The 144,179-nt window shown below is 42.7% G+C and overlaps 1 protein-coding gene across 1 annotated transcript; it reads right to left on the reverse strand.

The window, feature by feature from the left end:
- Positions 1 to 15,907: 15,907 nt before the first annotated feature.
- MACC1 (MET transcriptional regulator MACC1) lies at positions 15,908 to 87,526 on the reverse strand. The gene is made up of 6 exons (XM_029589045.1): positions 87,435 to 87,526; positions 72,849 to 72,971; positions 46,041 to 48,085; positions 38,340 to 38,528; positions 22,639 to 22,900; positions 15,908 to 20,700 (listed from the first exon to the last, which is right to left on the reverse strand). Exons 2-5 carry the CDS (start codon positions 72,961 to 72,963, stop codon positions 22,688 to 22,690), a joined length of 2,562 nt encoding a protein of 853 aa, XP_029444905.1. The 5' UTR covers positions 72,964 to 72,971; positions 87,435 to 87,526; the 3' UTR covers positions 15,908 to 20,700; positions 22,639 to 22,687.
- Between the last annotated feature and the right edge of the window lie 56,653 nt (positions 87,527 to 144,179).

A 144,179-nucleotide genomic window follows, 5' to 3' on the forward strand; every position in this document is an offset into this window, starting at 1 on the left:
AAACAGATAAAACCTATTGCAGAGCTAAAAGTTGAAAGATCAAGGAAAACAGATCCCAGAATTCCTGGGAAGTCTGGAGTAGGAGAGGCCCTGGGGAAGGGAAGGATGAAAAAGATTCCCAAGCCTCACATGAGAAAGGAAGTAAGGTACATGAGGATATCAAGCTAGCGTAGATGGAAGTTGAATAGACTGCAACCCATAAACCCCTGGACATGGATGCTGACTAAGGTACTGTATGTTATGGGGGTGAATTTTCAAAGCATGTAAGTAGCTTCTACTAATGTACATGCTGTTTTATAAACCTGTCATGTGTGTATATTTTTGTTTTTGCAGGCACATATTCGTGCATACAACGGGGGTGGTGGAGTGGCATTCCAGGTTAGGGCCAACATTTGTGGGCGTAAGTTTACTATTTTAAAAGTCACTTACACATGTAGATTCACCACCTTACTTGCAAAATTTTACACCTACTAATTTTCTTGTGTGAGTGATATTAAACATGTTTATTGTGCACTACTGGTCAGGTAGGAGATCTGGGTGAACTGGAGGGGAGTTCAGGCTGAAGAACCAGGGCAGTCTCGATGACCTGGAGAAAGACTGAACAAACTAGTGGAGTAATTAGTAAAGCTGGTAATTTCACTTATGCATGCAGGTTTTAAAATATACTGATTTATGGGAGTAAGTCACAATTTATTTCATGCATAAAAGTGGTGCATATTTTTGTAAATAGGTAGGAAAAGTTCATGCTTTCAGTGCATTGCATGTATTTGCACATTAGTATTTACTCGTGTGTATGTTGCAGGGTAAAGATGTGCGTATTGTGAGATACACGCAGGTTATAAAATACTATGATAAATCTACATGCGTATTTGCCGCTGCATGCAGTTATTTGAAAGTTAGCCTCTCTTTTCTTTTCTTTGAGAGATGGAGCACCCTCAAGTTGCTCTCTCTCAATAAGCAGTAAGGCCTAAATGTGTTTTCACCGTGAAAGGACTGTACTAGAGGGAGGTTTATTTTGACATTTTTCTTTCCTGATGTTATTTTCCAACAGAGCCATGAGCAAGGGCCTTAGCTGCGGCTGAAGGCACAATTGGTGGGGACAGTGTGTAGAATTGTGCCTCAGTTCTCTTACACTTTCAGAGGGACCCAATAAAGCTGCAATTATTTGGTTGAAATACTAGACTGTTGCAGCGTGGGTGGGTAGCAAGTGCCTCTGCATTCCTTTGGTTTAAATACTGAGCTGCTACAGCAGGGGAGGGATGCAAGTGCCTCTTCATTCATTTGATTTAAAGGCTGCCACAGCAGGGAGTCAACCATTGTAACCAGTAACTATGTAGAAAGCTATTTTAAGCCCTGCAGCAGAGACTCAGTAGAAGAACCTAAGTCTGTATTGCTTCACAGACTCAGCTTGAACCCTGGATTCTGACATTTAGTGGGATTGTGGTGCCACACTAATGGCTGGATGAATCCAGGATCATAAAGACAAAGACTCCTGGCAAGTTAGACCTCAAGAAGGAGTGAGCTAAAGCTATCCAAGCCATCTTGGGGTCAGATATTGAGGGAAAGTGCAATAGATGGAGTTCTTCCTTGCAGGCTAAGATGATTAGAACCATATTTGTGAGGCACTCTGCTATGATAAATGCTAGGTAAGAGCATTTAGCAGAAAAGGTAACCAAGGCAGCCTGTGGGTCTTTTAAGTCCCTGTGTAGTCCTGAATATTGGGAGCCTAGACTAGTACCTGTGGGACTGCACTTGGGTCTGTTTGATCTGCTTTGTACGTGACAAGATAATGTGCAAGGGGACAGTAAAGTGGATGGCCAAAACAGATGCAAGGTCAGCAAATGATGCAAATGATTCATCAGATGCTCCAACAGGAACAACAGCAACAGCCCTTGCTACAGCTCCTAGAGTTTCAGACAAAGGCCACTGGACTTCTGGTATCCCAGCAAAAGCAGTTACTCAGGAGGCCTCAGCCCCCACTAAGCCTGAGGAACATTTGAATATAAAGAAGTTTTTTATCTAGAGTGAATCCAGAGGATGACCCAAAGGCCTATCAGGTGACATTTGAGTGGACAGAAGCAGCTGGTTGGCCCAAGTCCAAATAAATGATAGGATTGGCTCCAGGACTAACCGGAGAAGCACAGGCTGCCTATCGGGTCCTGGAAGGGCACCAAGTCAAGGATTATGAGTCAGTGAAATTGCCATCCAAGACATGTTAGAAGTTCAGAAGGGGGTTTCTGGGACTGAAGTATAAAATGGGTAACAGAGTGTGGTAGCACAGTGCATCAAAAATTTGGCCTGTCATTGGCCTGTTCTGCCATGAGCAGTGAAATGTAGAGATTTTGCAGTTCTGTGTATGTGACTAGCTGGACAGATTTATAGACTCTTTGCTGGCCAGGCTGGCACTAAAAAGAGGCCAAAAGAAGCATCAGCACAAATGGTGCTGTGGCTAGTCCCTATCAGAGATGAACAACTGGCAGTCATCAGAACTGACCACTTGATGAACCTGGAGACGAGACAAAAGACTGGCAAAAGAGTGGGAAGATCAGCTAATTAAAGCCTTAATTATGCATTCACCTGACTGTGGCTGAAGCTGCTGAATTATGCATAGTTGAGCGTTTTAAAAGTGGCAGGAGTGCAAGTGCTGAGGGCCGTCGTCAGCCGATCGTTATTCATCAAAGAGAGTGCTGTTGCCTCCACCCTGGCTGAGCTCTCTATACCCACTGTGAAGAGAAAAGACAGATCCACTCCCAGTGTCCCTGTGTAGAGGAGTAGAGCGCACTTTGTTACTAGAAAGTCATTCCTATCCTTTAGCAAGAAATTTAAGAGCTAAGAACTGTTGTGTCCGTCACTGTCCGACATCTCTGCTCCACCCGCCTTACCTCGTTGGCGACTCCCTCCGGGGTTGATGGAAGGCTAGCTGCTGCAGCGTCTCCAGGCAGTCCTCCTCCGGCATCCCTGGACCAGCTCGACACTGCAAGCCACCATGTTGACCAGATGCTTAAGGGCGCGCGCGCACGGCCCGACTGATGTACCGGCGTTGGCGCATACCTCAGGGGTGTGCCCCTGAGATGACGTCATCAGCTCCAGATATTTAAGGTCTCAGTTTTCGCTAACAAGATGAGTTAGCAAGGGATAAGTTTACCTAGCTTCCTCCAGGTCACTGCGGATGGGATTCGCTCTCCGCAACCCTAGCTACTCTGCCTCCTCGGACTTCACTAGAGGTACCCGCTCCTCGGGGGCTTCGTGCTCTCTTTTTCTTTTCAGGTCACAGTCTGGAACCGGTACTTGCTCCTCGAGGGCCCACGTCCCGGACCAGCTTCTGAATACCACTTCTGCTAAGAAGTTATCGCTGCTTACAACATTAGTGAGTTTCCATCTATCTCTCAGAGCTTTCCCTGGGACCAGGTACTCGCTCCTTGAGGGCCTACTGTATTCCAACTCCTGGGCTGCCTCAAGAGACTATGGCGTGAGTGTTATCATCAAGGACTTGTTCCAGAACTCTGCATATCCTATCTACTCACTTTCTTAGTTTCTCTAAAGCTCAGCCACCTTGGGATCGCTGTTCCAATACCTGAGTGACTACAGCCTAGCCGGGTGCTTCCAGCTCACTACGGCCACCTCTGGTGGTTTAATATATTGTCTAATAAAAGAACTAGTGTGTGTCTGTCTCCTACACTAAGCCTGACCAGTGGTCCCTCTCGGGAGCTCCCCTGAGGGCGTGGTCACCTGCCACTGGTCCAAGGATCCACCCACAACTATTCTAAATAATAACAGATTGCTAATTCCCAGCTTTAACAACAGAGCTTTAACAACAAGAACACTATTGCCCAGCTAACCCTGCTTTGCATCCAGCCTGGTATCTATGAGGTGGTGAGAGAGTTTTGTCGGATCTGTTCAGATTGTCAACTAGTTTCACCCCAACTTCCTCCCAAGGACCCCTCTAGTTCCAGTATCCATGGTCACGGAATCCTTTTCCCAGGTGGCTAGGGATATAATAGGCCCCATTGATAGAAGTGCCCGGGGACACCAGTACATTTTAGTTCTACTACTACATTATGCGACCCAGTTTCCATGGGCTGTCCCACTATGCATTACTTATTTATTTACTATGATTTTTTTTTTTTTTTTTTTTAATATTTTGCCTTTCGGCACTTCAAAGCAGATTGTATTCAGACAGTCGGCATTTCCCAGCCCCCAAAGGGCTTCAAATTACCTCTGTATTCATTTAGCTTGAAGGCTGAACTGCAACAGCAGGGAGTCCAGAAAGCTGAGGGAGCTGACCATTGTAACCAGCAACCAGGCATAAAGCTATTTTAAGCTCCACAGAGGAGACTCAATGAAGGAAGTGAAGTCTGTGCTGAGACAGAGACTCCGCTCAGACCCCAGATTCTGACCACATATACCTTGTATAGTCAGATTTCCAAAATATCATGCATTCTAACACAATCAAGTTGTATATATTAGGGGGATCCAAGCCACAATTAGTGGAAATAATCAAACCTAAAATGAAGGACCAAAATGCATTTCACAAGTGAATCAGCAGTGGAGTGAAAACAGACATCACTAGTTTGATCTCTTGCTCATGACACTGATGATATCAGAGAAGCGGGTGATTCTGATTGCAGGACCTTAACACTAGGAGAGAGAGACAGTTGGGCTGATTCAGTGAAAATGTAATGCATGACCTGGTATTTAAAAATGCATTAACAAGAATATTTCAAACAGAATAACATACCAATTTGTAGGGCTCTGGGTCTTAATAAATTAAAAGTATTTCTTTTCTTTTGTGTTGTCTTAGCAATATCCTATCTCTTGAACTGAAAAATAAGATTGTTTTGCTTAACAGATTAAGAACTCAGTCCCTATCTGGTTTAATACAAAATTAACAATCAAATTAACCAAAGCAGGTGGTCCTTAAGAACTGCTAAAACATTCAAACTATCAAAGGACAGGTGATGATTACTCATTGCCCCTCTACCATTTCTTTCTTTTTAAAAGATAGCAGATAGTAATCCTTATAGTAGGAGGAAAGGACTCCTGAGGCAATTTCAAAATGGCTAAAAACAATATTGGCAAAAAGTATCAGAAGCTAAAACTAAAGACATCCTGGGAAAATTAATGAGGCACACAGTCTGCTGTTGAATAGCATTTTCTAAAATCTAAATATTTAACACAGAATCATAGAAATGACAGCAGAAAAGGATGAATGGTCCATCCAGTCTGCCCAGCAAGCTTCCCATGGCGGTATCTGCCATGCCGTGCAGATAACCCCCATGTATCAGTCAATGCTCCTTGACGAGCTTTGCTTACGGACTTGGCCATAGTCCTGTGCTTTTTCCTTAATGTCTGTACATCAGTACCCCAAACGTAAAAACGTTATGGGTCATGTTGGTTGTCTCTGAATCCAAATTCCTCGTTCCTTCCACCCCCACCCCCGTTCTTTGAAGCAGAGGGTGGTGTTACAGTTGCATCAAAAGTATCAAGGCTTACTGGTTAAGGATAGTAATCCCATGCCTTCTGTTAAGGCTAGTAAGAGGTGCATCAAGGTTGTACCATCAAGCCTTGCGAGACTCCCAATCGGATCTCCACCCCAAAGGGATCAGGACATAGACTTGGGATTCAGAGTGAACTTTGGACTCAGGTAGTGGCGTGGGGCTTCCCAATAGGATTCTCCCTCTACTGGGCTGTTGCACAGATGAGTAGGCAGTGGCAAGCAAGCTCCCTCCCAGGAGCTGGAGAGATGGACACCAGCACCCCAACAGAAACCCCGTTTAAACAGTTCACCAACTGTATGATTCATTTGTTGAATGTCTGTGAGACAGTGACTGATGTCACAAACAAAAAAAAAAAAACCCCAAAACCCTGCTGGTTTACTTTCACTTTTCCTTCTGATCATTGCTCTGTGCTCCATTAATATCTGAGTTCTCTGTGAAGTAGAACTGCTCAGTTTATACCTTTCTCTAGGTCTGTTATTATATAATAATTATAATTGGTTCCTTGCAAACTGTCTGTTTTTTAAGATCCAGTATAACTGCATTTCTATTTTGTATAGCTGTTCTTTAATAATCTGCTTAATATTGGCACAGAAGTGCTGAGGGATCTTTAATATCTAAGAACTGGAAGGTTCCTAAAGGTGTCCGGTTAAAACCAGACTGGGTGTGGCAGAGAAGCTAATTAGTGACCTGGCTAGAGCATTGCAGACTGCTTAGTGGAAGACCAAAAGAGGAATCTTCTGTTCCCGGTGCAGATAAGGCTGTCTTAAAATTTGAATTAATATATAGTAGAGAATCTGTGCATAATAGATATCAGTGTTTCTTAATATTCCTCTACTGGTGATTTGATTTACTAGCCTCTGAGCGCTGTGTAATAGGAAAGTCTCTCAATTTCCCTTCTTTCAAGTGCTCTTACTCTTAATTTCTGTGGTGCTCTTTCTGGGGAAAAAGTCTCTCAATCTCCCTTCTTTCAAGTGCTCTTACTCTTAATTTTGGTGGTGGTCTTTCTGGGGGAAAAAAACAAACCACAAAAACAAAAAAAAAAACCCCAAAACCCTGCTGGTTTACTTTCACTTTTCCTTCTGATCATTGCTCTGTGCTCCATTAATATCTGAGTTCTCTGTGAAGTAGAACTGCTCAGTTTATACCTTTCTCTAGGTCTGTTATTATATAATAATTATAATTGGTTCCTTGCAAACTGTCTGTTTTTTAAGATCCAGTATAACTGCATTTCTATTTGTATAGCTGTTCTTTAATAATCTGCTTAATATTGGCACAGAAGTGCTGAGGGATCTTTAATATCTAAGAACTGGAAGGTTCCTAAAGGTGTCCGGTTAAAACCAGACTGGGTGTGGCAGAGAAGCTAATTAGTGACCTGGCTAGAGCATTGCAGACTGCTTAGTGGAAGACCAAAAGAGGAATCTTCTGTTCCCGGTGCAGATAAGGCTGTCTTAAAATTTGAATTAATATATAGTAGAGAATCTGTGCATAATAGATATCAGTGTTTCTTAATATTCCTCTACTGGTGATTTGATTTACTAGCCTCTGAGCGCTGTGTAATAGGAAAGTCTCTCAATTTCCCTTCTTTCAAGTGCTCTTACTCTTAATTTCTGTGGTGCTCTTTCTGGGGAAAAAGTCTCTCAATCTCCCTTCTTTCAAGTGCTCTTACTCTTAATTTTGGTGGTGGTCTTTCTGGGGGAAAAAAACAAACCACAAAAACAAAAAAAAAACCCCAAAACCCTGCTGGTTTACTTTCACTTTTCCTTCTGATCATTGCTCTGTGCTCCATTAATATCTGAGTTCTCTGTGAAGTAGAACTGCTCAGTTTATACCTTTCTCTAGGTCTGTTATTATATAATAATTATAATTGGTTCCTTGCAAACTGTCTGTTTTTTAAGATCCAGTATAACTGCATTTCTATTTTGTATAGCTGTTCTTTAATAATCTGCTTAATATTGGCACAGAAGTGCTGAGGGATCTTTAATATCTAAGAACTGGAAGGTTCCTAAAGGTGTCCGGTTAAAACCAGACTGGGTGTGGCAGAGAAGCTAATTAGTGACCTGGCTAGAGCATTGCAGACTGCTTAGTGGAAGACCAAAAGAGGAATCTTCTGTTCCCGGTGCAGATAAGGCTGTCTTAAAATTTGAATTAATATATAGTAGAGAATCTGTGCATAATAGATATCAGTGTTTCTTAATATTCCTCTACTGGTGATTTGATTTACTAGCCTCTGAGCGCTGTGTAATAGGAAAGTCTCTCAATTTCCCTTCTTTCAAGTGCTCTTACTCTTAATTTCTGTGGTGCTCTTTCTGGGGAAAAAGTCTCTCAATCTCCCTTCTTTCAAGTGCTCTTACTCTTAATTTTGGTGGTGGTCTTTCTGGGGGAAAAAAACAAACCACAAAAACAAAAAAAAAACCCCAAAACCCTGCTGGTTTACTTTCACTTTTCCTTCTGATCATTGCTCTGTGCTCCATTAATATCTGAGTTCTCTGTGAAGTAGAACTGCTCAGTTTATACCTTTCTCTAGGTCTGTTATTATATAATAATTATAATTGGTTCCTTGCAAACTGTCTGTTTTTTAAGATCCAGTATAACTGCATTTCTATTTTGTATAGCTGTTCTTTAATAATCTGCTTAATATTGGCACAGAAGTGCTGAGGGATCTTTAATAGCTTAAGGACGAATAAAGTTCCAGAAAGTGTCCTGCTCTACTCAGCTTGTCCCAGGTTCAACTGTTTGTTTCCCTCCCACCCTCCCACCCTACCCCTCTACCCACCCACCCCTGGCCTTAGATTCTAATATAGACTGACTAAATTAGCATTAGCAACAAGATAAATTAGTAAATTGTTACCATCTAAGAATCACCAACCCAAAACTTTACCAATATGAGAACTATCCTTTGCAACTGTTGTGGAGCCTTTATTCTGAGGGAAAACATCTGGAAACGTAGAACTTGCCCAATCTGTGCACAACTCTCTTCTATGAAAAAGGAGCTGACTGAGGTTAAAGCTCAATTAGCTTTAATTACAAAAAATACACCCACATTGCATTACTCAGAAAATAATTCCCCAATACCAAAGAATAACCAGGAGTCAAGAAAAAGAAATACAGTAGGCTCAGGTAGGATTACACATGTGTCCCATAGTCACCCATTCGTGACAGATTTGCAGCCAACAAGTATACCCCCCCACTCAAGCAGGTCATTAAGTAAATCATTAAAAACCAGGATTACAGTGGGCTCTGGTAGAATTGGACCAGTTACTAGGAGACACACACAGTATCAAATGCAACAAGAACAAAAAGCCTTCCCTATATTAAAAACTGAAGTCCTAGAGAAAAACATTGAAGTGTTACCAGAAAAGAGAGAAAACCAATGCATGCAGAATTTCAAGATACATAACCAAAAGAAAAAGCAAATTGAGATGGATAACTCTGGCATCAGTGGCACAACTGCAAAAGGAAAGAGTGAAGTGAATAACAAATCTCAACTAAAGTCTCATAGGAGTACAGGAAAAGCAATAATCTTAAAGAGAGTACCTGGAAAGCTATGACCACAAATGCTCATAGTTTGGGAAATAAAATACCAGATCTGCAGGCCCTAATGATAGAGGCAGAAGTGGACATTGTTGCTATCACAGAGACATGGTTCACAGAATCTCATGATTGGGATACGGCAATACCAGGCTATAACTTGTTAAGGAAGGACAGAGTGGATAGAAAAGGGGGAGGTGTGGCTCTTTATGTCAGAAACAATATCCAAGCATCTGAGCTACAAGGAAGTTGGGGCAAGGAAGAAGCACTATGGGTAGACCTAAAAACAGATGATGGAGCATCAATTTATATTGGAGTGGTTTACAGGCCCCCGAACCAAAAGGAAGAGCTGGACAGAGACCTGGTTGAAGACATCCATAAGATAGGTAAGAAGGGAGAAGTGGTGATCGTGGGTGACTTTAATATGCCAGATGTAGACTGGAAAATCCCATCTGCAGAATCTAAAAATAGTAGAGCAATAGTGGATGCCATGCAAGTAGCTTTGTTCAAACAAATGGTATTAGAACCCACGAGAGAAGGAAATATACTCGACTTAGTGCTCACTAATGCAGATAATGTCTCTGATGTCGAGGTGGGCACCCACCTCAGCACCAGTGATCATCAAACAATATGGTTTAATATCACTAAAAGAATAGGGAAAAGAACCACAAAGACCCGAGTTTTACAATTCAAAAACACAGACTTTGAGGAAATGGGGAAGTACCTAGAGGAAGAACTAAATGGATGGGAGAATGAGAGAGATGTGGATCAGCAGTGGATCAATCTAAAAGGAGCAATCACCAAGGCAACTACTCTTTATGTTAGAAATGTAAAGAAAAGCAAAAGGAAAATGAAACCTATCTGGTTCTCAAACGAGGTGGCTGACAAAATTAAAGCTAAAAGAACAGCATTCAAAAATATAAAAGATCCCAAAGGGAGGAGCACAAAGAAGAATATTTGATTCAACTGAGGGAGACGAAGAAATTAATCAAGTTGGCAAAAAGTCAAGCGGAAGAGAGGATTGCCAAGGAGATAAAAAATGGTGACAAAACATTTTTCAGATACATCAGCGAAAAGAGAAAAGTCCATAGTGGTATAGTGAAATTGAAAGGTGGAAATGATCAATGTGTGGAGAGAGACGAAGAAATGGCAGAAATATTAAATGAATACTTCAGCTCTGTATTCACTAAAGAAGACCCTGGAGAAGGACCATTTCTACACAAGAAGCTGGAGGGTAGTGGAATAGATGAAAATCATTTTATAGTAGAAAATGTATGGGAAGAGCTAAAGAATCTGAAAGTGGACAAAGCCATGGGGCCTGATGGGATTCATCCAAGGATTCTGAGGGAGCTCAGAGATGTGCTGGCGGGTCCGCTGTGTGACCTGTTCAATAGATCCCTAGAAACGGGAGTGGTGCCGAGTGATTGGAGAAGAGCGGTGGTGGTCCCGCTTCACAAGAGTGGGAACAGAGAAGAGGCTGGTAACTACAGACCGGTTAGCCTCACTTCGGTGGTGGGAAAAGTAATGGAGTCACTGTTGAAAGAGAGAATAGTGAAATATCTACAGTCCGGAGAATTGATGGACCAGAGGCAGCATGGATTCACCAGGGGAAGATCCTGTCAGACAAATCTGATTGACTTTTTCGACTGGGTAACCAAGGAATTGGATCAAGGAAGAGCGCTAGATGTCATCTACTTGGATTTCAGCAAAGCTTTTGATACGGTTCCGCACAGGAGACTGGTGAATAAAACAAAAAGCTTGGGAGTGAGTGCCGAAGTGGTGACCTGGATTGCAAACTGGTTGACGGACAGAAGACAATGCGTGATGGTAAATGGAACTTTCTCTGAAGAGAGAGCGGTTTTAAGTGGTGTACCGCAAGGATCGGTGTTGGGACCGGTCCTGTTCAATATCTTTGTGAGCGACATTGCGGACGGGATAGAAGGTAAGGTTTGTCTTTTTGCGGACGACACTAAGATCTGCAACAGAGTGGACACGCCGGAAGGAGTGGAGAGAATGAGACGGGATTTAAGGAAGCTGGAAGAGTGGTCGAAGATATGGCAGCTGAAATTCAATGCCAAGAAGTGCAAAGTCATGCATTTGGGGAGTGGAAATCCGAATGAACTGTATTCGATGGGGGGGGAAAGGCTGATGTGCACGGAGCAGGAGAGAGACCTTGGGGTGATAGTGTCTAATGATATGAAGTCGGCGAAACAATGCGACAAGGCGATTGCAAAAGCCAGAAGAATGCTGGGATGCATAGAGAGAGGAATATCGAGTAAGAAAAGGGAAGTGATAATCCCCTTGTACAGGTCCTTGGTGAGGCCTCACCTGGAGTACTGTGTTCAGTTCTGGAGACCGTATCTACAAAGAGACAAGGACAAGTTGGAGGCGGTACAGAGAAGGGCGACCAGGAAGGTGGAGGGTCTTCATCGGTTGACATACGAGGAGAGATTGAAGAATCTAAATATGTACACCCTGGAGGAAAGGAGGAGCAGGGGTGATATGATTCAAACTTTCAGATACTTGAAAAACTTTAACGATCCAAAGACAATGACAAACCTTTTCCAACAGAAAAAAATCAGCAGAACCAGAGGTCACGAGCTGAGGCTCCAAGGAGGAAGACTAAGAACCAATGTCAGGAAGAATTTCTTCACGGAGAGAGTGGTGGATGCCTGGAATGCCCTTCCGGAGGAAGTGGTGAAGTCCAAAACTGTGAAGCACTTCAAAGGGGCATGGGATAAATATTGTGGATCCATCAGGTCCAGAGGACGCATATAAAGAGCAGGTAGTAAAATACTGCACGGAGCGGCAGTAGCCACAGAGGCATTCACGGAGCGGGATGCCAGTGGCCAGTGGTAGGTGTCCACCTTCATGGAGCGGAAGGATGTAGGGCTGTCATCTCCCAATTAAATAAAAAACAAAAACAAAAAACAAAACAGGGATGGGATCCATCAGGTCTAGAGGACACATATAAAGAGCAGGTAGTAAAATACTGCACGGAGCGGCAGTAGCCACAGAGGCATTCACGGAGCGGGATGCCAGTGGCCAGTGGTAGGTGTCCATATAAAGAGCAGGTAGTAAAATACTGCACAGAGCGGCAGTAGCCACAGAGGCATTCACGGAGCGAGATGCCAGTGGCCAGTGGTAGGTGTCCACCTTCACGGAGCGGAAGGATGGAGGGCTGTCATCTCCCAATTAAATAAATAATAAAAAAACCCAGGGATGGGATCCATCAGTTCTAGAGGACGCATATAAAGAGCAGGTAGTAAAACACTGCATGGAGCGGCAGTAGCCACAGAGGCATTAACGGAGCGGGATGCCAGTGGCCGGTGGTAGGTGTCCACCTTCACAGAGTAGAAGGATGAAGGGCATCCATCTCCCAATTAAAACAAGAAAAGAAAAAAAGAAAAAAAAACAGGGATGGGTTCATGGGCTTATAGGTATTACCAATTATTAGGCTTTTCAATATTTGATGATAGTTAATGTGACTTTCAAGGCATTCTTCACTTTCGGTGCATGTCCGGCATGACTCCTTGCTTCAATGACAGGGGAAAAGAAAAACTGATACTTCACACATTTCCAGCATTGCCCTCTGCTTCATGGCAGAGAGCTATGCTGCCGCTTACCCAACTAATCAAACTTAATATTTCACTTGGAAGCAGCTCCAGCACTGCTCTCTACATTAATGGTGGGGGTGAAAAGGGAATTAGAACATAAGGTTACTAAGAGCCAAGAGAAACAGTTAAGTATGAGAACAAATGTGTGAAGCTTGCTGGGCAGACTGGATGGACCGGTTGGTCTTCTTCTGCCGTCATTTCTATGTTTCTATGTTTCTATGGAAATAATCAGTAAATCTGATTTGAACACCCAGTCTGTCTGTCCATGAGAAAAACACCTCACCAGAAACACACACACACTATGGAAGGGACTCTCCATCTCCTGGGCCACAAAGGTTTTCCTCTTCCCCCACAGAAAGAGCTCACTCCCTGGGAAGTTCAGGAAGGAGGGGAAGGATGGCAAGAGCAGCCCTGACTAACAAATACTTTTATGGCCTTAGGGGAATCAACACCTAAACTAAGGGTTACACCCTTTTTTTTTTTTTTACCATTTTATGACCCTTCAAATAATCTGAACTCACAGTCTGATGTTTTTTTCTTATTTATTACAATTCATAGTTTATACAGCAATCTAGCAAAATTGTTTAAAAAATTCATATTTGTATCAGTGCAGTTTTATACAAGTTACATAAGCCATAAAATGTTCCCTCACACAAGCTTTGACAAAAGGCCTGTGTGGTAACTTGGGTGTCAGTGGCTTGGAAACAGACTCTGGTTGTTTTCTTTTTGTGCAATTTATTTATAGTGAAAAACACTAAGGGGTAGATTTTAAAAGCTTGCACGTGAGTGTACATGTGCGCACGCTACCCGGCGCGCACACATGTACGTCCGATTTTATAACATGCGCGCATGTTATAAAATCTGGGGTCGGCACGCACAAGGGGGTGCAAAATTGTGAATCCTGCGTACACAGAGCCCGCTCTGAGACGCACTGCTTTCCCCCTTTCCCTCCCAGGCCACGCCGAAATCGGAACAGCCTCGAAGGGAACTTCCCTACCCCCAACCCCACCTTCCCTTCCCCTACCTCCCCCGCCCTTTCCCCCCTACCTTTGATGATTTCTTTTATTTATTTTTTTTTTTATCACAAAACTTACTTCAGCCCTGGGGCTGAAGTTGTGCCAGCCGGCCAACTGCCGGCTTGCGATCCCTGGCACAGCAGCTAATATGGCTGCTGTGCCGGGAGCCTGACCCTGCCCCTGCTCCCAGACCACCCCACCCCGCCCCATTTTGCAAGCCCCGGGACTTACACGTGTCCCGGGGCTTTACGCACATCGCTGGGCCTTTTTAAAATAGGCCCCACGCGCGTAACCCTTTTAAAATCTGGCCCTAAGTACAAAGCAAAAGAAAGAAATGATGCAGTTCACCTTAAAGTTCAGGTATTATACATCTCAAACATGGCAGGTTTTAGTGTAGGCTGGCTTCCTGCCTGTTCCCTGGGGCCTCTCTAACCCTTCTAGGTCCAGAGCTCTTATACATTGTTGATGGGCCCCTCCCTTCATCCAGGATTCCTGGTGTGTCTGAATCTTAAGGAAGACCAGGTGAGACAGCTGTGCCCAGTCCCTTAAGGTGGTCTGAGGGAGCTTCCTAAAGACTGCATCATAGCCTGCCCGTTAAGTGAAATGAGGCAAGAGGTTTTCTCAGCCCAAACTTGCATGAGTTGACACTCATACAATCAGGCCCATACAGTACGGTGTGCTTGGCCGAGCACAGCGTTTAGCATGCGATTAGCCATGCGTTTTTGACATGTGTCCATTACCCCTTATACAGTAAGAGGTTTAGCATGTCGAAAACGTGCAGCCAACACCCCTGAAAACTAATAGCGCTCATCACATGATAAGGCTATTAGTCAGTCCCTAGGATACTGAAAGTAAAATGTGCGGCCAAGCTGCACATTTTATGCTCAGAAATTAACGCCTGCCCAAGGGCAGGCGTTAATTTCTAAGCAACCCAGAAAACTGTACAGAAAAGCAGAAAATACTGCTTTTCTGTACACCCTTCGATTTAATATCCTAGTGATATTAAGTCAAAGGAGCCAAAAATTAAAAAAAAAAAGAGAGAGAGAAAAAATCTGCCCATATATAGTCAGTGGTTAGTAAAACGGATGCTCAATTTTACCGGCGTCAGTTTCCCTAACCCATGGCTGTCAGCGGGTTCGGAAACTGGCACTGGTAACATTGAGCATCGGTTGTCTGGACCCACTGACAGCCACCTCTACCGCTAATAAGGAGGTGCTAGGGACGCGCTATTGTCCCTAGCGCCTCCTTATTAGCGAGACCCCTCACTTAAATACTGAATCGCACGCCCAGGAGAGGTGCCTGGGCGTGCGTCAGGAGAGCGGGCGCCCAACACAGATTGCTGGCTCTCCCGCTTTTCTTTCTGTATTGGCTTGAATGATGGGTACCTCCTGTAATATATATGACTACCAGAAAGCACCATAAACCTCTTATTCATAAGTCTTGTACAAAATGTGAGTTTCTAGGAGTCGGATTATTACCCGGGAAACTGCACCTTTACTAATCATGGTACAGTGATCCAACTGCTGTTCCACTGTAGACAGTAAGAAATATAAATTTATCAGGATATGAACCTGACTGAGTGCCAGTCAGCTAATCAAGTTAATTGGCTAAATAATTCCACTGCCCAGTGTTTAATTATCATAAAAATCAATCTAAGTTCAGTGGCCAGACATGTAAAATCACATTTACTTTGAATTTCTAAAGTACCCTCATTTATTCGAAAGATATCACTTGTGGGGCTGATATTCAGCTGCGGAGTGGCTAGTTAAATTAGCTATATATAGCACCACTGAAGTAAATCTGGCTAACTTTAGGACTCCTCCCCAAAATGCCTCCTGCCTGCCCCCCTGGAACACCCCCAATTTATGTGGCTAAATTCTAGCTGCATACATTGTTTATTATTGCCGGTTAGCCATTTAGATGGGGGTAGATTTTAAGAAATTGCACGCAGGCATCCATGTGTGCGCGCTACCTGGCACGCACACACATGGATGCCCGATTTTATAACATGCGCGTGCAGGTGCGTGCATGTTATAAAATCGGGGGTTGGAGCGTGCAAGGGGGTGCACAATTGTGCACCCTGTGTGCGCCGATGCACGCAGCCTTCACCTGTTCCCTCCCAGGCCGCTCTGATTTTGGAGCGGCATGGGAGGGAACTTCCTAACCCCCTAACCTAACCTCCCTTCCCCTTTCCCTAACCTTCCTTCCCCCTAGCCTAACACCCCACCCCCCACCCCCCGACCTTTATTTTACGTTTATTATTGCCGGTTAGCCATTTAGATGGGGGTAGATTTTAAGAAGTTGCCTCTGGGCAAGTTGCGTGTGATCCTCCGATACAGCAGCAAATGGCCACTCTGCCGGAGGCTTTGGCCCCGCCCCCTAGACTGCCCTGTCCCTTTTCAAAGCCCCAGGACATACACGTGTCCTGGGGCTTTACACAGGTCGCCGGGCCTTTCTAAAATAGGCCTGGCCCGCGTAGGCTTTTGAAAATCTGCTCCTATATAGACAAAACAATACTGTGTATATGGGCTTCTCTTGTGTGACTTTGGGTTAAAGCATGCATACAGTATGGTATTTAAATTGTACAAATCCAGTAATGTGAATGTCACTGTAATTATATAATAGCTTTTTGTGAGTCATTCAATTCATTTTTATCTTTTATGTTCACAGATGCAATGAAAACTAAAAATGTAGTTTAGCAAACAAAGAAAAATAGAGAGAAATTAACCTTTGAAATAATATTGCTCTAGGTAAAAGGGAACTCTGTTATTGGGAGCTATTTCGCCAATACAGGACAGAAAACCAAATGATTTATGCATGTTGTAGATAGTGAAATGCACTGAAAGTTACATGACATAAATGCAATGTATATTGCAAATATGCAGATGAAATATAAAAGTATATATACCAAGAGTAATTTTATAACAGCGCATGTAGGGTTAAAGTTTGAGACTAGAAAGTACTCATGGATTTTAGCCAAAATTATGCGCATAAGTTGGAAATCAAGGCTGTGCGAAGAGTCCCCACTAGACTTACAAACCTGCTTCAGAGCAGGTGCAAATGTGTGTGCAGACATTGATGCACATACTTCCAAAAATTAGAAGTGTGCATGTAAATGACTTCCCCTCCCTTACTCCACCACCCCGAAATGCCAATTTCTTGTGCGCATAAAAATACAGGCATAAGTGAGTTACGCACGTGCTTTCGAGTGCACGACCCCACCCCGACTCTGGAAATTTCTAAAAGCCCACTTTCACACATTAAACTGAGTTTTATGCACGAAAATGCTTTTGAAAATCAGACCCATTATAGCCAAAGTCCATTACAATTGGAATTCGAATGGACTGTTTTTTAATCCAGTACTTATAAGAATTTTACCTAGATTTCACAAATGTATTAACATGATTTAAATTACATTAATCTGCAAACAAGTACTGGAACCCCAAATTACCAGAAGGTTCATACTGAGTAAGCTGATGAGTGAAAAAGGAAGCTGGGTAGAGTTACCTGGATAAGCTTAGCTAGACAGGTTTACCATGGAACAGACCTGGCCTAAAGTTAATCAGAGAAAGTTGTCCGGATAACTTTAGAACAGATATTTGTCTCACCAGACTTACCCAGCTAACTTTATCCAGGCAGCACTGGGAAAGTCCCCAGCACCACCTCTTTTTATCTGGGAAAATTATACAGACAATAAGTTGCACTGAGAAGGGGAGAATATTCAGAGATCTCAGGCTCCATTCAGCTAACTCCAAAAGTTAGCCCGACAAAAACCCTTTGAACAATGATCTCCACAAGTCCACAATGTAGAATGTTTTGCTTGGTTGAGCAATTATTTCAAAAAACAATCTGCCTGTAAAGCGCATCAGGGAAAACGCTAACAATGAAAATTATTCACAAAAACCCCCCAAAACAAGCCAAATATAATATTTCATAATTAAAATACTCTTTGGCAGTTGCATCGCCATGCGACCCTTCCAAATATACATCACCTAAATGTTGTGACCTCTTGCCTATGAAATTCTGAGGTGTACAAAAATTATACATAGGAATAAATATCTGAGGAACAGAGTAATACCTTTACCTAATCAGTGAAAATATATTTTTTTCAGGATAAAAAAAAATGCTGTAAGCTGAATCATCTCCAGATATTCAACCAGTTATGCTATTCAGGAATTTCTCAGACATCCTATACTATATGTTATATGCATAACTGAACTATGTACATTATACATTATATACAGTATATGTATATACACACACACATTTATATACACACTGCATATACTACTGTATATACAAACGTATACTCTGACAAGAGATAAAAATGCATGCAGCTTGTGACCCATATTCTGTATAAAAATCAAACTACTAAAGTATAAAAAAAAAAATTATGAATAAGTGTCTCTTCAATCTAAAGACAAAAGAGATTTAGCACAGAGAGACAAAATGAGAATTCATTTCTTAAAATACTACGAAAGCTGTCACTGAAAATATCAGCTAAAACTAACTGGCCAGAGATGAAACTGAGTGTGACAAAAACAGTTAACACATCATAAGGCATTAAAAAAAATCAGAACATCAACCAAAGTAGACAACATAGGGTGTACTGCATATCTGTAAATAATTACATGACTTAAACTGAAGATAAACTAAACACATCTGATTAATCTAGCCCAATTAATCATTTTCCTCAAGAAATAGCTACATTTCCTGGAATGACTGCTATAATATTTGTTAAAACTAAACATATAGCAATACTTAGCTTGTAGAGCAAAGGCAGGCTAAAGGGGGATTTGAGGATAAGAGGCTGGATGAGAGTGGAAATGGCAGATGCAAAAAATCACTTATAGATAAGCTGACATTGTTTTTGTAAATAGATCTAGCACATTTTTCATTTTACATACGAGCATGTACAGCTGTGAATTCTGGTGTTTGATTAGCCCAACAAAAATGCATACGGTATGAAGAATTTCTACCGGCATCTTGATAGTTAAAAGGTTTGTTATGTTATAACTTGTTGCCGTGTAACTAGGAAAAAGCAGCTTTTCACAAAAGCACCAGTTCAGTTTCTAGAAACGTGCAGTAACTTGAAACGATGCTCCCTACATTTTTGCACATTGTCTTGAAATGAAACACACTGCATGCAAACAGTGTGCATCACATGCTTTTAGGATGTCATTTTGTTACAATTCACTTAAAGTTGCCGAATAAGCACATAAATTGCACCAATTTTCAAAGCAAATTTCTGCAACTATGTTTACTTTGAAAATTACCCCACCTGCACACAATTAACACCTGCAAATTTACGCACAGAAAATCTATACATATGCATGCAAGTCAAATCCCTTTCACAACGCCACCCCAGGGAACACCTCTGGCTCAGTCCCAGTAAACTTACATGCATACAGAACATACACATAAGGCTACCTGCACGTCGGGCAGGCAATTTTATAACAAGCCATGTCTGCAGGTATAGCATTTTTTACCTGTGGAAATGCCTTTGAAAATTACTCTCAAATAGCACATTATTTTTGAGCAGTACATATTAAAAACAAAAAAGGGAAATTAAAATAACATAAAAGAAAGTTTTAAGACACAAAATAAAATGGGGTAAATAACATTTTTTGCAAGTACACCCCTACCAGTTTCAGGATGTACTGTACTCTAGCGGCCTGTTTATTAAGCATTTTTCCCATAGAAACAGAAAGGGAGACAAGCCTTAGTGATTCAGAGCCATCCTCGAGCAAAGGGCAGACTGAAAGCTTTTGCATGGTCTGTCTTTCACCAGTCACTTCTCAGGTCTCACAGAGTATCCTTACTTCAATGTCTTCACTTATGACTTGGGTACAGGGACAGATTAGAGACTTCCCTGCAGGGAGCTATTCACTTGCCCTGATATTCATACAGCAAGTTCTCTAAGGCATGTCTGCCACATCTCCTTGCTGACAGTCATAGGTGTAGTGTTAATTAACCCTATTGTCGTGAAGATGTTCCTGTGAAACTCCAGTCATTTTTTGGGACTCTGTGGAGGGTGTCTAATGACGTCTGTTTCCTCTTTGTTGGGCTGGCCAAGATTCTTCAGATGACTGGCGGCTCTATTTCAGGAAGGCAATATAAACAGTTGAGATTAGTTGGTTTAAGGCATCCTGTGATAATTTAGCAGCTGCTGTTCAGCACTGAATTGATTTTTGTTCTATAGGCCAATCATTCCTAAACCAGGCAAATGTAGTCAGCAGTGAAGCAACAAAAGGCATGCACAGAGGTTCTGACTATAGTTAGGTGCATTTTCCATTTTGAGTTAGCAAACTTATGGATGATGTTATTTAAATTGTTGACCGTACTTCTCAAGTTTTCTATGTGATTCTTGAAGGAAAGTGTGTTGTCCAGGGTCACTCCAAAATATGCTGGATTTGTGCTATCAGATGTACACCATTACAGATAATATGTAGTTCTTTGCAGTTTTGCAAATGAAAGAAGCTGACTTGATTAATGACATAAGAAGCCAGTAACTTGTTTGGTTAGTGCAACTGTCAAAGTGTGCTTAACCTTCTTAGGCTGCTTGTGCTCAACCTTCTTATGCTGCTATTGCTTCATCATTCGCTTAAATATAGTTGGGTATGTTAGGATGAATTGGCTGGTCATTTGTGTAGATATTAATAAAGAATGGTGCCAATATACTTCCTTGCGGTAGGACATTTCACTGTAGAAGACAGTGGCTGTATTTTCCACCAAGTTCAACACAGATGTGGTAGTTTTTAATAAGTATTTAAATCATATGAACTTGCTCATAGTCTTTTGTCAGGTCACAGATTTTCTAAAGCAGCATTCATCTGTTGACAGTATCATATGCCACTGAGAGGGTGACAAAAGTCACATCGGTGATTTGGCGTTTCTCAAAACCGTCTTTAATTTACTGAGTGAGATTCAGTACTTGACCTGTACATAACATGCCTGGCTAAAAGACAACTTGTTCATGGATGAATTGTTTTTCCAAATTTATAGAGGTGGAAGAACTTGGACTCGAAGAGCTGCATCTAACTGCCAGGAGACAACAAGTCAAAATTTGTAATAGTTGTTCAACAAGATTCTCATGTATCACAAAAGAGATTGAGTGATGTTCCATTAATTACAGAGCCAACACTGCCTTAAGTAATTCCACTTATGTTTTTAGACTGCAAGAGCAAGGCAAGCACACCTAATGTAACCAAAAGGGCAGTTGCAATTATAGATTTTGTTTTACAGTGTGAACTGGGATTATTTTTTTTAACTACTGTGCCTTCCACCTTGCAGTAATTCATCCATCTTGTCAAAAACTATGAAAGTATCCTGAACCACATTCACATGGTTGAATTATAGAGGGCCAGCAGTGTTATCAGGTAACACTTTTGGTGCCCCACAATGATTATCACACTATTAGATATGCATTCAAGTAATATGGGGAAAAAATTAAGAAAATGTGTTTCCTTTTTCTCTTATGTTACAAATGTTCATGGCATTAGAGGTAAGGAAAATGCAAGCATAAAAATCCCTCGCTACATTATTATTATCTAAAATTTTTATATACCGGCATTCATGATACAATCACATCATGCCGGTTTACATAGAACAGGGGTGTACAAAGAACAAATGAGTAACCTATTAGTGAGGAGGAAGCAGTTACAAATAACAAGGTACTAGAACTGAGAGTAGAGAAGAAAGGGAGAGGATAACATTAGATAAAGATATTTACATTAAATTAACATTTTTACAATGGGAGGTAGTTCAACAGGCTGCAAGGGTTAATCAGTGTCCAGGAATGCTTTTTTGAACAGCCAGGTCTTAAGTCTTTTCCTGAAGATTGGGAGGCTGGGTTCTTGTCTGAGGTCTGGTGGGATGGAGTTCCATAAAAGGGGGCTGGCTGTTGAGAAGGCCCGATCTCTTAGAGTGATGTGTTTAGTAGTTTTGGCTGGGGGTACTTGGAGGGATCCTCTGAGTGCGTCTCTGGTTGGTCTGGAGGAGTTATACTTTTGGAAAGGGACTTGTAAGTCGAGTGGGGAGTGTTGATGAATGGTTTTATGTATTATGGAAAGAGATTTGTAGAGGATTCTAAAATGAATCGGCAACCAATGGAGATCTTTTAGGATTGGAGTAATATGGTCCTTCCTCCTGGAATTTGTCAGTAATCTTGCCGTAGCGTTTTGTAACATCTGTAGGGGTTTAGTGTAGGAGGAGGGTAGGCCCAGAAGGATAGAGTATATATATATATATATATAGATAGAGTATAGATAGATAGATAGAAGGATAGCTACATATTGCACTAGAGCAAAATATGTTCTTTTTTAAAGATGAAAACAACTTTGTTCTTTCACATTTGAAAATCCACACAGTTAACCTCATGCGTTGCCACTTTTAGCACAATAGTTCTCTCTCGAACACAGAAATGGACTACAAAATAGAAAAAGAAAAGAATGTAACTTTAAAACATCCAATCCGGGACACACCGAAGTGGTGATACACTCAGGACCGGAAGACAGAGAAGATGATTATCAATAAAACTACATGGGAATGCTATCTTTGGGAAGAGGTCAAAGATGGAAGGTAAAAAGTAAACAGGAGGAAATGCAAAAACAGATTCAATAAGAACTCTACTTAACAATATTTAGTCACGAAGAATACTTAACATGAACAAAAGCCCTGTTTCACCAATGCAATTGATTGATTTAGAGTCTGTCAGTTTGTAGATATTTAATATCAGTGGGTCTCAACCCAATCCTCGAGTACTCTCTAGTCAATCTGGTTTTTGGGAGATCTGTAAAGACTATGCATGATATAGTGATCGAGGCACATGAAAAATATGCCATGCATAGTCACTGATAATATTGTAAAAATCAGACTAGTTGGGGATACTTGAGGACTAGGGTAAGAACAACTGCAATATATTACTGACTAAGATCATAACGATATTTCTGGAAGTGCAAAATGGAAAAACGTCCTTACTGAATAGTTTGACCACATATTCTAGTATATATTCTATTCTGTGTGTCTTTTATTCATCTTCCAACTTGGGAAAAGCAGTGGCTCGGAATATCTCCATGCAGTTCACTAGAATCAAAGTCCCGGTTAACTCTCTCCACTGTCTGGTCACAGGGTTTTTCATTTTGTCCAAAGCCGACTGTAAATCTTGTAAGACATCTCTGTAACTTTCTCCATAGTGAGCAGCCCAAGTGTAAAGAAAATCATATGCTGGCTTCCACATCATCTGTAGTAAAAAGTGAATACAAACACACAAAACAATTACTTTAGTGAATGGACAGATTACATCATGTGGTCAATTACATCATGTTTATCAATTATAAGATGCATGCAATGAACTCAAGTTTTTTTTAAAACATATAAGTATTTTAACATTGGGATGGCAGTAATGACCATCCCTGAGGAGCTTGCAACCCCATGAGTTCTAAGTACCCATGGGACTGCAAGCTCATTTTCAAAAGAAAACTCCTTGTGGAGTTTCCTTTTGAAAATTCCTTCAGAAAGGAAAAGGTGAGTACAAAGTACTGTCCTGCTTTATGCCTGCATTGAAACAGACACAAAGCACATGTTGGAAATTACATGCAGCGTTGTGATTATACAATCTCCATGCATAATTTCCCTCCCTGCCCCTCTTTTTCAGCTTGTAGAAGTACACGCACTGTGACTGCATGTGTATCGGAGGCGCAATCATGATTTTATCAATGTAAAAATGTCTAATTATTGCCCCTTAATGCTTTTCAAGACAAAAGCTGAACTATGCATATTAAATATCACTAAAACTGGTCTGTCAATAAACTCACTTGCAATGAAATAAGAAAGATCCATAATTATGGTAATATAACTCATTTATCAGATTCTTAAGATGATCATTTCAAAGATATGTTAAAGTAATATGAATGAAAAACTGGTGTTGTTGACAGATATTTTCTGTCTTAACAGATTGTCTAAGTATTCAATAAGATATGCAAATGAAGGTGAATTTTAAAAGACCTGTGCATGCCAAAATCAGGAGATACGCGCACAAGTCAGGGCGGTGCGTGCCAAGCGAATTATAAAAGCTGCCCGAGTATGAGTGTACTTGCTACTACGCGTAGAAATAAAAAAATTCCAAAAAAGGGGCAGGGCGTAGAAGTGGTCTGCGTGGGGTGGGGCTTGGGCATTCCTGTATTTCACATTGAAATCTGTGGATGCATTCTTATGTGAGGAAAGAACAAAGAAGTAGATGCCCAAAGAAATCTTTGCCAAATCTTTATTGGGTGGAGATGGCTTTGTTAGATCGCCTGCCTTGCTGCATTCTTATGTGCCCATGTGCTTGCCAAGGTCCCCTGTTGCATAACTTTACTTCTGCTATGGATGACGTGCAAGTTATAAAATAAAAACAAACAGACAGATCGGTGGGGTTTTAAGGCTAATAGGGGAGAAGAGAGTTATTAAACTAGGGGGTTTTGGAAGTCCTATCCCTTATCTGGGAGAACTGAGAACAAATTAGAAAAAATGGTAATGGCATCAGTATGGGTCTTTTAAAATCCCCCCCACTTATTACGTACAAGTGGGGTTTGCGTGCATAGGTGCATTTTCACTTAAAATTGCGCACACATGTGCATGCGGTCAGGCTATTTTATGACATGCATGCATATATGTGCATAAGTTACAAAATGGCCGCAACCCTGGGCTTGGGCCGATGAATGCGTGCACATGTGTGGCTGCATGCCTGTTTAAAAGTTACTGTCATGGAATACAAATAAACAAATGTAAACTTTTGCTCCCCTGAAGGTGAATTTTAAAAGCCAGATGCACGCCATAACTGGGAAATATGCAAATATGTCAGGCTGGTGCGCGCCAAGCGGCTTTTAAAAGCTGCCCAAATATGTGTGTATCTCGTGCTGTGCATACAAATGAAAAGTTCTAAATAAAGGGGTGGGGGGTGGGCATGGTCTCAGCAGGACACGGTCATTCCTGGATTCAACTTCAAATTAGCATGTAAATACACGCACATGTGCGCCCCGGGGTCCCTTGCTGCATAACTTTACTTCTACTATGGAGGGCCTGTAAATAATAAAATAAAGATAGATCAGTGGGGATTTTAAGGGTCAGAGCTAACAGGATAGAAGGGAGGCTAGTAAACTAGGGGGTTTGGAAATCCTATCCCTTACCTGGGCGAAATGGGAATGAACTGGGAAAATTAGTAATGGCGTTGGCTCGAGTTTCTATTAAAATTCCCCGACTTGCGTGGTAGGAGTGGCATTTGGTGCATCCACTTAAAATTGTGCGAACAAGTGCACACGGTCAGGCTATTTTATAACATGCGTGCATATACATGCATAGGTTATAAAATGGCAGTGTCTCTGAGCATGGGTCAACGAACGCGTGCACACGTTCACCTGCGCTCTATTTAAAAGTTAACATCTCTCAGTTTTGTGGTAAATTTTAGGGTCTTACATGATCTCTTTCTTCACATTGTTTGACATGTACACCATGTAACACAGAAGTTACCTGTCTCAAATAGTGCATTATATTTGAGCCTCTTTTTAAGAAACCCTTCTCAATCCGTGTACCAAGAGACACTCATGTGGCTGCGGGCATCTTAAAATTTGTGCGGCCCACGTGCAGCCCAGTCATGCGCGTATCTCCCAGATTAGCCACACGTAGGGCTCTTAAAATTCGCCCTTTAGTGAGTCATAAGCAGGAAAGTTATCCATGTAACTTCACTTGGATATTGAGCAGACTGTACTCAGATAAGCAGTGAACTAAATAAACCTAGCTAAAATTAGTCAGGTAATTATCCAGACCTCTATATTTCAAGATATACATTTTGGTGGTTGAAGAGCTGCTGCATCCATGACATCAGGGACTGCCAGAACCAGTCAGGTCTTTCCCACATTGCTATCTTTGTGGAGAAAGAATAGGCTGAATCCTTGAGTCCCAGAGGAGATGCTGTTATTCTTAGTAGAGACAAGGGACTTTTGACACAGTTATTGGAACATTCAGATTTTCTGGATATCCACAATGAATATGCATGAACTAGAGTGGAGGAGTAGCCTAGTGGGCTACGAGCCAGGGAAGTCAGGGTTCAAATCCTACTGCTTCTCCTTGTGACCTTGGGCAAGTCACTTCCCCCTGCATTGCCTCAAAAACAAACAGATTGTGAGCTTCTTGGGACAGGGAAATAACCTACAGTACCTGAATTTAATCCACTTTGAAGTGGCTGAAAGGCAGAATATAAATTAAATAAATAATTCTAGGACAGTTAGTTTTCCGACCAGACTTATCCTGCTAACTTTATCCGGGTAGCGCTAAATATCAGTGCTCATGGGATAAAATGTAAACCCGCCCCAAGAGCACCCAATACGCTGCCTCATTTTACCTGCTTAACTTTTGTGTAGGTGATGAAATATCTAGATAACATTTAGCCAGGGAGTAGGGATCCAAAAGTTACCCAGCAAAGTCTTTATTATTTAGTAATTTGGATTTATTACCCACCTTTCTGAATAAGAAATTCTCCCAAAGCAGGGTACAACATATTAGAATCACAGCATACAATCAGAGATCAGTAGGTGCAACAGCTTAGCAATTGTAGTCTGAAGAAGGTAGACACTAACAAGTAGATTTTAAAAGGGCTATGCGTGCACCCATATCTTGCCTTGCACAAAGATACGCACTATTTTATAAAGTATACTAATAGGTTATAAAATACTCTTCATGCACATCTGCAGCTTTAAATATATCTTTGGGGGCAGAGAGAGAGAGAGAGAGACTCTTTATAAGGCTCAGCCTGACACTCAATGCATGGGCTATAGTAAGGGGCACTTTGATTCGGGGTGAGTTTTTGGGAGGTGGGTTGGGGTTAGGAGGGCTGTAGTTACAGACACATTCAGAGGTATTCATTGCAAAAGTGACATCATTAAATAATTTTAGACCTTATAAGTGATGAAAAGGAGTTGATCTGTACAATGCAGCTTGCAGTGTACAAATCAACTCTTCTTGTTAAAATTTTCATTGCTTATAAGGTTTGAAGGGTAAGAAACAGTGAGAAAATGGATTAATAGTGACCACTCAGCGTCTCTTACAAAGAAATAAAGCCCCTGAAGCAGTCTCACATGAAACGTGATATGTCGGGCTTATCCACCATTGTTTGAGCGGGGAAGTATAAAAAATGTTTCTCTTTCTTACTCAAATGCAATTTGTTTTAAAAAAAAGTAACAACAGCAAAATAACCATAAAAAATGTACTTAAAAATGAATAATTCACTTGCATAAGGACCAATGATTACAAATGACCCAATAACGGTGAAAATACTGAAAGCAATTTTCAGCAACTCTCACACACACAAGTGTTTTTATCTTATTTAAATAAAAGTAGTATTGGTAACAGGTTTTCACGCTTGTGATAGATACATTCCGGTTATGAAACAGTGGACTATATTTTGGTAATTCAAGTTGAATGCCAGACAGTTTCCCATTGTCAATCAGCAGCTGTGTTTTTTTTTTTAAAGCATTAAAGGCTTTAAAAAAACCCAGGCTTTTATTTGCTTCATGAACAGATAGTCGTCATGCGTTTGTTGACTATTCTGAGAGGGAATTCCATAGGGTAGATGCTGCTCCTGTGAAGGAACTATTGGGTGTATCTGTTCTTCAGATTTTATTTGAAAAATGTATATGCTGCATCATTTAAAATTCTGAGCAGCTCACAATAAACATATATAATGATTACATCTTACAATGTGCATCATTTCCAAGACAAAGACATATGTAGTAAAACTAATAAAATAAATCATAAAAGGCAAATATAAAGTGACATTAAAATAAACTTAAAATAATAAAAAATAATAAAATAATAAAACAACAAATTTCTGCTCTCACATAAAATAAACTAGTTAAAAAATGCCAATTCAAATAAAAGCATTTTTGAGTTTTTTCTTAAAAGTCTTAGAACATTTTTGCTTGGGTAATGTTAGTGGTAATTTGTTCCATAACTCTGCTGTTACGCCCGGTCGCAGATGGCTGCGACCTCTGTTGCTCACCTCCTGTCTCACTGCACTGTCTTCATTGGGTAGACTTGCGGCCTTGCCAGCTATCACCGGTCTTGCCTGCCCCTGTTCCCGGGCCTCCCTGTATGGCGTGGACGCTGCTGACCGCCATCTTGCCCTCGGAGTTCCTTAGGCGCGTGCGCTCTCGGGCCAGTCTTATGTACATCATAGCGGGTACCTCGGGGGCGTCCCCTCCGGATGATGTCATTCATCATGGACTCTTAAGCCAGCTGGCCCTGTCTGCCTACAACTTGGCAATGAGTTCCCTCATTGCTGAATCCGTTTCACTCACTACGGACTTCCCGTTCCAGCTCCTGCTTCCTCGGTGTGAGACATTCTGGATACCCTCTCCTCAGAGGCCCTTTCCTTGTCTCTGGCTATCCGCTCCTCGAAGGGCCTTGTGCCTAGGACTTCTGCCTGCCCTATTCCCCGGAGCTTCTTCTGGAACCATCGCTACTTCTACAGCGAGTACTCCGCTTGTGGACCATTACCATATCACCTCTACTGAGGAACCCTCATTGGTGTACCCCGCTCTGCAGACCATTGCCATATCATCTCTACTGAGGAACCCTCTTTGGTGTACCCCGCTCTGCGGACCATTGCCATATCATCTCTACTGAGGAACCCTCTTTGGGTATACCCCACTTCACAGACCCCATGGCACCTCTGTGTCTGTGTGACTTTCCTGATACACTCCCCGCTCCGCAGGCAGTGTCACTCTACTTCTCTATAGAGACTCAAGGACTTCCGAGCTGTATCTGACATCAGTGCCCAGCTTTGCTGCTCCGTGGTACCAACCCCCTGGGGCCATTCTCTCTAGCTCCTTCTGTCCTTCCAGCTCGCTCTCTCCCTGCTCTCTCTCCAGTACCTGCTGTTCCACTCACCCAGCAGCTGAGACCTCGCCTCCCGATGGTGAGGCTCACGGGGCTCCTCCCCATGGGCGGAGCCATCTTTCACCTTGGCCCAGGGCCCACATACCCACAAACCTTAACATCTGCTCCTGCAACAGATAGTAATTTATCTCGAGAGTCTGCAGGCCATATAGTTTTACTGTTAGGGATATCTAATAAACACTGACCTTCAGATCTTAAGTTTCTAACAGGCCAATGAATTTTTAACAATATATTGAGACAAACCGGATCACGGCATAGAGCATTATGAATCAGAGCCAAGATCTTATATTTAATTCTAGATTCAATCGGTAGTCAGTGCAGAGATTTTAGAATCAGAGAAATATGATCAAATCTTGAAGTACCGATTAAGACCCTTGCAGCAGAGTTCTGAATCATCTGCAAGGATCGCAGGACATATTTTGGTAGTCCCCAATATAGGGAACTGCAATAATCTAGGTTTGAAAATAGCAAAATGTGTAACACAAAATGAAAGTTAGAAAAATCAAGATAAGAACATAAGAAAATGCCATACTGGGTCAGACCAAGTGTCCATCAAGCCCAGCATCCTGTTTCCAACAGTGGCCAATCCAGGCCATAAGAACCTGGCAAGTACCCAAAAACTAAGTCTATTCCATGTTACCATTGCTAATGGCAGTGGCTATTCTTTAAGTGAACTTAATAGCAGGTAATGGACTTCTCCTCCAAGAACTTATCCAATCCTTTTTTAAACACAGCTATACTAACTGCACTAACCACATCCCCTGGCAACAAATTCCAGAGTTTAATTGTGCGTTGAGTAAAAAAGAACTTTCTCCGATTAGTTTTAAATGTGCCCCATGCTAACTTCATGGAGTGCCCCCTAGTCTTTCTACTATCCGAAAGAGTAAATAACCGATTCACATCTACCCGTTCTAGACCTCTCATGATTTTAAACACCTCTATCATATCCCCCCTCAGTCGTCTCTTCTCCAAGCTGAAAAAGTCCTAACCTCTTTAGTCTTTCCTCATAGGGGAGTTGTTCCATTCCCCTTACCATTTTGGTAGCCCTTCTCTGTACCTTCTCCACCACAATTATATCTTTTTTGAGATGCGGCAACCAGAATTGTACACAGTATTCAAGGTGCGGTCTCACCATGGAGCGATACAGAGGCATTATGACATTTTCCATTTTATTCACCATTCCCTTTCTAATAATTCCCAACATTCTGTTTGCTTTTTTGACTGCCGCAGCACACTGTACCGACGATTTCAATGTGTTATCGACTATGACACCTAGATCTCTTTCTTGGGATGTAGCACCTAATACGGAACCCAACATTGTGTAATTATAGCATGGGTTATTTTTCCCTATATGCATCACCTTGCACTTATCCACATTAAATTTCATCTGCCATTTGGATGCCCAATTTTCCAGTCTCACAAGGTCTTCCTGCAATTTATCACAATCCGCTTGTGATTTAACTACTCTGAACAATTTTGTGTCATCTGCAAATTTGATTCTCTCACTCGTTGTATTTCTTTCCAGATCATTTATAAATATATTGAAAAGTAAGCGTCCCAATACAGATCCCTGAGGCACTCCACTGTCCACTCCCTTCCACTGAGAAAATTGCCCATTTAATCCTACTCTCTGTTTCCTGTCTTTTAGCCAGTTTGCAATCCACGAAAGGACATCGCCACCTATCCCATGACTTTTTACTTTTCCTAGAAGCCTCTCATGAGGAACTTTGTCAAACGCCTTCTGAAAATCCAAGTATACTATATCTACTGGTTCACCTTTATCCACATGTTTATTAACTCCTTCAAAAAAGTGAAGCAGATTTGTGAGGCAAGACTTGCCCTGGGTAAGTTTGTTCCATTAAACCATGTCTTTCTATATGTTCTGTGATTTTGATGTTTAGAACACGTTCCACTATTTTTCCTGGAACTGAGGTCAGGCTAACCGGTCTGTAGTTTCCCGGATCACCCCTGGAGCCCTTTTTAAATATTGGGGTTACATTTGCTATCCTCCAGTCTTCAGGTACAATGGATGATTTTAATGATAAGTTACAAATTTTTACTAATAGGTCTGAAATTTCATTTTTTAGTTTATACCATCCGGTCCGGGTGATTTACTACTCTTCAGTTTGTCAATCAGGCCTACCACATCTTCTACGTTCACCGTGATTTGAATCAGTCCATCTGAATCATTACCCATGAAAACCTTCTCCATTACGGGTACCTCCCCAAAATCCTCTTCAGTAAACACCGAAGCAAAGAAATCATTTAATCTTTCTGCAATGGCCTTATCTTTTCTAAGTGCCCCTTTAACCCCTCGATCATCTAACGGTCCAACTGACTCCCTCACAGGCTTTCTGCTTCGGATATATTTTAAAAAGTTTTTACTGTGAGTTTTTGCCTCTACAGCCAACTTCTTTTCAAATTCTCTCTTAGCCTGTCTTATCAATGTCTTACATTTAACTTGCCAATATTTTAATCTACATAACATTCTTGACTTCCAATAGGATTTCTTCACTAATGATTTAATGTGCGAAGTAAATGACAATTGTGAGTCCATCAGTACTCCAAGGTTTAAACTTCGTCCACAATCAAAATTTGCACACCTTGAAAACAAAATGTGTTAGGAAAATTTAGAACCCCCTCATCTATTCAAATGAATGAGCTCTGTTTTTCCTACATTAAGTGAAAGCAGATTATGAGCTAATCAAGCTGAAATGGTATTAAGGTAAATATTGAGTAAGCCTAGCATACTTTTAATGTCATTTTGACAGGGAATCAGAAACTGAATATCATCTGCATAGAGATAATAATGAAGACCAAGGCCAGACAGAAATTTTCAAAGCGGTCTGAGATTATATACTGAACAGGGTCACTGAGAGATATGAACCCTGTGGAACCCCTGTCTTCAGAGGAACCCGTGATGAAGTTGAAGAGCTTAACCTTACTTACTTGAAACACTGTCAAATAAGTAGGAAGTAAATCATTGTAAAACTTTGTCATTTAGACCAATTTGCTTCAGTCTTGAACATAGAATTTTATGATTTAGAGTATCAAATGCAGAAGACAAGTCTAATATGACAAGAATAAAACTAGAACCGCTGTCAATTCCCCTGATTATATAATCAAAGTTAGATCTTAATAATATCTCTGTACTAAATTTTGGTCTAAAACCACACTGGTAGATGTCAAGTAGCGAATTATCATCCAAATATTGCTGTAGTTGTTTAAATGCAGCAGATTGTATAACTTTTGCTAGGAATGGACTTGTCAAGATCGGCCTATAATTACTTCAGTCCTATCACAAGATGGATTTTTAATCAAAGGACGAACCAAAGCTCTTTTATTTATTTTATTTATTTTTAAGAGAAGGTGACATTGTTGCTGTCTCAAAAGACTGATTAAATAGTAAAGTCAAAGGAACACATGTCTTTAATCAATAGTCTCATAATCGTGGTGCTACAAGGATATAATGGATAAGCTGAATAATTCATCTTTTTAATGATTTGGACCAGAGGAAATAACTGGGTTGAAATCAGACCAGCAGGATGTGGTCATGTCCACAGATTGTATGTCACCGGGAAGTAGTAATAAAGAAAATTTTTCATCAGATTAAGTCACAATTGATCCATTTGACTATATGCTCCATTTTTGTTCCTATAGGCAAATTTGTAAACCAAATAAAAAAATTCATTAGAACTATTACTTGCATCTTGAATTGATTTTGATATGAAATTCTTCTTTGAACTCAGGACTAAACTACGATATTTCTCGAAGGTTGAATTGCAAATAGTCAAGTCTTCTATATTCTTGACTTTATGCCATTGACGTTCCACTTTTTCGGAGCTCAGATTTAAGATGTCCGAGGTCTGGTGTAAACCATAGAGCTTTATTTGATCTACGTAAAGTCAGCTCTTTAATAGGAGCAAGACTATCAAGTTATTATGGCAGTTCCATGTAAGGATCTTGGAGGTCTGGGTGGTATGTATGAGAAGAGCTTTTTGCTCAAGTCAGTAGGTCCAGTTCCTCTTACAGCCATGTATGACAGTGTCAATTTTGAATTTCATTCTATATGGTATTGGCAGCCAATGTAGCATGGGTGTGATGTGGTCATCTGGTTTGCATCCTTCTATCAGTCATGTAGCAGAGTTTTGCATTATCTGGAGTTTGTGGATTCGTCGGGGAGCAAATGCATTGCATTCGGCCGTATGGCGCCCCGATGCGTTAATACGGTGAGTTATATTCGTGTCCCAGCTAAAATTAAAATTAACTACAACCCCCTACCCTCCTGACCCCCCCAAGACTTACCAAAACTCCCTGGTGGTCCAGCGGGGAGTCCAGAAGCCATCCCCTGCACTCTCACACCCTCGTTTGCCACCCTCGGCGCCATTTTGAACACTGGCAGCAGATCGCCTTTGCCCTCACTATGTCACAGGGGCCGACGGTCGGTACCTGTGACATAGTGAGGGCAAAGGCGATCGGCACCATTTTGAATCCTGGAATCGTACGGCCAGCATGCAGGAGGTCGCTCCCGGACCCCCGCTGGACTTTTGGCAAGTCATGTGGGGGTCAGGAGGCCCCCCCCAAGCTGGCCAAAAGTCCCTGTGGGTCCAACGGGGGTCCCGGAGCGACCTCCTGCATGCTGGCCGTCCGATGCCAGGACTCAAAACGGCGCCGATAGCCTTTGCCCATACTATGTCACAGGGGCTACCGGTGCCATTGGTCAGCCCCTGTCACATGGTAGGAGCACAAGATGGCACCGATGGCCATGTGACAGGGGCTGACCAATGGCACCGGTAGCCCCTGTGACAAAGGCTATCGGCACCATGATGAAAAAACCAGCACAGAGGGTGTGAGTGCAGGGGATAGTTCCAGGACCCCCCGCTGGACCACTAGGGAGTTTTAGTAAGTCTTGGGGGGGGTTCAGGAGGGTTTGTTTACATTTTTATTTAGGTGGCCGAATAAAACAGAAATCCGTTAAATACGTGGGGAGTCGCGATGCGTTTCGCCTCCCCATGTATTTAACAGATAGGACAAAATACGTTGCGGATCACAAATACGTGGAAAACGGATGCACACCCCTAGCTTTTTCTAGCTCTGTAGAAAGCACATCCCCACACAGGAAGAAGTTTACAATTTTGGATGCTCAGAACGAGTCTCTCACTTGCCAGTTTTACGAATTTGAATGGGCATAGATCAAGGGTGCAGGTTGTTGGATGAAGGGCGGCTAGAGTCTTTCTGATGCCTCCTTCAGTGATTGGCAAAAATAAATCCCAAACATGCATTTATTGGTTTTGAGTTTATCTTGGTTTCTGAATGGGATTTGTTTTGATGCTGTCAATAGACACCCTAGATTTTGTTATCAAACTAAGAGGCAATTTTGTTTGCAGTTAATAGAGAAATCAAGGTATAAATTTTGTTGCACTGTAGTAGGCCATTTATTTTGGCCTTTGTTATGGCCTTGTGGTAGATTGTCATGTGTAATTTGTATTAAATTCTGTCCTGTTTGAGGAGTGCCCTGCATAATTTTCTTCCTTGTCTATGCCCTTGATGTTTTAGATCTTGAACTTCATCAGAATACCAAGATGAGCTTCTGTAGGAAGGGCATAGGATTATTTTATGTAGGGAAACTGTGTCTAACAGCTGAATTTTAAGAGGCCCACATGCAAATACCGGCAGTTACGTGTGTGGCTGGGCCCTGCGTGCGCCACGTGCATTTTCTAAAGGGTGAAGCCACACGCATAACCACTGATATGCACAGAAGTGCCAGGACTAAAGAAAAGGGTGGGCCGGGGGGGGGGGGGGGGGGGGGACGACAGGCCAGGACAGCACCATAAGCTGCTCCTGGGGAAGCGTGCGCTGGCAGCCGGTCGGCACAGGGGGTTTACTTCTGCTTCTGAGGAGCAGTAAGTATAAAACCAAAAAAATTGGGGATAGGTAGCATTAGTGTAGGGGTCAGGGAGGAGAGAAGAAGAGGGAGGAAGGATAGGGTTAGGTGTAGGGAACTGGGGAAGGCCCTGTTGTGTCGCATGTTTCTTTCTACTATTCCCCCCCCCCCATTGCGCACATTAGAGGAAACTCACCCGCACATGTGCACGTGCCGGGAACCGCGCGCACATGGACGCACACGTGGACTTTTTAAAATCGACCCCTAAGTTTTTATTATGTTTTCATTCCATACTTTTACTTAATCTGTTACAGATAATAGAAAGTCATCCATGGGGGGAAATCTAGGGCATCTAGCAGGTTTTCCAGTGTTTGGGATTTTTTTGTTCCAGATCACTTTCAAGGATCTGGTTGTATCCGACTGTTTAGTCACTACACAAAAAGAACTTAATTATTAACTGACTAGATTATGAGTGCCATGATCTTAATGCCATCCACCTGATGTTCTGAGTTTTCCACTCCCATGTGGAAAATTAGGTCCAGTATATGTCCCTTCTTGTGCAAAGGATTTTACATCCTGAGTGAGACCTAGTATAGTCATGGTGGCGAGGAAATCAGCCATGTGTGGTCCATGTGCAAATTAAAGTTACCCATGATCACTAATTTGGTGAATCTTAGAGTCAGTTCTATGATCAGGTCTAATTATTCTCGAGCGGATGATAGACCATTAAGAGCCCTATTGGGTTCTCAAGTAAGCCTTCTGATTACGATACTTGTGGGAGAGTGATTAGGCATAGTTTGATAGTGTTTTGAGATAGGACATCTGTTCTTCCTCTGCTTTTCCTCATCTGGGTTTGTGAATAGCATTGATGATTTCTGGGTAAAGTTTGTTTAATGAAACTCCTCTGGCCTCATCTAACCATTTTTCCATTATCACTTGGATGTTTACATTTAGTTTACTAATAATGTCCTGGATCTTCAGCCAGTTTTTGTTGACTGATCAGACATTAATGATGGCAGAAGAAGACCAATAGGCCCATCCAGTCTGCCCAGCAAGCTTTCACACTTATTTTCTCATACTTATCTGTTACTCCGACCGCTGAGTTCAGGGCCCTTTTTGGTAGCTTTTTTATTCTAATTTCTTTCCACCCCCGCCATTGATGCAGAAAGCAGTGTTGGAGCTGTATCAAAGTGAAGTATAAGGCTTAATGTTTGAGGGTAATAACCGTCATATCGAGCAAGTTACCCCGATGTTTGTATACTCATACTACTCAGATCAATGCCTTGGCTGGATATAAATCCTATTTCTTCATTCCCCCTGCTGTTGAAGCAGTGAGCTGCGCTGGATATGCTTTCCAAGTGAAGTAACAGTAGCCTATGTCTGCATACATCATGTGTAAGGATTTGTCTTTTGAATGAGCAGTTTGTAGCTGTGTCAAGGCTGATAGGTGGTTTATGTTTCTCCCTACTCTTGTCCATTGTCTTTCCTGAGTTCTATGATTGGCATGATGTCTTCTCCTCATATCAGTGGGATCTCAGAGATAACAGATTTTGTGGCTGTGATCTTTTGACTCAGTGGGTCATCTTGCAGTTACACCACCGTTCTTCTCAGATAAAGATTTTTGTAATCCTATGTGAACCGAAACTCAATTTTAACTGGTTTTCATTTGATTAGAAAGCCAGTAAAGTTGGATCCCTGGAACAGTTACTGATTGAGTGAAAGCACAATCAGAACAATGAAATAGTCCCTCATTGAGCAAGCATGCTAGCACAGGCAGTGAATTTGAAAAGTCTCTCCTCGAGTGGGAGTGCTAGTATAGGCAGAACAGTAGAAAAGGCTCTCATTGAATGAAAATGGTAGCACATATACAGCATTAGAAGGTTTTCCATTGGGTGGGAAGACATTTGAGTTGTGAGATCGGTGGTGAGGATGGAAACACAGTCTGATCATCTGAATGGTTTCTCTTGTGGTAAGAATGGAAATATTCTGGTCTCTCTCTGGAAGGGATTAACAGTACAGTACAGTCAGGGCAGTACAGAACAATGCTTTAAATTTAGTGGATTAATGAGTAATAAGGAAATAGAGTAAATTCACCTGGAAAATGAGAGTTGTATGACGATCTTTGGTTTTGGTCATGAAAGTTAGTTACAAAAGGGTGAATAAAGGGGTTGTCCCTTTGGCATTTGCCACCAGTGGGAGGTCCCAGCAAAGACATCCCCTCTGATCAAGTCAGCAATGAGGCGGGCCAAAGGAGTTCTGATTTGCTGCTTCCCAGGACTGTGCCTGTGGATGTGGGGTGGAGGGGAGGGGGGGGGGGGGGGAAGGAAGTGGGGAGAGGTGCCTTTAGTGAGTATTGGTGGAGGTCTTCCTCCTCTCCTCCTGCAGAGCTGCCCAATGCCATGAGTAGCAGAATCAATATCTAGTATCACTTTACAGGTTAATGATGCTCAGACCTGTTGTCTCTTTGCCTCTGACAGACATGGACAACCACTAAGTTTTACAAAATGTTTTGCTTGATATTGTCTAGTGACAATTTAATATAAGAGTGCAAACCCTCACAGGTTTTTCATGGCTCTTAAATAATGCCTATGAAATGAATGGTGAAAACAAAGAAGATGATAGAGAAATTTCAAATTAATTTTTGTGCCAAACAATGTAACACATAAATTGCAACGAGCAAACAAAATATAATTTTTCTTGCCCAGTTTGAAATGTGTCCTACACCAAAGTCATGGAAGGCCATTTCTTAAAATTGGGTTTCATCATAAAAGCACAGGACCATAAAGAATTCTCAATGGCATGTTGTCTAAGCTTCAGATACAGAGAAGCTGCTGCAACTAATAATGCTCCCTAAATTAAAGCATTAGTGATTTAATTGAATCCATAGAGCCATCTTTTTTCATATCCTTTGACAGCACTTTGTAGATGTTTTTGGGGGTGGAAGTACAATAGGACAATTCAATCAGTTAAAGTGGAAACATTTTCAATTTGATCCTAGCTTGGGGAGTAGTTTAATTTAAAAATAAAAAAGAAAGCAATCTCAAGATGCTGCCCAAAAGACACTGACTTTTCCGACATTAGAAGTTAAGAAAACAGATTCATGTGCAGCACAAATTGGGAAAGGGCATTTTAGTAGAAAATTGCTTTAACAAGTACCTGACAGGACTTCAGGTGAAGACGATGACTGTGACTATTTTTCAATTCTCAAGATTAATTTTTATGTTCCATTAGAAACAAGTAATCTCATTTCCTGATATCCAGTATTTTTGTACAGTTTATTATGCCGCAGCTCTATATAGATGAATGAATACTGTATTCACTCATTCCTCAGAGCATTAAAAAAATTGACAAATTTTGTACTGCAGAAGGATCACATCAGGTTCTGAGAGTTATGTTAAAATATTCAGGAAAGAAGCATGCCTTCAACACAGAGGAGATTTGTATGCCAGACAAAAATAATTGCCCATTTTGGCCTTTACAGCTTGCTCCAGCACATATATATAAAGGCCATATATATATGTGTGTGTGTGTGTGTATATATATATATATATATATATATATATATATATATACATATATGTGTGTGTATGTATAGATAAACACACACACACACAGAATATCCTCTCTGTCTGGGAGATACTGTTCATGCAGGATTTCACTAAGTAATTATTCACTTATTAAAACAAATCTTTAATCATGTAGTAAACATGTTTGTAAAGACCACATGGACTTTTCTGTGAGATTGTGCTCAGAGCGCCTGATGGTTTTGCTATAAAACACCTAGGTGACATTTGTTAATATAGATTCCTGACGGTAAAACATTTCATGGCATAGACAGGCGAGTAAATCTTCAGAAACCTACCTGAAAATTTACTTCCCCATTTTTTCCTTGATGCGGGACTTCATATGCCTCGATTTGTTGTTTCGTAAGCCTGGCCACCTTCTCTGCCAGCTCTCTCCAGCGAATACCAAGCTGGACAGCAGTAGTCAGGATAACCGTGTCCTGCGTGAGACGGGCCACTAATCCTTGGCAATCCATCTTCAGCAGTCCCTATAAAACAACAACCACCACCCAGACTTGTTTTTCTATAGATAAGCAGTTACTTTTTATCTTATTAAAAAACAGATCTCATAAAGCATAGTATTTCATGAAATGTCATTAAATCTATTTGGTTTCCTGACTGGACGTGTGTATAATGCCAGCCTCCGCAGACCGAGAGAGAAAAAGCTGGAAAGAGTAGATTGAACAGAATTAGAGTCATGCAGCTGATTCTCTCTTATTTGCATGCAACATTTAATAATATCTCAGTAGGCTCCTGTCTGGCCTGCTGGCCATCTCTCTTCCCTTGGCACACTAAACATTTCCTCTCTCATATCCTACTTTACTGACATTTTGTCTCTAACATTGTCCTAATACAAAATCATCACATCTCATGATTCTTAATGCTCTCCAGCACTGCAACTTCCTCCTGTTCTCAATCCTCACTTCCAACATAACACTGTGGCAAGATACTGTGGATGGTAAATCTGCTGAAATGTTGTTTTTATTTAAAAAGTCCTTCAGCTCTGTCAATTATTTTCCAAACTATCATTTCTTGACTAAGCAACGACCACAGGTATCCCATCAGTCAAACTGCACCAGAAAATGGTCTGGCAAGACTATTACTCAAGGAAAAGATACAGTCAGAAAGAGAAAATAAACCAGGGAGAAAACATGCAGAGACATGGCTTCGGGGAATGCTTTCCAGCACATATTTGTTGAAGGGACTGAGGGAATTCTCATAGTACTTATTGAGAACATCCTATACTTCAGTATGATTTTTCCACTTGTTGCAACTACGGCAGGGAGAAGGGAGCGAGGAGCTTGGAATGTGTTTGTGTGTGTGTCTGTATATGTTTCTGTGTCTATGTACATGTATGTAAAATGCATCTATAATAAAGGACAATTTTGCAAGCAAAGCTCCAGCAAAAATCAGTGCTTGTATTTTCTATTAGTGGCTCTGTCCTTGAGACACCAAGTAATCTTATTTTGGTATATACCTAGAGAAAATAACTTTTCTTATTCTAATAACCTTTTAAATATTAGCATTTCATCCCATTTTTATTTATTTATTTTTGGAATTTATTGAAGTTTATGAACATTTTTACTGTTTATTACTAAGATGCTCTGACATGCTTTTATTAGTTAGTGTTTTGTATGTGGAACTCTTTTATTATGAATGTCCTTCATATGAGCCACTTGAGTTTTAAACAGGTTATAAATAAAGAAACTATAACCATAACCAATTAACTTTCATTCTAGACAGTATATCAAAACCACATTGATCTTTACGATCATGTTCTCTATGAAAAAGCTGGGTAATATGGTCTCTTTAGCCTCTCTGATATATTGAACGAGACTATAGATAACTTGAGCCACAACTCTCCTGGACATTCATCAGCACTATTCTAAAACAAAGGAGGACGTGAAAAACCATGCACGCAAGGTTCCAGTCATTTTCAATAGGTTATCTTGTACAACAATGATGTACCGTCCCCTTGAGTTTCCAGCTGAGCAGTGTAGCAGAAATTATGCCTCTCAACAGATTGATGAATTGAATCATTGCTCTATAGTGCTTTTGCATACCATATTGAAAAGAACCACAAATGATGATATAAATCTTTTGATGAATCAGTTGTGATTAATGACAGTGAATGACTCAAATTAGCAGCTTTCAGAGAAAGAAACCATTATAGCTAAATCAAAAAAAACAACAAATAGCACTAACTCTTCTTAAAATATGAAGAGTAATCAAAATTAAATGTTGACACATGAGAAATGCATATTGCAGCACACAGCACTGACAACTAACCCTAGTGACAATCCAAAGAGATAAAAGTCCATTGAAAAACACAAATATAAAATAAGGAACCATAATTCTTTAATGTCATAAGAACATAAGATATGCTATATTGGGTCAGACCATGGGTCCCTCATGCCCTGCATCCTGTTTCCAACAGTGCCCAATCTAAATCACTGAATACCAGAGCTTAACTTTGCGTTGAGTGAAAAAGAATTTTCTCTGGTTTGGTTTAAATATATTTAAAATGCCATTGGAGAACTGTATGTAGAAATCATGTTTACATGTTAGCTGGAAGGAGCCTACCATGATTTTTCAATGTTTGGGTTTTTGATTGATATTTTCTGGTGAAGGTGAATGCATTATTAGTTCTTTCACTGTTCTGGATTGATTTTAGCAAAGGAGAAGCCAGTTTAAACTGCATTTACTGCAACTCTAAGCTGGAATAAGTGGATTTAATAATTACGTAAAAATCAGCTGTCATTGTTCCCTTATGGTTGTGATGAAATCAAAACCTCCCTAGCATAACTTAACTCCAATCTCTTTTGTTGCCTTAGCATCCCAGATTTCATAGGTCCCTCAATTTATGCCTGATAAAAAGTTGCTGGAAATGACCAACCCAATGGATTCAGAGAAGATCTGAATCTAAGACCCAATTTCTGCTCATTGGAAAGTATATACATCCAAGAGGAGAGAAACAACTCAAGGTAGCAGAGGAAAGTGTAGGAAGGAAAAAGATTAAAGAGCATGTAAGGGGAGAAGCCAGGAAGTAGGTGAGATGTAGAGTCTGCAGATGAGGTCTGAACAGATAGGTATGATGATGATTGGGGTAACCTGACCATGAGAGTGAGGAATAGATGTTTCAGCTAAGGCAAGAAGATCTCTTTACTGGAAGTGTAAGAATGGAAGAACTGATGAGCTAGAACAGACAGAGTTTCTACTATCAAAGGCATCCCACATCAGGGGCCAACAAACCAACTCCATGTATCTGGACAAGATCTTTCAGCAATGGTTCCAGATGGCTAGACAATCATACACTTCCTACCTGTTGACCATCAGAACATACAAAATACAGTCTGAAAAAGCTTAAAGTTCTGTTCTAAAGATGGAGCATTTACAAACTCATTGGAAGGTGTTGCTTGGATAATGTGGCAAATGTGTTGCTTGAACAGGGTTATCATTGGCATTGGTATACACATTGCCAACTATCTCCAACCACGTCCTCACCCACATGCAGGACTTTGTCACCAAGTAGTCACCAAGTCCCTTGTCTATCACTTCTTCTGAATCCACAGCCTACAAGCACCTACATATCTCAGGACTGGAAGGCCTGAAGCTGGACAGCTATTCAATTGGGTCCTGAGGCCATTACTTCACTGCTGAAGAACTATTTTTCACACTTGTCAGTTACTGGCAGGTCCCACCAATGGCTTGTTTTCCTTGTGTTCTGTCTTCTATTGCATGAGAATAATCATGGTATGTTGCCAATATAGAGTGGGTAGCAAAAATAAAAATATAGGGGTAGATTTTAAAAGACGAGTGCATGCGACCATGGATGCACCGATTTTATAACATGCGTGCAGACTGGGAGGGAACTTTTCAACCCATCTAACTGACATTCCTCCTTCTTCCCTTCTCCTCCCCACCCCCATCCTATCTAACCCCAAATGTTTATTTTACTTTTGCTCCAGCAGTAGCAACTTGCATGCGCCGGAAGAGCAGCATATGGCCGCTGTACCGGCCGCCTCCAGTCCCGCCCCTTTCTCTAGGCCCGGCCCTTCTGCACATAACGGAGGTTATGCACGTGGCTGGGCCCCTTTGAAAATGTGCGCAGTGCATATGTGGCCATTTTAAAATTTGGCCAATAATACCTGGTGTCAGAGGTGGTTCTGAGGTGAGTTGGGGTGGCTAGAGCCAACAGTATGGCATTCAAAGGAGGTGCCATGGATTTCAGGGACCAATGGCAGGTTTGTTGTGCTGTGCCCACTGTAGTTATGCCGAGAATTGGTGGGGCCTAGACCCAAACCGATCTAGAGAGAGCAGAAGGCAGCCAAGACCAGACAGTGTGGATGGCACAGAAGGAATGCTCGGGATGACACAGTGCATACTACAGCCCATGAGCAGAGGCAGTGCGTGTGAGCCTCGTGGAGGTAGCATCAGCTGGGCCTGAGGCAACCGAGATGCTGCAGGAGCGGCAGTGCAGAGATCTGGTGATGACCTTGGAGCAGCTGATGAGGCGGAGCTGAGCAATAGTGGGGAAGGCCAAGATTGAGGGCCATGTTGAAGCAGGTAGCCATGAGGGAGGAAACAGCTACAAAAGGAGAGAGCCATGACACAAGAGGTTGCTGGTTCCCGCCGATATCCCGGGCCTGGTGGTGAGTGCCTTGGGAAAAGTGCCACAGCAATTTAAATTTAAAAGTGAGCAACTGGCGTCAGGGGTCTTGAGGAAGTCCCTGAGGCGACTATGTCATCTAGGCCACAATGTGTAGATTTCTAGCATTTTTAGGTAGTTTTAACCCCAAATTTAACCAAGCTCCAATGGGGCAAATTCTGGTTCTAAAACATTGGGGCTGGGACGTCTCCTCAGTCTACCCACCTGCCCACTACAGTTATTTTATTTTAATTTTATTTTGTCATATTTTGGTTTTTGTGGCCCTCCCACTCCAGGCCATGAGTCCCACTGATGTCATCACTGACATCAGCAGGATCCCAGCCTAGACAGCATCGTTGAATCAGGGGTTTCCCCAAGGCTCCCGACTCCAATTGCTCACTTTTAAATTTAAACCACAGCAGCGCTTTTCCCACAGCACTCACCACCAGGCCTGGTATATTGGCGGGAACCAGCAGCCTCTTGTATTGTGGCAGTCCTCTTTCATGGCTACTTTATTCCTCACGGTTCCATGCTTCAACGCAGCCATCAATCTCAGCCGTCCCCACTACCACTCAGCTGCTCCAAGGCTTTCACCAGATCCCTGCACCTTAGTTGTTGCCTCAAGCCCAGCTGATGCTACCTCAATGAGGCTCACAGCTGCTGCCTCTGTTCATGGATCGAGTAGGCCCTGTTTCATCCCAGGACTTCCTTCTGTGCCATCCTTACTGTCTGCTCTTAGCTGCCTTCGGCCCTCTCAAGATCGGTTCAGGTCCAGGCCCACCACAACTCAGCGTACTACAACGAGCACAGAACACCAAACCTGCCCATGGTCCCTGAACTCCATGGCATCTCCCTTGTCGGCTTCACTGTTCGCTCTAGCCACTCCAGGTCATCCCAGTACCCAGGTACTATTTTTTAATTTATTTTTTGCTGCTCCCTGTGCACCTTACACATACTTTGCCTGATTAACCATTGTCTTTTGTATTGTGTGTAACTGCTATAGTGTTGCTATATTGTTTCTCAATATGAGTGTTTAATTTTGGAAGAAACTGTGTGTTTGTTTATATTGAATACACATCACTCCTACACACAGAAGTGATTGAGGCAGAGAAGAGAGGAGAAGAATGCGAAAGTTGGAGAGGTGCAAGGGAAGGGAGGCTGCTTCCTTTCTCTTGGGCCTTGCTAGTTCTTGTCCCATTCTCCTCAGGTGTTTCTATGTGCTAGGTTGCTCTACTCCAGGTCCCACTTCATCAGCTATCCACTCCTTTCATCTTATCAAGCCAGTGCAAGCCTCCTTTCATTCTACCCAGGTCTAGCCCTTTAATAAGTCCTTCCATCCATATTGTGATGACCTCAGGAGTTAGAAAAAGCTAATATAAGGTGTTCAGCCAGGACAGGTGTTTGAGAGGGCGAGACAAATGGCAATTATTGCCATCAGCATGTGTCCTGAACCAGAAAATGTAGGGCTACCTTTTTGTTTTCCCCTACTGTCTCTCTCTCCCCCCTCCTCTTCTTTCTTCTTCACTTCTGTTTTCCTCCTCCTCCTGCTGCCCTCTAGCCATGTATTCTCCTTGCTGAAAGCAGCATTTCCTACTGCAATACCCAAATCTTCTCCATTTTGCCAGTAGGTGCAATGATGTGGTCCAAAGTGAATGATCAGTTTTTGTTCATAGCATGCAGTTGCTAATTATGTGTGTTAGTGAACAGGATGATGATTTACAGGTATTTATGCTTTCATTTGCATCTCATTGTGTTCATTACCATGCACTGTAACACTATGGTTTGCCATCTATTCACTAAAGTGTGAGTGAGCACCTAATGCACACGCTAAAACTCAGCAGGAAAGTTTCAGAGTATAGCCAATTATCTTCAGGCATTAGCCAACTAAACCTCTGCTTTTGAATACTTCCTTTTCCTCCACTGCCCAATGTCACAACCTAAGGACCTAGTGAAACTAGGTGCCTAAATTTAGCTCCCTAAAAAATGGGCTGCCCTAGGGATGTGATTAGATCAAGGAGAAGGGAAATAATTGAATGAATTAAATTTACACTCACATTTCTTTCTTTTACAGCCAAAGACTATCATAAAATTTTGTATCAGTGGACTTTCTAATGGCTTATGGGATGTGCAGAATCCGTACTAGTTAATTATCCCATTAAATTACATATTAGTGAATTTGATTGCAATACTGTGCAGGAATAATGGGTTCCCCCTTTCTCAGCAGACAACTAAAAGAGAAAGAAAAAGGGTTGTCAAACCTGGACAAGGCAGAAAAGAAGTATCCTTAAAGAGAAGTCATCTGGGGATCTCAACAAGAGCAGAGTAACGAGCCCCAACAGGGAGGGGTTGGTCATGTGGACAGGACCACCCCAGACATGAAAGACAGGTTGGAAGGACCTATGGCAAGGAAGGAAGGGAATGCATTAGTCACCTTACAGAGGATAGGAAGTGGTCAAACAGGAACAGGAAGAAGAAGGAGAGGAGATGGACTTCATTCTGGCAGAAGCAAGCCAAGAGGAGGACACTGACCAAACGCTGGAGGGAGGCTTCCTAGAGGAACCCATGGACCCCAAGTAGCCCAAGAGAGGGAGAAGAAGAGAAATAAAAAAGTGGTACACAGGTACAGCACAAATCACAAGAAGGGGAAATTGTTTTTGTGGGAAGTTGCGGCTGATCTGACTATAAAAGGAAAAGAGAGGAGAAGCACTTCCTTCAGTCAGGCTCTGCCAAATGTGGGAGGTGACAAACCCCTCAACTCTGCCTGACAATGAGGTTGAGGGGGAAACCCTGAACTGTGCATTGTTTGTTTGTGCTAGGAAAGTCTAAGGTTTGAGGGAATAGACTGCTTTAACGTTTTTTGCAAAGCCTGAACTGTACATTATTTGTTTCTCTGCTGGGCTTAATGGAGCCAGCTGAACTAACTAGAGAAAGGGCTTTGATGCACAGTGTTTCAGCTAGAGGACGACAAAAGATGGTTTCCTTACATTTAAGTTTTTTGTTTTGTTTCTCTCTGCTGGGCTTACTAGAGCAATTGCTCTACCTAAGGAGAAGGACTTTGGTGCTTGAGTCTCCACCCGAGGATTACAAAAGATTTGGTTTACTTGCAGTTGGGAGTTTCCTTTTGGTGTCTGAAAGAGGAGGCTCCACTGTCCAAAGTGGTGGGTTTGATGAATTGACCTCCCATCAGGACCCAAAGGATTACACACAAGATAAACTGGATGTATCTGATTAAGGATGGATTACTTGTCTACGATGGCAAATTCCTAGCGTAAAGGAAACTTATATCATCTGCCCTGGTCTTCCAAAGGGTCTACAGTGTGGGAGCGGAACTGAAGACATCACAAATACTTACAACAAGGAGCTCATAATGAAACTTTCTTTTTTTTGAATCAGAATGGCAGTCTTCCTTTAGCTTCCTTACAACAGATGCAACTCTTTCTGTTTCTGTTTCGTCTTGTATTTGATTGATTTCTTCAAGTGACAATCGAGAATATCCTAATATATCAGCTAAAGCTCTCCAGTCATAAACTTTCTCCGACACTGTGGACAGTACTGATGAATAGATGTATGTCAATTTCTTAAAAGGCAATGCAATTTGTTCCAGAAGTTTTGTTGTTGTGAATTGAACTTCTGAAAAATCAATAACTTGTTCTTTGGAAATTATCTTCACATTTTTGCAGTGTACAAGACCGATTTTGCCTCTTAGAACTCCAACATACCACTCTTTTGTTTTTGTCTGGCCAATAGCTTTGACTTTATCTTCTCCAAGAAGAGCTATGGTGTCCCCTTTAAAGTATTCAAGCAAGTAGTCAATCTTACTTTGGCGCAATACAGTTTTCAAGGTCACTGCATAACTTCTAATTTTTAAAGTCCTGTCTTGAAATTGGGGATATTTCATAGTCAATGGCAGAGGAGCAGACTTAACCTCCTTACGTTTCTTTAAATGGTTTTGCTTATTGCTTATACCATGCAGTTTTAGGGCTGTATCAGGTGTTTTAATATTGAATTTTGTCACTAGGTCATTTTGTGGATCTTGAATCTGAACAGTGAAGAGAAATGGTTTAATTTCCCCATTAGCAAGTGAGGAAAATGAAAACTGTTTGCATACCATTTTACCAGCTCTCAAATACTCCTCTTGAATTTGTTTAGTTTGATCTGCTGACTTTACTCTAAAATCTGAATCAACTGTGATGAAGGAAATACTTAGGTTTTGTAGCTTGTCAAGTAAAATTTGATGCTTCCCCCAAAGTTGAAACACAACTGGAGGCAGGTTTTTTCTGCCTTTTTTAATGTCACAGATAGTAAGTTTTTCTGGTGTATAGTTGTGACCAAAAATTGTGAAAACTGCAGTGAAGGAAGGATGAATGTATTTAGGTCCATAAATTCCTATTGTTACAGTTTTGTTAATGCATTCCCAAACACTGGTAGGAGGTGACTGATTAGCTTTAGTTCGTGCTACAATAATTATATAAGTTACACGACTTAGATTGGACAGCTTCACTTGTATAGTGTCATTGTAAATGTAAAATGTCTGTAGCTTTTCAAAAGGTCCATCTTTATTGTAGCTATGTAAACACACAATCTCAGTCATAACTTGGCTAAATGGATCCTTCTTTACATCAGCTGCAATTTTCATTTCCAACAGCATAGCCTCCACTGTGTTGAGATTGCTCAAAGTAATTTCTAGCAGTGGACTAATAGAGCTTGAAAGATCATGATTAAGTGATGACGGCGGGTCAAGAATAGCTTTCAAACCAACTTCTTGGAATTCTCCTGATGCCACGTGATTCAAAGGAACGTGAACAGTGATATCAGAATTAGGTAGCTGTACAGACCCCCCTTGATGATCCACCTTGCAAACTATATTAGTTTCAGCAGCTTGTGTTTGTGCCCATCCTGGACTTTGGCTCATCACATCCAAATCAAGACAAGATCGGGTAAGCTGTCTATGGCTCAACCATGCCATCTTATAGGCTTCACGATCATTTTGAAGCCATTCCAGATCAGACGTCAAAATCCGTTCTGTAGTGGCTGCTTTCTGTAGGTCAGCTTCTTTGCCATCTAGAATATCTAAAACATCAGAAACACTTTTAGATCTTCCAGATTTCCTTGAGGGAGTATTCTTTAGCAGATAATCAATATCCAGCTCATCACCAGAGGAAGCAAAAGAATCTCTTATGTCCATATCTCTAAATAGAAGATGAGGGTCTTCTTTTAAAATTGAAACATGTGCACTATTCCTTGCCCTATTACTTGTTTCTGCAACATCATCAAGGAATGGGTTGGAACCAGACAAGTTGTTCCAAAAAGGATTTGTATTCGTAGAGACATTCTGTGGCTGTTGCTGGAACACATCGGACCAGTCAATAAGCAGATCGATTTCCTTCTCCCGTTTATCTGTAAAAAAAATAAATAATAATAATAATAATTAATAATAATAATAATAAATGATAAAATAAACTATGGGTGTGATTATTCTAATATACAGTAAGTTATTTCCTATACATGATTACGCTTGCACTGCTAATACATATACATCAGGGAAAGAAAGTATTAGCAAATATACTTAGTAAAAGAAATCTTTTTCATTGAAGGTCATATACTAAGTCATGGGCGATCTGCAGTTTTAAGCTAATTTTTTAAGCCAGGTATTTTTATTAGATTTTCAAAAATCACATAATAAAAATAACATATCAAAAAGGTTAACAATACCAATCCAGCTTATGCATCACAAAATATATCCACAGGTTTCCATATTTTTAAATTCTACAATAAACTATTAGATTCCTCAGCCACAACAATTTTGTACTTGTATATTGTACATAGTGTGTTTCGCCAATAATTAAAATCAAAATACTATTTTCAATTAGCCAAAATTAAATTGAATGCAGTAGAAATAAAAATATATAATAGTTTTTCATTCAGCAAAGAAATATGATCCCTAAAAACAATAGATTTAAGAACAAAAACTTTGTAAGTAACCTCCCCCTCAACCTCTAGTTGTAATGATGGGCCGGTTGCAGTAAGGCGCCCCCAGGATGCCACAAAGCTCCTCAACGGCAGGAACTTCACTATGATACCAAAATCCTGCTCCTCTGCCAGGCCTCCCCTAGGCACACGCGTGCATGACATGCCACCATTTAAAGGACCCACGGTGAGAAACCAGACTGTCGGCGCACTCTGATGATGTCACGTGGCTGGATACATATGCCTTAGCCAAGCTCCCTAATGCTGCCTCAGCAATAAGTCTTCTTGCTTTCTGCAGTGCGTGTTCCTGTGTTCCTGAACCAGCCCTTTTCCTGCATTCCTGTCCCAGCCTTGTTTCGTCCCAGTCCATCTCTTGTCTGCCTGGTATTGACCTCTGCTATGGATCTGGCGTACTCTTTTGTCTGCCACCTGCCAATGATCTTTGCTAGAGATAAAGTCTATACCTTGCCTGCTGTCTGCCCACACCTCTGATCTTCTCCTGGTAATAGTCAGATCGCTGTCTATCCTGACCTTGGTCCAACCCAGGACCCTCTTTCTCTATATGCCCTGTGAGACTCTCACCTAAGTACTGCCAGCCCCTGGAACCCAAAGGCTTAACCCGTGGAGAACAGGGCTGGTACAGGTGAAGCTCCAGTCTAATCCCGGTTCAGGGTGTGTTCACCAGCTGTTGGCGTGGTCCTAGTAAGTTCTTACTAGGCTACATGAATCATGCTACAGTGAGTATGCGCACAAAACTTTGGGGGGGGGGGGGGAAGAAGTGGGGTGTGGGCATGGTCAGGTCAGGGCATTCCCAGACTTTAGCATTAAAAAACAGCATGTCACGACTTCCGGTTATGGAGGAAGCCTGAGCAGGCGCTGAGGGCTGAAGCTCTATGGACCCCCTCATTTCTCAGATTTAGAGAGCTGGGTTCCCCCCCCTTTTTTTTGTGCCGGTGTGGACAAAAAGCTGCAGAGCAGCGAATGGACTCTTTTGTAATAAAAAAACATGCTATGAGTGTGCACAACATGGGAGAAGAGTTGTCTCTTGGATCGCAAAATGGTGGCACCCTCTTCGAAAGCGGACAACAACAAAGTAGTAGTGATGGTATCAAAAGAAGTTGCCCATTCCATCTCAAAAAGCGTGTCTGCCGCTCTGGAAGTCCGACCATCGACGAAATCAAGGATGGTCTGGATAATCAATCTCAGTGCCTGCATGAAGTGGAGCAGCGCGTGTCAGAACAGGAGGATCACTCAGCCCGGGTGGACACACAGCACCTAGCCCTGCAGAAGGATAATGCCGAGCTTTTAAACCGGATTGACGATCAGGAAAACAGAAGTCGCAGAAACAACATTCGAGTCATCGGTCTTAACGAAACAGTATAAGACAAGGACCTGCCAGAGTTTTTTGCATGATGACTGCTCACAGCGTTGGGCCTGGACATTATGGTTGCCTCCATAACTTGCAAACGGGCCTATCGTGTAGGGATTTTAATGGAAAACATTTCTAAGCCGTGCCCTGTAATAGCCAAAATTTTAAATTGGGCTGATAAGACCAAGTTGTTACGAGCCTACCGAGCTAAAGGAGGGCTAGAATACAAGGGCTCTAAGCAGCTATTATTTAATGCTTACTCTGCCTGTGTCGCAGCCCAGAGAAGAGAACACTCCTTGACGTGTGCTGAGCTGCAGCGCTGGGGGATGCGCTTCGCAGTCCTGTGTCCTGCAAAGCTGAGGATTGTCCATGGGGGGAAACTCATTTCCTGAAGACAAAGGAACAAATTCTTGCTTTCATGAATACTCTACAATAGAGGTATATCTTGTGTTGTTATTGCAAGAAGCAGTCTTATCACTCTTTAGGCTGCCATGAAAGATGCATTCAGGAGTAACTGCTTCTTTACTAGATGATGCCATTTTGATTTTCTTTTTACTGGGAGCTGTTTCCCAAGGGCTCGGGTTTTTTGTAACACTACCCCAAAATTATCGCAATCGCCATACTTCGGAGTGAGAGGAATATGGACGAATCTGATTAGTGACTATTCAATCACTTTTTCACTTCCGTTTTCTATTGTGTTTATCGTTGCTGAAGTCTTGAAGCAGCCCAGTGTTACCGTTTTAATAAGGGCTAGAGACACTTGCATTCTTTTGCAGGGAATGGCTGTTACAAGATAGATATCACACTATTGCCAGCAATGGACTTTCTTTTCTTACCTTGCTTCTCTGACAGGAAGGGCACGAGTGCGTGCCGCCAGCCCCTTGCTACTGGGCCACTGCACTTGAATCATCAGTTGCAGCTTTTGAGGGGGTCCACACTGGACACATTCTCCTGGAGAGTATTGCAGTGTTTAATGCCTCTGGGAGAGTGGTGGTCCCTTGGAGCTTGGATTTTGGGTTTTTTGTGGTAGAGTGTATGGAGATGGATGTATGCATATAAATGGCTGTGTGAGTGTTGGGGGAGATTTGAAAGTTGGGGGAGGGGGGAGATCTATACTTTTTGGGTTGCTGATAATGGGGAAGCAGCCCTACTTAAGGCTTATATTGCACTGGGGTTTGGCTGTTGAAACTGCATGAGTATTAGTAAGGAAAAGGATATGGTCCTGTTCTTCATGCCTGGGCTGGGGGGCATGGGGAATCACGTTCTTTAAATTGATTGTCTCATTAGTGTTGTCCAGGTCTCTTTTTGGCTACTATGAACCAGGGTGAAATCATGTTTGCTACCCTCAATGTCAATGGAATACACTCCCAAGTAAAGTGCACAAAGCTGCTATCCTTGCTGAAAAAGGAGAGGGTACATATTGCCTGCCTTCAGGAAACCCACTTGTCTGATACTAAACATCTGAAGTTAAAAAAAAGACTGGGTGGGGAGTTGTTTCTTTGCTTCAGATTCCATGCAACAATGGAGTGTTGCAATTCTCCTGCATAATGACTAGCCTTTTCACATGGAGTTATCTTTTTGTAGTTGGCACACTTTATGATAAACATTATTTGCTGGGATCTATATACACTCCCAATGTCTACTAGAGATGTATGAAGCCCAAACCTTTCGGTTCAGGCTTTGTTTTTGGCCCACTGTGGGAAATTTCGTATTTCCTGCGGTTCGGGCCTTTTAAATTTGGGGGGCCCGAATTTCGGTTTAGTGCGCACTAACTCCCGTTAGTGCGCACTAAACCCAAAAACAAATTTTTCCCGAAATTTCAGGGAAAAACTCGTTCGGGATTCAGGCTCCCCAAACCAGGATGAATTTGGCAATTTCATTTAAATTGCTTAATTCGTCCTAGATGAATGCACATCTCTAAGTCTACTCAGCTCATTTCTTTTCTTCTTTGCTGAAGGTTGTTCTTTCATTCCCTGAATATTCCTTCATAATGGGTGGTGAATTCAATATGGTAGTGGACAGCGAGCTGCACTGTAAGCTGCCCAAGCCTCATAAAGCTCATGATCCTGAAAAAGGGGTGAATGTTTTGATAAATACACTGGGAGTGTTGGATATTTGGTGTTTTTTGCATCCTGAAGAGAGGGATTATACATTTTTCTCCCATCCACGATAGTTATTCATGACTGGATTAGATCTTGATTGATGAAAAACTGGTTTTCGATGGTCCTTAGCTCCCATATTGATGTCATCACCCTCTCAGATCATGCACCGGTTTTCTTGCAGATGAGATTAGGAAGTTCACATAAAGGGCCCTGCAAATGGAAAATACCTGGTCGCCTGCTCAAGGATGAGGAATTTGGGAAACTTTTGAGGGCCCACTGGGATGAATACTATAGATTCAATACTATAGGCGATCTTTCTCCCACTGTGGTGTGGGAGGCAGGCAAAGCTGTAATGTGGGGGGGAAATCATTACATATTTGGTGAAGCAACGGAAACAAAGAAATGCTGAAATACTGCATCTCACAAATGTATTAAGTGCCAGAAAGAGAGAGCATACTTGCACAATGTGAGCCAAATCTAAAAAATCTCTTAAGGAACTTCAAATTAGCTTGAATCACTTGCTCCACCTTAAAGCCTTACATTTTCTGCAATTTTTTAAGTTTCACCTAAAGAAATTCGGTAATAAAGCAGGTAAACTGTTGGCAAACCTCACAAGGGGCCCACGTCAAAAAGCATACATCACAGGGCTAAAATCTGGGGACAGTAGTTCGGTGGTTGAAACAATGAAGGTGCTTGATATGTTTCGTTATTTTATCAAAGTGTTTATGATACACAGCCTTGTGATGTAGCACAACTGGATGTGTTTTTTGAGGGACTGCCTCTTCCTACAATCACCTCAGAACAGTTAGAAACTCTAAACCTATTGGTGAGGAGGAAGTGTTTAGGGTCATTTCTAAATTGAAAATGGGTAAAGCTGCTGGTAATGACAGCTTGGTCCTGAGTTCAATAAAATACTAAAATTTCAACTTTTGAAACCTATGGCGAAAATGCTAAATCATGCCATGCTTCATGGTTTCTATTCGTCTTCCATGAACCAGGCGATCTTGTTGTACTACCTACAAAGGGGAGAGATTGAGTTTGCTCGCCTCCTACTGACCCATCTCCCTATTAAGAGTGGATGCAAAAATATTGGCTGCTATATTGGCTGCCAGGCTAGCCAAGGTGGTGCCTTCCTTAGTGGGTTTGGATCAAACAGGGTTCGTTGTGGGACGTCATGGAGTAAACAATGTACGAAAGCTTTTAGCCATACTGCATAGCTTTGCTGACAGATGTGCAGAGGGGTTAATCTTGAGATTAGACACGGAAAAGGCTGTTGATAATGTCAATTGGAAATACATGTTCTGGGTAATAGAGCGAAATGGGATTACGGGACCCTTTTTGGAGTGGGTTAAGATATTATATTCAGATCCCACTGCCTGCATATTAGTTAATGGGGTATTATCGGAATCTTTCCCTCTCAAGGGAGTTACAAGGCAGGGTTGTCCCCTGTTCCCTTTATTATTTATCCTTACTTTAGAACCTTTAGCTCTGAAACTAAGGCAAGCCAGGGAGGTTAAAAGAATATCTATTGGCTCCCAAGAAATTAAGATGTGCTTATTCGCAGACGACATTTTATTATTTCTTGCGGATCACCTACTGCTATATCATTGATCTTACGCCATTTCTCCACTTTCCAAGCCTTTGTAGGTTGACAAGTCAGAAGCCCTTCCTCTTAGTATGTTATAACAGAACAACTGGCAAAGTAACTTCCCCTTCCGTTGGGCTCCCTCTCAAATCAAGTACCTACAATTATGGATCCCCAGGGATTTATCACAGCTGTATAAGGCTAATTTTAGAAACTTGATAGATGGGCTAGAAAATCAGTTAAAGGTAGGGACCTCCTTCTATCGCTATAGGTTAGGAATGCCCTGGTCAAGATGGTTATTCTGCCAAAGCTGCTGTATAGGCTACAGATGTTACCATGCGAGGTAACCCTTCCTACAGACATGTTCGGGCTATGACAACTAGATTTCTGTGGAGGGAGTGACAGTCCAGAATTTGGTACAATAAATTGAATGGGAGCAAGGCGAGGGGAGGGATAGAGGCCCCGGACTTTCAGATCTATGCTACTGCATGTCAGTTGCGCTTTTTGGGGGAATTTTGGGGAGACAAATTCTCTTATGATGCCTTTCACTTACTGGAAGAGATGTTCACCCCTTTTTCTCCTATGGGCTTAATATTTTGTCCAGGGCAGCATTGCCAAAAGAGCTTAAGGGAATATCTTTTTATGTTCTGCTACTGAGACTTGGAAAAGTCTCCGCCGGTGCTTGGGAGGATCCTGGAATGTCTCTTTATATCTCCCTCTATTACAAAATCCAACTTTTACACCGGGCCTGAAATCACCGCTATTCGCTGATTGGAGTAAACGAGGTATAGTCTATTTGCGACACTTGGTAGATGCAGATACTGGTCTTTTGTTAGTATCTCCCATTTACAGGATGTTATCACATCCCGAGTTCACACTTTTATGGCTATCTGCAAGTTCGACACTACTTTCAATCAATTGGGTTGACATGTGATCAGGTTAAAGCAGAGCTCAGATGGGCAGCTGAAATAGATCAAATAGTGTGTGGGGGGCGGGGGGGGGGGGGAACTCCATATCAGGATGATATAAGTTCTGCAAATTTAATTCGCAAACTCTGGGACTTCACAACTTAACAGAATATTGGCAGAAAGAACTTGACTGTACGATATCTGAAGAAGTTTTGGGATCAATTTTTGTAGACACGAGTCAGTTGCCTATTTAAGTTACCCTAAAGGAAATGCAGTTCAAAATTCTACATCACTCTCATATACACAAAGCACACCTGCACAAAAAGGGATTGGTGGATTCTGAGGAATGTCATAAGTGTCATCTAGAACCGGGCTCCTACTCCCCATCTTTTTGTAATTTGTTGTCAGACTTTTGACTTCTGGAAAGAGGTCCTGATTGTTGTTCAGAAGTGTGTTGTTGTTGGGAGGCTTGAGTATACTTTGGTCGGTGATACCTTCCCTTACGAAAAGTCAGTATCTTTTTACATCAGTTGCATTATTGATGGCTCGTAAAAGCATTTTAGTGGAATGGATCACCAAGGGAGCCCCCCTTCATAAGTCGATGGAGGGAATACATGACAGTTTTTATGCAGATGGAGAGATATGATGTTTGTATTTATTTATTTAAGGGTTTTTTATATACCGAGGCACGTTTACAAAACATCACCTCGGTTCACAATGTAACATAACTTAGCAACAAGCTTTACAATAATAACATTTTTTAATTTGTATATTGTATCGTGGAGTACCGCAAGAATCTCTCTCCATCTGGTGCATTTTTCATGACACTTTGGCACCGCAGACTCAACTCAGATTGAAAGAACTGGGGTACTCAGTATGTTGGCAGGAGACAGGCCCTATGAGATCTACCAGAACCAGGGCCAGATTAAGGCCAAATGGTGCCCTAGGCACAGCCCAAAAATGGTACCCCCTCAGCCTGTCCATTGCTTAATTGACAAGACATTAAGTGCTGAAGGTGAAATAAGAGATTAAAAATTCAATTTTCTTCCAGGACAGACCCCTCAACTATATTAAATATAAACTTAAAAAAAATTGTATTTAACAGTAAATAGCAGTAAAAAAAAAATAAGAAAATGATTTACTTATAACTAGAGGGCAACAAAAAAATCTCATCTCCTCCTGCATAGAATATTTCAACCTTCTCATTACAGGTCTCCCACCGAGCCATCTCTCTCCACTACAAGCTATCCTAAATTCAGCTGTGCGACTTATCTTTCACCAAAGTCACTATACTCATATTACCCCTTTTACATTCGGGCCGATTCAGTAAATTGCGCGGGAGAGCCGACGCTCCAAGGCGAGCGCCCGTTCTCCCGACGCGCGCCCAGGCCACTCTCCAGGGCGCGCAATTGAATATTCAAATGAGGGCCCGCACTAGCGCGTCCCTAGCGCCTCCTTATTGGCAGAAGCAGCGGCCGTCAGCGGGTTTGACAGCGACACTTAATTTTACCGGCGTCGGTTGTCAAACCCACTGACAGCCACGGGTTCGGAAAATGGACACTGGAAAAATTGAGTGTCCGTCTTCCAATCTGCGAACTGATTTTGGTTTTTTTTTTACCATTTTTTATTTATTTATTTTGGGGGGGGGCCTCTGACTTAATATCGCTATGATATTAAGTCGGAGGGTGTACAGAAAAGCAGTTTTTTCTGCTTTTCTGTACACTTTCCTGGTGCTGGCCGAAATTAACACCTGCCTTTGGGCAGACGTTAATTTCTGAGTGTAAAATGTGCGGCTTGGCTGCACATTTTACTTTCTGTATCGCACGGGACTAACTAATAGGTTCATCAATGTGCATTTGCATGGTGCGGGCGCTATTAGTTTTTGGGGGGTTGGACACGCATTTTCCTCGTGCTATTACCCCTTACTGAATAAGGGGTAATAATAGCGCATCAAAAACGCGCATCCAGATGGGGGCTAACAGTGCGCTCGGCCTGAGCGCACTGTATTGAATCGGTGCGCTCAGGCCGAGCGCCGGGCTGGTGCAAGGGTGTTAGGCGCCCTAGGAGAACCTTCTGCCGGCCCCCTGCTGGTCCCGGCCTCGACCTCATTCTCTGAGATGCTGCTTGTGGCCCGCCGAGTGTTTGCTTTTCCTGGTGGTGAGCAGGATGGGCACTGCTTGCAGCCAGCCGATTCTGTGCTTCTCCTGGCCACGAGCAGGATGGGGGCCGCTTGCAGCCCGCCGAGTCTCTACTCCTCTCAGCCATGAGCAGGATAGGCTCCACTTGCGGCCACACATAGCTGCTCTTCGCCACCCCCAAATGGTTGGTGCCCGCCTAGTTCACCTAATAGGACGCACTGGCCCTGCTTGAACCAGATAAAAATTGAACTTTAAAAAAAATGTTTTTTTCATTCTAAGCAAAATATGTTCTTGTGTCTTAAAGTGGCAATTCTTCCTGATTTATCTAAAGTTACAAAACAGAGAAAGAAAATGTTTCTGACTAAGAAAGAGGAAGTGGTTTTCTTGGGAGCCACATTTGTACTCAGATTTCCTTGTAAATGTCAAATAAGGTTAGAGGGTAAGAAATATGTGTTTTATGATCCAGCTCAGTTAGATTTTTTTTACAGGGCAGGAATAGGTCCAACACTCTCTCTGTACTGTAAATTTATTTATTCAATGAAAATTTGGCCTCAGGCTACCTGTATGATCTCTTTGTTTTCCTGTTATTTTTACATTTCTTATAGGCCCCTCTTTTTGAAATCTAATTAATATGATTTGGGAGATTTTACTTTTGTATTAGCTTCTCATTTCCCTTATTACTATGATGCTCTCTCAAAATTGTTATTTTGCACATGCTTAGAAATTTATAATTAAAGGTTAAAAAAAGCTGGCAATTTACATTTTATATCCCACACTTTTAATATCATAAATAGATCCATTTGGATGAATACCTATTAAAAGTGGCTTCAATGCCATATTTAAAAATAAAGTGAGCAAAGGGGGCATCCCTAATGAGTCCATGAAAGAGCTTAAACTGGCCCAAAGTACACTGATCAGCAGCTATTCTAACCATTTTAATAATCTCCACAGCCAAATCAGTCCAAAACCTGAAAAAGATTATCTTCATTCTATATAATTGAAGGTTTTTTTAGTGTCTAATGAGTCGGCCACAAAAGGTTCATCCTTATATCTAGCAAATCAACAAACAAACTAGCACTATCAGACAAAAGCCTTGTAAGAACATAAGACTTGCCATACTGGGTCAGACCAAAGGTCCAGTATCCTGTCTCCAACAGTGGCCAAGCCAGGTCACAGGTACCTGGCAGGATCCAAGGGATAAACAGATTCCAAGCTACTTGCCCCAAGAATAAACATTGGATTTCTGCAACTCTACATTAATAATGGTTAATGGACCTTTCCTCCAGGAACTTGTCCAAACCTTTTTCAAATGCAGCTACACTAATAGGTTTCAGCACATCCTCTGGCAATGAATTCCAGAGCTTAATTATGCGTTGAGTAAAAAAAAATATTTTCTCTTATTAGTTTTAAATGTATTACCTTGTAACTTCATTGTATTTCCCCTGGTCTTTGTAGTTTTTGAAAGTGAAAAACAACTGATTAAATTTTATAAACCTGTATCATATCTCCCCTCAGCCATTTCTTCTCCAAGCTGAAGTACTAACCTCTTTAGCCTTTCTTCGTATGGGAATTGTTCCACCCCCTTTATCATTTAGTTTGCATTTCTCTGTACCTTTTCTAATTCTGATATATCTTTTATGAGATATGGTAACCAGAAATGCACACAATACTTAAATGAGGTTGCACCATGGAGGGATACAATGGCATCATGATATTCTCTGTTTTATTCTCCACTCCGTTCCCAATAATCCCTAGCATTCTATTTGCTTTCTTAGCTGCTGCTGCACACTAAGCAGAACATTTCAACATATGTTCAACGATGACAACTAGATCCTCCTGAGTGGTGACTCCTAATGAGGAACCTTGCATTAAGTAGCTATAATTTGAGTTACTCTTCCCTGAATGCATCACTTTGCACATGTCTACATTAAAATTTCATTTGCCATTTTCACACCCAGTCTCCCAGTTTTGCAATATCTTCTTGCAATTTCTCACAATCCTCTTGGAATTTAACAGCATTGAATAATTTTGTCATCTACAAATTTGAACACCTCACTTATCCTTCCCATAAAAAAGCTCATTTGATCACTAAACATTGCACTCCTAAATCGAAGCTCCAAAGACCATGTCAAACGTATTGCAAAAATGCTACAATCCAGATTAATAAGAGAAATAGGCCCATAACTCTGTACCAACTACTTATTCCTACTTGTTTTCTTTTACCAGTAATCAACATGTAAATAAAGCATCCTTTGACCCTATCCCCATTTACCCAATTTATGAATCCATCATAAAGATGCTTTAATTTAGGGGCTTACACACTACTAAACTGCCCATAGGCATCAGAATCTGGGGGGGGGGGGGGGGGGGGTGTTGGCTACAGGGGCCATGGCTCCCAAATATTTCTGGCATCCCTGATGTCTGCCACTGTTATTACTCGTGCTCCTGCACCAATCCCCTCACTCATCCTCCATGCCAGGCTGGTTTTATGGTGAAGCGGCCACATTTTAGGAGCAGCAGAAACTGTTCCTCCCCACCAAAATACCCCTGCAGCAACAGAGTTCTCATGCTCCGATGGCAATAGGAAGGTCTTTCGGTGGCACCAGCAGAAGAAGAGGCCTGTAGGGCTGCCAGCATTTCCCCTGTAACCGGTGAGCAAAGAAGAGTGGGAGGTCCAGTGTGTATGAGAGACTGAGAGAAACTGAGGCTGACTGCCTATGTGGGTGAGAGACTGTGATAGGGAATGAGTGCGCCTGTGTGAAAGGGTGTCTGTTTGTGTGTGGGTGTGAGAGCCTGTGTATGTAGGAAACAATCCGTGGCAACACTGAAGAGGTACTGACAAGCCAAAGGAGGTGAAAAGAATGAGGCAGGCAGTGAAAAGGTAGAGAAGGTTGGGGGGAGTGAGAAATTCTCAGTCCCCCGCTTCCTCTCCCCTTCCCTTCTCCCTCACTCGGTCAGCTCCCCTTCCCTCTTACTGAAAAAGAAGGGGCAGGAAGGGAAGCTGAGCCAAGTAAGTGAAAGGAAAAGGGTTGAGAGTGAGGAGAAGGGGCTGCATAAGGGGGGAATGGAGGAGGAGGAGGAGTGAATGAGGGGAAGGGAAGGGGGATGAGAGGAAAGGATGAAAGGCAGGAGGAATGAGTGAAGAGAATTTAAGGGGCATGATTGAAAGGGTAAGGAAGGGGTGAGTGAGTGAGAGAGGAAGGAAGGGAAGGGAGGAGTGAGTGAGGATGAAGGAAAGGGTTGGGTCAGTGAGGGGAAGGGGAAGGGGTGAAGGAAGGCAAGGAAAGAGAGAGGAGGAGTGGATAGGAAAGGGAAAGGAGAGTGAGAGGAAAGGGGCAAATGCTGCAGCAGTCAAAAAAGCAAACAGAATGTTGGGAATTATTAGAAAGGGAATGGTAAATAAAACGGAAAGTGTCATAATGCCTCTGTATCGCTTCATGGTGAGACTGCACCTTGAATACTGTGTACAATTCTGGTTGCCGCATCTCAAAAAAGATATAATTGCGATGGAGAAGGTACAGAGAAGGGCTACCAAAATGATAAGGGGAATGGAACAGCTCCCCTATGAGGAAAGACTAAAGAGGTTAGGACTTTTCAGCTTGGAGAAGAGACGGCTGAGGGGGGATATGATAGAGGTGTTTAAAATCATGAGAGGTCTAGAACGGGTAGATGTGAATCGGTTATTTACTCTTTCGGATAATAGAAAGCTAGGGGGCACTCCATGAAGTCAGCATGGGGCACATTTAAAACTAATTGAGAAAGTTCTTTTTTACTCAACGCACAATTAAACTCTGGAATTTGTTGCCAGAGGATGTGGTTAGTGCAGTTAGTATAGCTGTGTTTAAAAAAGGATTGGGTAAATTCTTGGAGGAGAAGTCCATTACCTGCTATTAATTAAGTTGACTTAGAAAATAGCCACTGCTATTACTAGCAACAGTAACATGGAATAGACTTAGATTTTGGGTACTTGCCAGGTTCTTATGGCCTGGATTGGCCACTGTTGGAAACAGGATGCTGGGCTTGATGGACTCTTGGTCTGACCCAGTATGGCATGTTCTTATGTAGGAAAAAGAAGTGGATGAGAGGGAAGGAAAAGGGAGGAAGGAGGGAGTGAGAGACAAGGATCAGGAGCAGCATTGGCCCACACCCAGAGAGGAAAGAGGAGTTAGCCCCATCAAAAGAGTAGGCTGAAGTTGGAGGCTGCTGAAACTTGTGCATTCTGGAAGGGAAGAAAAAACGTATGTTTGAGCATGTATGTACTGAGAAAATGAACATGTGTGTATATATGAGAGAGGGGGGGGGCAAGGTTTGTGCATCCCTCTCCTCCCCTAATTAATCTATGACTATCTCAGGGCAACTAAAAATTTCCAGGTCTGAAGAGTGGCAAATTTCTTTTAACCTTATTAGTCTTAAATATTGGGTGTTATTTGATGTGTCTGGTATTTTGAACTATTTCATTGATTTTTGAGAACTTTAACATTTTTATATACGTTAAATTATTAAAATTCTATTTGACAGCTTTTTAAAAAATATTTTTCTTAGTATGTTTTTACTACTATGACTGTTTATATTTCTTTAATTTTATTTGATGTTTTTGAGGCATGTTGATGTTTCTGTTTTTCCATCATTGTATGCATAAGAGAGTCTGGATTGTTGGAGTTTCCAGTTCAGTTTTTGTCTGCAGCTCTCTATTTATACTTTATGGTCTCTTTATTCTCTATTTGGTTAGGGTGTGTGTGTGTTCTGCATGTTTGGCCAAGGTGAGTTATTCTGCTAGCATGTAGTTTCTGTATAGGGATCTACAGCAGTCTGGCTTATTCTGTTTTTGTCATTTTCTCCTTTACCACTGTGTCTGGTTTCTAGCATCAAGCATTGAATTAGTCTGGGGATGAATAATTATACATTATGATACATGTGAAGAATGTATATAAAGTTAAAAATTGGCAGTGGGAACTTGGGCAGAGGTTGGGGTAGAATGGTGGCTGAGCTGGGGGAGAGCTTGGTTGGCCCTCCCAACCAAAAAGGTATTCCGTTGCACCTGAAACTTCCAAAAACTTGCCTAAAAAAACCATCTGAGCCAGGAAACATATGAAGCAGAATTAGAAAAGGTACAGAGAATGGCAACCAGAATGATAAACAAAATGGAAATGAGTCCCATATGAGGAAAAGCTAAAGAGACTGGGACTCTTCAGCTTGGAGAAGAGACGGCCTGAGGGGAGATATGATAGAGGTCTATAAAATAATGAATGGCATGGAATGGGTAAATATAAAATCGGTTGTTTACTATTTCAAAAAGTAAAAGACTAGGGGATGTGCAATGAAGTTTCCAGATGATACATTTAAGATAAACAGGAGAAAATATTTTTTTACTCAACACATAATTAAGCTCTGGAATTCATTGCTGGAGGACGTGGTAAAAGCTGTTAGTACAGCTGAAGGTTTAGACAAGTTCCTGGAAGAAAAGTCCATAAACCATTACTAGGGGAAATCCACTGCTTATCCCTGGGAAGAGTGAATGAGGGGAAGGGAAGGGGGATGAGCAGCATGGAATCTATCTAATCCTTGGGATTCTGCCAGGTACTTGTGACCTGGATTGGCCACTGTGGGACACAGGACACTGGGCTTGATGGACCTTTGGTCTGATCTAGTATGGCAAGATCTTATGTTGTTATGAACTTGGTCCCTTACTTTTTTTTTTCTAATACTTTTTCACTTTTTTTATTTATTTCGATTGTACCAAACAAAACAAGATAAACATAAAACAAAATGAAAAATGAAGTTAAAAAAAAAACCCTGAACACATTTTTGGTGCACACCCCTAGAAAAATCTGACCAATCATTAAAATTTTATTTAGAAATATAAGGGAGAGATATAAAACCAAAAAAGGATTGTTACATTAAAAAGGAGAAAGTGTAGTTAATGAAGGAGAAGACCAGAAGAAGGTAGAATATTAAACATGTTCTTTTGCTTAATATATACAGAAGGAAAAATGATATAAGGCAGGATACAGAGGCATAAATGGTTGTGAAATGATCACAAATGTATTTATTGAGGTAATACTTAAAGAACTTACGTAAATCAGAACAGTCCAGGCAATGAGACCTCATATAGTACTGAATACTGTAAAAATTCTTGGAAGAACTGGCTGTAACTCTCACAGCTCCCTGTTCAACATGTCTGTGGGGAGACCCCCACATTTGTGTCCCTTTCTATTCTAGAAGCTCAAGATATTTTTGGTGGGGGAGATCCAGGCTTTTTTATTGCCTGAGGTGTTAGAAAACTGTTTTAATGTTTTCAACTGCACTACTGCGGAGTGACCACTGGAATGCACTTGGTGCCATATAAGATATTGGGTTATGGCTATGGGTTAGTGATATGTGTAAAGGCGTTTGAGTGTTAGTGTTTTGGGTGATGCAGTGTCCCCTTACATTTATGGGAAGTGTCCGAGGAAGCAAATTAGTGGGAGTTGCCCTTTTCTAAGTTGGAATTTGGAAAAATAGGGGAACCACCAGGATGCAGGGAGCCTGAAGTAGCCAGCCTGCAGGCTGGAGGGCTGGAGGACCCTTCCAGAAGGGAGCTGGGCCCTGCAGGGGCTTTTCCCCTCAAGGCAAAAGGCCCAAGTCCGAGGAGTGGATAAGAAGAGATGACCTCCCCTTAGGAAAACACAAGGGAGGAGGGGTGAAGGGGTGCCCTGAGATGAGGGAAACCCCAGTGAAAGCTGGAGTGTTGAGGAAATCAGGGAAGTCTGAACATTGCCAGAAGGAGAGGCCCAGGATGACAGGAGAGAAGGTCGAGAGATAGTGAGTAGTCCTGGGGAGGGGAGAGGCAGTCAGGTGTGAGCGACCCAAGTGGTAATTGGGATTTAAGTTCCATGTCACACTGCAAGAGGGAGAGAGAGTAAAAAATGTGGGAATATGGAACGATAAGTCCATGATAAGGAAGGAGACTGACAAATTTTAATTCTGTTCATGTGGAGTGAGTACACAATATTTTAACCCTTGGGATAGCATTTTTTTTTTTGTGTGTCTATGTTTTTTTTCTGACTGTGTATCCCATGAACTCTGAGTATTCATATCAAGTGGTACCCTATGCTAATATGTACTATATATAGTAGGCTTGTTATAAAATCCAGAAAGAAGGTTAAGAGTTTGCTTATACCTTGGAGTGGTATGATTGTTTGGTGAGACTTTGTCTATGCTAGCATTATAAGAGAAATAAAGGGACCAGTTCTATTGTGAACCGGGGTGAAGGCTTATTGCTAAACCTCGGTATATATAAAAAAAAAAAATCTCAAATAAATAAATAAATAAAACCATCACGAACAATAAGCCTCCCTTGGTCAGATCACAAACTCATTGAAAGTAAATTCTGCTTAAACTCTTTTCATCTTGAACATCCTAATCAAATTAAATGTATTGAGTTTAACAAATCATGCCCCAGTGATGAACTAATTGAAATCATGCCCAAATATTTAAAATCTATAAACAAATCAAATATCAATGCTGCCGTAGATTCTTGGCTAACCATCACTTCAGAAATAGCAAAATACAAATGCCCAATTATGAAAAAAATAAATCAAACATACTCCCAAACACAAATCACCATGGTACACTCAAGCACTTTACAAAATCAAAAAACTACTTAGATCAGCCGAAAAGAAATGGAGAAAAAAAATCCAACTAATCAATTGAAAGACAGATACAAAACTATTCTTTATATATACAAAACTGACATTAATAAAGCTAAAAAAGATTTCTATTCAGATAAAATACATAAATACCAATTTAATCCTAAAAAACTTTTTACATACATTAAAGAACTCACTCAACAATACAAATCCCTATTGCCTAAAACCCAACAATTAATAATCCCCATTGCCTAAAAACCAACAATTAATAACATGTGATGAATTTGCTACCTTTTTTAGAGACAAAATACTCAATCTTATCATAAATACACCAAAAATTAATGATGACACCATATCCCTTCCAACCAATTTAAACTCAAAATGGTCATTTTTTGACACTATAGCTTCTACTGAAGTTCAAACCATTATCCAAAAAATGAATCCCACCTCTCACCCAATTGATGTTATACCTATAAAATTATTTAAATTAGTTTCTAATATTATTGCTAAGCCAATCACAGATATTATAAATCTCTCACTTAATGAAGGCATTTTCCCTGACAAATTAAAATGTGCTGTAATCAAACATACACTTAAAAAATCAATCTACTATAACCAACTTTAGACCTCTCTCTAACCTCCCCTTCATAGCTAAAATACTTGAAAAAATCGTTAATTATCAACTTCAGGAACATTTAGAACAACATAAAATTCTTTTCCCAGCTCAACATGGCTTTTTTCCAATTTGTTATGAAGTAACTTGTTTCCTTTAATCAGCTGATTGTGGATAAGCTTCATAGTTTGAATCTCGTTGGTAACTTCTAGTAATAATTGTTTTTACAAGGAAGCTCAAAATTTTTCCACAAAATGTCAATAATACAGGGTGGCCCAAGGAAAAGTAGCCTGCCTGGCACTGGTGTTAAGAGGCTGGCTACTTTTCCATGGGCCACCCTATATTAACTCTGTCCACTATAGGGTTTAATTGCTGAATATAGAAGCTCCCAGGCTTACTATGGTTATAGATTGATGTCTTATCAGAACAAAAGCAGGAAAAGTCAAGGAGAAGTATGGGAATAGATACGAGTTCAACCTGGGTCAAAAACCCTCCAAGGATCTGTGAGCCGGCAGTACCCTGAACAGGGCCACCCTCAGCCTCTTCTCCAGTGCTTACAGGGCGTCCAGACCCTGCTTGGGAGCATCGACATGAATAGCACTGATCTCTTCCAACAGGGCGTCCTGTGCACGGAGGAAGCCGGGTTTGCCGGAGGAACCCTGATGATCGGGGAGAGAGAGAGAGAGAGAGAGAGAGAGAGATTGAAAGGTATGGTGGAGAGGCCAGGGAAACCACTCCGGTCACATCTCCAAAGACGCAGCTCCCGATCAAATGATCCGCTGAACGTGAACGTCCATGGAGCCCAAAGCAGAAAGATCAGGAGGGGCCGCAGGGCAGGTCCTTTCCTTAGTCTTGCATTTACGGGCCGAATGCAGCATCAAAACGAAGAAAAGATATCACCGAGCTAGAGGAAAAATGCCGTGGCTCATGCTGTTTGCTCGGCAGTGGTCATCTTGAATCCCTAAAACTTTTATAATCTCTTAAACGCATTTACAAAGGGATGTTATTCCATAGTGCTGGCGCTATACAAGAAAAGGCTCATTTCAAGGTTTGCTCATTAACACTCAGAATCGTAAACAACTGTTGAAATTCAGAATGCAGAGACCTTCAGGGGGTGATATATGCAGACTAATTACTTCAAATAAATAGGACCCTTAGCATAAATCACCCAATGAACTAAAGATAAGATCTTAAAATATATTCAAAACTCAACTGGAAGCTACTGTAAATCTTTCAAGATTTTCTGCCCATATTTTGCTAGAGGACAATCCAAGTCACTCGAGCTGCAGTATTCATTAATATTTGCAATGCCTCCACATAGCATTTAGGCAACCCTATATACAGGGCATTGAAATAATCTAAGCAAGTTAAAACAAATACTTGCATAGCTGTCTTAAAATCATCATGATCCAAAATATACTTCAATCTACGCAACTTTCGTAACTTATAGAAACCTCTTCTTACAACAGCTCATAATTGTGGCTGTAGTATAAAGCCCATATCCAACAGAACCCCAAGGTCTCAAACAATCTCCATACCGAAATGGCAACACACCAACCTGGCCAAGGATAGGGGGAACTAACACAATTTTTTGAGTAATCGGTAATATCTCAGTTTTCTTTCCATTTACCAATAAACCATTCTGTTTCATCCATGATATCTCTTCTATACTCTGATTTACGTGAGAGATTGTCTCCTATATATTATTAATCACTGGGTATAACCACTGAAGATCATCAGCATAAAGATGAAAATCCATGTTCCTCTCAGCCAACAAGTTACTCAAAGGCAATAAACAAATATTAAACAATGTGGCAGATAGGCAAGATCCCTGTGGCACACTATACTCTAAGCCTGACCACTTGGAAACATCATCACCTACTCGAACCTGAAACAATCGACTCTTCAAGTATGAAAGAAATCATTTTCCAGCTATACCACCTTTCCCAATATCTGCCGACCTAGTCAACAATAAAGAATGAGAAACTAAATCGAACGTGAATGATATGGCCAAAAAGACCATAACTATTGCATGATTCTTATCTAATTCCCTAAAGACTACTGCAGAAATTAAAACAGTTTCAGTGCTATGAGCACTATGAAACTCAGTCTGCTTAGAGTGTAACATATTATCCCCTATGTATAATGTTAGTTGATTCAACACCAATTTTTCAATAATTTTCCTTACTGAAGGTAAAATTAAAATTGGGCGATATTTCCTGGATCAGTTCTGCACAATGCAGTACCTGAACCCTTCAAAATGGGATGCACAATTGCCTTTTTAAACAAATCGGGGAAGGATCTTTCCATTTAGGACTTATCTGCTAATGCCAACAAGGCATCTGCAAATAGCACTCTATGAATACATAAAAACAACAAAGGACAAGCATCCAACGGACTACGAGATTTCTTCAAACTTGACAGAACTGTATCAATTTCAATTGAAGCAACCATTTCAAAAGAGCCCCATCTAACCTGATAATCCAAATCAAAATGTGGACAATCCACCCCTATATATTCCACAGCAGTAGATGTAGCAATCTTCACATTTTTATCCTCCCAGACACAGGAGGAGAATTTGTTCTTACACAGGTGAAGGTGGCTGGGACCTGAGGAAGAGGTTGGCCAGGCCTGCTGAGATGAAGGATTCTAGGAGTATAGGAGTCCTGAGCATCCAGAGTACACTTAAAGAGAAATTCATAGGTTGAGAAGAAAATCTGGGGACACCTGAGGGAGAAGAAGATTCTAATAGCAAGGTGGTGTCAGAGCAGAGACTACTTGCCTGGGAAAATTTGAAGTTACATAAGAAATAAGAAAATAGGATATGCCATACTGGGTCAGACCAAGGGTCCATCATGCACAGTATCCTATTAGCAATAGTGGCCAATCCAAGTCACAAGAATCTGACTAGTACCCAAACATTAAATAGATCCCAAGTTACTAATGCCGGCAACAAGCAGTAGCTAGCTATTCCTTATTGATTAACAGAACATAAGATCATGCCATACTGGGTCAGACCAAGGGTCCATCAAGCCCAGCATCCTGTCTCCAACAGTGGCCAATCCAGGCCATAAGAACCTGGTAAGTACCCAAAAACTAAGTCTATTTCATGTTACTGTTGCTAGTAATAGCAGTGGCTATTTTCTAAGACAATTTAATTAATAGCAAGCAATGGACTTCTCCATCAAGAACGTATCCAATCCTTTTTTAAATGCAGCTACACTAACTGTACTAACCACATCCCCTGGCAACAAATTCCAGAGTTTAATTGTGCGTTGAATGAAAAAGAACTTTCTCCGATTAGTTTTAAATGTGCCACAAGCTAACTTCATGGAGTGCCCCCTAGTCTTTCTATTATCTGAAAGAGTAAATAACCAATTCACATCTACCTGTTCTAGACCTCTCATGATTTTTAACACCTCTATCATATCCCCCCTCAGCCGTCTCTTCTCCAAGCTGAACAGTCCTAACCTCTTTAGTCTTTCCTCATAGGGGAGCTGTTCCATTCCCTATATCATTTTGGTTGCCCTTCTCTGTACCCTCTCCATCGCAACTATATCTTTTTTTAGATGCGGCAATCAGAATTGTACACAGTATTCAAGGTGCGGTCTCACCATGGAGCGATACAGAGGCATTATGACATTTTCCGTTTTATTCACCATTTTATTCACCATTCCCTTTCTAAGTTTATGGACTTCTCTTCCAGGACCTTATCCAAACCTTTCTTAACTCCTTAACCACATCCTCTGGCAATGTATTTCAGAGCTTAATTGTATATTGAGTGAAAAAAAAATTTCTCTGATTTGTTTTAAATGTGCTACTTGCTAACTTCATGGAATGCCCCCTAGTCCCTTCTATTATCTGAAAGAGTAAATAATAGATTCACATTTACCTATTCAATTCCTTTCATGATTCTGTAGAACTCTATCATATCCCCCCCTTAGCCGTCTCTTTTCCAAGATGAACAGCCCTAACCTCTTTAGCCTTTCCTCATAGGGGAGCCATTCCATGCCCTTTATCATTTTGGTTGTCCTTCTCTGTACTTTCGCCAGTGTAACTATATCTTTTTTGAGATGCAGTGACCAGAATTGCACACAGTATTCAAGGTCCGGTCTCACCATGGTTGCAATACAAATGCATTATGACAATCACCGTTTTATTCACCATTCCATTCCTTACATTCAGTTTGATTTTTGACCACCACAGCACACTGAGCTGATGATTTCAATGTATTATCCACTATGATGTCTAGATCTCTTTCCTGGGTAGTAGCTCCTAATATGGAACCTAACATTGTATAACTACAGCAAGGTTTAATTTTCCCTTCATGCATCACTTTGCACTTGTCCACATTAAATTTTATCTGCCATTTAGATGCCCAATATTCCAGTCTCACATGGATTGTGATAAATTGCAGGAGGACCATTTATGATTTAACTACTCTGAATAATTTTCTGTCATCTGCAAATTCATCGTACCCCTTTCCAGATCATTTATACATATATTAAAAAGCACCAGTTCAAGTACAGATCCTTGAGGCACTTCACTGTTTACCTTTTCCCACTGTGAAAACAGATCATTTAATCCTACCCTCTGTTTCCTGTCTTTTAATCAGCTTGCAATCCACAAAAGGACATCACCTCCTATCCCATGACTTTTTAGTTTTCTTTGAAGCATTTACTGATGGACTTTGTTAAACGCCTTCTGAAAATCCAAATCCACCACATCTACTGGTTCACCTTTATCCACATGTTTATTTACCCCTTCAAAAATATGTAGCAGATTTGTTAAGCAAGACTTCACTTGGGTAAATCCATGTTGTCTGTGTCCCATTAAATCATATCAGTCTAAATGTTCTGTGATTTTATTCTGTATAACAGTTTCCATGATTTTCCCAGCACTGAAGTCAGGCTCACTGATCTATAGTTTCCTGGATCACCTCTACATAGGGAGAGTGTAAAGAGAGAGAGAGGAACAGAGAAGATCTACATACTCAAATGGTCCTGGGAGAGCCCAGGGAGGAAGGGTAAATTCCCCCAGAGCTTACCTCTGTGGGACGGAGTGTGTGGAAAAGTGAATGTGACTGGATTTGGAACTGGAAAAGGTTCAGAGAAGGAACTGGAAAAGGTTCAGAGAAGGGCGACCAAAATGAAAAAGGGGCTGAAATGGCTCCCCTATGAGAAAAGGCTAAAAGGTTAGGGCTGTTCAGCTTGGAGAAGAAATGGCTGAGGGGATATGATGGATTTATATATAATCATGAGAATGGGTAAATGTGAATCAGTTATTTACTCTTTCAGATAATACAAGGACTAGGGGGCACTCCATGAAATTTGCAAGTAGCTAATTTTTAACAAATTGGAGAAAAGGTTTTTTCACTCATTGCACAATTAAGCTGTGGAATTCATTACCATAGAATGTGGTTAAGGCAGTTCGCATAGCTGGGTTTAAAAAAAGGTTTGGACAAGTTCCTGAAGGAGAAGTCCATAAACTGCTATTAATCAAATTGACCTGGGGAATAGCCACTGCTTTATTACAACATCAGTAGCATGGGATTTATTTACCGTTTGGGTATTTGCCAGGTACTTTTATCCTGGATTGGCTACTGTTGGAAACAGGATACTGGGCTTGATGGACCCTCTGTCTGTCTGTCAGTACGCAACTTATGTACCACTTAAAATGTCATTAAACAATTAACTTTTTAAATGATATTTACATCTCTACTTGAAACCTCATTTGGGATGTACCACATCAGATAAGATAGCCTTGTTCACTTTCTTTTGTGCCAGTACTCTGAATAGTACCACCTCAGAAAATAATAAATTGTTCATGCCATAATCCCATATAGCCTTGCCTTTTGCCTCTGGTCCATCACCCCCTCCTCCTAGTATGAATTTTAAGCAAAAATAGTATTTTATTTATTTTAAAAAATTTCTGTTCCGCACTTGGCCAAAGTTCCAGATAGAGAACAATAAAACAGACATAATTAAAAACTATAAATAATAAAATCAAAAACCGCAATATAAAATATGCTACCTAAGCATAAAATGGACTAAACAACAAAGGTAAAATAATCAGACAAGTGCCATAAATACACAAAACAATAACAATAAAACTGGGTTAGCGTAAACAAACTCCTATGCTTGCATCAGCAAAGATGGTACTACCTGATTTAAGAGCAGCTAACATGCCTAAGTTCCACCATGCCGTTGCTGAAAACCTTTTACTACTTTCCTGAATGATGTGGCACAGATTAATCTTCTAACATGATCTGGAAGCATGTTCCATAACTTGGAACATGCCACAGAAAAGGCATGGTCATGTGCCTCATTTAAATGCACCAACTGGAATTTCCAACAATCCAGAACTTGAAGCGCACAGAGATCAAGTAGACATATAAAATGCAGTAAGGCATTGGCCCATGGTGCAATGTTCTTATTTAGCAGGGATGTGCATTTGTTTTAAAATGAATGTTTTTGAGAATGAACCAAAACATTTTCAGGTGTTGTAGGTTCTTTTTGAAAAACCATAAAATGTAAAAAGTGGCTCCTTGGACCCCCCACTGTCACTTCCTCAGGTCCCAGGGGTCTCCTGGGTCCTTCTCTGTCCCCTGTGACTCCTCTACCCCTCACCAACAAACCAGGTCCATGATCTATCCAGCTGAGCTAAGCCTAACCCAGCCGAGGCCTCCCTAACCCCTCCGACTCCCCTCCCGCTCCTCAGAAATTAGCTAGGTTGGATACTTCCCAGAACCCCACGTACCCCTTCCATACGAGTCTTATAGGAAGAAAGAGCCATGAGTGATCCCAGTCACTCCTGTGCCACCAGCTTCCTTTAAAATTGGCACTGTCCGTTCCTGAGACAGGCTATGAAGTGATGACACTTTGGTGTTATCCGGGAGGGACGCAAACAACATTTTTAAAGGGCAGAGCATGAGGGAAGAAGTGATTTGGCATCACTCCTGCCCTCTGGACCTTGTGAACCCTAGAGATGGGGTAAGTGGGAGCCAGGAAGGTCCCCGACCCCACACATTTTTTATGGATCAGGAGTAGCGGGAGGGAGGCCCTGTCTGTGCCCTGCTCAGTTCAGCTAGGTAGGCCCCAGCCCCAGACTTGATTTTATAGAGCCAGGGGGGCGACTGGAATGCCTCAGAGAGGTCTCTTTTTAAATTTTGTTATGGGGGAATTTTTTTTGTTATTGGGGGTTTTTTTTCAGTTTAGGAAACAAGCCAAACTGGGGGAAAAAAAAAAAAAAAAAAGGACACATTAAACAAGCCGAAAAACAAAACAAAAAAAAAGAAACCCCAAAATGAAAAATGTAAACCTAAATGAAAATTTTCGACCTGCACAATCCTATTATATAGGCAAGTAAACTTTTATGCTCTACCATTATGATTAAGCAATCTGTTTGAGTCTTTGACTATGGTAATTGTTCTTCCTGTATCCCTTTGTGTTTCATGGTAATTTTGTCTGTCTTCCTCCTTCCATGCCCGTTTGTAGTTACTGAATGCTATTCTTTTTGCACTTATTTTTTCTCCTATGTTTTTGGTGAACCACAGTGCTCTTTTCATGCTCTTCCTCTTGCTAACATGCCTGATACAATGATTTTACATTTCAGTGTTCCTTTTTATTGCTGGCCATAGTTCCTCTCTATCTTATAAATCCCAACTGAGTCACCCACCCCTGTACATAGCGCAAACCACCAAAATTGTGCAGATTACAAAAGACAATCTGGGGGGCTTACAGGAAACTGCTGCACATGGTGCCACTCAAATATCCAACACATTTCCATGGAAATCCATGATTTTAGTTGTCTTTATAGTGAGAAGATTAAAGTAAAACAACATCTAGTACCTGTTAAATTATTATTTGACAATGGTCTTCTGTCTTCCAGATCAATCAGCGTTCCTTCAGATCTGCTTCGTGAAATCCCTCCAGAGCGAAAGGAAAGTGATCTGTTTGTTGACATTTTTCCTCCTAGTATAAATTATTTAAAAGCCTTGGTTACTCAAAATATCTACTTAGACCATAAAATATGAGCAAACTTAATGGATATATTAAATGTCAGTCTAGAAATTGTAATAAAAAGTTAAAAACTTTTGGTTTATTGTCCTACTGGCAGAAGTGCACATGAAATCAAAATGTTAGTCCTGTTGACTCTGGGTCAGAAAAGTCTCGGATGCCAACAGTAGAAGAAGCAAACAGTTTCAGAAGGAAGCAAATAGTTTCAGCAGAGCCCCGAGTCACAGAAATGGCGCAGCATTTCACTCCTATACTTTATTGCTGGCTTGCTAAACTGGCCTTGTCTCCACTACCTCCACAGAGAGGCTGTTCCATGTGTCGTCTACCCTTTCTGTAAAGAAATGTTTCCTTAGATTACTGTTGAGTCTATTCCCTTTCACCTTCATCCCCATTGTTCCAGAGCCTCCTTTCTCTTAGAAGAGGCTCGCCTCCTGGGCATTTATTTCTTGGCGGTATATCTTCCTTTCCCTCCTTTCATCCTGGGTATACATGTTTAGATCTTTTGCCCCCTTATGCTTCATGACAAAGACCCTTGTCCATTTTAGTAGCTGTACTGATAAATGATTCAGGGGAATAGGAATGGCTCTTGGGCCCTTTAAAGTGTGCTATGAGGGCTTGGTGCAGGTATCTGATTTAAACAGTTGAATGGCGTGACATAATGGACGCTGAGGAATGCGGGCGTTTTCATTGTGTTGGTGGTAGGTTTTTTCAACTTCTCAGGCATAAAGATCACTTTTTTTCGTAGAATTTAACAGCTAAAGAATTAAAAATGTAAGTACCAATTTAATTGTTTCAGAATGAAAGAGACATGTGGGAACTGAAGAATATAAGGATTCAGGAACTGTAGTGCATTCCTATTCCCCTGAAGAAGCTTGTTGAAGCGAAACATGTTGGGAGCGTTATGAAGATAGGAATGAAAGGAGGGAGTCTTGAAACACAGTGAAGTAGCAAGAAAGAAAGAAGATTTATTCCAAGATAACAAGAAAGAAGAATTACTATAAGATTAAAAAGGATTTTTTTTAGATGTATGCGTGTATAAATGAGGTATGAATGGTTGTGTTTTAAAAATATGGTGAGATATATGTTGTTCCTGAATATATATTTTTTCTATGTGTTTAATGGAAAATGAAGATAATGTAAAATGTTTTCTATAAAATTTTGTATGAAATAAAATATGTTTCAATAATGTTATGTCACTATAATATATTGATTCAGTAAGTAGTGCGATATATCTATACAGTTGCCTATTTTTATTATAACAATCTGAGGCAGGGACTGGGAGCCAACAAAGAAAATTAGGTAGATATGGAGATGAATGAAAGAGACTAGCAATAGAGAGGAGGGACCAAGCCTTGAGCTAGTTGTGGGAAGGGAAAGGAGACCAATAGAATGGTGATGACAGTAGGAAGTAGATTAGGAAAGGATGAAGAGAGATAGAAGGATGGGGAATGATTGAAGGATGAAAGACAGGAATTATGGGAAAGGAGACAGAGTTGTGAAGGAAGCCAGAGACCAGCAGGTATGAGAGATGAAGGGCTGTGTAGAGGCAGATGGAGAATTAGGAAGCGGCTGATAGGAAGATTAAGGATCTGGAGGAGAAGCAAGCAGCTGCTGGAGTGAGACACTAATATATTTGTTTTCATGTGGTTAAAATATTTTTACATATGTAAAATGGTTTTCTGATCACTCTACAGCTTCTGGGTGCATAAAATATGGATGTTTCACATCACCTGTACTTTTACCTCCTTAGCAAAATTGATAGAGCACATTCATGTATCTGCTGGAAAAAGTACACATACCATAACACAGCATGTATACTTTTGGCCACTGAGGAAAGGAGTGTTCCTAGGTGTAGAAGAGGTCAGAGAAGAATATACACACATGCATGTCTTTTTTTCTCTGGCATTTTTGATAGGCCCTTACACTAGTTATAGGTTGGGATACATTTTCAAAAGCTTAGTCAGGATGTCTGCACATAAATTAAAGAATTTTGTGTATTGGTTAGCTGCATATCCTTAAGTGGATTTTTAGCAACCTAAAAATCTCTATGAATTTGTAATATGTACAGATTCTGCCACATAAAAAAGAGAGATATCCCAAGGATTGTTTCAGGGACATATTATGAATCTATGCAGGAAAATGTAATTTTTAAATTGGCATGCCATTTACGTGCAAACTCCATCCAACATTCTGAAAGTTAAAATTGCCCATGTATACACAGTGGCATAACATACCATTTTTGTAAGACACACTGCACTTTAAATTGAGTAAATCATGCATTATTCTATAATATTAAAAAAAATTATACATAGAAGGCAATGTTCCCTGTAAGCTGTGCACCCAGGAAAACCTAGCAGGCACAAGAAAAGGAAAAGAGAATGGTGTTTTAAAGAACACAGTACACATATCTATACACTATATTGTATTCAAGAACGCTTTTGCATGCATGACCCACAAAAAATTAGAGGAAACATTGATAGAGGGACATAAATTCAGTAGGGCAGCTAACTGAAAAAAAAGTTACAGATGCACTTTTAAGTCTGCACAAAACAATACAAATGTTAAACACAAGATACTAGCAAAACTGAATAAAGGGTTGTTTTTGTTTCCATGTTCCTGCCTGCTAATTTGCAAAGGGATACAAAAAGCCAAATTTAAAGCTTTTTAGACAAATAGGAAATAAGACCCTCATATTTCCTAACTAATCTCAAGCCAAAGATATCACATTTTTGCTAAGCCAGGATGAAAATCAAAACACACAAAATATGTTGGTTGCCAAAATTCAAAACTCAGACTGCACTGACCTATCTTTACCAATGAATTGGGTGGCAGTACAACTACAAGTCCAAGGGGACAAGCTGAGCTAATCCTGATTTTGCCCACTGCATGCATGGATCTGTAGTTCTGATTTATCTATTCAGGGACCTAAAAAAGCAGGACTACATCGCCGTGCATGCAACAGTTAAAAACCCGGCTCAGCTTGTCCTCCTGGAGGAGCTATATGATCACCTTTTAGCCTAGATAAAACACAAGCTTGTTGAATGACATACATCTTAACCAAGAATACTGAAAGTCTATTGGACTTTGCCAAATCTATAGAAAAATCTGATAGAACAAGTTCAACAACTTTCCTCAGCAAACCTGGGGAAATCCTGTAACATCTGAAGAACAAGAACCAGACTGAAATCAGAGTATTATTCTTCAATCACTCACACACCTCCAACTATTACAGAAACTTTTAACCAGGGGTTGCAAGCTGATAGGAGGAGAGGGTTATTTAGCAATAGTCCAAAATAGTGGGCCAGATGTGGTCACCTATGTGTTTAGGGGAGAGTAAATCCATTGCCTCCTCATAGTCTCCCATCTTTCTCCCTTTGGTTCCCTTCCCTCCTCCCAATCCCTCCATATCCCTTCTCCTTGGCTTTCACCTCCCCGGTTCAGACTCTTTCCCCACTCCCTCCCAGGCCCCCCCACTCCCTCCCAGGCCCTCCCTCCCAGGCCCCATCTTCCTCTCAGCTATAATTACACAATGTTGGGTTCCATATTAGGTGCTACAACCCAAGAAAGAGATCTAGGTGTCATAGTGGATAACACATTGAAATCGTCGGTGCAGTGTGCTGCGGCAGTCAAAAAAGCAAACAGAATGTTGGGAATTATTAGAAAAGGAATGATAAATAAAACGGAAAATGTCATAATGCCTCTATATCGCTCCATGGTGAGACCGCACCTTGAATGCTGTGTACAATTCTGGTCGCCGCATCTCAAAAAAGATATAATTGCGATGGAGAAGGTACAGAGAAGGGCTACCAAAATGATAAGGGGAATGGAACAACTCCCCTATGAGGAAAGACTGAAGAGGTTAGGACTTTTCAGCTTGGAGAAGAGACGACTGAGGGGGGATATGATAGAGGTGTTTAAAATCATGAGAGGTCTAGAACGGGTAGATGTGAATCGGTTATTTACTCTTTCGGATAGTAGAAAGACTAGGGGGCACTCCATGAAGTTAGCATGGGGCACATTTAAAACTAATCGGAGAAAGTTCTTTTTTACTCAACGCACAATTAAACTCTGGAATTTGTTGCCAGCGAATGTGTATAGTGCAGTTAGTATAGCTGTGTTTAAAAAAGGATTGGATAAGTTCTTGGAGGAGAAGTCCATTACCTGCTATTAAGTTCACTTAGAGAATAGCCACTGCCATTAGCAATGGTTACATGGAATAGACTTAGTTTTTGGGTACTTGCCAGGTTCTTATGGCCTGGATTGGCCACTGTTGGAAACAGGATGCTGGGCTTGATGGACTCTTGGTCTGACCTAGTATGGCATTTTCTTATGTTCTTATGAACTCACCGCTCCCATGCTCCTTCTCTAGCTCTTTTAGTCTCCCAGTTCTCCATCTTCTGATTTTTAAACTCTTTTCCCCACTAGCCTCCATCTTTTCATTCCTCTCTCCTGTCCTATTAGCCACCTGCAATATCACTTATGAAAATACCGAACTAAACTACAATCAGGACAAAAGCTGAGGCACTGCACTGGTAACTCCCTATCATTGAAGTGAACTCCATTTATCAGTGCCCTTTGTTGACTGCCATTCAGCCAATTTCTAACCAGTTTACCACCTCTGGACCTTCCTCTAAGATGTCCAGTTTATTTATGCGCCTAGCAAAAAAAAAAAAAAAAATGCCAATATACTATATCCAATGCTCCCCCATGATCTAATTCCTTGGTCACCAAGTCTAAGAAATTGATCAGGAGTTTTTGGCATGATGTCTTACTGGTAAAGCCTTAGTGAATTGAATCCCACCCTGTAATCTATTGGATTCAAGATATAACCCTTTTTTTCTGGATCAGCATCTGTTTCCAAGGGTGCACAAAAACATTTATACCTGGGGATGTCTGCACTAATTCTCTCTCCCCTTATTACTGTGGCCAAGGTGTGGGTTCTTCTGTAAGAGTGAAGGCAGACCTTCTTGGCCCAGTTGATGGTTTGTATTTTCCTTAAATGTAGGTAAGGATGTCAATTTGTTTGGTGCTGGATGCTGTGTGGTAGCTGGGACAAACAATCTGGACATAGTTTGAGTGTTCAAATTAAATATACTGATTCTTCAATGTGTAATCAATGTCCAATAATCAATAAAAATGTGAGATTTACAGCCGTCTTGGTTTACACTGAATGACCAGAGTCAGGTGGCATCTTAAGACTAACCAATTTATTGTTGGTATACAATGCTCTCTCTCTCTCTCTGGGTATATGTCCTGTCTCTCAGGTTCCTGGCAAGTGGCTTATCACTCCTTTACTAAGTGCATAAGTTGTAACAATGGACAAAGGAAATTTACTGGTGGGGAAAGACCCTAAATCCCGGAAAAATCCTATCAGAGTTCAAATGATCAGTGTCTTGCACCCAGCCTGTGTCCTGGTCCCTTGGGGTGGAGATCCACTTGTGGGTCTCCAGATCTTGCTCCTTCTTCCTCAAACTCCTCCTGAATGAAGATCTCTCTGGGAGAGAGATCTGATGATGAACAGGAAACTGGCTGCCCAGTCTCCCAGGGAAGAGGGATTTGATCAAAACCTCCGCAACACAAAAAGAGAAACTTCTGAGTCAAAATCTCAGTCTGAGGCGACGCCGTCACTGCTGCTCCTTCTCTGCACTAGGAGGAGGGGCTCACAGGTCTTCAGCACCTCGGTCTTCAGCTCCAGTGACTGACCATCACCAAAAAAGTGCAGGGATAACATCAGTTAAACCTCAAAAAAATAGCAAAAAGCAAAGTCTCTATCAAATGGCAATAGATTCTCACAAGCAGTGACAACATATCGAGTGAAATGAGTAGGCCTCATTCAAACAAGGGATACCCAAATGGTTCCTTATTCCTTGGATGCTTAACCAAAATGACCACACCACTCCTACTCTTAGCCCACCCAAGTGGCCTATAGAGGTCCCATTTACAGCCAGCCTCAAGGGAAAGTGCTATATAAATATGATTCTTCAAATGTAATCAATGTTCAATAATCAATAAAAATGCAAGATTTACAGCTATCTTGGTTTACACTGCTCTCTCTCTGGGTATGCATCCTATCTCTCAGGTTCCTGGTAGGTGGCTTATCACTCCTCTAGTGAGCACACAAGTTTCTCCCAGTGGGCAAGAGAAATCCTACTGGTGGGGGAATTCTCCAATTCCCAGAAACATCCTGAGTCCAAATGTGCACTCTCTTGCACCCAGCCTGTGTCCTGGACCCTTGGGGTGGAAAATCTATGCAGGGATCTAGGGCCATCTAATGGGCAACCAGAGGGCTCCCACAAAAATATTCTAGGTCCTTGCCTTTAGCAGTGACTTCATTAAGTTATCCATGACAGAGGTCAAACTACCAGCCTCCTGCATTCTCTCATTTTGTCTGAAGGATGCAGCTAGTAAGGCAGCTAGTAAGCAGAAGTTAGAGTGTTTGTATATTAAAAAAAAGAAAGAAAGAAGTAGCCAGAAGCTAGAAATAAGCTAGCAGCAGTGTATACCTAAGTAAAAAGGTTGAAAAGGTCAGTTCAGTTACTCACCTTGGAAAGGTGTTAAGGGAGTGTGATTTGGTTTGATTAGGTACCAACATTTGTTAATCAAGAGAGGAGTGAGTCACTCTGCCTGACTAACTGAAGTTAGACTGTTTGTATTTCCCAACCCGCCCAGCCCTCGCCCACCCACCCCTAGCTCATCCTTTAATTTATAGGCAGGTGCCACTTTCAAAAAACAAACAAATAAATAATTAAATAAAACCTTATTGAGAGTTTGATTATTCCCTTGCAGGCCACTACCAGACATATAATGAATTCACTAATACAATTAAAGGACATTAGACACATTCCTGCTCTCATAGCAACCTAAAACTGAAGTAGGAACTGAACAAAATTGAGATGAAGGCAGCAGTCCAGCAGCAAGAGGGGGGCTTCCCAGTCTTTTGCATCGAGTGTCACATGTATGATTTTCTACCCGCCGGTGAGAAATTGTACATGTGCATGCGATGCAAAGAGCTCCTAGCTCTCAGAGAACGAGTCCGATCTCTGGAGGCTAGAGTGGCAAACCTGGAGGAGCTGAGGCAGACAGAGTGGTATATAGATGAGACCTTCAGGGACATAGTATCCAAGTCCCAACTTCAGACTGGCAGCCCTGGTGCTGCCTTGGAGGAAGGTCTCATGATTGGAGAGCATCAACCTGGTGCAGCAGGAAAGAATCCTGCTGCACCTGGAGAGCAAGGACCTGCTCTCCAGGTGGTGCATTGTCCTTTTGCACCGATGATTTCTCCCCAAGACCTACTGCCCAGGAGGGAAGGGTTAGGTTGGCAGTCATAGTTGGTAATTCGATTATTAGGAATGTAGACAGGTGGGTGCTGGTGGGCGTGAGGATCGCCTGGTAACATGACTACCTGGTGCGAAGGTGGCGGACCTCTCGCATCACCTAGATAGGATTTTAGACAGTGCTGGGGAGGAGCCGGCTGTCGTGGTACACGTGGGCACCAACGACATAGGAAAATGTGGGAGGGAGGTTCTGGAAGCCAAATTTAGGCTCTTAGGTAGAAAGCTTAAATCCAGAACCTCCAGGGTAGCATTCTCTGAAATGATCCCTGTTCCACGCGCAGGTCCCCAGAGGAAGGCAGAGCTCCGGAGTCTCAATGCGTGGATGAGACGATGGTGCAAGGAAGAGGGGTTCAGTTTTGTAAGGAGCTGAGGAAATTTTTGGGGAAGGAGGAGTCTCTTCCGAAGGGATGGGCTCCACCTTAACCAGGGTGGAACCAGACTGCTGGCGCTAACCTTTAAAAAGGAGATAGAGCAGCTTTTAAACTAGAACAAAGGGGAAAGCCGACAGTCGCTCAGCAGCGCATGGTTCGGAGAGAAGTATCTTCAAAGGATACTAATGATGCATTAGAATTAGGGCATCCCGACAGAGAGGTTCCAATAATAAGAAAAGTAGTCCAAGTGCCTGTAACTAAAAACTCACCTGAGCTAAAAAATTCTAACTTATCCCTATCAATTAAAAAGCAGAATGAAAATACACACAAAAAACAAACTTTGAAATGTTTGTATGCTAATGCCAGAAGTCTAAGAAGTAAGATGGGTGAATTAGAATGTATAGCAGTGAATGATACATCTAAATAGTGCTAAGAACGACCTGAGGGATGGGAATCGCTGATTATGCCAAAGTATGATAATAACATTTCTCGGCATTTGTTTGAACGTTTCAAACAAACGCCGAGAAATGTTATGAAGTACCATGCTGCCGTAATAAAGCAAGCCCTCAATAAAGGACCCCGTTGTCTGAAACATGGCCCCGTGTCGGGCATTGGCACAGTTATCTATCATATCCATGGGCGAAGAACATATGCAACTAAGATAAGTCTAAAGACAAGAAATCTTGATGAATTATGAAGTTTTAACATGAATGGTGGAGGTTGTCACATTTAGCGACAAAAATTTAAAAAAAATACAATTTGGGACTGACCTATGATTGTATATAAGGCAGAGTAATAAAGTGAACCTTTACTGTATGATGATGCCTATTATGACAGTCAAAACTCACATCCAAATATAAGCTGTGGAATTTTGGGAATACAGTTGGAATTATTATCATACTTTAGCATTGAATGATGACAGACTTAATTGGCATCTCAGAGACATGGTGGATGAAGGACAACCAATGGGACAGTGCTATACCAGGGTACAAACTATATCGCAATGACAGAGGGGAGCACCTGGGAGGCGGTGTGGTGCTTTATGTCCGGGATGGCATAGAGTCCAACAGGATAAACATCCTGCATGAGACTAAATGCACAATTGAATCCTCATGGGTAGAAATCCCTTGTGTGTTGGGGAAGACTATAGTGTTAGGAGTATACTACCATCCACCTGGTCAAGATGGTGAGACGGACAGTGAAATGCTAAGAGAAATTAGGGAAGCTAACCAAATTGGTAGTGCAGTAATAATGGGAGATTTTAATTACCCCAGTATTGACTGGGTAAATGTATCATCGGGACATGGTAGAGATATAAAGTTTCTGGATGGAATAAATGACATTTTTATGGAGCAATTGGTTCAGGAACCGACAAGAGAGGAAGCAATTTTAGATCTAATTCTCAGTGGAGCACAGGATTTGGTGAGAGAGGTAATGGTGGTGGGGCCGCTTGGCAATAGTGATCATAATATGATCAAATTTGAATTAACGACTGAAAGGGGGACAGTAAGCAAATCCATGGCGCTCGTGCTAACCTTTCAAAATGGAAACTTTGATAAAATGAGAAAAATAGTTAGAAAAAAACTGAAAGGAGCAGCTACAAAGGTAAAAAGTGTGCAAGAGGCATGGTCATTGTTAAAAAATACCATCCTAGAAGCACCTTCCAGATGTAATCCACACATTAAGAAAGGTGGAAAGAAGGCAAAACGATTACCGGCATGGTTAAAAGGGGAGGTGAAAGAAGCTATTTTAGCCAAAAGATCTTCATTCAAAAATTGGAAGAAGGATCCAACAGAAGAAAATAGGATAATGCAGAAGCGTTGGCAATTTAAATGTAAGACATTGATAAGACAGGCTAAGACAGAATTTGAAAAGAAGTTAGCCGTAGAGGCAAAAACTCACAGTAAAAACTTTTAAAAAAATATCTGAAGCAGAAAGCCTGTGAGGGAGTCAGTTGGACCGTTAGATGATCGAGGGGGTTAAAGGGGCACTTAGAGAAGATAAGGCCATCACGGAAAGATTAAATGATTTCTTTGCTTCAGTGTTTACTGAAGAGGATGTTGGGGAGGTACCCGTGCCGGAGAAGGTTTTCATGGGTAATGATTCAGATGGACTGAACCAAATCACGGTTAACCTAGAAGATGTGGTAGGCCTGATTGACAAACTGAAGAGTAGTAAATCACCTGGACTGGATGGTATACATCCCAGATTTCTGAAGGAACTAAAAAATGAAATTTCAGACCTATTAGTAAAAATATGTAACCTATAATTAAAATCATCATTTGTACCTGAAAACTGGAGGATAGCTAATGTAACCCCAATATTTAAAAAGGGCTCCAGGGTCGATCCAGGAAACTACAGACCGGTTAGCCTGACTTCAGTGCCAGGAAAAATAGTGGAAAGTGTTCTAAATATCAAAATCACAGAACATATAGAAAGACATGGTTTAATGGAACAAAGTCAGCATGGCTTTATCCAAGGCAAGTCTTGCCTCACAAATCTGCTTCACTTTTTTGAAGGAGTTAATAAACATGTGGATAAAGGTGAACCGGTAGATGTAGTGTACTTGGATTTTCAGAAGGCGTTTGACAAAATTCCTCATGAGAGGCTTCTAGGAAAAGTAAAAAGTCATGGGATAGGTGGCAATGTCCTTTCATGGATTACAAACTGGCTAAAAGATAGGAAACAGAGAGTAGGATTAAATGGACAATTTTCTTAGTGGAAGGGAGTGGGCAGTGGAGTGCCTCAGGGATCTGTATTGGGACCCTTACTTTTCAATATATTTATAAATGATCTGGAAAGAAATACGATGAGTAAGGTAATCAAATTTGCAGATAAAAAATTATTCAGAGTAGTTAAATCACAAGCAGATTGTGATAAATTGAGGAAGACCTTGTGAGACTGGAAAATTGGGCATCCAAATGGCAGGTGAAATTTAATGTGGATAAGTGCAAGGTGATGCATATAGGGAAAAATAACCCATGCTCTAGTTACACAATGTTAGGTTCCATATTAGGGGTCCTGTGGATAACACATTGAAATTGTTGGTTCAGAGTGCTGCAGCAGACAAAAAAGCAAACAGAATGTTGGGAATTATTAGAAAGGGAATGGTGAATAAAACGGAAAATATCATAATGCCTCTAACACTCCATGGTGAGACCGCACCTTGAATACTGTGTACAATTCTGGTCGCCGCATCTCAAAAAAGATATAGTTGCGATGGAGAAGGTACAGATAAGGGCAACCAAAATGATAAGGGGAATGGAACAGCTCCCCTATGAGGAAAGACTAAAGAGGTTAGGACTTTTCAGCATGGAGAAGAGACAGCTGAGGGGGGATATGATAGAGGTGTTCAAAATCATGAGAGGTCTAGAACGGGTAGATGTGAATCGGTTATTTACTCTTTCAGATAATAGAAAGACTAGGGGGCACTCCATGAAGTTAGCATGTTGCACATTTAAAACTAATCGGAGAAAGTTCTTTTTCACTCAACACACAATTAAACTCTGGAATTTGTTGCCAGAGGATGTGGTTAGTGCAGTTTATTTATTTAAACTCTCTTCTATACTGTCGTTAAGCCAGTAGCCGTCACAACGGTTCACAATGAGGCACATAAATTAATGTTGCTTAAATGTGTTTTATTTTAACAATTAACAAGTGCCTGTAAGATACCGTACATAGTTTCATAATAGATATTATTTATTTATTTAGAATTTTTATATACCGATATTCTCGATACACAAATCAAATCAGATCGGTTTTCATTATAACGAAACAGTCGCGGTTAAGGCGTTACATTGAACAAGGTGATTGAACAGTAGAACGTAAAAGTTATATAGTAATAAATGAATCATCGAACAGTGTTTAAAAGACTTAACAGGATAAATAGGGTAATTGGTATTAATTAATTGGTGTATTAATTGGTAAGTGAGATAGTTTATGCTTAGTTTTATCAGTAACGGCTTTAAAGTATATTAGAGTCTACATGTTATTTATTACTGTTTGAAAAAAGTAAAACATACTCAAATTGAGTAGGTGGAGCGTGTTGATGTTCAAACTCATCGCTTTCTGCGTATCCCTGGATTCTATTCTCCATTCTCTTTGTGATATGCTTGTTCAAATAGCCATGTTTTTAGGCTTTTTCTGAATAGTTTAATGTCTCTTTGCAATCTGATTTCTGAGGGCATGGTGTTCCATAATATAGGTCCTGCTAAGGACCTATATTAGTTAGTGTAGATGTGTTTAAAAAAGGATTGGATAAGTTCTTGGAGGAGAAGTCCATTACCTGCTATTAATTAAGTTGACTTAGAAAATAGCCACTGCTATTACTAGCAACGGTAACATGGAATAGACAGTTTTTGGGTACTTGCCAGGTTCTTATGGCCTGGATTGGCCACTGTTGGAAACAGGATGCTGGGCTTGATGGACCCTTGGTCTGACCCAGTATGGCATGTTCTTATGACGGCATCTGCCATTCTCCATTCTTTTGGAACCTCATCTGTCTTCAAGGACTGAGTGAACAGAACTGTCTGTGGAACCACCAGGATCCCTCTAGGCTCCCTTGATATTCCATGACATATCCTGTCTGGCCTACTGATCTGTCAATAATCTCCTTCCTTTCTTTCGCTTTCCCCTTCTCAAAATCTCTTCTCCCCCTACAGGTTCCTCTCTCCTCACTAATTCTGGCTTTCACATTTCTCCGGCAGCGGCAGTAAAATAAAAGCGCCAAACCCACTGTCCCTGCAGCAGCATGACCCCAGGTTTTTCATGCTCTGCTCTTCTGTTGAAACCTGAGGTTCTGAATGTTAGATATCAGAAGAAGAGGCCTGTTGGTCCTTTAAAAAGTATCACACTCTTTCAGTGAATAGAAAATCATAGGGAGGGTAATTTTCAAAAAGGGAAAAGTAGGGCTTTACCTACAGAAATGACTTTAGAAAATCTGCATGACCGATATGCATATATAATTATGTACATGCATACTATATGCCCATACCTTTACCCACATATGAGAGAGGCATTCAGGGTGCACTATGGGCAAGGTTGGGACTTACATGCACATTTTATTATTTCAGCAAAACTACCCTCACCAAAATGCAAGTGTAATTGTGTTTGCGCAGTTTTGCTGGGATAATTTTGAAAGCATACATATACCCATACTTTGAAAATTGATGTAATTCATGTGGCTAGTGCGCTGAAATATTGAATATATAGTGATATCTTGTTCCAAATGTTTGGTGCATAATAGCTGAAAGCACGAAGTCTAGTGCAGGACAATCTGGCAGAAGCCAAAGGAGGAAAGGAAAGAGCCATTTGGGAGGACCAGAGATCACTTGCAGGCATGTAGGAGGAGAGAAATTGGGAGAGGTACTTGGGTGCTTGCTTATTCATGCACTTGCAGATGAAGCAGAGAGTTTTGAATGTTTTCCTGCTTTTGACTGGGAGCCAGTCAGTAGAGTATAGGTTTTATGTGGTTGGATGATCTGGCTCCTACCAAAATCGACAATTATTTCAGGAAAGGTAGTACAACAAGGTACAAGATTTCCCTTTTTAAGTTTATGAATTATTCCAGAACTTTTAGAGCCTATCATCTGGCTAATTATTAGTAGAGTTGCTCAGTGGCTGAATATGGACCCCCCTTGGATTTTAGGCACATACATGACAGTAACTTGCTAATGGTTCCCAGTGCCACCAAAGAAGCAAATCTTCCTGATGTCTTAGTACTAGATATTCCATCATATGCACAATTAGAGATGCCATAAAGGAAAACAGGGTATTTTATGATTACTACCAGTATACTTTAAGATGTGCAAGGAATCTTTGCACCCAGAGATTAAAATTGGGCTGAAATTCAATAACATTACCTTTGCAAATTATTTAGAAAACTAAGCAGGATTTTTTGTTTTAGAAAAAGTTATGCATGCTTTTTTGAAGAACTACTTGAAAGTTAACCATGTAAATAATTTTGCAAGAAATTGCTACTTTTCTGCAAAAATCACCATAGAAGTGAATGCAAAATATTTTTGTGCAAAAAGCAGAATGAGATGAATTCTTCTGTATTTGATGATGAATTGTAGTGGAAAAATAATGCAGAATCAGTGGGTTAGGACTAATATGGTTTTACGAATGTTTAAACAAACATGATTTGAAGGATTCCTCAGTCCTGTACATTGTTGGAATAAGTTTGTCTACAAATTTGTACTTTTGGGGGGTAATTTTCAAAACTAGGGACAATTTTTAATCATCAACTGTATCCTACAAAATTAGGGAGTGCAAAAGAAATCACATACAGGAGTAAATCTCCAAAGGACTCAGCCAAATATCTCCCAAACTGGAGTGGGCATCATTTTTTTTCAGCATGAGAGCAATTGTAAAGATACTAAATATCCCAGATATTCAACCATATACATGGCTCAAGTTCGTTTTGGAACTAAATAAATATTAAGTGTGTATGATTGGTTAATTAGCAATGAGCATGTTGTCAGTAGAATAGAATATGCAATCTAAACTCTTAAGAGGTACACTAATAAACCACAAGAAGGTAAAACACCAGCTACCATACACTAATTACAAGAACAGATTAAAACATAATCAAATAAATAAAAAAAGCTAAGAGCTATGCTTTGAATTTCAAGTTAATTCAGACTAGATTCTAATTATTTGAGATTGCTCGAAGTCTTTTCCTAGAATGTAAATGTAATAAAATGGAAACTTACTGTTAATATAACCTGTACAACTTCAGTTCAACTTAAAAAAAAATATAAAGACATTTCTTTTCCCCTCGTCCAAGCTCAGGGCTGTTCCTGTTTACGTGACCAGTCATAACGTTGCAGGAAGTGATTAATCAGGCAAGCAGGGCAGGTAATCTTTTGACACACCCTGCTTTTGGCACACCCTCCTGCAATGCTTTCTGGAACTAAAAGTCACGCTGCAATCAAAAGCAGGTCGGAGTGATGGCAGGAAAACTGCATTGCCCATAAATCCTCACTGACCTTCAAGATTATACCTGAAACCAGGAGGGGGCTTAGGGGTTTCGGCTGAGGAGAGCTGTTTAAAAAACAGTACATTCCATTATTTTAAGTTTGGTTTTGCACGATATCAAGTTTCTTATCCACACCTGCAAATCCAATGTTTAGCTGTACGAAGAAGAGACTGTTAGGATCAAGTTCCATAAATACACACAATAACTAGTTCAACCACTGACTATGCTAGTGAAAACTTGTACTACAGGTTTAAAATACAATTATCTATTTGGCAAATTGCAGGTTCACGGGCAAAAGTTGTACCAAGATCCTAGTTAGAGAGCAAGATAAAACAAAACCCTGGAGGAAAAATTTTAATTTCTTGAGTTAGGCGTGCAGAGCTGCCAAGTCATCTAGCTCAAGAAAGAGATTTTATCTGACAACCCCAACTTGATGTATTATGGGACCTGCAGAACTGATTTCAATGAGCAGAATCTGGGACTACAAATACCACACTGCATTGGGATGGAAATTCAAAACCAGCACTATCCAAAAAATCTCCTTCCTAGAACTAAGTTGATAGCTCTGGGAGTGGAAAGTCTTTTCTAAATGTAGGTTACTATCAAAATGAAGCAACAAGTCAGGAATGCATGCAGAGAGGCATAGTTTCAGGAATGCTTTTCACATTAATATGTAGACAAGGGGTGTGTGTGAGTGTGAATGTGGGGTGTGGCTGTGGGGGATTTTGTGATGAGAATGTCTAAAGGGCAAAGGAGGGGTGTGTGTGGGGTTGGAGGTGAGTGTTTGGGGATGTGTATGTGGGAGCTATAGGACTGGGTGTAGTATAGGGGGAGGGGATGTATCTGGGGAATGGATTGTAGAGAGCTCTGATCATGACTGGTTCAGTGAGTTGTCATTTAAAAGATGTTTATAGAGATACCTACGGTACCTGTATGAGATCTACTAGAAAGTGCCTGAAAGGCGAAATATACATCAAATAAATAAGAGATAAAATATGAGGGCTTTTTATGCTTTTGGGGGTAGGTAGATGGTTCTATGGTTAGCAGGGGGATGTGGGGCAAATTTTATTGGGGGTATGGCTATGCATTTGTAGGTAGTGGATGTGGTCGTGAGGGAACGTGTGTGGTGGAGTTTATGGATGGGAGTTGTATGTGTGGAGGATGTGTGCTTGGGGGCATCTGGGGTATGGGTGTGTATTATATGTGGCAGGTGTAAATGTGTGGGGGAGAGTTCTATGGGGACTAATGTGTGTGAAAGGGGAGTTGTGAGTGTCATTTTTATGGGGAGTGTATGCAGTGTGGGCAATGTAGTTTCAGGAGTGTAGCTGGGCAAGTTTATGTGGGGAGGGGGTTGAACTAAGAAGTTTTGTCATTTTTCCAATCTCTGTAGGGGGTGAAGTTGGGGGTGGGGGGTGTGTGCTGGGAACAGGTGGGTGTATATGGATGCATGAGGGCAGGCAGGATGGGGTGTGAGCGAATGGGGTGAGTATGCAGTGTGTGTGTGTGAGATGTATGTGGGTGTGCATATGTGTGGGGGAACACAGGAATGTGTGCGGGGGGGGGGGGGTGTTTGTGTGTGTGTGTGTAATAGGTATGGGAGTGTGTATGGGGCTGTGTGGGATGCTTCCAAGGGGAGTGGATGAGTATGGGAGAGGTGTGGGAGTGAGTCGGCAGGTGTGAGGGAGTCTATGGGGATGTGTTGGAGGTGATTTGGGAATGTGTGTTTGTGTCGGTGATGCCTGGATATGGGGTGTATGTATGTTGTGTATGGGGACAGTGAGGTGGGGGGGACGTTTACTTTACCAGTGTCTTTTCATGCCATCCTTTCCTACTTGCTTCAGTTTCTCTCTGTCTAGCTCTGAGGCTGGAAGACTCAAGGAAGACATTTGGAATGGAGAGCTGGTTAGCATTCTAACAGTTTCTCATAGAAAATAATGAACATATTTTTGGAGACTGTTTCTCTGAAAATACTAAACCAATTTTTCTAGTTTTTGAACTCAACTGAAATATATATCTATAGCTATCTAGCTATCTTATAAAATCCAGGGTCGGCACGCGCAAGGGGCTGCACATTTATGCAACTTGCGCGCGCCGAGCCCGGCGCACGCTGCCTGTTCCCTCCGAGGCCGCTCCGAAATCGGAGCGGCCTCGAAGGGAACTTTCTTTCCAACCCCCCGCACCTTCCCCTACCTATCCCACCCCACCCCCGGCCCTATCTAAACCCCCCCTACCTTTGTTGGCAGATAAATCTGCGCGAGCCAGCAGGCTGCTGGCGCGCCATCACCCGACACGGGGGCTGGTCCAGAGGCCTCGACCACGCCCCGGGCCGGTGCCACTCCCCGCCCCCTGACCCCAGACACACCCCCTCCCCGCCCCTTTTACGAAGCCCCGGGACTTACACGCGTCCCGGGGCTGTGCGCGCGCCGGCAGCCTATGCAAAATAGGCGCGCCGGCGCACAAGTGCCCTGCGCGTGTAAATCCGGCCAGATTTACGCGTGCAGGGCTTTTAAAATCCGGCTGTATGTGTATTGGAAAGGAGTGATGTACATTTGTTTGAAATGAATGAGCAATCCAAAATGAAATGGGGCATCTTCATTTTGTTTTGTCAAAACGGGTGAATAAGTATGTGGATAAATGTGAATCAGTAAATGTTGTATATTTGGATTTTCATAAGGCGTTTGACAAAGTCCCTCATGAGAGGCTTCTTAAAAAATGAAAAAGTCATGGGATAGGAGGCGATGTCCTTTCGTGGATTACAAACTGGTTAAAAGACAGGAAACAGAGAGAAGGATTAAATGGTCAATTTTCTCAGTGGAAAAAGATAAAACAGTGAAGAGCCTCAGGGATCTGTACTAGGACAACTGCTTTTCAATATATTTATAAATGACCTGGAAAGGGTATGACGAGTGAGGTTATCAAATTTGCAGATGACACAAACTTATTTAGAGTAGTTAAGTCACAAGCGAATTGTGATAAATAACAGGAGGACCTTGCGAGAATTAATGTGAACAAGTGCAAGGTGATGCATATAGAGAAAAATAACCCTTGCTATAGTTACACAATGTTAGGTTCCATATTAGGAGCAACCACCCAGGAAAAAGATCTAGGCACCATAGTAGATAATACTTTGAAATCGTTGGCTCAGTGTGCTCTGGCGGTCAAAAAAGCAGAAAGAATGTTAGGAATTATTAGGAAGGGAATGGCAAATAAACCAGTGGATGTTATAATGCCTCTGTATCACTCCATGGTGAGAATGCACCTTGAATACAGTGTGCAATTCTGGTCGCCACATCTAAAAAAAGATATAGTTGCACTGGAGAAAGTACAGAGAAGGGCGACTAAAATGATAAATGTCATGGAACAGCTCCCCTATGAGGAAAGGCTAAAGAGGTTAGGGCTGTTCAGCTTGGAGAATAGACTGCTGAGGGGGATATGATAGAAGTCTACAAAATCATGAAAGGACTTGAATGGGTAAACGTGAATCTGTTATTTACTATTTCAGATAATATAAGGACTAAGAAGACATTCCATGAAATTAGCATGTAGCACATTTAAAACAAATAAAAAAAAATTATATTTCACTCAACGCACAATTAAGATCTGGAATTTGTTGCCAGAGGATGTGGTTAAGGCAGTTAGTGTAGCTAGAGAAGAAGTCCATAAACTGCTATTAATCAATAGGGAACAGCCACTGCTTGTTCCCGGAATTAGTAGCATCGGATTTATTTAATATTTGGGTATTTGCCAGGTACTTGTGACTTGGATTGGCTACTGTTGGAGACAGGATCCTGGGCTTGATGGACCCTTGGTCTGACCCAATATGGCATTTCTTATGTTCTTTTTCTGTTATGAGCCTTCAAAGCTGGGACTGGAGACCAAGCACGCACTTTAGGTGCAGTGCATCAGAGCCAGAGGAGCAGCATCGCAAGCTGGGGCCTTGGCTTCATTGAGTTCTGCCAGCCATTGGTAAACCCCCACGACCAGGAAACGTTACAGTGCCCCACTCTTAAGCCCACGCCACAGGCTTCTGGGCTTGGTTTTCTGGGGGAAGCATTGATGGAAGTTTCTCATTATCTGAGGGGGCTGAAGATTGGATGCAGGTTCCAAGGAGTTTTCCTCTGGTCTGAAATTTTTCAAAGATAGGAGATATTCTATGCGGTTCCGATGACAAAATTTTGTCACTTTGCCCCACTCTTAGCACCTTGAAGTGCTGTTCCTTTGCTGCTGATGCCTACTTGCAAGTTTCATTGAAATTTGAAAGAAAATCCTTATGTTAGAGCCCAAAATAGGATATAATGACTGTAAGGGGAAACAAATGAATAAATGAATGAATAAACCAAAACATTTTTTTTTATTTGAACCAAACTAAACGAATCATGGAGGCTAACAAATTGAAATAAACTAAATCATGAAAATTTTTCTACAAAGCTATTGTAGTGCTTTGAGCACTGATCATGTATCCTGTAGTAAAGTTGAGTAGGGTTGGGTCTGGGTAGTATTTAAATGAGAGATATCCAGAGAATACACCATGGGAGACTCAATAAGAGGCAATCTGATCTCTAATGCAAGACTAATACTTTAACCATGGCATGATACTACTGGAAGTTAAATCTTTCATATGAGAAAATCATTCTTTCTATTCCCTGAACATAACACTTTTCACAAGAGTAGGGAAGTTAATTCTAGTGTTATACCTTAATTCAGTCTGGCCTATTGAAGTTCCTGGTGAAAACATAATCTTAACAATGAGATAAAAACAAAGTCTGTGAGAAGACATATTAACAGTAAATTACAAAATATTACAATGAAGTAGCTTGGTGTCATTTTCAGATTTGTGACCAGTTTACTCCAGCAAGCCATGGGCCTCATTTTCTAAACTATCGCAGGCCTGCGATACTTTAGGAAATGAGGGGCGGGGGGCTGAAACGGGGGGCGGGCCACTGCCGGTTTCGCACTCAATAGCGCCACCATAGGAGGTGTAGCTATTGGGAGCGAAATAGGACGCGAAAAGGTCCTTACCTTTCCGTCGTCCGCGGCAGCTTCGTGGAGTCGGCCCCGGTGACACCCAAAACGCAGCAAAGTAAGAAAAATAAAAATAAAATAAAAAACAGATGCCCGGGAGCAAAGATAAGGCTCTGACTCACCAGTACTGCTAAATCTGCCTCACTTATGTCATCAATGACATCAATGGGACACTGGAGATCCTGGGAGGGGGTGGCCTCCAAAAATGGCAAAAATAAACCAAATTAAGTAAAATTTGTGGCCAGGTAAGAGCACCCTGACACCACCTCCCCTCTCTGAAACAATTTTAAAATAGGGAAATAGCCCAAATAGGAATTCTCTAGTAAAAAGACTTTAAAAAGGCTAGAAACTAAAAGTGTTTTAAAATGACTGACAGAGGATGTTCTGACAATGTAAATAGTCATAATTTTTAAATAAAAATATTAAGAAGTTTATGAGGGCTTAACACCCATTTAAAGGTTTAAAATGTTATAACAAAAAAATAGGAACAGATAGAAATTATTTTTTATAATATGAAATACTTCTTAAGACACCAGTAACATAAAAATGCATTTCTAATAAATTGGTATATTCCGGTCACCCCTAAAACTTATAGATTGTCCCAAAGCATCTAAAAGAGCGGGAATTGCTATGGAAATGGACCAGGTTCCGAAGCCGTATCCCCTAGTAACATAGCAATGGCTTCCTTAGCGATATGTGAAGGGGACAGCGTAGTAGCATTAATAGAAGCCGAAGTAAAAAAATGATTTTAAATATCAAATAGAATTCCATAGTTGACTAATATCAAAAGAAAGACCATTTCATAACTAATAAAGGAACTTATAGCATCCATAGGAAAAAGTAGTCCTAGTGAAATCATCAAGCGCTGATATAGAGAATCCATGATACTCAGCAACAGTTAGAAAAAAATCAATAGAACCTGAGCAGATCTCAACAGGAGAGGAGGTGCTGCACAAGTGCTCCTCTCACTTTTAAATAAAATGTGCTCAGAGAATTAGAAAACTTGGCAAGAATAATATTTAATAGTATGCATGTAGGTATGCAAACTAATGCAGGAAAGTTTATATTAATAGAACTTTTCCTTCAGTAGAGGTAAGGCTTAGAAATAACTAAAAATAATATTAAAAATAGCTATCTTGCGATCAATCAGGGCTGGTGGAAGCACTAGGAGAACTAGGCCTGGGTCTAGGGCGCCGCGTATTAGGGGGCGCCGCGAGCAGTGGTATCCCGAGAGAAGCCAATGCCCCCGGGCGCAGGGAGGGTCATGCGGCCGCCGGTGGACCTCATCCCACTGGCGGCTGAGCAGCGACACATAGCACGCAGGCAGATCGGCAGGGCCGTGGTAGAGCTCACGTTACCACGGCCCGAAGAAAAATGTCACGTTCAAGCCTGCAGGTGCTTCTCCTCCTTCCTGCCCGCGCGACCCCGGAAGAAAACTTTGCCGGAGCCGAGCGGGCAGGAAGGAGGAGGAGCATCAGCCGCGTGCAGAAGAGGAGCAGCCGCCGCGTGCAGGAAGGAGGAGGAGCATCAGCGCATGCAGAAGAGGAGCAGCTGCTGCGGGCTGCCGCGAATTCCAAATCACAACAGCCCGAGAAGAGGAAGAGGCCCGGAGCGACCAGTGAAGTGGAGGCCCAGAGGTGAGAGAGAGGCTGAGGGCCTGTAGAGTGTGTATATGTGCGTGTATGAGATGAGTTGAGAGATTGTGTGTGAGAGTGAGTTGAGAGACTATGTGTGGGAGTGAGGACCTGAATGTTTGCAGAGACAGCATGTGAGAGCCTCTGTGTGTGTGAGTCAGACAGCATGTGCCAGTGAGAGACAGAGCGTATGAGAGAGAGAAAGCATGTGAGAATGAGAACCTGACAGTGAGGGAAGAAGATGGAGAGAAAAGAAATAGAAAAAAAGACAATATAAAAGGAATTGGCAAAAAAATAAGAAAGGGAAGGTGGAAAAAAAGCCTATGACCAACCGATTAGAAAATGAAGATCAGACAGCAAATGTAAAAAAAAATAAATTACTTTTTAGTGATTGGCACATGTAATATTTGGGAATGTGCAAGAGTAGCACTTTCTCTATATGGATCTCACAATGTATGAGATCAACATGGAGGAAGTGGAAGCCCACGGGGCCTGCACAGAGGAGGCAGCAGAATGGGCGTCAGTGCCAGTAGCAGCAATCAGCGCCTCCCCAATAGCCATGCGGCAACAGTGACAGTGGCAGCAGAGGAATGAGAGAGGCTCTGAGGTTGCTGGCAAAAGAAAGAGAGGGGGATCTGCCTTTAGTGTGTGCATGTGTATGAATGGGACTCTGCCTGGGGGTGTATGTGTGTGAATGCATGGGTGTCTGCCTGGGGGTCTGTGTGTGTGAGAATGAATGTATGCATGCCTGGGGGATGGGGAGGGAGTGGTGTGAAAATGAATGGGAGCCTGCCTGGGGGTCAGTGTATGTGTGTGTGTGAGAATGACTGGGAGCTTCCTGGGGGGGGGGGGGATGTTTGTGTGACAATGATTGGGAGCTTACCTGGGTGTGTGTGTTTGTGTGTATGTGAGGGAGCCAGTGAGAGCATGAGTGTGAGAGAAAATCCAGGGGAGTAAGAGTTTGTGTGGGGTGTGTGTGTGGAGGGGGAGAGAGTGTCGTAGAGCCTGAGAGTGTGTCAGTGTCAGTGAGAGCGAGAGGTTATGGTGGATATAAGAGCATGAATGTGTATGTATGTGACAGTGTATGTGTGAGAGAGAATGGACATGTGAGTATGTGTGAGAGAGAGAGAATAACCTCCTAATCCTCGACAGTATCAGGGTGACTCGAAATCAAGAGCTCCCACAGAAGGGGACAGCAGGGGCTTTTTAAAATCCTTATTAGTTTTAATTATTGGATGTTATTTGATATATGTGCCGTTTTGAAATATTTTATTGGTGTTTGGGAAATTGTAAAAAATGTATATGATTTTAATTAGAGATATGAATCGGTACTGGAATCGGTTCGGATTCCGGTTCCGATCACATGTGGGTTTTTTTCATCGGGCCCGATCGCAGTTTTGTTTATCGGCTGCGCCAGAGCCGATAAACAAAAAACCTACCCCGACCCTTTAAAACTAATCCCTTAGCTTCCAACACCCTCCCGACCCCCCCAAAAAACTTTTTACAGGTACCTGATGGTCCAGTGGGGGTCCCTGGAGTGATCTCCCACTCCCAGGCCGTCGGCTACCACTAATCAAAATGGCGCCGATGGCCCTTTGCCCTTACCATGTGACAGGGTATCCGTGCCATTGGCCGGACCCCGTCACATGGTAGGAGCACTGGATGGCCGGCGCCATCTTGTGCTCCTACCATGTGACAGGGGCTGACCAATGGCACCGGTAGCCCCTGTGACATAGTAAGGGCAAAGGCTATCGGTGCCATTTTGATTACTGGCAGCCGATGGCCCGAGTGCAGGAGATCGTGGGGGTTCTCTTATCATTTTGGGGGAGGGCGGGAAAAACGGCACACAAAAATAACCCCTAAACCCACCCCGACCCTTTAAAACTAATCCCGTAGCTTCCCCCACCCTCCCGACCCCCCAAAAATTTTTACAGGTACCTGGTGGTCCAGGGGGGGGTCCCTGGAGCGATCTCCCGCTCCCGGGCCATCAGCTGCCACTAATCAAAATGGCGCCGATGGCCCTTTGCGCTTACCATGTGACAGGGTATCCGTGCCATTGGCTGGACCCCGTCACATGGTCGGAGCACTGGATGGCCGGTGCCATCTTGTGCTCCTACCATGTGACAGGGGCTGACCAATGGCACCGGTAGCCCCTGTGACATAGTAAGGGCAAAGACTATCGGTGCCATTTTGATTACTGGCAGCCGATGGCCCGAGTGCAGGAGATCGCTCCCGGACCCCTGCTGGACCACCAGGGGCTTTTGGCAAGTCTTGGTGGACCCTCCTGACCCCCACAAGACTTGCCAAAAGTCCAGTGGGGGTCCGGGAGCAACCTCCTGCACTCGGACCGTCGGCTGCCAGTATTCAAAATGGCGCCGATAGCCTTTGCCCTTACTATGTCACAGGGGCTACCTGTGCCATTGGTCAGCCCCTGTCACATGGTAGGAGCACAAGATGGTGCCGGCCATCCAGTGCTCCTACCATGTGATGGGGTCCGGCCAATGGCACGGATACCCTGTCACATGGTAAGCGCAAAGGGCCATCGGCGCCATTTTGATTAGTGGCAGCTGGTGGCCCGGGAGCGGGAGATCGCTCCAGGGACCCCTCCTGGACCACCAGGTACCTGTAAAATGTTTTTGGGGGGGTCGGGAGGGTGGGGGAAGCTAAGGGATTAGTTTTAAAGGGTCGGGGTGGGTTTAGGGGTTATTTTTGTGTGCCGTTTTTCCCGCCCTCCCCCAAAATGATAAGAGAACCCCCACGATCAATATCGTGGGGTTTTCCTATCATTTTGGGGGAGCCCCCGATTTCTGACGATTTTGAAAATATCGTCCGATATTTTCAATCGTCCGAAGCCTGATTCACATCCCTAATTTTAATTAATAGAAATTCTATTTATCAGTAGTTTTAAAATACTATTTTATTGGTATGGTTTTACTATTATAACTGATGCTTTATGTTTCTTGATTTTATAGTTTTATGAGGAATGGTGGTTCTGTTTTTCCATTGTTAATACATAGAGTCTGGTTTCTTGGAGTTTCCATTTCAGTTTTTGTCCAATTTGTGCTCCTTCATTTTGTATTCTGTATTTGGTGAGAGTCTGTCTCTGCTCTGTGTGTGTTTGACCGTGATGAGAGATTCTGCTAGCATGTATTTATTTATTTATTTATTTATTTAAAAAAATTTTTATATACCGACATTCATCCAGGATATCATATCGGTTCACATTGTAACGCAAAAACAAACGCACGGCATGGCGCTTTACATTGAACAGTAAAAACATGATAACAAGGCATTAACGAGAGGGGGAACAATAACATGGGAAGTTTTGCAATAAAATTATAAACAAAGTTTGCAATTATATACATATGTACAAAAGAAAGAAAACTATGGGGTTAATTTTAATCAGGCTAGGAGATAAGATGGGGAAGAGAAGGGAGGAGAGCGAGGAAAGAGGAGGGGCAGAGAGAAAGAAAAGAAGGTGGTGGAGAAAAGGGGAGGGGAGAGAGAGGCGGTAGAATGGGAAACAGGGGAGGAATGGGGAGAGTGGGGACAGTGGTGAGGTATAGTGAAAAATTAAGTGTATGCTTTTGCAAAGAGCCAGGTCTTGAGCTTCCGCTTGAAGGATTTGAGGCATTCTTCTTGCCGTAGTTCAACAGGCATTTTGTTCCAGAGGGTCGGCCCGGCTATCGATAGTGCACGGGCTCTTGTGGAAGTGAGTTTATAGAGTTTAGGAGAGGGGATAGGCATGGTTGCGAGATGTGCTAGTCTGGTGGGCTTATTAGACTGGTGGAAACGGAAGGATTCATTGAACCAGTTCATTTCGGGATTGTATAGGGCTTTGTGGATGAGAGAGAGAGCCTTATATTGTATGCGGGAGGCTATTGGAAGCCAATGTAGGTCTTTTAGAACAGGTGTAATATGGTCATGTCTACGTAAATTGGTCAAGATCCGGGCTGTGGTGTTTTGTAAGATTTGAATGGGATGGATGGCATTGTTAGGTAGGCCGAGGAGTAGGGAATTGCAGTAGTCGGTTTTGGCGAAGATTGTGGTTTGGAGAACTGTACGGAAATCGGGGGGATGTAATAAGGGTTTGAGTTTTTTTAGTGTGTGGAGTTTAAAGAAGCCGTCTTTTAGAATGTTATTTATGAATTTCTTTAGTGTGACGTGACCATCAAGAATGATACCCAAATCACGGACTTGTTGAGCAAATTGGAACTGAGGAAGAGGGGGGAGGATCGGTTGGCTTTGGGGTGAGATGAGCATAATTTCAGTTTTTTTAGTATTAAGAGCAAGGTGGATGGAGGAAAGGAGATTGTTAATGGAATGGAGGGTTTCATTCCAGAAGTCCATGGTTTTTGATAGGGAGTCAGTGATGGGTATAAGCAGCTGAACATCATCAGCATATATGTAATGAGGGAGGTTTAGACTGGAGAGGAAGTAACAGAGGGGCAGAATGTAAATATTGAATAGGGTTGAGGATAGGGAGGATCCCTGAGGGACACCTCGGTTGAGGGGGATGGCCTTGGATACGTGATTTCCTAGCTGGATTTTGTAATCTCTATTACTAAGGTAGGAGTTGAACCAATTGTGGGCAACACCTGTAATACCGATTTCAGTTAGCCGCTGTAGGAGAATGGGATGGCTAACGGTGTCGAATGCGGAGGAGATGTCAAGGAAGGCAAGAATGTATGATTGCCCTTTCTCAAATCCTTTGATAATGTGGTCTGTCAGGGAAAGTAAAAGAGTTTCAGTGCTATGAGATTTTCGAAAACCGTATTGTGCAGAGGCCAGGATATGATTTTCTTCTAGGTATTCTGTGAGCTGCTTGTTGACAGTTTTTTCAAGTAGTTTAGAGATGAATGGAAGATTGGATATGGGGCGATAATTAGCTGGATCAGAAGGGTCAAGTTTGGGCTTCTTTAGAATAGGTTTGAAATTATTATGTAGTGTCTGTATAGGGATCTTTAGAATAGGCTTCTTTAGAATAGGCTTCTTTAGAATAGGCTTCTTTAGAATAGGTTTGAAATTATTATGTAGTGTCTGTATAGGGATCTATTATTATGTAGTGTCTGTATAGGGATCTATAGCAATCGGGTTTGTTTTGTTTCCTCAGTAGGTGATATATTGGTATTCTAGGACCCAGTGTAATATTTACCCTTGCTTTTTCACAGGTAGGGTTATTGTTGTTTGAGTCCTTGGTGTTATTACTGTTATGTAATAACACCACTGTTATGTTATTACAGTTATGTAATAACACCACTGTTATGTTATTTCATCTACCTGGCTATGCACTAATCTACGCATATATAAACCTCCCAGACAACTCAGATCTCTCTCTAAATGTCTTTTAGATGTACCTACAATTAAACTGGCTAAACACAAATTAACTAGAAAAAGGGCTTTTTCAGTAGCCGGCCCTGTTTTATGGAATTCACTCCCAGACTCTCTTCGCCTTATTTCTTCCACACAACGGTTTAAAAAATCATTAAAAACCTACTTATTTCAGAAAGCATACAGTTTACTCTCTAACTCTCAAAATTAATATTCACTTAGCGTCTATATTGACACTACTTCTTTCAAACAGATATATCCATAAGAAATAATACTTTAGATTCAATCCAATTCACTATTTAATGCTGTAGGGCATGAATGTTTATTGTAATATTATTTTAATGTTAGTTTTTTATTTTATTCTTATTTTATCCATCATATATGTTCGGTTGAAAACCGTTTTATTTTTATTTAAAAAATGTATCCATTATGTATGTTTGGTTGTAAACCGTTTTGATTAATTCCTTTGAATTGTAAAGGCGGTATATAAACATTTTTAAATAAAATAAATAAATAAATAAATGTTATGATGGGATTCAGTATAGATTTTGAGTGTCTTTTTTGCGGGATTTTGTGTTAGTTCACAATATGCCTGGCAGTGGAAGGTGTTTGTGCTGCTGTGTGAGGTGACACCAGAATTTGAAAATCTTTTAGTATGATGAGCTGTAAGGTATGGGGGAATTTCAGTGGATGCACAGAGAGAACTGGAGGTGCAGTCCCTTCCTATATATTCCCTTCCTCTATATTCCAGACTTCACTCTCATAGCCGTATAGAATTAGTTGAATGAGGCTATCAAATAATTTTATAGTAGTTTTACTAGAAGTGTGAAACTGGCCAGCTTTTTAAAATTATGCAGAAGACCTTTTGGACTTTTTTATTAACATTTTTTTTTTGTAACCAATTTTAAAGCAGGATCCATGCTATAGAGGTGGGTGTGATGAAGAAATGTCATTTTGGCTCCCCCCCCCCCCCCCCCAAAATAAAATTCTTCTGTCTAGAGATGTCACTGATTTTCTGTGACCTTAAGCATTAGTACAAGAAGGATTAAGGGGGGGGGGGGGGGGGGATGCTGGAGAGGCACACAAATGCATTAGCCCTGTATGAGAGTTGTTATTGGTCATGGGGAAGATTTGTTTTGTATTACTTTTTTGATTCTGTTTTTGAATTTGCCTTCTTAGTTTGCCGTAGATGCCCTGTCCAAGTATAGGTTTGATAACGTTGTTAGAATGGTTTTAGTTAATAGGAAAGGTTGTTATGGTAGATGAACAGCAGGCTAGCACTTCAGATGCAGATGAAGGGGGCGCACAAAGCGGCAAGCTCCTCTGTTGCACTCCTTTGTGCAGTTCAAGAGCGCGCACCCACCAGAGACTCTCTGTGCGCCACTGGGTGCGAACCATATGGGGCCGCAAGCGGCGGCAAAGAGGAGTGGAGATTTGGCGGGCCCCAAGCAGTGCCCAACCTGCTCGCGACCCAGAAAACCACACAATCGGTGGGCGTGATCAAGAATGATGTAGGAGTCGAGACCGGGGGGGCGCAAGGGAGAAGGCTCGCCTAGTGCACCAAATCCCCTTGCACCGGCCCTGTGATCAATTAATTACAGCATTGACAGTAAGATTGTCTAAAGTTGCTAAACTGCGATTTAATACTCCATTACCAGTGAAGAGAGAGACTGTTGTAGGATAAGTTAGTGAGGAGTACTTATGCTCTAGCACTCTAAAAGTCAGAAAAAACATTGAGTTAAGCTGCAGATTTGCAGTAAGTTAATAGTACAAACCTGAAGAGTACTATTCGAGTGAATGGAGACTTTTCTTCAAAAAGACTTGAGTGACTGAAGAAAGAGCATTAAGTTTGATACTCCAATAAGATGCACACCTCTCAGCTTTAAAGTTAAAAGATATATAGATACTCAATATAGGAATAGATTTTACTTTTTAAAGAGAACAGAAATTTTTTTTTATTTGCTACCCATAACCAATTCTTGCCTAGTTACTAGTTAGAACCCACAGTTTCATTAAGTGAGATATCAGCTACACTGAGGGAAATACTTACAAAGCTTTCGGCAGATTTAATCAGGTATATATATAGAGAGTCAGTCTCTCTTTTTGAGTTATGTAAAGTCAGGTAGTAAGTTAAAGAAGAAAACTGTGAGAGTCAAAAATGTCAATGCACCCAAGCAATGTATTCTAAAGAAGATTAAGACAATATAAAAAGCTAAGGGGTAGATTTTCAAAACATCGCGCGGGCGTACATGTGCGCGCGCTACCCGACGTGCACACATGTACGCCTGATTTTATAACTTGCCCGCGCAGGCCATTTTTTAAGATGGCGCCGGCCGTCCATTGCTCCTACCATGTGACAGGGGCTGACCAATGGCACCGATAGCTCCTGTCACATGATAAGGGCAAAGGGCCATCGGCGCCATTTTGATTAGTGACAGCCGACAGCCCGAGAGGGATTAATTAAATTTGAAGGGTTTGGGTGGGTTTTTTGTTTTTGTTTTGTTTTTTTTACAACCCCCCATCGGAATTCACTAAATCTGAAGGGTTGGGGAGGGTTTCGGGCTTCATTTCGGGGGCAAACGAAATAAAATCGTCCCGAACCGCGGGAAAATGAAATTTCCCATGGGGTCAATAACAAAGGCCGAATCAAAAGGTTTGGCCGAATCACATCCCTAATTATAACAGTTTCTGCATAATTGGCCAGTGGATATGCAGTGTTTAATTAATCATGTTCATGGGGCAGCCCATTGTGAAGTGGCGGTGCACTGAAACGGCCAGAGCCACCTACAGAATGCCTGTTGGTGTGCAGACTCTGGAACGTACATTACATATTAGGTTAACTCAATGTGACCCAGAAGATTAAGGTGTCAAAGCATATCCAAATATGGGAACCATTCCTAAAATGGAATCAACAACATTACTGATTTTCTCTAACTATTCATTGAGGGGCAGATTTTAAAAGCCATACGCGCGTAAATCAGCTACACGCACCGGGCCTATTTTCAAAAGGCCCGGCAGCGTGCGTAAAGCCCCGGGACGCGTGTAAGTCCCGGGGCTTTTCTGAATGGACGGGCAGGGGGTGGGATGGAGGCGGGGCGGGGCGTACGGTCCAGGGGTGGGGCGGTCCGGGACATGGCGCGGCGGTCTGGGGGTGGGATGGGAGGCCTCTGGCAGGCGTAACTTGTGTGATAAAGATACAGGGTTTTTTTATTTTCAGGTTGGGGGGTAGGGAAGGTGGGGGGGGAACGGGGAATGCCAGCTGGTCTCCCCGAGGGCTCGGCGCACACAAGGTGCACTAGTGTGCACCCCCTTGCGCGTGCCTACCCCAGATTTTATAACATGCACTCGGCTGTGCGCGCATATTATAAAATTTGGTGTACATTTGTGCACGCCGGGTAGCGTGCACAAATGTACCCGCGAGTGTACGTTTTAAAATCTGCCCCTGACTGTTTAATTCTCTGCTTGAATAAAGATGTGTCTCCTGGGGATGGAGGGGTGGTCATTGTCAATTGTTTATCTAGTATCTTACTGGCTACTATGATGTTTTGAATTTTGTTCATGACTAATAAAGATTTAAATGGTAAAAAAAACAAACACAGGGGATGCTTGCAAACAATGTTTAGAAGTGTTTCAGAGTAAAGACTTAAAGACCATGGATTAAGTAAGACTAGTGACAGAAAAATAGAAGGGTATAAATAGGCAGGCTGAAAGCTCATTATCTGATGACATTTTTTCCATTTTCATGATTCTAAAGAAGAGTTTTACTTAGTGTTAGATTTACAATTTTTTTCCAATAGTTTAACAGTGCTAAATTTGCAACCATAAGGAGAAATGAGATCTGCATGACTGCAGCAGCGCTGCAGCCTGGACTTACTGAAGCCTCAAGCATTAGCAAATATATTCAGGTCCAAGAACCACTGGATGCAAATAAAAAGTGTTCTTGCATTTTGGTATGTAGGCTGCTTTGTGGGCAGAGTGGAGAATGTAAATGGCCTGTCTATAGTGACTTCTGCATGTTCCAAAGAACTTTTGGGCAGTGCTGCTAAATAGCTTTTATAGCTGTTACTCTACAGCATTTTTCTATGTCCACCCTCCAGAGAAGCCAATTTAATTAGCACAGAGAATATTTTTTCTAGAAATATCTCCCTTCCTGTCAGCCCCTCAGCAAAATGATGCATCTTTTTTTTCTAAAAGTCATGTGCTAGTATTTTGCTAACATCACATTGTGGTGTAACAGAAGTGTGCTTTGAAAGACTTCATATGCTCAGTAAAAATAGGTATGATTTGTCAGCATTTTTTTAGACATTTGTAAAATCAATTCCTTATAAAATAATCCATTTTATAACACACTAGTAACTTCAATGAATTCCTACGTTTGACTCTCTGTTTACAAGTAGATATGGGTCGTTAGATCTTAGGAATGATAAATATTCTGTAGTTAGTTATTATAGGGCACCCTGTGATTAATAATTTAACTACTGATCCTTCTTACATGGAATTACTGCTTGAACACATAGCAGATGTGCATGCATTTACATATAGGGACGGTAACTTTCAAACCAGCACATGGGCTCATCATGTACGTCAGCCCATGTCCAGGGGTGCGGCCATTTTATGGGGGCTGGGAGGACTGTGGGGTGGGGGTGGGAGGTATGGAACACAGGGCAGGGAGAAGAGTGGTTTTTTGGGGGGAAGGGGTAGCAGTCCCAGATCTGATAATTTTTCTTTTCTTTTCTTTATTTTGTTTTGTTTTTAATTTTGTTTATTGGTTTTTTGTTTTTTTTTAATAAATGAAAAGAGATGAAACAAAGCAAGTTTGCTTACCTTTAAACAATGTTCTCCATAGGCAACAGGATGAATTAGCCATGACACATAGGTGATGTCATTCATTGACACCTAATGGCCCCAACTCTCCAAGCTCAGGAAAAATCTTACTGAACATGTGCGATGGTTGCCAGATATGCACTTTCTTATTTATTTATTTTTATTTAACGCTTTTATATACCGACATTCGTTTGACACATCACATCGATTTACAGTAAACATATGAACGATGAAAGGAAATTACATCATAAGTTGAGTAACTGTGCCTTAACGATAACAATGTGGACAACTATGTAGTTCGAAGGGCGAAAAGAAGGTAAGAACATAAGAGACCAGAAATAGAGAGGAACAAATAACTATAATTATCGTGACTGTGCTTGAGGGGGGAAGAGTTTGTGAATTTGAGTGTGAGGGGGAGTTATTGGTAAGCTTGCTTAAAAAGCCAGGTTTTCAGTTGGTTTTTTTTAAGTTTTGAATGTTGGGTTCAAGGCTTAAGTCAAGGGGCATTGCATTCCAAATGGTAGGACCGACAAGGGAGAGTACACATTCTCGTGTAGAGGAGAGGTTAGTGAGTTTGGGAGAGATTATAGGTAGTGTGCCGTTATTGGCAGATCTTGTGGATCTTCGGGGGGGTTGAAAGTGGAAGGAGGTGTTGAACCAATTTATATGCTGGTTGTGTAGGGTTTTGTGGATTAGAGAGAGACTCTTGAAGCGTATTCTGAGGTGTATAGTCAGCCAGTGTAGGTTTTTTAGAATAGGGGTGATGTGTTCGTTTTTTCTGGTGTTTGTGAGGATTCTGGTGGTGGCATTTTGGAGCATTTGTAGGAGTTTTAGGGAGGTTGCTGGGAGTCCTAAGAGTAGGGAATTGTAATAGTCTATTTTGGATAAAATGAGTGCCCGAAGGACTGTTCTGAAGTTGTTTTGATGAAGGAAGGGCCTTAGTTTTTTTAGCACATAGTTTGTAAAAACAGTCTTTTATGGTTGAGTTTATGAATTTTTTTAGGTTTAATTCTTTGTCTGTTGTGATGCCAAGGTTTCTGACCTCATTAGTAATTGGGGGTTTTGTTTGGTGGAGGAAGGTTTCAGGGAGGATTATATCGGTGGATTTGTGGCTTATTAGTAAAATTTCCGTTTTGTTGGTATTGAGTGCGAGGTACATTTGATTGAGGAGTTGCTTAATGGCGGTGAGGTGGTTGTCTCAGATATGTAGGGCTTTGGAGATATATTCAGAGATGGGAATAAGGATTTGGACATCATCGGCGTATATGAAGAAGATGAGTCCTAGGTCGGTTAGGAGTTTACAAAGGGGGAGCATATAGATGTTGAAGAGTGTGGATGATAGGGAGGAGCCTTGTGGGATGCCTTGCGTGAGTTTGATGGGCTTGGATATAGTCTTACTAATTTTGACTTTGTACTGCCTGTTTTCTAGGTATGAGATGAACCACTGTAATGCAATGCCAGAAAGACCAATTTCAATTAGTCGGTCAATGAGGATGTTGTGATTAATGGTGTCGAAGGCTGCTGAGATGTCAAGCATAGCTAGAATGAAGGATTGACCTTTATCTAGACCTCTGAGGATGGTATCTGTGAGGGAGAGCAGTAGTGTTTCCATGCTGAAAAAGTTTACCAAAGCCAAATTGGGAGTGGTGTAGTACATTGTGTTTTTCTAAGTGTTCAGTTAGTTGAGTGTTGACTATTTTTTCCAGAATCTTTGCAAGAAAAGGGAGGATAGATATGGGTCTGAAGTTATTTAGTTCTGAGGGGTTCAGTTGGGGTTTTTTTCAAATGGGTTTGACTAGGGCTTCTTTTATGTCAGTGGGTACATGACCCTGGGACAGGGAAGTGTTGATGATGTCTGCTATGGGTTTGGCTATGATGTTTGGGATCAATCTTAGGTGTTAATTGGGATTGGATTGACTGGGTGTGATGCAGGGTTGATTTTACTGATGAGAGGTTCTATTTCTGAGGAGGAGATGTTCTCGAATTCATCAAGTACGGCGTCTGGGATTTTAGGTAGGGTAATTTTGTTTGCTGTGGTGGGGGGAGTTTGGCCATTATGTTAGTGACTTTATCTTTCAAGAAGATGGTGAGTTCGTTGCATTTGGTTTTGGATTCGTTATCTGGTGTTAGTGGTGGAACAGTTTTCATGAGATTGGTGATGTAGGAGAACAGGGCTTTAGGGTTGAATCGGAACTCATGTATTCTTTTTGAGTAGTAATCTCATTTAGCTTTGAGGATTGCTGTTCTATAGTTGTGAAGGTTGGTTCTATATTTGGTCAGAAAGCTGGGGGTGTGGGAGTTCTGCCATTTCTTTTCGATTTTTCTTAGGTATTGTTTTAGGTTTTATAGTTCTGGGGAGTACCAAGTGTTTTTGTTGTGTTTGGAGGGATTTATGTCTTTGGTTATTAGGGGGCAGAATTGGTTGGCAATGTTATTTATGATAGTGTTCTATGTGGCAAGGGCGGAGTTGGTGTTTGTTAAGTCTAATTTGTTTAGTGCGGGGGGGAGCGCTTCAATCAGGTCATCTATTTTGCATGGTTTTCTGAATTGTATAGTGGAGGTGTGGTTGGGAGAGGAGCGGGTGGATGTGTTTATGGAGACGTTTTCGTGAATTAGTGAGTGATCGGGACAGGGGTACATGAGGGGGGTTTTGAGGTTTGTATGTGTGTGTTTATGAAGATTAGGTCTAGGGAGTGTCCTGCTTTGTGGGTGGGGGAGTCAATGATTTGTGTGAAACCTATGGCAGCGAGAGAGTTGAGGATAGCTTCGCAGGAGGGGGTAAGGGGGATGGTGTCCACGTGAAGACTGAAGTTGCCTAGGATGATGGCAGGGGTGTTTATGTCTATGTTTTGAGTAATGAATTCAATAAGGGGGGAGGCATCACGTTCTAGAATGCCTGGAGGGGTGTATACAGGCAGAGTTGTAAACGATTGGATTTGAAGTAGGCTATTTCATAGTTGGGAGTTGTGTGGGTAGCTTTCAGTTTGATGTTGAGTTCTTTCTTTGTGGCTAGTAGAAGGCCACCTCCTCTTTTTTTGATCCTTGGGACAGAGGTGATGTCATAAAGGTGCATTGGGAGTTGGTTGATTAGGACTGTGTCTGTTTGTTTGAGCCACGTTTCTGTGATGGCGCAGATGTCGGGATTGTTATCTGTTAGGATGTCATGTAGAATTGGGGTCTTTTTCACTAGGGATTGGGCATTGAAAAGTATAAGAGAGAATAGAGAGAGGCTGAGCAGTTTGGTCATGAGGGAAATTATGATTGGGATAAGGGATCTCGGGTGCATGGTGGATCTCTTGTTATAAAGATTGCTGTGAGTGTGGGTTAATGTTTTGTTCATCGGGAATAGTATTGTGAGCATGAAGGGATGTGATTCTGGGGGGTGGAGAAAGACGGGGGAGGGTGGTCTATGTCAACAGGGGCCTGAATAGTAAGGGGAGTGGGGGGATAGATGGGGGCTGGGTCAGCGGTTAAGAGGGGCTACGGATAGGGGATATGAGGTGGGGAAGAAGAGCGGGGAGGGTGGGGGGGCTTATTGCTGGAGGTGGCTGAAGTGGGTAGTTCACTGCAGAGGGGGATGGAAGGGGGCCAAGGAGGCTGAGCAGAGCGCGGTAAGGGGGAGGCAAATAGGTGGAGGTGATTTGAGATTTTTTTATTTTTTTTTTAAGGGGGTGGAGATTCAGGGAAAGGGAAAATGGAATTGGAGGAAGAGGTGAGGTTGAGGGTGAGAATAAGATGCTGGGTCGCAAAAAGGGGTTGGCACAAAGGGGCGCATCAAGGGGCAGGCCCCTTTGGTTGCGCTACTTCAGTGCATGACACCTGGCGCGCAGCACCTGTGGCCTGCGTCTGCTTTTAAATCCTTCAGCGTGTTGCGGTGAGGTCACTGGGGGGCAGGCCTCCCGCTGGCATGGGGGGAGTGTCGTGGGGCAGCATCTTTGTGGGCCGAAGGTGGGTCGTGGTAACTCCCGATCCCGGCGGATCAGCACCGGTCACGCGGAGCTGCTGCTGGGGCGGTTGGCGAGGTCAAGAGAGGGTAGGCAGGCCTATGCCTGCTTTTAAATCCCTCGGCGCATTGTGGTGAGGTCACTGGGGTGCGGGCCTCCCGCTGGCGTGGGGAGCGTCGTCGGGCAACGTCTTTGCGGGCCGAAGGTGGATTCTGGTAGCTTTTAACTTTCTTAAAAGTCCCTCAATCTATTTCAGAGCCTAAGCTTTAGTGAGGCAGTCGACTCTTCAGAGAAGAGGTTCTCAATAAAGCATGGCTAATTCATATTGCCATATTGGGCATTTCAGCAGAGCAGGGCCGATGAGCTTTTGGACTCTAGCTTTTGTTTCTTTGGAAAAAGATAAGTCATCTATTTAAAAGAATATTATTCCAAGTTGGAGTTTATTGATACTTTAAAGGGTTTTTGAAAAAATTTAACAAAAATATATTTAAAACAATCTTCTGCTTTAAAAGAGAGATGGCAGTGTAAAGTTCTGCTTTAAAAAGAAGTGGCAGTGTTTGTCACGCAATTGAAAAAGGTTACCCTGTGATTAAAATTGAATGGGCAGCCACACTGACATCAGTGTATAAAAGTTAAAACGCTGTCAACCGGAGGTGTACATTGGCCCACTTATGAGGGTATACCTTATTCAATGAATTGTGTTCTATATATGTGACCTCTTTTTGAGCTATTGATATTATTTTGTCACATATTTTCCAGTTCTTTCGGGTTTGAGTGTTAATTCATATTGCTGTCAATGGAGAACCATGGAAAATTCACTGATCTCCAAACTTTTTATTTCCAGTCATCCTGAGTAAGGCATAGATTAGTAAGGCAGTACAAATTTTTTTCATTCACACAAACACACCCAGGCAGGCTCCCGTTCACACACACACAAACAACCCCAGACAGGTTCCCATTCACACATGCACACTCCAGATAGGTCCGTCCCCCCCCCCTGCACACACACACACACACACACCAGACAGGTTCCTATTCACACACATACACCCAGATTCCTAGTCACATACATACAACCTCCCAGTCAGGCTCCTATTCACATATGCCCCCCCACCCCCCAATAAGGCACTCATTCATTCACACACACACACACACACATATATCTCCGGGAGCCATTCTGCTACTCCTCGTAGTATGTCGGCCTGTGCACACGAGCCTAGCACTTCCTCTCATGCATTGCGAAATCAGCATAGAAAATATGCCAACTGCACGTGTTTTGCACAGCAAATGCTGGCACCGAGAAGGAGTTGGAGAATGGGCTCCTCCTTCTTCTTTCTTCGGCTGCCGATGGGATGGGGTCTACCAGCGGCCTCATGGGCCTCTTCCTCTTCTAGGCCACCAGTGAGATAGAGTCCACTGGTGGCCTCGCAGGCCTCTCCCTGCTCCTGACGCTGCCCCACGAGGTGTGCTGCCCACAGTTTGCACACCTGGAGAAGCTGGGCCAGCACACCCAGTGGTGCCGGGCCTGCACATGGTGAACCTTGACAGAGTCTGTAATCTGTAGGCCTGCTAATGCATAACAGTACAGTCTGCTAACCAATTTGACAGAGATCTCTTGATAATTACTACTCTCAGCCTATTGAGATCAAAGAAACAAACAGCTGAGAATCCTGATGATGAGACTAAGTCTTTGTTAAATAATAGGCCAAGGCTCTCTTACAGTGAAGAGCCTTCTTGCTTTTATGTGCATGTGGCTTGACTGATATGAAAAACTGACAAAACCTTTGGAAGAAATTTGGAGTAAACATGTAGCACCACCTATTGTGGAAGAATTAAAAGTATGGTGAATAAGAGACCAATTTTTGTAATTCACTGATCCATCAAGCAGATGTGACAGCTATCAAAACTAGGGGTGTACAGGGATACAAATTTCATTTTCATTTTTTGGTTCATTTTTGGGAGGATTTTTTTGCATGAATTTCAGTTTGTGGAATGTTAGATTCATTTCATCATGTGAAAAAAATGAATCAAACATAATCCCCCCCCCCCAAAAAAAAACAAAGAAAACATTGAAAACAGGACCTCCTGTCCCCACCAACCATCCCTCCCAGCCACCTGGAAAATGCCGGAGCCAGGATCCCCCCCGGCCCCCACTAACAAGTCTGGTGGGGATCTGCCATTGAGGCCTAGGCCTAAGTTGAAGCCTTGGACTTGCACAGGCTGAGGCCACAATAGGTCACCGCAACCTCAAACTTGGCAAGAACATGGGTCTAGGCCTGATGCTGTGGCCCTGACCGGAGGCCAAGTACTGATGCCGGGGCCTAAGCCTGGACCCAGGCCCATTCACCCCAGTAGGTAGCGTCAATTGGCGATAGAAGAGCCAAAGAAAGAAGAGCTCTGAGGCCTGGGTTCCAGGTTTAGGCCTGACCCTGGGCTGAGGTCCAGGTGTTGGGACCCAGGCACGTCTGGATCTGGGCCAAGGTTCCAGTATTGGGACCCGGCCTCTCGGCTGGACCACAGCATCAGACCTGGGCCCAGGCTATGACCTAGGTCAAGGCCCAGACATCAGGACATGGCCTCTAGGCCGAGCCCTGGCCTTCATCCTGGGTCTGGGCCAAGGCCTTGGCTTCAGGCCTGTGCCTGGGCTGCAGCCAAGGCTGAGGCATAAACTTTGCATAGGCCATGGGCAAGATCACCGTGACCTACCGTGACTTCAGCCTACAGAAAGCCAAGGCTTCAGCCTGGGCTTAGGCATCAGGACCTGGCTCTGGGCTGGTCACTGGAGTCGGGCCTGGGTCCAGGTCAAGGTCCCTGCATCAGGACCTGGCATTTGTCAGATACCTGTGGATCAGGTAAGTTCATTTTTATTTTTCTAGGGCATAGGCCGAAGCCCAAAGCAGAGGACACACCCTAGGGCTGAGGCCCTGGCATCACACTCTGGCCTAGGGTGTGTCCTCTGCTTTGGGCTTCGACCTATACCCTAGGCAAGGCCCAGGTTTGGGCCTGGGCCTAGCCTCCGGCGTCACACTTGGGTATAGGCCGCAGTCCCTGCTTTGGGCCTCCGTTGGACTACAGCTGAACTGGTTCAGAAAGCTTGCCTGACATTAGAAAGAAAACCTCTTCCATTTGAAGCTATAGGACTTTCTAGTTGAAAGCTTCTTGGCCTAGATCAAGATGTGTTCCATTTCTCTTGAAAGGAGTAGTAAACTACCATTTGTTCAATATCCATGCTGTGAGAGCCAGTAAGGTAAGATCTGAATGGCAGAATTTTCCTCCCTTCTGCATCATGAGGACAGAGAAGTCCCCAAAGGTATTGGAGGTTGTTTGCACAGGTCGATAAGGCAAAAGAACCACACCTGCCTTAGCTATGCTGGAGCAATGATGATCATTCTCACATGGTCTCAAAGCACTTTCTGGATTGTCCTTGCAATTAGCGGGATTGGAGGCTAAGCATAAAGAAGACTTGCAACCAGGTGTAGCAGAAAAGTGCAGGGAGCTGAACTAAATTTGCTTGGATCAAAAACTTTTGGCTTTCCTGTTGCGCTCCAAAGCAAACAAGTCAATTGTCGACTGATTCCAGTGGTCAAATAAACTGATTGCCAGTCATTGATCCGAGGACAATTCATGAGGTGGAGGAACTAGGCTAATGCAGTTCACCAAAGTGTTAAGGGCTTCTGAAAGCTATGTCACTTGCAGATCTGCTCCAGGACTGAGAGGCCATGCTCTGGTCCGTAAAGTCTCCAGACAAAGGAAAAAAGCAGCTTGTGCCCCCCTTTCCCTATTTCCAGTTGATTGTCCATTTGGATTAAGATTCTCTTTTCTGTCAGACGGTGAGAGAAAGCCTTCAGTAAGCATTGACTAGCACCCAGATCTAGTAGATCGAACTGAAGATAACTCTTTTCCAATTATCATATCCCCTAAGTTCAAGCCATGCTGATATCATCTTCCTACCCCGGGGTGGAGGCATCAGTGGAAACAGTCATTTGATGAGGCAGGCCCTGCAGAAAGAGTCCCACTTCCAGGACTGATAGTTTCAACCACTACTGTAGGGTCACTTTCCTTTTGATCGTCAAAAGATGCAATGAGATAATGGTTGTCACAACTAGTCTCACTGACATTGAAGGACTCATTGTAGACCTCTCATGCATTGCTACTGCCATATGGACAAAGATGACCAAGACTGAGCTTACTGGAGTCCAGTCCTGCAACAGGAAGGCCTTCATGATATCTCTTAGTGCCACAATGTTTGGGAGGAATGCTCATGCCTGAACCAAATCTATCCACACTTCTATGAACTGAATTCTCTGGACAGGGGCAAGGCTTGATTTGGAAAAGTTGACCCGGAATTCCAGAGACTGAAGGAGTCAAATGATCTTCCCGAGGGACTCCAGAGCCCCTTGATGGGACTTGCGCATCACAAGCCAATGATCTCAACAAGGAAAAATACAGATTCTCAAAATATACAAATGGACTGCTACCACCATTAGGCATTGGACTCAGACAACCATTAGGCATTGGACTCAGACAACCCAACAAATACCTAGACAACTAAACGCCACCAATTAATCAACTCAGCTACTGATCTAACATCCAGTCGCCACATCACTGACAACTCAGCTAATACTAACACCACTTTCGCTCCTAACAATGCAAACAATGTACCACAGTCTCCCTATACCGATTCTCCATCATAGAACACTACTCTCAGGAAAACCAAACATACTCTACAATCAACGAACCTACAAATCCCTCATCCCCATCATGATTACTCCAATCACACAACTTCTAGGATTCACTCTGTTCTCACTGATTCTATTTAATGCTCAATCACTATCCAAGAAATCTCTGATTTTAAATGATCTTCTCCTAGATGCAAACCCAGACCTATGTGCTATAACAGAAACATGGTTTAAATCTACAGATATAGCATTAATTAACCAACTACCAACTCAGACTTACGACTTTTTCTCTATCCCACGACAGAAAAAAAGGGGTGGGGGCATTCTCTTAGCAGCTAAGAAAGATCATAGATTCTCTCATCACCCAATCAAATCTGACTCGAAATTGGAAACAGGTCTTTTCAAATCAGACTCTCTACTAATCCTTCTAGTATATGCCCCCCCAGGACTTCTAGAAGCAGATCCATCACCATTCCTAGAAATCTTAGCTTCATATCTAAAACCAGACTTCCCAATGATAATCCTAGGAGATTTCAACTTGCACGTTGATAACCCCACACTCTCAACCAGCTGCGAAACCATTCTTACAGCCATGTCTGCAATGGGATTCAAACAAATAATCAATGAACCCACCCACAAAGCTGGTCACACACTGGACCTAATCTTTGTGAACCCAGGTATTACACATACAGTACAACCCACATGCCAAAAAGTTCCCTGGTCAGACCATTCTTTAATCTCCACCACCTTCTCAATGACCCAAACGAACAATAAACACTCCCCTCAACACTCATTTCTTTACAGAAAAGTATGCCCCTCGGATGAACTCAGCAATCATCTAATCACGGAACTCTCACACATAGATGTCACATCACCTAATACAGCCGTAAATTCCTGGTCCAACATAACAGAATCTGTGGCAAACAAACTGTGTCCATGGATAACAAAAAAAGTCAAACAAGGTGCATCAAAAAGGCAGCCATGGTTTTCTAACGAACTCAAAAGCCTTAAACTTAACCTACGTCAAAAAGAAAGTAAATGGCGGAAAGCTCCTTCCCCCACTACACTTTCTACATACAAACTCGCCCTCCATTCATACAAGAGCTCCACTCTAAAAACAAAAAGGGACTTCTACGCTCAAAAGATTCATAACATTATATTCGACTCTAAAGCGCTATTCACATTTGTCTCCAATCTAACTCATGAAAACCCTTCTGACATACCACCTAACCAAGCTCAAACAAAAGCTGATGAGCTGGCACTCTTCTTCAGTAAGAAAATCACGAACCTGCTATCACAATTAAAGCCCAATACAGGCTCACCAGCTAGCAATTACGTACTCCATAATAAAGACATCTCCCTCCAATCTCTTGAACTCACCACTTCCTCAGAGATCCAAACACTTCTTAAAAAAATGAAACCCTCATCGCATCCATTAGACCAGATCCCGTCTAAATTACTACTGCTAATCCCGGACACCATAACCAAAACCCTAGCAGACATCATAAACTGCTTATTCACCCAGGGTTTCTATCCAGACAACCTCAAACTAGCATCCATCAAACCGCTCCTTAAGAAGCCTAACTTGGACCCCAATGATCCCAACAACTTCCGTCCAATCTCAAATCTGCCTTTCATTGCCAAGGTGATGGAGAAACTAGTCAACACACAACTATCGGACTACATAGAGGAACACGGAATTCTATTCCCTACTCAATTTGGTTTCAGAAAGGCATCAAGCACCGAATCCCTTCTCATTTCACTGACTGACTACATTATATTGGGCCTAGACAAAGGACAGGCCTTCCTTCTGATTTTATTGGACCTATCTGCAGCGTTCGATACTGTCAACCACGCCATATTACTAAAACAACTGGCGAACATCGGTATTGCAGGATCAGCACTAACATGGTTCAAGACATTCTTAGAAAACAGAGGTTTCAAGGTTAAAATTCACAACAAAGAATCCCCCAGATACCCATCTTCGCAAGGAGTTCCTCAGGGTTCCTCCCTCTCACCGACACTTTTCAACTTATACCTTCTCCCGCTTTGCCAATTGCTAAACAAATTGAACCTTAAACACTTCATATTTGCCGACGATGTCCAGATTGTGATCCCCATTAAAGAATCCATCACTAAAGCTCTAGAACTTTGGGAAAATTGTTCTCATGAAATCAACGATCTCTTATCCAGCTTAAATTTAATTCTAAACCAATCAAAAAGCGAATTCATTCTAATCTCTCCAGACAATTGCAAAATCACTTCAAACCCTCCAGCCAACTTGCAAACCTCAAAAGTAAGAGATTTAGGAGTTTCCATAGACAACAGGTTAAATTTAAAATCATTTATCAACCAAACAACCAAAGACTGCTTCCACAAACTGCACGTATTAAAAAGAATAAAACCCCTATTTCACTTCCATGACTATAGAACAGTGCTCCAAGCAATAATATTTGCGAAAATTGATTACTGCAACTCGATTCTTCTAGGCCTCCCATCAGCACATACTAAACCTCTCCAATTGATACAGAACACGGCAGCAAGAATACTAACAAACAAAAGGAGAAGAGATCACATTACACCAGTCCTCAAAGACCTTCACTGGTTACCAATCCATTATAGAATAATTCATAAGTCCCTCACCACAATCTACAAGAATATCCATGGACTGGCTCCACTCCATCTACAAATAGCTCTCAAAAAACACTCCTCCAACAGACCCATCAGAGAAGCTTATAGAGAATATCTACAGGTACCACACAACAATACCACCCAACATATAACATTGAGAGATCGGGCCTTCTCCACAGCAGGTCCCCCACTATGGAACTCAATCCCCTTAGAATTAAGACAGGAACCATGTCTCCTAACCTTCAGAAAGAGACTGAAAACATGGCTGTTCATGAAAGCATTTCCAGACCCTTAAGGATTCACTTCCATCAATTGCAGCAAAATCAAATACAGCAATACTGAACATTTTCTATCAAATAAAATATTTATTTAAAAGAACAATTATTTAATTGAACATTCTCTTCTAAACTGAATCAGACAGTACAAACCAATCACTACAATGTTTTACTTCTTGTTAAACTTGTTTATCTTTCCTTTAACTCTAATCCCAGTTAGAATAACCCCTGTTTTATTGTAACTTTCTCTTCCGTGCACTTGTTTATACTCCTGTAATGTATACTCTTATGTTTTAGTTATGTATGTTATAATGTATTGATCACCCCTTGTTTTATGTAAACCGACATGATACGTACTCCCGTGAATGCCGGTATAGAAAAACACAAATAAATAAAAAATAAAATAAAAATTTTTTGAACACCCACAGGGCCTCTGACAGGTAATTTGAAAGGACCTTGTATGGTAATGAATCTCTTTCACTATGATCCTAAGATATTTCTGGTGATATGGATGAATGAATGGGGATATGAGCCCAGGTGTCCTTGAGATCTAGGTCACATATCCAGTCCCCAGACTGAATGAATAGGAGAACTGTGTGAAAGAAGTTTATTTTTAACTTCTCCCAAGTCAGTAGCTTCTTCAGTCTTCAAAAATCCAGGATAGGCCTCAACCTCATGGTTTTCTTGGAAATGAGGAAGTAGCAAGAGTAAAACTTCTGGCCTCGCTCTTGGGAAGGAGCCATTTCTATTATCTTTTGCTGAAAAAGTGATTCCATCTCAAATGAAGATAGGCAGACTGAGATGGGTCTGAACTGAAAACTGATAACCACTGAGTTGAGACTAAGTGAGAGAATTGCAAGCAGTAACCACACTCCACAATCTTCATGACTTTGGTAGTCTTTTTCCACTGATAGAAATGATTTGATCCTCTCCACCACTGGATGTGATGAGGAGTCAGTTTGAGACTTGCCAAAAACTAGGCCCAGGCTTCACACCTGTAGCTGTTGCAGGACCTTAGGATTGTGCCACAACTTGGGTTGGAGATTCTGAATTAACTTGTGCAGTATGTGCACAGGGATCTCCATTGAGTCTGCTGACAGCTGCAAGAGTTTCAGAAGGCCGAAAACCTCCATTCTCTGGTCCACCTCTTTCCTAACATTGATGCCCAGAACATTTGCCAATTTATCCAGAAATCTGCAATAACAGAGGTTATCTGGAGGGGAGGCGTGTTTTTGTAAGTCAGGTAAAGGGTCCAATGAAATCCTTGTTGAAACTTCCTCTAATCTCAACAATGGTAAAATACTAATCCATGATCCCAGTGATCAAGTTGGTGACCAGTCAGAGATCTCTGACAACTTGGAGGGGGCATGCCCAGAAGGGAAGTTGACGTAGCTGAAGCTACTTCCTCATCCTCTAAGCATAACACCCATAATACACATGTGCATACACAGTAGAATGCATGTATATATGTAGATTGTGCGCCATCATTCGTATGGTGTTTCAAATAGATTCATGAGTGCATCAATCATCATTGATGGCCCTGTTGGTTTTGTTGATCCATTGGTAGATTATCCATTGCCAGCGGTAGATTCCCGAGGAAGTCTGGCCCGGGGATTCGCCGCCCAGGCCGGCCCAGAACACATCACGTGGTCTGCCGAGCGGGCTCCGTCACGGCAAAACAACTGCCAAAACAAATGCCAAAACAACTAAGATCACAAAACAACACCAAAACTTTTAAAAAAGAACTCAAAACATGGCTTTTCAAACAAGCCTTCAAAGATGGGATTGGATAAACACACATACAATCAAGATCACACCAACCAATCATGAACAGAGATTTCCGATTACTGATTGTTTCATTACCGAAAACAACAACTCCATGTTTAGAAGTTTAAAATGTTAACTATTTACTGATGGCGATGCTCTATAGTTCAATGTTGCGTTTATTCGATAACGTAGACATAATATGTACATATATATTATAGCACCAGTTACAGTGTTAAATCATGTATCACGTCTTCCCAGCTATATTGTTAGTCTTATATATTGTCGTACCAATTATTGTTCTCTTGTTATACCTGCAAACCGGAGTGAAGGCATCTAGCTAAACTTCGGTATATAAAAACACATACATACATACATACATACATACATACATACATACATAAATAAATAATGAAAGAAAAAGTAATGCTTTAGTTTACTGACCACAGCATCACTTCATTAGGAAAATATATACTTCCATTAACAACTTCTTTCTCCAGATTACAGAAATTTGTGTGTTCTGTTAAAAATATTGCCAGAAAAGATAAAAGTGCCTGAAATGTATCATTAATTGGCAAAACATAACCTCAGAAAATGATTCATTGAAATTCTTCTATTGTCACAGGCAATATATACAGAGTGACATGTTGAGTAATTTCTGCCGCAGTACCTGCCAGATCTCGTGAACAGGGTGAGCATAATGTCACCAGAACTTATAATCAGAGCGGTTTTTTTCTCTGTGTTGAATTATTTCGCTTTTTTTTCCCCAGTGGATGTCAAGCTTATAGAAATAGCTTTTTTTCCATCTCCACAGACAAGGTAACAATTCTAGTAAGTCTCAAGCTAATATGCCAGGATTAACTCCCCAAAAATAGTCCTGGTCAAATTCAAATTTCAGAAAATATCTCCTGCACAAGAAGGGATTTACGTTCCCACAATGGATGAATCAGCTGTATCAGAATTTTCCAGTGTGTAAATCCCCTCTGTAAAAGACATACACCAGGCCTCTTCTGAAGTCTAAACTTTGGAACGTGAAGGATAAAACCTGCAAAAGCTCACGAGCCATATCCTCTTTCATCCCAGAATACTACTTCATATGTTATTTTGATTTTATGACCACATTTGTTGATGTTACAGAAATAAGGAAAGATTATTAATATATCAGCATGATCATAGCCAACCTTCTGAAAAGGGGAGCTTTCGCTTCTGTCTATGAACATTTTTATTTATCTTTCTGCTGACTCCAACGTTTTCTAATGGGAATGCCTGAATGGAATAGGGATTTTCTCACATGGTAGAGGGGTCTTAAGACATCAAGGGGCCCCACGATGTTCCGGTTTCAGCCTGCTGTAAGCTGATTGTTTATCTGAATTGGAAAAAGAGTACAGTTCCCCTCCCCCCCCCCCCATGTACACACAACTTATTCCATCTCTCACTCCCCATTTCATCTCTCTACATTTAGCCTGCACCTCTCATTTCTGATACTCATCACCCCCTGCTTTTCACCCTTCTCCACATACAATCCCACCTTTTATTCCCATTCTCCCCTCTCCACAAACACCATTTTCGAGCCTCCCCCACACTCTCTCAACCCCCCCCCCCCCGAAAACCACACACACGTTTTCAGCCGTCACAGTTCTTCTCCTCGCACCACACATATCCTGTGCCTCTCAACCCGCCACTCAGTCCCAGACAGTCCAAATTTATACTGATGACCTCAGCAAGAGGGGAAAGGCAGGAAAAAAAAACTGTGAGGATCCCCTCTCCAGCACCCTCAAACATAAGAAAGACAGAATTTGGTGCATATTTTTGCAAGCACTGTGCAAAAGAAAGAGTCACTAAAAGTAAAAGAGGTGCCTTTTCTTCATTATTAATTGTACATACAATATAACATATTTTTTAAACATTCATATATTTCAATAATATTGGAAACCAAAACCTTTTTTACCTTTGTTGAACAAAGTATTTTTCTTCCTCTGCTTCTATCTTGTCTTGACATCTTTTGTTTCTCCTTAACATTTTATATTTCTTCCTTCTTTTCTCCATCCTGCTCTGTCTCTCACAGTATTTTTTTTTCCATTTCACTTCTTTCCAAATCATTTTCCTTCCCATCACTGCCTCTTCACTTCCCATTCCTTCAGCTTCACCCTTATCTGATACCATATGTAAGCAGCATCTCTCCCCATGGTCGTTATACCTGTCTCTTCTCAATTTACTGCTCTCGCCCATACTTCACCATCTCTCCTGCTCTCCCTCAAATCACCATCTTTCGGCTCCCCCAGTTCTCCCTCATCCTGATCTATCTCTCAGTCCTCTCCATCTCATTTTTCCTCCAGCCTCTTCCCCACCCACTAGCCTCTACCTCAGTCTCAACACTGCTCCCTCTCCCAACCTCTCCCTGTAACCCTAGCCACCGTCCCCTCTCACCTTCAGTTTATCACACTTACAATCAGAGCAGCTCCATACATCTCTGTGCTTCCCTTGTTTCTGCCACTGAGGCTCAGTGATATGTTGCTTCAAAACTTCACAAGTTGGCAGTTCCCACACTAATCTCATGGAGTTCAGTATTGCCTGCTATTACGTTTTAAAACCACAAAAATGCAGAGCCATAGCAACAGACCCAGGAAAAGCAAATAGGCTTCTGCTGCAGGGCTCCCACCAGCCCAATTCAGGAGGTGAAATTGGCAGTGGAGGTAGGGGGAGAGATGCTGGGGTGGTGGAAATGAGATACTGCAGAGGTTTGTATCCCGAGTCAGCCCTTTATGGGCAGGCACCATGAATTATTGCCCCGTTAAGGCCGACTTCCTTTTTAAAATATCTCTTGTACAATGTAAATTATGAGACATATTATGAAACATATCTAAGAAACAGGACTATTTTTGTGTCCCATTTGACACCTACATTATCCAGGACGTACCTTTGAAATACAGGCCTGTTCCAGAATAAAAGAAACAGTTGGTTGACCTTAGTTTACTGTTATAAGTCCTCTCTGCCGCCCACAGAAAGCAAGATGACAGCAATTCCATTCATGCACCCAGGGACTATTGAACTTGTGGTGAAATCTCACAAGGAAATGTGTTTAGGTTGAAGTACAAGTAAAGTTGGAATATTGCTAGTTTCATATAGAAGAAGGTTTTCTAAACTTTTTGCTGGACACATTCTTAAATGAACAAGTAACATAGTAACATAATAAAGGAGGGAAGATAAAGATCAAAAGGTCCATCCAGACTGCAAGCAAGCTGTTAAAAGTTGTAACTGCCACTCCATGCAGGTTAGAGATGTACTTCGGGTTAGGATTTCGTCTCGGGCTTCGTTTTGGGCCGTCCCCCGTCCCCCCCCCCCACCCCCGTGGGAATTTCGTTTTTCCCATGGTTCGGGGGGTTTTTATTTGGGGGCCTTGATTTTTGGATTAGTGCGCACTAACTCCCGATAGTGCGCACTACTGTGGCAGAGTTAGTGTGCACTATCGGGAGTTAGCGTGCGTTAACAGGAGTTAGTGCGCACTAACCCAAAAATGAATTTTTTCCGAAATTTTGAAAAAATTCAATCGTTTTTTGGTTCTCTCAAACCATTCTGAATTAGGCGATTTCGTTGAAATTACCTAATTCGGGAAAAATGATTACACATCCCTAGCAGGTTATGGAAAGCATTCAGAGACATGGCTTGGGAATGCTTTCCAACATAGTGTTGCGCCCGTCACGGAGATGAATGGAAGACAGCTTTTAACACCAGTGACGGACACTTTGAATACTTAGTCATGCCTTTCGGACTGTGCAATGCACCAGCGATGTTCCAGAATATGATGAATGATATTCTGCGAGACTTACTATGCCAGTGCGTGGTGGTATATTTAGATGACATCATGATTTTCTCTCAAGACCTCCAGACCCATTGGAAGGAATCACCCTCGAGCCATGCACACAACTTCAACCCAATCTTCTGCGCCCAGTGAAAAGGAAGAAGAGCCTATGCAGTTAGGATGCAGTCACCTGACTTCTAAAGAGAGACGTTTTCGCAGACGCTCATGTCTTTGTATGTACTGTGGCCAATCCGGCCATGCTGTTCAGACCTACGCCCTCTATTGCTCACCTTTTTTCTACCTGACTCAGTTCATTTCGGGAAGATGGCTGCCTCCGCTTCTCCTCACCATACCCTTCAGCGTCCCTGGTCCGGCATGGGAGATTGAGTTTGCCATCTTTCTCCAGGAGTCACCTAGGGCATGCGCTCACGTGCAGCCCCATCCTTTACGTGCGTAATGCGGGAACCTCGGGGGCATCCCCACCACATGACATCACTAGCTCTGGTATTTAATCTCTGCTCACGATTCCTTCTACGAGTTAGCAAGGAATTCTCCATGCTGATCTCTCCATGTTATTAGACGCTTCCGCTCTGTGTACTCTCGCTTCAGGATGACTTAGGTACCCGCTTCACGGGGCCTTGTCTTGCTCCTCCTTACCCTCCGGGGTTACCTCCTACCAACTAGGATGTCTAAGGTACCTGCTCCTCGGGGGCCTTGCCGTGCTCCTACCTAAACTTTGGGGTTGCCTACCGAATACCAGGATGCTTATGGTACCCACTCCTTGGAGGCTTTGTTCGTCTGGGACCTCCGCTCCACGGGGGTTCCTTTCTACTACAACTACCAGTATCAGAGTGAATACTTCTGCTCCTGTTCTGTCTCTGCATTGTCTCATCTCTCTCTCCATAGATTCTCAGCCTACCCTGCACCATGGGCCACTACTGGATCTATTAGCTTCTTCATCTAAGCTTGGGCTCTTGGCCTACCCTGCTTCATGGACCACTACCGGACCCATCTCCCTCTTGGGACCCGGTGAGACTGTGGAACTGCCTTTTCCACCCTGCAACCTACTGACAGAACATTACCACCTGGTTCCTCCTCTCCTGGCTGGAGTCATCACTCTCCTAGGTCTAACTGTGCCCTCTCCTCCATTATCTCTCCCCATCTCCCTCATTCACGGAGGTCTTGAATTCTCAACACTCACACTTGTGGACTCAAAAGTGCTAAAAAGAATTGCAGATTATCTGCGAATTCCTACTACACCAATAGCTACCCCTCTACTGCTGTCTTCTATACATGGAGAACCACTTCCAAGGGAGGTATCACTTACTACGCAACACATATGCCTTCGCACTGGGACTTTAAACACCGAGAACATCTCTTTATTGCTCCTTGAGAAGGCCATTTACCCCATGGTACTCGGCCTACGTGGCTACAAGAACATATACCTCAGTTCAACTGGACCATCATGGAACTCTCCAATTGGGGTCCTGACTGCCATGATCATTGCCTAGCCAAAGTTTCACCGCTGCCCTGCATGTCAATGACTCCCTCACTGCCAGGTCTTCCACCACAATACACGTCTTTTCAGGACGTCTTCTCCAAGCAAGCAGCAGATGTATTACCTCCGCACAGGACCTTTGATTGTGCGATAAATCTCAAGCCTAATTCGGAGCCTCCTAAGGGAAGGGTATACCCCTCTCAATAACAGAGACTGAGGCCATGTTGGCCTACATTCAAGAAAACTTTCAAAAAGGGTTCATTAGACCTTCAAAATCCCTGTCTAGTGCAAGGTTCTTTTTTGCTGGGAAAAACGACAGATCTCTTTGCCCTTGTATCGATTACAGAGGTCTCAATGAAATCACCATCAAGGATCGCTTCCCTCTACCGTTGATAACCAAACTGTTCGACAGACTCCAGGGGGCCAAGACGTTTACTAAGTTGGACTTGAAGGGGGCCTACAACTTGGTCCAAATCCATCACAGTGATGAATGGAAGACAGTTTTTAACACCCATGATGGACACTTTGAATACTTAGTTATGCCTTTCGGACTGATCAATGCACCAGCGGTGTTCCAGAATATGATGAATGATATTCTGCGCGACTTTCTGTACCAGTGCGTGGTGATATATTTAGATGACATCCTGATTTTCTCTCAAGACCTCCAGACCGATGTGATAAAAGTACTACAAAGGCTATGTGACAATCGCCTTTATGCGAAGTTCAAGAAGTGCGCTTTTCACCAGGATTCAGTGTCATTTCTGGGTTACATTGTTTCCAAGAATGGCTTCCAAATGGACCCTCAAAAGCTGAAAAGCATTCAAGATTGGCCTCAACCCACTGGCTTAAAAGCCTTACACCATGGCCATGACTAGAAAAGGGGCTGATCCATCTTGATGGTCTGCTGAGGCTGTTGCAGCTTTCCAAACTCTCAAAGAAGCCTTCCAAACCAAGCCTTGTCTTCATCATCCTAATCCTCAGCATCCTTTCATCATTGAGGTCGATGCTTCTGACGTCGGCGTGGGAGCAGTACTAAGCCAATATAGTGATGCCAATGTTCTCCATCCCTGCTCTTTCTTCTCACAATGTTTCTCTCCCACCAAGAAAAATAATGGAATTGATGATAAAGAATTGTTAGCTATAAAATTGGCCTTTGAAGAATGGCGTCCATGGCTGGAAGGTGCACAGTACCAAATAACAGTGTATACCGATCATAAAAATTTGGAATATCTACGACACGCTCAACACCTTAATCATCGGCAAGCGAGGTGGTCATTGTTTTTCAACCGCTTTGACTTTTTACTGAAATACCGTCCTGCAGAAAAGAATTTCAGAGCAGACGCTCTTTCACGCTCCTTCTCTACTGTGGACATACCTGACGAGCCTCGTCATATCATCAGTCCGGAGAAGGTGGTGCTAGCAGCCACTCACACCATCCCCACTGGGAAGACTATGGTGCCACTGGGAATGAGAAAGAAATTATTAAAGTGGCCACATGACTCCCGTATGGCCGGCCACCCCGGGCAAGAACATACATTAGCTATGTTTCAACGTTTCTGTTGGTGGCCTACCATGAAGACCGATTTCCAAGCCTATGTGGCTTCTTGTGCCACCTGTGCAAGACAAAATCTCCTGCTGGACATCCCTGGGGTCTTCTCCAACCTCTGCCTGTACCAGAGGTACCTTGGACGCACATCCCAATCGACTTCATAGTGGACTTACCCCCATCTTCTGGAAACAATACAATCTGGGTGACAGTGAATCGGTTTTCAAAAATGGAACATTTTGTGGCCTTGCCAGGATTACCATCTGCTGCTGAACTAGCTAAATTATTTGTGAAGCACATCTTTCGACTCCACGACATGCCCAAACACATTGGGGCGGATTTTCAGAGCCCTGCTCGCGTAAATCCGCCCAAAACCGGGCGGATTTACGCGAGCAGGGCCCTGCGCGCCGGTGAGCCTATTTTACATAGGCTCACCGGCGCGCGCAGAACCCCGGGACTCGCGTAAGTCCCGGGGTTTTCGGAGTGGGCGTGTCGGGAGGCATGTCGGGGGGCGGGGCCGGAGCGCGCGGCGTTGCGGGGGCGTGTCGGCAGCGTTTTGGGGGCGGGTACGGGGGCGTGGCTACGGCCCGGGGCGGTCCGGGGGCGTGGCCGCACCCTCCGTACCCGCCCCCAGGTCGCGACCCGGCGCGCAGGAGTCCCGCTCGCGCGCGGGGATTTACGCCTCCCGGAGGGAGGCGTAAATCTCCCGACAAAGGTAGGATGGGGGTTTAGACAGGCCCGGGCGGGTGGGTTAGGTAGGGGAAGGGAGGGGAAGGTGAGGGGAGGGCAAAGGAAAGTTCCCTTCTAGGCCGCTCCGATTTCGGAGCGGCCTAGGAGGGAACGGGGGTAGGCTGCGCGGCTCGGCGCGCGCAGGCTATACGAAATCGATAGCCTTGCGCGCGCCGATCCAGGATTTTAGCCGATACGCGCGACTACGCGCGTATCTACTAAAATCCAGCGTACTTTTGTTTGCGCCTGGAGCGCAAACAAAAGTAGGCTGTTCGCGCTCGTCTGAAAATCTACCCCATTCTGTCTGATAGAAGCGTTCAGTTTACCTCAAACTTCTGGAGAGCTCCGTGTTGGAAGTTTGACATCACATTGGATCTGACCTCGGCCTATCACCCGCAGTCCAATGGCCAAACAGAGCAAATGAATCGGATGCTCAAACAATTCTTATGCTCATATGTGAATACTAGGCAAAGTGACTGGGCAGAATTACTTCCTTGGGCTGAATTCACCCTAAACTCACATCCAGCTGCTGCCACAGGATCAACACCCTTTCAAGTGGTGTATGGCCACCAACCATTACCTCCGTTACCTCTGCCACTCTCCGTGACAACTCCAGCAGCTCAAGCTACCGCAATGGAATTGCAACAATTGTGGAAACAAACTAAGGATCTACTTCTCAAGGCGAGAGAAAGAGCCAAGAAGACTTATGATGCTCGCCACAGAAAGACTCCCCAATTTCAGCCTGGGGACAAAGTATGGCTTAGTACAAAGTTCCTCCACCTAAAGCTGCCCTCTTCATGCTTTGCTCCTCGGTACGTTGGACTTTTTGCCGTCCTCCAACATCTTGGGAATTTGACCTAAAGTTTGAGGCTACCACCATCTATGAAGATTCATAATGCCTTTCACGTGGCCCTACTGAAACCTCTCATACTGTCTGAATTTTCCAGCAAAGCTCCGGAACCAACACAGCTTGATGCAGAAGAAGATATCACATATACCGTTGATGACATCCTGGATGTACGCAAGAGAGGTAAACGATGGTACCTTATCTCTTGGAAAGGATATGGACCAAAGGAGAACTCCTGGGAGTACATGGCCAATATCTTGGATAAAGATATGCTCCGTTGCTTTCATCAGTCTCATCCTCGGAAGCCGAAATCCCCTGGGGGTTTCGGCTTGGAAGGGGGGTACTGTTGGAAGGGGGGTACTGTTGCGCCCATCAATCGCAGATGGCTGCGCCCTATGTTGCTCACTTTTTTCTACCTGACTCAGTTCATTTCAGGAAGATGACAGCCTCCGCTTCTCCTCACCGTACTCTCCGGAGCCCCCGGTCCAGCATAGGCGATTGCATTCGCCATCTTTCTCCAGGAGTCACCTAGGGCACACGCGTCATGTCGGGAACCTTGGGGGCGTCCCCACCGCATGACGTCACTAGCTCTGGTATTTAATCTCCGTTCACGATTCCTTCTATGAGTTAGCAAGGAATCCTCCATGCTGATCTCTCCACGTTACCAGACGCTCCCACTCTGTGTACTCTCGCTCCAGGATGACTTAGGTACCTGCTTCACGGGGGCCTTGCCTCGCTCCTCCTTACCCTCCGTGGTTACCTCCTACCAACTAGGATGTGTACGGTACCCGCTCCTCGGAGGCCTTGTTCGTCTGGGACCTCCGTTCCTCAGGGGTTCCTTTCTACTACAACTACCAGCATCAGAGTGAGTACTGCTGCTCCTGTTCTGTCTCTGCTTTGTCTCATCTCTCTCTCCATAGATCCTCGGCCTGCCCTGCACCATGGATCACTACTGGATCTATTGGCTTCTTCATCTAAGCTTGGGTTCTCAGCCTACCCCGCTTCACGGACCACTACTGGACCCTTCTCCCTCTTGGTACCTGGTGAGACTGTGGAACTGCCTTTTCCACCCTGCAATCTACAGACGGAACATTACCATCTGGTTCCTCCTCTCCTGGCTGAAGTCATCACCTGTTCCTCAGGTTACCATCTACATTGCAGTACAATAAAGCTAATTCTCTGTGTCTATCTCTACCTTGAGCTAGCCTATTGCTGCAAGTCCCCACAGGGCCCCACTGTGTGGGAGGTGCCATCTCTTACAGCAACCAAGGGCCTACACTTCAATATCCAAAACACAACACATAGATTTGAAGAAGGGTGTGTGTATGTGGGTGTGGGGTGGTCTGTGGAGGGGGCACAAATGGAATTAAAAATAGCTAAGTAAAGGAGAATGACTCTTTTTTTTTTTTAGATAAGTTAGTGGAAGTGCAAAAACAGGACTGTAAGACTCAAAGATGAAATGGAGGGAATGTGTAGAGGCTGAAGAGGAGAAAGCAAAATTGCTTAATAAATATTTCTGTACAGTGTTCACTGAGAAAGGCCTTGGAGTGAACCATGGAAACCTGCCACCAACAGGAATGGAAGTGAGATGGACCTCAAACATTTTAAAGAAGGCTGTGTTCACAAGGAGCTAGCAAAACTGGAAGTAGAAAAAGCAATGGGATCAGAAGTGATATTAGATTTATCAAAATATATGAGAGAGAGACTCTGTAGAGAACAATATGTCACTATACCACTGTAAGAGGGGGGAATTTTAACTCGGTGTGGGATTTAGGGGGTGGGGTAGGTTTGGGGTGGTGGTTTTCATACAAAGTAGGAGGTACGAACACCAAAGTTGACATCACTGAAGATTTTCTGCTGTTTGAACAGATCAAAGGTACAAGAGGAGTTGATTTGTACAATGCACTTTCTACCTAGCTTGTACTCAACTCTTCTTTATTAGCATTTAGCTGGCTAACGAGCTCATTTACTAAGCATTTTTTCTATAGACACAAAATGGGAGAAAACCTTTAGTAAATATACCCCTAAGTGCCCAAATCTTAATTTAGCTGGATAACTTTTGAGTTACCCAGCTAAATGCATTTGAATATGGACTTCAATATGAATGAGTGCAGAAAATAAATTCTTTTAAATAAAGTAAGTAAGTAAGCAAGCAAATAAATAAATAAATAGATAGATAGATAGATAGATAAATAAATAGATATTAAGGGAGTTTAAGGAGGTTCTGGCAGCTCTACTGTCTGACATTTTCAGTGCTTTATCAGAGTCAAGAGTGGTTACAAAGGACTGGAGACAGGCAAATATGGTTCCTCTTCACAAAAGTAGAAGTAAGGAGGAGTCTGGGAATTAAAAGCCAGTTAGTCTAATGTTGGTGGCGAGTAAATTAATGGAATCACTGTTAAAACAGAGGATAGTACAGTTTCTATAATGCAATGGATTATGGGATCTAAGGCAGCATAGTTTTACCAGAGATAGGTATTGTGAGATAATCTTTGAGTGACCAGAGAGTTAGATCAAGGAGCATGCTAAATGTAGTGTACTTGGCTTTCAAAAGGCCTTTGACAAGGTTCCACATAAGCAACTTATAAACAGAGTATTCTAGGTATGGACCCAAAAATGATGACTGGGATAGAAACTGGTTCAATGAAAAGCAACAAAAGGTAGAGGTAAATGAAGATCATTTTGATGACAATGAGGGTTTCAGTGATTTCCCTCATGGATGGGTCCTCGGCCCGGCTCTGTTCAACATTTTTGTAAGTGATATTGAGGAAAGGCTTTTGGGAAAGGTTTGCCTTTTTGAAGATGATACCAAAACCTGCAACATGGTAGACTTCCTGGTGTTATGATTGTCAGCCACGGGAGGCCGCGACCAACTCAACTCACATCATGTACAGCCCTGCTCTCCTCTCCGGGTGAACTTGCGGCTGGGGCTAGCTGCTACTGCTGCATACCTCTGGATTCCCGAGACTCCTTGTGGCAGCCAGGATGCCGCCGACCCACACACCAACTCTGGACCTTCCTAGGCGCGCGCACGCGCCACCAGGCCTCCTTTTAAAAGGCCCAATGGCGGGAACCTCAGGGGCATCCCCGACTGATGACATCACTAGATTGGGATTTATAAGCACCTCCCTTGGCCTATGCTAACTGACTTGGCAACAATTTCCTTCGCCTACTGGTACTTCCTCCTGTCTCCTCAGACCCATTGTTCCTGCCTTAGATCTACCTGTGGCTCTGGACTCTGGCTTCGGTACCTGCTCCTCGGGGGCCTGCTCGTGCTTCCAATGGGAGACCTGGTCTCCAGGCTTCCCGCTCCTCGGGGTAGCCCCTGCGCCTTCCAGAGGTCCTGCCTGCTGGCTTCTCTGCTCCTCAGGTTTGCTCCATGAACTACCTTACTGCATTGGAGACTTGACTCTGCGCTTCCTCGCTTCTCAGGGCAGTGCCTACACCAGTGACTGTACTCTACGTTTCCCTGCTCCTCGGGGCAGTGCCTACATTCTACACCAGTGACGGTACTCTGCGCTTCCCCGCTCCTCAGGGCAGTGCTTACGTTTCCCTACCAGAGACTCTACTTTCGCAGCCCTGCTCCTCGGGGCAGCTTACATCACTACTTCGGAAACTTGACTCTGCGCTTCCCCTCTCCTTGGGACAGCCCTACGTCATCACACCAGGGCCTCTGCCACTATGCTGTCCCGCCCCTTGGGACAGTCTCTGCAGTACTCCTCCAGTACCTCCTGTCTCGCGCTCCCCGCTCCTCGGGGCCTGCCTAGCACTTCTCTATCGGAGGTTCCTGCTCTGGTACTTGTATCTCCAGTCCTGCCTGAGTACTGTGTGTCTCCTCCAAATTGTGCCTCTTGTCCCACTCCTCGGGACACCTCACAGTACTCTCTCTGCAAGTACCTGCGATCATGGCGACAGTGACGCAGGACGTTCCATCTCTCTACTACTTCTACCGTGTCCCCTGCTGCAGCTGACCTCGCATCCCAATGGTGAGGACCTGTGGGGCTCCTCCCTGCAGGTTGCATCAACCCTCACCTCGGGCCAAGGGTCCACGAAACCCATGAATCCTAACACCTGGAAGGTGTCGAAAATATGAGAAGGGATCTAGAGTCTGGTAGCTAAGATTTAATTCTAAGAAATGCAAGGTCATGCATTTGGGTTTCAAAACCGAACATTGAGTACAGTATTTATTTATTTGAAAATTCTTATATACCGCACCCTCCGTAGTTCTTCTGTGCACAAAACAAAAGTAACATCTGGGGATGAACATAGCTGATGATCTTAATATAGCTAAATGTGACTTGGCTTTGCTGTCACAAAAGATTTTCCCTGTATATTTTTCTAACATGGGCAGTGTTTTATTTAATCCTTCCCTAGCTGTAACCACACCTTTTAATGGGAGGATTCTGTGGGCTATAAATGTCCATGAAGCATGCTCAGAAATTATAGCGAAGGGGATACTGAGAAAAGAGAAGGAGTTGTTGGTGTTAATGGTCATTGCCTCTCCCAAAGAGGACTGATCAAGTGATGAGATTTTTGCGGTTGGTATTTGCCATCCTCCAGATGGACTGACCAAGATCAAGAAGAAAGGATTGCTGTGGCATCATACCAGCCTGGAAGGAAGGAAATTCTCCTTTGTATCCAGTAGGGATGGGCATTCATTTAAAACAAATGCACAAATCATGACAAATAAGGGCAATTAATTTCATTCAGGGGGCTCCGTACATGCAGTACATCAAAATGGTATCAAAAACAAAAAATATCTTGAGGGAAAACTGTAAATTGCAGAATACCTGTATTTATATATCATTAAAAGAACCTTAAAGAAACCACAGGGAATGGTATCAGAATAATTTGAGGGGGTGAGCCGTTGTTTTTTGCAGTACATCAAAATGGGCCATCTGGTGAGGTGAATGCACCAGAGTTAATTAACTCCAGCGAGACACCAGCGGACAGCGTCAGTTGAAGAAGGAAAGAAGGAAAGAAGAAGAGGACATTGTCAGAGCTGCTTCGAGGCCTAGGCATTGGGCCTGAACCAGACCCTAGGCTAAAGCACAAGCATTTGGGACCTAGCTTCCAGGCCAAGCCCCGACGTCAGGCCTGACAGACATCAGGCCCCAGCCTCCAGATCAGGCCTGAATCCGGACCAAGGCCCTAGCATTTGGACCTGACCTCTGGGCTGGGCCTTGGCATTGGGCCTAGTTCTGGGTCAAGGTCCTGGCCTCCAGACCAGGCTGAAGGGTCAGGCTTGGGCCCTGGCCTAGGCCAAGGCCGAGGCATCAGGATCTGGCCTCCAAGCCATGAACTGGCTTTCAAGCCTGGGTCTGGACTGAAGCGCAGGCATTAGGACCTGGCCTCTGTACTGATCCATGGTGTTGGGCCTGACCCAGGCCCTGGCCTAGGCCGAATCCCAGGCATTGAGACCCAGCCTCCAAGTTGGGTCCCGTCATCAGCCTCGGTCTGGGTCAAGGCTTGGCCATTGGGACTCAGCCTCTGTGCCAGGCCAAGGTATTGGGCTTAGGCTAAGACCCAAGCATCAGGACCCTGCCTCAGAGCCGTGCCCTGGCATCGGGTCTTGGTCTGTGCTGAGGCCATGGTATCGGGACCCAGCCTCTGGGTTGGGCTATGTAATTGGGCCTAGGCACAGGCTGCAGCCTAGTCTGAGGCATTGACCTTGCATAGGCCGAGATAAAGGTTCTGGTGACCTACTGTACCCATGGCCTACGCAAGGCTGAGTCTTCAGCCTAAGCCTAGGCCTTGCCGGCGGATCCCCACTGGACTAGGTAAGTGGGGGATAGGATGGATCCTGGCCCCAGAATTTTTCCCAGTGGGTAGGTAGGAGGGACGGTAGGCATTGGGAGGCTCATTTTTAATTTTTTGTCCATTGTTGGGGGGGGGGGGGGTGGTGTTAATGCTTGATTAATTTTTTTCACACGAATGAAATGAATCAAACATTTCAGAAACCAAAATTTGCGGGGGAAAAAACCTCCCAAAAACAAATCAATAAAACAAAAACAAATTTTTTGCCCTGCACACCTTTAGTATCCAGAAGGGTTGAGTCATTGATTTTTTTTCCCCTAGCTACCTGTGAAGGCAAGGGTGAAGTGAAGCTGAGGGGCGGATTTTCAGAGCCCTGCTCGCGTAAATCCGCCCAAAACCGGGCGGATTTACGCGAGCAGGGCCCTGCGCGCCGGGAAGCCTATTTTGCATAGGCCTCCCGGCGCGCGCAGAGCCCCGGGACTCGCGTAAGTCCCGGGGTTCTCGGAGGGGGGCGTGTCGGGGGCGTGTCGGGGGGCGGGCCCGGTCGTCGCGGCGTTCCGGGGGCGTGTCGGCAGCGTTTTGGGGGCGGGTACGGGGCGTGGCTACGGCCCGGGGGTGTGGCCGCGCCCTCCGTACCCGCCCCCAGGTCGCGGCCCGGCGCGCAGCAGGCCCGCTGGCGCGCGGGGATTTACGTCTCCCTCCGGGAGGCGTAAATCCCCCGACAAAGGTAAGGGGGGGGTGTAGACAGGGCTGGGTGGGTGGGTTAGGTAGGGGAAGGGAGGGTAAGGTGAGGGGAGGGCAAAGGAAAGTTCCCTCCGAGGCCGCTCCGATTTCGGAGCGGCCTTGGAGGGAACGGGGGGAGGCAGCGCGGCTCGGCGCGCGCAGGCTATACAAAATCGATAGCCTTGCGCGCGCCGATCCAGGATTTTAGCCGATACGCGCAACTACGCGCGTATCTACTAAAATCCAGCGTACTTTTGTTTGCGCCTGGAGTGCAAACAAAAGTAGGCTGTTCGCGCTTGTCTGAAAATCTACCCCTGAGAGTTTTGGACTTTCCAGAGGGTTTTTGCTGGATCTATTTTGATTCCGAGAACTGTTTCTGAACTAAGGGATTTTGTCACCCTTTTTCCCAGTGTATGCTGGAATTACATGCAAGCTATCCTATCCTTTAAGGGGATAGGATATTAGAAAGATATAGGGTAGATTATAGGTCAGCATTTATGAAGCAAAAGAAAGATTATTTGAATACTCAGTTGCAGTGTTCCCTAAACCAACCATGTGAACTCTTTGCGCTAGTTAATAGGTTAACTGAGCCTAAGGAGAATTACACAGATGAAAAAATAAGTTGTTCACAAATGGCTCGATTTTGGGTCAAAAAGGTGGAGCACATTATGTCTTCTACTACTGGTAACTACCTTCTAATACCCCAATTATGCAAAGTCAGAGTGGTATGGAGGCACCACAGCCTGAGCCCTTAAAGTGGATATCTTTTGAGGCAGTAGCAACCTGGGAGGTAGAGGTAGTAATCTCTGATCTTAAAAGATCCTGCTGCCTGTTCGACCCCTGCCCTTTTTGGATATTAACTGCTCTTAAAGAGAGCTTTATAGAGCTTCTGATAAAATTGATCAGTCTTTCTCCAGATGAAGGTTGTTTCCCATATTATTTTTAAAACAGCTGTTGTTCACCCCATCCAAAAAGGGTCATGGAGTAACTTGACCAGGACTGATCCCTCAAATTAACACCCCATTTCAGTGTTTCCCTCCTTAGGCAAGATTATTGAAAAGAAAGTGTTGAAGCAACTTGTGTTGGTGAAGTGTTGCTGCGATAGTGTTGAACCAACTTGTGACCTACCTAGATGAGAACAAAGTACTACACTCAGCAGTTTCCGCTGTAATTACAGCACTGAAACTGTAGTAATTTCAATTTCTGATTTTATTCTTTGCAAATTTGACAGAAACTGTCAAGTTATTGCAATATTTTTAGACATGTCTTGCAGCGTTTGATTCGGTCTCACTTAATCTTTTATTATCATGACTGACAGAGATTGGTACTGGGGGGAAATGAGCAGCTGGTTTGCTTCTTTTCAGAAAAATAGTTTCTTTCCAGTAAGGAAAGATCAAGATTTGTCTGACTGGAAACCATTACAGTGGGGTGTTCCCCAAGGGTCTTGTCTATCAGCTACGTTTTTTAATATTTGTCTGCTTCTGTTGTGTTTGCTATTACAGACAGAGTATGGACATAATTTTTCATCTTTACACTGATGATTTGCAGTTGTTTTTTGAGATCTCAAGGGGATGTGAATGAAACTTTGTAAGATATATCGAAGGTTATTAATAAAATAATTATGTGGATGGATCAGAATAATTTGCTAGTAAATGTAAAAAAGAAAGAAATCATATCATTTGTGGAGGAATAGAAACAATGCAACTGTCACTGCAGGTAGGAAGGGATAGTATAAAGGCATCTGATTCTGTCTGTGATTTAGGAGGCCTGTTAAATTCAGAATTTACCTTGTGGCAACAGTTATAAGCAGTTGTAAAGAAAGAATTTTTCAAATTAAGGAAAATCAGACGATTGAGATATATATTGAAAAGGAGTGATTTTAGAACAGTAATACAAGCATTTGTGCTATCGTGCCTCGATTATTGCAGTGGGCTTTATGTGGACCTCCTCAAGTATTATTTGCAAATTTTGCAATTGTTAATGAATGTGACGGCCCGGGTGATTACAGGGTGTACATTATCATCCCACATCACTCCGGTATTGAAGGAGCTGCAACAACTTCTGGTCCAATTTAGAGTCCAATTTAAAATTTTGACGTTGATATATTCGGTGTTACATGGGACGTGTCCCCCATATTTGCTATATTTAGTACAAGAATACTCTCCAGCCTGGAATCTTCGTTCATCCAATCAACAGTTATTAAAGATTTCAGGTGAAAAAAATAAACACAAAGTAAAAGTAACTTCAAACCATGCTTTTTCGCAAATTGCTCCTATTTTATGAAGCAAGCTTCCGTTGGACATTAGCTTAATTTCTTATTGTAAATGTTTTAGAAAGAGTCTGAAAATTTTCATTTTTAGGAATGTTTTTATGTAATATGTTAATGACTGAACATATTGGGGTAGATTTTAAAAGGGTTACACGCATAAGGTATGCACGTAACCCTTTTAAGACGCCCCTGCACGCGCTGAGCCTATTTTGCATAGGCTTGGCGGCGCACGCAAGCCCCGGGACCCGCGTAAGTCCCAGGGTTTCGCTAGGGGGGCGTGTCAGGGGCATGTCGGGTGGGCGGCACGATGTTCGGGGCGTTCCAGAGGGCATGTCGGGAGCATGGTGCCGGCCCGGGGGCTTTCTGGGGGCGTGGTCGAGGCCTCCGGAACAGCCCCCGGGTCGGGAGATGGCGCACCAGCAGCTTGCTGGTGCGCGCAATTCTGGCAGGCGTAACTTTTACAATAACGGTAAGGGGGGGGTTAGATAGGGCCGGGGGGTGGGTTAGGTAGGGGAAGGGAAAGGAAGGTGCGGAAGGGTGGAAGGAAAGTTCCCTCCGAGGCCGCATATCTTATAAAATCCAGCGTACTTTTGTTTGCGCCTGGTGTGCGAACAACAGTACGTGCGCGCAATGCTTTTTAAAATGTACCCCATTTCGTCTATACTGAAAGAGCTTCACTGACTGCCCATCGGTTATAGAATTCAACACAAGGCACTTTCTTTAATTCATAAATCACTTTATAATGACAAGGTTGAATGGCTCAATGCAGCCTTACATTTCCATACTCCGTTACGAATGACAAGATCAACCAATACTAGACTTCTTCCAATTCCTTCACTAAAATCTGCTCACCTGAATACTGTTCGTGAAAGAGTACTATCAATTGCCGGGCCTAAATTATGGAACTCCCTGCTATAGCATCTAAGGATGGAATCCAATATCAAAGTCTTTAAGAAAGGAGTAAAAACATGGCTGTTTAATCAAGCCTTCCAATAATTTACCCTGATTTTAGTATTATTATTTTTATCATTTTATTTATTTTATTATTTTCATTTTAATTTTAGATTTTAGTTGCCTATTTAAGAGATTTTATATTTTGAAACTATGCATTTATAGTTTTGATTGTTAACTTTTAATTGCAAATGTTTTTAACTGACATTTGCCCATTAGTGTAAACCGACATATGTGTACATGAATGCCGGTAAACAATAACCAATAAATAAATAATTGTTTTTACATGCTCTGTTATTGTGTTTTTCTAAGAAAATTGCATAAATTGATATTTGAAACTGCTGTGAACACTAGAGTGGTAAGGTTGCTGTACAGAAATTTTGTAAAATAAAAATACATCAATAAATATGTAAGCTGTTACAGCAAGGAGGAGAGTAACCAGGAGGAATAAAATGGACAAGGAGACCATGGCTTTCCTGAAATTGTTTCTTTTTTATGATGTTCCTCATCTTTTCAATTCTAGCTTGGAATCTTATTTTCAAACTAATGTGAACTTTTCTTATGAACACCAGTTGAACTCAAGAGTATTTTTATTTTTCCCTTCCCCAGTGGTGAAATGACAGTGAGTGGAGTGGCTACCTGTAATTGTTTTTGTTTCGCTTATTTTACTTTTCTGGCAATTTGAGACTCCTCCTGCAACTCTTTTGCCCAGCTAGAGTGAATTATGTGGTTTTTGACAACTGGATTTACTGACCACGCCAAGGGCCCAGGAAGTGAATCTTCCCCCCTCCCCTGCTGGATGAACTCCTGCAAATGTAGCTCCCCTGGATGCAGCCAACCAGCCATATGGGGGTTCTGCTACACAAACATATAGATAAGGCAACAGCAAAAGCCAGAAGGATGCTTGGGTGCATAGGGAAATGAATAGCCAGCCAAAAAAAAAAGGAAGTGGTGTTTTCTTTGTATATGTCTCTGGTGAGACCTCATTTGGAGTAGTGTGTACAATTCTGAAGATCACACTTTCAAAACATACAGTATACACTTGATGGGGGTCAGTACAGAAAGCAGCTACTAAAATGGTCTAGAGTCTTCATCATAAAGCATATGGGTATAGACTTTAAGATCTAACTACACATTCCCTGGAGGAAAAGAGGAAAAGGGAGATAGGATTTAAATATCACCAAGGAATAAATGCACAGGAAGCAGGCCTCTTCCAACAGAAAGAAGGCTCTAGAATGAGGAGTCATAGGATGAAAGTCAAAGGATATAGTCTCTGGAGTAATCTAAGGAAATATTTCTTTACAGAAAGGGTGATAGACACATGGAACAACCTCCCAATGGAGATGGTGGATACAAGGACATTATTAGAATTCAAGAAAATACAGGGCAAGCACAAAGAATCTCTATTAGAGAAGAAGGGATTATAAAACTGAGGAGGAGATATGGGTGGGTAGAATGGATTGATCATATGGAAGCCAAATTTCCAAAGGTTTAGGCTCCTAACTTTTGGAGTTAGGCTCCTAAATTTGCCATTTTGAAAATTTGCTAGGGCTGAGTGTCTAAATTTAGGTTCCTAGTTTCACTAGGATCCTAAATTAAGATTGTAAAAAATGGCTGGTTGCAGTGCTGGAGTTAGGACAAGTAAACAAAGTTAGGAACTTAGCACTGATTTTCAAAACTAGGCACCTAACTTACCCCGAGATGCATCAAGCTGCGATATTTTTTCGTGGGAGTAGCCCCACTATCGCAGGAGGTGTTGCTGCGATAGTGGGGTCCATGCCCTGAAAAATATTGCAGCTCTATGGTGCTTTCTTTTATCTTGTGGCCAAACACTGTAGGCCAAAAGAACACGCCCACCAGGCCTTTAATGTGATGGCGGCCCCAAACAAACGAGACTGCCATCACCTTAAAGGGTTGCTGACCCAAAAATAAAAAATCACAGCAAAGAGGGGAGGTTGAGGGAGGGTCAGGGCTGAACTGCATCTCATTCCGGGACCTGCAAGGCAAGGCAGCAAGGCAGCCCAACTCCCCCAAATTGTAAAAAAAAGTCAAAATGTTGCCATATGGCAATGATCCCAGCCCCCACCCCACCCCACCCCAAAGTCATCAATAAAATATAGGGTCCCATGCCCAGTCAGCACACCTTCAAGTCAAAAATAGGGTCCTGGACCCCCTTCCAATACCCATTCCCAACCCCAAAAGCCAAGAAAATAAAGGTCCTGCCCCCCCCCCCCCCCCAAGACTCCACAAGCTTTCAAATTAAGTAGTGGATCCCTCATCGGGGCCAGAGAGCCACCTAGCACCCTGCCCGGGTGGTGCCATTTTCCAAAATGGTGCTGACCTGACCTTGTCCCAGCCATGTGTTTGTGGGGTGCCTATGGACGGGGGGGGGGGGGGGGGGGGGGGGGGGGGGAATGTGTGTGGATTGTGTGTGTGGGGAGGGATGTATATTTGTGTGTGCATAGTGGGTGTGGGTGGGATTGTGTGGGAATGGGAGGGGGGAGTACTTTGGAATTAGCTTTTTGTGCTCCACTTATTTTCGCTGTCCTTCTCTCTGCCTGTGTTACTCTGTCCCAAAGGGCTGATAGGGTGAGGGGTGCTGCTGTGTATGTCGGGGGGGGGGGGGGGGGAGCATTTGTAATGGAGGAGAGTGCTGGGCAGGATTCTAACAGTTCAAACAGCTTCTAACAAACTCCCACAGAAAGCAACAGGCACTGTTCTGGAGGCTCTGTTCTCTGAAAATACTGACCTGATGTTTCTGGTTTTCAAACTTATCTGAAATAGTCACATTTTTTGTCCAGCAGATCAAATTTGGTGAATTTACGTCCCTTTTGTGGAGAGTTATCATGGCTATGGAGAGAGATGGTGGAATGAAAACCAAATGACTACCAGCGTGGTTTAACAGTTAGGGAAAGGAGGCAGTTGGCTCAAAAGGGCATCATTCAAAAAAAAAAAAAAAAAGCAGACCCAAATGATGAAAATAGGCAAGGGCATAAGCACCGGCAAATTAGATGTAAAACAGTTGTCAGACAGGCCAAGAAAGACTTTGAGAAAAAGCTTGCCAATTAGGTAAAAACTATTTTCAAGTACATTTGAAACAAAAAGTCTGTGAAGGAGTCAGTTGGGCCACTAGATGACCAAGGGGCAAGAAGAGGTGCTCAGGAACGACAAGGAAATAGCAGAGAAACCGCATTAATTCTTTGTCTTAGTCTTTATGGAGGAGAGTGTTGGGAACATAACCGCACCTACCTAAGAACATAAGAATTGCCAGACTGGGTCAGACTGAGGATCCATCAAGCTCAGAATCCTTGTGGCCAATCCAGATCACAAGAACCTGGCAAGATCCCATTCTCTAATGGTGGAAATTCTGAGCAATTAAAACAAATATCTGTGATAATGAAGGATGTAATAATTCAGGTTGACAAAATGAAGAATAACAAATCACTGGAACTGGATGGTATCCACCCCTGAGTTCTAAATGAACTAAAACATGAAGGCGGACATAATTCAAAAGCCATTTAGAAGGACAATTCGCAAGTTATCCATCTAAATGGGTTAAACGGCATATTGACCTATTATCCAGCTAATTAGCCAAATATAAAAGGGGCTGTGGAGGGGTCCCATTATCTGGCTAACTTAGGCGAATATTGGGTATATCCTGCTAAGTTATCCGGCCTCGTGGGGGCTGTATAACTTTGATTTAACCAGATATTTTCAGAAAAGAATATATCCAGTTAAGTTATGTTCCCTTAAAAAACAATTGTGGCCTGTCCTTGACCTCCCTCCCACCACCTCAGTCTCCAAGGCCCTACAGAGCCGAACTAGTCACCCCCCAAAATGGGTCGTTTAATGTACAAACTGAAATTTTTGGCACCGGGAGTCCTCCTGCCCCTCCCCCACCCCTGCTCCGACTTTCCCTTATAAATCTAAAATTTCCAATTTGCAACCTCCAGATTTACCCCTCCACGCTCACCCCAACCCTTTCCCTTATTCTCCCACCCCATATCTTTCTTTCAAGTTGGTCTCTAGGATCATGATAGCCTCCTACTGCGATCTGGGACCGCCGCTTCTGGGGCTGCCTCTGCCATTGTTAGGCAACTACAATAGAAACATATGCCTCTGAGTTGTCTCTTGTCTGTGTTCCTTGTCTTGTTTGGGCCCATCCTGTCTGCATTTATTCCGTGCCTTGTCCTGCCCTGTCTAGGCCCTTCTGTAACATCCCTTGATGTGCATTTCCTTGCTGTGCTCCTGTCCTGATCCCTGTGGGTGTCCCAGTGACCCTTCCACTCCCTGTGGGTCTTCCAGTGTCCTTTCTGTTCCCTGCGGGTCTCAGCGGCCCTTCTGCTTTCTGTGGGCCTCAGAGTGACCCTTCCACTCCCTGTGGGTCTTCCAGTGTCCTTTCTGTTCCCTGTGGGTCTCAGCGGCTCTTCTGCTTTCTGTGGGCCTCAGAGTGACCCTTCCACTCCCTGTGGGTCTTCCAGTGTCCTTTCTGTTCCCTGTAGGCCTCAGCATCCCTCCTATTTTCTGTGGGCCTCCCTATTCCCTTGCCTTTTGTCTTGTCCAGGCCAGCATTGCCTTGCTGACTTTCTTTTAAAAGTGGTGCCAGATGGCCTTAAGAACTGTGCCAATGTTTGATGTTTCAAAACGGCGCCAGCCCTTAAAGGGAAAATTTTCCTTCTGCATATCCTTATTTCACAATTTCCTGGAGGAAAAGTCCATAAACAGTTATTAATTGGGTTGACGTTGGAAAGCTATCACTTATCCCTGGGAATGAGCATCAAAGAATGGATCTATTGCTTGGGAACCGCTGGGTACCTGCAGTATCTGAATGTAATCTGATTTGAAGTATCTGAAAAGCGTAATAAAAAAATAAAATAAAAAATAAAAATAATACTTCCTGGTGACACAATTAGCCACTGTCAGAGAAAGGGTGCTGGGCTCGATGACCCTTTGATCTGACCCAGCGTGGCATGTCTTATATTCTTATGGGATGTGAGCACACCAGCAAGACAGGATTTGGAGGACCTTCTCTTTATTGGCTGGCCAGACAGGATGAAAGGTTCTGTGGTATGATGGGACTGGAAACCATCTTTGGTTTCTTAGAAGTGCTGGATACCACTGAAGAACTAAACAACAAAACAGCAAGTGAGTAACTTACTATCCCAAAACAAGATCCAATGTCCAAGGGTGCATGAATTTCAAAATAAGGTGACTTGGACTGGCCACTGTTGGAGACAGAATACTGGACTTGATGGACCCTTGGTCTGACCCAGTATGGCATTTCTTAAGGTGGTTAACCTTGGATGATATTTTTGCTTGCTAGAAGGTAAGTGTGAACCCATTATTCAAGAGGATCAGTTGGAGGTGAACCCATGACCTAAAAAGAGAGCAACTTTGGAAGGGAATATGGCAAAGTATCAGTGGAACAAGTAGGATGCATGTTCAACAACACCTATATTTACCTGCATTAACAGGTACTACTGCTATTCAGGGCATAGGCACAGCTACAGACATAGCTAGGTCCATTCAAATAGGGGAGGTGGAATACAGCAACCCTGGGGAATCTGAGAAATAGATGAGTCTCACTTTTTTGAAACTTTACCTCCAAGCCTCTTATTCAACAAGCCAGACCTGGAGGAGGCAGATAGCCATAGAGAGCTGGTAAGGTTGTTTCTAATGGCAAGAACTCTGCTGTCACTTTTTTCTTGATGCTAAGACTAGAGATATCTGCATGGGATCTTTCTGCACTGAGGATGCAGGGTCAGACTATCACATCCCATCCACTTGCTGACCACTTATTAGTGTTGGAACCACAGCAGCTGGAAAATACAATACACAGAGACCTCAAATCTTTAAATGCATTTGCAGAACCATCAGATACAGAATTACAGATATCCTAGATAGTCATGGATAGTGTGATCAGAAGCAATGGTGCATGGGTAGACTGACAATAACCATCTCTAATTTCACCCTCACCTTCCATCAAGCTTTAAGATCCTCAGAAGAACAAACCCTTGGTCTTCCACTTCTGCTAAGTTCATATCACCCACACCCTGCAGAAGTCCACATACTAGACGGCCATGGACAAGAGATGGAAGATCTGGAACTGGACATCCATTCTATGGGAAGAAGCGGCCACTGACTGCTCCCCATAGCTGAAAGGCTAATAAAACATAAGGTTGCCCAATTATGCTTATCTGCTGACAGGAATGGCTTTAGGCCAACTGGCACCCTGTGTGAAAACTAAAATTGTCACATCCTGGGGAAAAATACTGGCTTTATTTGTACTACCACCTGTAGCCTCTTCAGGGATCTCTTCTTCTCTCCCCCACTCAGCACGATCCCTACCTGATATTGCTCCTCCAGTGATAAATTTAAGCTTTTACCACCCCTAGGCACTGTTGGTGCCTTAACACCCCCCACCCCCACCATGTTATGACCATCGGTCGCAGACGGCTGTGACCGCTATTACTCACTTCATGCCTCGCTGCCCTCTCTCCTCTGGGAAGACTCGCAGCTGTGGCTAGCTGCCTCCGACCCTCATGCTCCATTCCAGGACTCCACAGGATGGTGAGGACATAGCTGACCGCCATGTCTCTCCTGGGCCTTTCTAGGCACGAGCGCACGCTCCATGGGCCTCCTTTAAGGACGCCAGGGCAGGAACTTCAGGGGTGTCTCCCCTTGATGACATCACTATCCTGGACTCTTAAGCACCATCGGGACCTGGCTCTAATCGACTTGGCAACGAGTTCCCTCCTTGGCTAATCCTGCTGTTCTCACTACGGTCATTAATTCCTGGTTCCTGCTTCTCCTGGTGTGAGTCACTCTTGGGTACCCGCTCCTCGGGGGCCCTACTCCTGTTTCTGGCTATTTGCTCCTCGGAGGGCCCTGCACCTCGGACGCTGTCTGCCTTCTCCCTGCTCCTCAGGCCTACTCCAGGAACTACTCTTCCCGTGAAACACTACTTCAGTGACCCTGCTCTGCAGACCATTGCCATTTTACTCTACCCATGAGACTCTACTTCAGTGTACCCCGCTCTGCGGACCATTGCCATGCTACTCTGCCTTGTGGAGACCAACGTAGGTGTACCCAGGGGAGGATTGGCCTATCAGGAGATCGGGCATCCCCCGGTGGGCCGGTCGCTCTAGTCACGTGGTCTGCCGAGCGAGGCCATGACAAAACAGCGCTCGGCAGACCACATGGTATCTCCTGGGCCAGCCTGGGCGGCGAATCCCAGGGCCGGTCTTCATCCGGAATCTGCCCCTGGTTGTATCCCGCCCTGCGGGCCACTGTCTCTCCGCTCCGCTTCGTGGAGACCTAGCGCTGGTGTACCCCGCTCCATGGGCCATTGTCATCACTTGTGACTAAGCCGTGCCCTCCCTCTGGGAAGTGTTTGTGAACTTGGGACTGTGCTGCGCTCCCCTGCTCCTCGGGGCAGCACCTTGCTACTTCTGCTCCCCACTCCTTGGGGTAGCATTCTGCCTATCTCCGAGACTGTACCACACTCCCCTGTTCCTCGGGGTAGTGTTCTCTTGCATTGCCAGAGACCCCTAGGCTTCCCCGTGTCTCGGGTAAGCCTACGTCATTCTTCCCGTGCTGACTCTCTCTGTTGCCCCACCCCCTGGGGTCATCCTTGCAAGCACTCCTCCATTCCCTGCCTGCATTCCTCGTTTCTTGGGGCCTGTTCAGCACTCCACTCTAGGGGGACCTATCTGGCTAACCACTTCCACACCCCAGTTTCCTACCCTTCCTGTACTCGCTGGGCTGTGTCACATGTAGCTCAGACCTCACCCCCTGATGGAGAGGCTCAGTGGGGCTCCTCCCCGTGGGCAGTACCATCTCTCACCTCGTGCCAAGGGCCCACTAACCTACGAATCCTAACACACCACTTCCCCTGGAAGATCAGACTACTACAGTGGAGTGTGGGGGTTTTTTTTAGGATGGGGCACAACCACAATATAAATCCTACATCTCAAATTGTGTAAACATATACTTCATCTAACTCCTACAGCAATGGGTGCAGTGGAAGTATTAGGTTTTCCGCATATAACTCATCCTCTGAAAACAGTTAAATTCCAATGTCGCCTTAGTCAAAGTAAAGCAACTCCCTTCAGTACCAGGCAATTTGTGAAGTAAAAATAAACCCTACAAAAAAAATGTCACTTAGAATCTGTATAGGAAATCTTCCAGGCTTCAAACAATCTTATCTATGAAAGGCAGCACTACAAAATATTACACCAGTCCCTAGAACAACAA

Source organism: Rhinatrema bivittatum, chromosome 2 (assembly GCF_901001135.1).
Source record: "Rhinatrema bivittatum chromosome 2, aRhiBiv1.1, whole genome shotgun sequence".
NCBI lineage: Eukaryota > Metazoa > Chordata > Amphibia > Gymnophiona > Rhinatrematidae > Rhinatrema > Rhinatrema bivittatum.

Coding starts and splice junctions, on each gene's coding strand:
- MACC1 (XM_029589045.1), bottom strand. CDS start 72,963: ATGTCAACAAACAGATCACTTTCCTTTCGCTCTGGAGGGATTTCACGA. Junction 48,086..72,848: donor GTCAAATAATAATTTAACAG/GTACTAGATGTT, acceptor TTTTTTTTACAG/ATAAACGGGAGAAGGAAATC. Junction 38,529..46,040: donor TTCATTATGAGCTCCTTGTT/GTAAGTATTTGT, acceptor GTTGTTTTATAG/GGACTGCTGAAGATGGATTG.